Genomic DNA, 116,885 nt, shown 5'->3' with positions numbered 1-116,885 from the left:
TTGCTGATGTTGTTAAGTGGTCCTGAGGGGGATGAAGTAGTAAAGCTGCCCACATATGCAGAGAAACAATACACAAAAAAAATGTCTTACAAGGTCCTTAAAGGAGGACCAACTGGTGACTAAAAGAAAATATACGGCCCTTTTTTCTTTCTTTTTTTACACCAGTGAGAATACAGGCTGATAAAATAAACCATGGAAATTCTATGTATGTTAACAGTATTTTTACTTAAAAAGAGAAAGCTTGGGACTTCAAGTACAGAAAACACAAAGTGAATTGCAGGTTTGATTGCAAGAGTTGACATTTTTACACTGAATGCCAGTGAGTGTGTTTCAGCATCTTGAGCTGAGCAACAGTCTGTTTGTCCCTACAGAGGGAGGACAGCTTGCTTGCTGTGCTGCAGTGTGGTGGGATATGAGCCAGCTATGAGCTGAAAGCCTTGTCCAGGCATCAGTGGGACCAGCAAGGGTACTGGAATAGACTCTGAAAAGGGCCAGAGAAAGAATAATGCTTTGGAAATGTTCCTAATTTAGTGTAGTCATAGGGAAACACTCCTCAGCTGACTGGCGTTTGAGGCCTAAAATGATGAATGAACTGCTAGACTCTGGCACATCCCAGTGGAGAAGTATGTTACTATTTAATAGAGAAAAATACTTATTTAGGACAAGCGAATTAAGTAGTGGGAGAAGGGAGTTCAGTTGCGCTAATTTAGTTTTGTGCAGATGTTTAGTTTTTTATAAATGAATTGTTTGTTTATTTATATATGATGGCACAGCATTCTGTCAACAGCCTGGCCTTCCTAACTTGGTGTCTGTGTAAATTTCAGTATTGCCTTTGCTTATTTTATTGTTGCTCTGATAGGCTCTGAGCTGAGCAACTGCTCCCTTGAGAATGTAAACAAAATTTGGGCAGTGAAGGCTAAAGCAAAAATCTCAATTACCCCTTCTAAGCCCACATATGAGTTAGAGGGGTGAGGGATTTTTTGTCAACCTCTTATTTGGTACTTGAGATTCTGGCCTGCAAAGCCAGAAGCCTTTTTCCACTAAGATATCCTTAAGTCCTGACAGGGCTAGAATACTTGAGTATCTAGCCCTGTCTTAACCTGACTCAGTGCCACAAGAGGCTTTAATACCTAGTTTTCCTATAACAAAATAGTAACCTTCCATACACCATGAAACCACAAGCCATATGCCAAGGATCTCAAACTGTCAGGTTGGAGACTAGCCCTGGGAATAGCCTGTTGTGTCTAATTGAGTCTGTTTGCTGCCTCTGGGAGAACAGCTCAATAGCAGCAGCAGTTATGCTCTGCTGTTTGTGGGGTCCCATTGTGAGGTGAGGAACAGGGTATGGAGTGGTTGAAGCAAAGGACGCCTGTGTTTTGAAAAGCCAGAAGACTTACCTTGGTTCTTGCAGTCCTTTAGAATCGGTAAGAATATAAAACCCCAAGCTAAGTCTTCATTTGCCTGTTTCTCTGATAACTGCTCACATGGAAAGATGTGATTTTCATGGTTGTCATCAAAGCCTGTGTACTCAGTTGTGGAAACATGTCAGACACCATATGTCAGTAATACGCCTTTGAAATGGTGGTGTCTGAATAATTTTTTGACTAGCTGAATGGCATGTGTTTAAATATAAAAGCTGTCCTGTGTTTGTACTGTCTGTATTCTCTATGTTTTCTCTTTGTTAAAACTGATTGAAACTCAGGAAAATTCTGGGGTTCATCCATTTTTACAGAAATACAGCATTTAGGTTACTTCTACTTGTGGCCCGTATGTTCTCTCTTAATCCATGACAAAGGCATTTAAAAGAATTTTTGATCTTTCTATAACCAAAACAGATGGTTCCAGGTTAGATAAAATGTGATTTGACTATAAGTGTTAAGTGAAAGACTGTGGTGGTGTTGGGCACGTTCTGTTACGTGTAGATTTACTTCCAAGTAGTCCATGTAAGAGTAGTGCACTCAATAATGATGACAGTAAGTTGGTTTTATCCAGAAACTCTTCTGATGCAGTTAAAGAATGTGCAGTGTAATTAATGACTTAATAAAGAAATGAAATAACGTGTTTGTTAGGCTATTTATTATACATGGATGAAGCTGAAGAACTATTGTCACAACAAAGGCATCCAAAAGCAGTTATTACAACTCATCAATCAAATAAGCCACTGGAGTACCATTCACAGTGCTATAACCAGCCTGAAAGGCACAGTTTGATCTGAAGTAATGAACAGTTTCTTACCATTACAGGAGAATGACGAGAGACATTATGAACCAACTGGGAATACCTGGAGAGAGTAGAGCTGAGTTTCTTAGTGCTGAAGTGGAAAGGAGCTTATAAAATGTTACAAAAGGGGTGACAGTGTTTACTACAAGCTTAGCAGCATGATGACAGGAAGAGGCTATTGAAAGAAGCCACCGCAACAGAAAATTGCATACATCTTCAGAAAATGCTTTGTTTAAGCACATGCTCATGCTCTCACCACTGCCTCCTGAATGCCATTTTTTGCCTCGTGGTAGCAGCAGGTGACAAATGTCAACTCTTGGTGTACTTACCCCAGGCTCACCTTAGTATGCTATCTGTGTGGTTGTGCCCTGCCCAAAGAAAAACACCATCACCTATGAGAAAATAAAATTTGATGCAAAGCAGTCACAAAGCTTTCTACAGGCATTCTGGCAGCACAGAATCAGAGCTTTTCATAGGCATAGCTTACGAACAAACAAAACAACAAACAATACTAAATACCACCAGCAACAAATAAAATCATAAAAGGTTTTGTGTGGCGTTGGTGCCACCAACCTCTTCAGCCAAAAATAAATTAAAAAAAACAAAAAAACAAAAAAACCCAAAAACTTTAAACCTGATGCCTGGACAGCAGGGCACCATGTGGCACTTTCAGATATTAAATAAAGCCAACAAGCAAAGAAAAAAATAAAAAGGAACAAAAACAAACTAAGCCACAAAACCCACTTCTGCTACAGTAACTGCAAATGAATGACCAGAGATGATCTTTGACGTTCATCCTGTATAATTTTACTACTTAAATAGGTTCATTCTCAGAGATTATTGCTTGGCTGGAAAGAAATTAGGTACAATTCTGAAGTACAGTTAGGAGTTGTTTTATATTTTGTTGTTAAGGCACTGAATCATGTTACAATCTCTTTGTAGGTAGTAGAAATGCTGCAGTTTCAAATGTCCAAAATTTTCCATTACACACAGAGATCTAATTTAAACTAAATGGGGAATTCATAGCTTACTTTTAGTTGATTAAAATATAAAGATTTATATGAATGAATGTATGATTTATATGAATATAAATATTTAGAAAGCCCTATTTTTATAGTTTGATTACTATAAGACTCAGTCCAACTTGATCAGTGTGCTTTCTGAGTTTTGTTGTAGCTGTTCCATGTTAGGCATTATCTTATAGGAGAGTAAGCCGCACTGTTAGTTTCAAATCCATCTTACAAATGGTTACAACTGAGAAAATAAAGAATATCTCTTTTCCAGGTGTCTGCAATTTTCAGTACTGTATGTATACTTCTGTAACTTGCTAAACTCACTGAATCTCTAACTTAACTACCTGTTTTGTCTTGCTCTCAAAAAGAAATTTGCTTTTTTGACTAAGAATTAGTTTTTCCTCACTCCCTTTTTACCTCATTGTCTGGTTTCAAGTTTTCTTTTAGGAGGGGCTTGTCTTTGTGCTATCCTTACGTATAAAAAGTTACCAAGTGTTCTCAGAGAAATCTGTGAGGGCATATGAGCCTGGATTCCCCTTATGCTTCTCTGGTGGAAGTATACTTGTTATTTTGCCACCAATCAGAGGCCCTGATGCAGCTGTAGGTGACTGGAAAGGGACATTCTTCCTTTGTAGCAGTAAAACACTCACAGCCTATTTTATCTCAGAACATGCGCTGTGCCTCTGAAGCAATGAAAGCAGAAAAATGCTGCAGCTGCCATGAAGAGGCAAAAATTGAAACCAAGTCCAGATTTAAATTTCAGAGATATTCAAGCATCAGCATTACTCACCACTACCTTTGCTTTTTCTAAAATACAACGCAGGTAAGAGCTCACATTTCACAAAGTTCAAGTGTTTTTCAGTTTAGAGTTTGGGCTCCAGCCTTCTGAGAGACCCTCGCTTTGTAACATCTCAAAATACAGTTCAGTCAAAAACAACATTCTCCTAATGGAAATTTTTCTCCCATATCTTCACTTTATAAAGCCCTATTTTGCCTACAGGATTCATTACTGTGTTATAGCTCTTCATATTAGAGTAGGTTTTCAAGGTAGCCCTTGGAGAGACTGTATTTCTACTTCATAATGATTTTACCATAGGAAAAATTTATCTAGAAAGATGCCTGGAAAACAATGAGGCCACCAGGGATTTTTTTTTTTTTTAATTTTTTTTTTAAAGAATCTAACTCCCCCTTATAGAGTAATCAGAGGGATATGTTAAGCTTGCTGCATTCTCTTTCAATCTTTTGCTTGAGTATTACATTATGTAGTGCTGTGCACTGTGAGAGGTTAAAACAGTTGGGTCAGTGCAAAGCAGAGAGTTACCAAGCATGCTGAATGCAGGTCGGAAACAAAACTAGGTTTTGGAGTGTAGAGCTACTGCTCTTTCACTTTGTCACTCAAGCAGATGTTGCCAAAGGTGAGGAGGAAAGGAGCAATGCTTTTTTTTTTTTTTTTTTTTTTTGCCTTGAATTTTTTAACTTGGCTGCCAAATCATGCACCACCTGAATAACCAGACACTGCACAGCTAAGGGTTAGATGCTTTTCAAACCTGTCTTCTGCCTCAGGGCTATCAGATGTGCAGCTGAGGTAAAGATTTTTCCACTGTCATTCTCTATAACTTGAGGACATGCTGCTCACTGCAGTAAGTAAATGGTGGGGCTGCTTTAGATCATGTGAGAGCTTATTTAATTTAGGAGTTTAATAATATTGTTCCCCTCTTTCCTCTATTTTAAGGAGAGTTCTGCCCAGTATGGGAACAAGCTGCTAATGAGCAGAGGAGGATCATCCCAGACAGTTGTTAGAAATCAGGGTGGAAGTTAATTTAGCCTGAAAGATCCAACCAAAACCATCTGTCAAAGATGTTGCTTTTTGATAACTGTGGCCTGCCATATACTCCTGCTACCTTTTAATTGGTGGGAATCCGTGCACAGGAGAATTTCAAGATCTGGTAACTTACTTTCTATCCCATTACTAGGCTATCCATTCACCTGCTGGTTCCTAAGGAGCATTGATCAAGTAAGTCTCCAGACCTAAGGAACTGGAGAGAGACACCAGGTCTCTAGGTGTTCATTGTCATGCTTTCCAGTGCTCAAATAGAAAGTGCATCTCTTGCTCCTGTACCAAGATTTAAGGAAATGCATACTACTTTTTACAGACCAGAAATTAATGTACGGTTTCAAGATATGTAGCACCACGGGTTACAAAGAGTTAGGAGAACCACATCTACCTCTTCCAAAAGAGATCACGCATCGTTTCCTACAGCTTTTCTTTGTGCATGCACCATATATACCTCCATTGTGATTCCACGTATTCTCCTATAATAGAGTTGTCCAAAATACAGTGCTGGAAAATTGTTCTTGTGTACCTTACAAAGCAATGGAGGATTGAACTTCTAGAATACTTGGGACACATTTTCGTCCAAGTCGCTGCTGTAACTCTGTAGGAGCATAGATCCTGTTTGTAAGTGAACAATCAGACAGCAAGGTTGGCACATAGAAAGAAAAAGAGTTTGGGAGGGAGAACTACTGTCATTGAGGAAAGATCGTTTGAGAACAGCTCCTACACAAGACTGTAACAATATAAGGAGGTGCACTTCAGAGTAGAAATACGAACCCTAATAATAATATTTTATACTTAACAACATAATCTCATTTTAAGAAACGTTGGGTTTTCCTCCTCCTTCCAAAACTGGAAGATAAGACTTGATAAGACTTTTAGGTTACAAACAAGCAAATAAATATCAGAAATTGGAATTGCACATAAATAGGACATAACTTCCCTTCTGTCCCCCCACTACCCCCCCAAGTATTTTCATAGTCACACATTTTCCTGTGAAGTATAACCATTACTGACCCCATGATCAATTACTAACAAAATCTCTCAGAAAACCTTACTTAATAGGGAGAAACATGAAAACCTCAAGAAACAAAAGGTATCTGATTTCCAAACAGAATGCCTATTTAAGACCAAACCTCATTAGGGACAAGTCCTCCAGGCAAACATTCTCTCATTATTTATTGTCATGGTTTACTGCAGATTCCTCAGTGTAATTCACAGTTGGCTTTTAAATAAATCTCTGTATGGCAAATGTGATATTCCTTCATTTAAGCAGCAGGATTAGCTTAAAACTGAGCAAGACCAAAATTTCATATTTCAAAACTCATAAACAGCTTAGAGCATGACAATAATGCAATGACAAGAAGAAAAAGTACAACTGACAACATATGGTTGAAAAGTAAGGTAGCAGTGGTTATACAACATGATAATGAAAGTCAGACTGCAAAGCAAAAGCAATTAGCAAACAAGTGATGATAATGAAGAATTACTTATGGTGAGGAACTTCTCTATAATGGAAGGATGGTTCAGTGTTCTAATCAACAGTCAGGGCCTTAAAGCCCTGGATTTAAAACTCACCATCCTATCCTTGGTCCTGATTTTTAGAGGGTCACCTGGGCCCAAGAGTCTCAAAAGTTGAGACCGATCTGTTGGTGAAGTTGGCCCACAGCTCTTACAGCTCAAGTGAGCACCTGGAAATGGGCAGGAGGCAGCTGGAAGGCTTCTCTTTCTCCTAGGGTCTACTACGGTTTTCTTCCTTTTCTTATCCAGGAGATGAAAGTCTAGGAGACCTCCCCACATATTTTAATTACATCAAAGGGTTAACTATGATTTTGCCTAAGATGAAGAGTGCGTGACCATCATTTCCATTTCTTTTTGCAATAAAGTGCTGAGAATGGTTAAAGGAGCCCAGAATACCTCAGTAATTTGCATCTCTGATTAGAACAGGCTGAAGTTCTCTTCAAGGAGAAAGTCCTCTGGTGTGATCCATTTTTCTCCAGTAGCTAAAAATTCTTGGGCTGATTCAGCATGTGGGCTGATGAGTCGGCCCCTGGAAGCACTCACCCTGGTTGCTCTTGAGGAAGCTGGAGGGGCAGCGCAACGGAAAGTTTCTCTCCTCACCAGAGGACACGCACGCAGACCAATGCTTGCCACGACAGTGCCTCCTCCATCCCTTACCTGGCTCAGAGCACAGCATCTACCGCTACTCATAAAAAAATTCTGTCTCTTAAATTTCATATTTATCACTTCGCATAACAGGCTCTCTAAACAAACAGAAAGCTGATCAGGATAAATAACAGAATAAGTGAGAACAGTTTTTTTTTTTTAATCTCAGTGCGTTGAATGCAGATATTAATGTGAACAGACTGCCTTTTTTAGTGTACCTATTACAGTGTCACACCCATTCTTTGCTGAATGCATACCTACAAGATGGTGTGTGTGTGTGTAATAAAACTCCTAGTTTATTAAGCATTTTTTCTATTCTGCTATGTCAGTCTAAATCCACTTTCAATGCAAGAATGATGGAATTGCTCAATATATTGTGTATAGAAGGTTACGACCTGTGCAGTCAGCCTCTGAAACACCGTCTTTTTACTTCCTGGGGTAGCTGAAGTGAATTATAAGGCAGAGTCTTAAAGCCATAACATTTTGCTAAAGCTGAGACCTCTGAATATGCAGTCTTCAAGCATTTTTGTCTTCTCTCTCATTCCCAAATTACTCACAATCTGTGTAAGATTTCAAAGATGAAAACTGAGCATACTGTTTTTACTGATTATCTTGTCGAATTGAGACCTTGTTCAGAAACAACAGCCCAGATGGGTGGATAGCCTTTTGCATTTAATAAAAAGACCACTATTTCTTCATCCTTTTGTGAATACGTGTGGAAAGAGACATCTTAAAATTGTTATTATACCATCAAGTAGAAAGACCTGAGTATGATTGGTTTTAATGCTGCGGAGGATATACCACATTGAGCCACTCTTGTAACCCAGCCCCAGGAACGGGTGAATGCTTATGGTCTAAAGGGTGCGGAAGGAATATTGTCAATGAAAATCAAAGACAAAAGTAAAACCCCGCCTGCCTTCCTCCACACATGAAGATAGTTCTATTAGTGCACAGACTGACCCAGCCAAATTGGAACACCTAGTGTAAAGTTACCGTCACCCCTCTGCACTTCCACGTTAATTAAACATAGGCAAGAGCTCCAAGCAATGTCATTTTTCTTCCACACACAAGTGGCTATACAGCATCAGAAGAACACTCAAAAGATAATTGACAAACTAAAATTCAAGTTACTGAAATTTATGATTGTTGGCTGTTGTTCAGTAAAGTATTTCAACACCAAAATTTCAATAAAACTGCTGTAAATATTCAATGCCTATGATACCAAGGTTCAGCAGATTCTTCTGTTAACACAGGAGGTCTAACCTAGGGAACTTGAAGACTTCTCTGGCAAGATCCTCTGAACAGATGCAATTTAAATGACCCTTTGAAAAATAAAGCCCCATTTCCCCATACCTCAGTGGTACAAAGCCTTGAGGAAAACGTAAACACAACAAAAGACCTAAAAGCCCAATCTTAACCTCAGCGTGCTCAGGGAAGACCACTCTGCCTCTGAGTAGGGGCAGAGCAGGCTGTCCTGCTCACAAAATGTTCTCTTTGTTCTTTACAGGACTCACCTTGTATTGCTGATAACTCACTTCTTTCCAAGTGTTTCAGGTTTAGGATTCCCTTTGATGCTAGATTCTCTGCTGGGAACAGTAAACCACCCTAACTTTGATGGAGCCACAATTATTACCTATTGTCAGCTACTCAGTTGCTTCCTTTAAAACTCTTATTTATGTCACCGTTTCATTTTGGATAGGTTTCCCCCTTGGTCCTTTCTGATTTCAATCATGCCATTCAGGAAAGTTACAAATCAGATATGCTGAGAAGCACATAGTATTTTGATATAAGATACACAAGATTTCCTCATTCTCTATAATGTACATGACTGAAATGGCATCAGCCACACCAGAAATCTTTTGTCAGCTCTGTCTCCACCTGTGCTGTCTCCCTGTCTACTGGAGAGGCAGCTGCAGTGTGAATCACAAGAGCACAGAAACCTTCTGGTGTGGGGCTGAGGGGTGCCTTGCTCTGCACACGTGTTGGCACCAACGTGCCTGAGGATTTCAGCTGCTCTGGAGCATTTAACTGTTATATCAGGAGCTTAGTCTGGTAATGGTAACCTAAGCTACAAGCAGCAGGGAGGTATTTGTGCTGTGCTTTGCTTAGAGAAGCATTCGGAGCCTGTGACACTGTCTGACACTGACTGATTAAGATACAGGTACTGCGGCGCTGTCAGGAAAGAAGAAAGGACTTGCAGTGCTGTTGCTGCTCACGGATCTCCAGCGGAGCAGCAGCAAGGCACCAGCATACAGCAGCACCGTGCTCTGCCAACTCTTCTGAGAATTACTGCCTAGCCAACCCTGAAGCGATTCAGTATGCACCACATTTCCAGCACAGCCTGCCCCTTCACACAGACTCTGAAGGCTATATACCACAGGTGATCAGAGCCTTGTGACTGGGGAGGGGATTGTGATGGGAAGAGCTGAAGGAGCTTTGAGAAGAACAAAAATCTGAACACTCTAATGAGCTTTATCAGGAAACCATTAGGAAGACTGCTGCTGCAGCAAACAAGACCAGAACCTAACAGGGAGACAAACAGAGCTATCAAACTATGCTACAGGTACAGACAGGTCTTCATTTTCTCAATGGCTTTAAAAACTGCCATTTTTAAAAAGGAAGCATCCAAATCTCTATCTAAAACCCCTTTTTCCTTGGTATCCCCAAAGCTCACTCTACACCATTGGTGTGAACTGTGAAAGGGATTGCATTGCCAGGCAAATACACTTATTACTTATGTACTCTGTCTTGAGGATAGGCTTTTCAGTTTTACTTAAATTCTTAGGGCTTTCTCTGGTAGAAGAGACAAGATTTTCCCCACATACCTTCTCTTGGCAAGTGATGAAGTGTTATTTTCCTCTTCTGAGGGTGATGCTGAAGCCCTCAGGAACAGTCACATAAGTTTATATCCAGGATGTCCAGACTTAGGAATGCCCTTCAGCTCAGATCTACATTTTCTGCCTTTTGGGATCACCTCTCCTCCTTACAGCCTGTGCTGGCAGGAATACAAGCAACAAAAAGTCATCTCAGCTGTCATCAGAAACCTGAGATCTCTTTAGACTATAATTCTCATTTGTGTGCCAAATCAGGTGTGTTTTTGTCTTCTTCGTGGTGCAAGTGTCCTTGTCCTCCATGAAGCAGACGCTGGAAGAGACTGGAAGGATTCTGTTCTTTTTTGCTCTGTTCTCCATTACAACTGGGCTGTTTTAATCTCAGCTTCCTCAATAAATATTTAGTGGGCAATTAACATTTTCCCTCCTGCTCTGACTAACAGAGTTGATTATTGCTAGGGTCAGGTGATTACATGAGCTAATTAATATTCACAGGCAGCAGTAGGAAATAAGTACAAACCCCATCTCCTCAGCTTTAATTACAATATCAGTGTTATCAAATTCCATGTGGATACACCTCCCAAATCAGCTCCAAACAATTTCGGATGTGTATACTAACAAGATCCACAACACCTTTAACTCATGAGCTGTCATTACAATATAATTACTCTAATGCATCTTTACTGCACAACACCCGCCAAAAATAAGAACCGTTGAGTATACCATGTAATTATAGAATAAAGATGTTAATATAAGCTTCCAGCTTTAAGTGACTCTCAGCATTTTTCTAGTTCCATTATTCAATGTTTGTTGGCAACTTGACTGCAACCTATTCCCCTTCCTTTCAGTATTTTCATGACATACTTATGCAATCCTAGCACTGCAAAGTCCCAGGTAGCATTGAAACCCCTGCAGAAATACTGCATAAGATTCAATAAGGTGGCAACAAAGTGGCCAAAGCTTCTTGGTTTTAGCTCTGGGGATACAGATGAGAAAGGCAAGTCAGGGAACAGGTTGCACCTTGCTGAGCTACAGGGCAAAGTCTGGGCCTCGGGTAAACATGACAGAAGAGGTTAGGAGAGATATGATGAAGAATTGGTACTGGCAAATTAAGATAGGGAATAACCCTTCATTAAATGCTGACAGATAAAGAAACAAAAAAAAAATCAACCAGTTAGGGAGAACAGGATAATCTTCAGCTGGCCTTTGTGGCAAAGAGAATCGTCTGTATTTCAGAAGACAAACAATAAGCAAGTGGAATAACTTGTCAGAGGCCAAGCCAGAAGGGTTACTTCTCCTAACTGTAGCTCTACAAGCAAACAGAAAGACAAATAAGAATTCTCTGGTATGCTTGATTTCCAGAAATTGACTAAGATAGGAAAGAACAAGATGGATAATATAGAAGGTTTTTGGGAAGAAGCATCCCTCCTCTGAAAGGCAAAGGCCCTTCTTGAGTCTGTGCCAAGTAAACCACAAGAAAAGTGCAGCTGCTTCTTGGAGCAGTACTTCATCTTTGTTGAAGTTTGAGTGGAAATGAAAATTAAGAGCTACTAGGCTGATCTTCATCTCCATGCTTCACCTGTCAGATTTATACCTTATCTCTTTGCTGATGTTCTATCATATCTCAGTCTGTTCACCTATTAACTGTTTTGTGGTCATATAAGGATCATAAATACTTGATGAAAGGTACAGCTATCACTTTCAACAGAATAAACTATTCTTTTCTCTCTGGAAAAGACTCAAACAGAAAATGAAAAGATACAGAACTACTTTAGAATAAGTTTTTTTTCTTTAGCGGCTAACTGGAACACGGAAGAGGCAGTTCCTATGACAAACTTCTTCCCTGACAGTCATTTTGCTTCTACACCTTAAAGAGTTGCCTTCAGAGACAGAGTCAGCCAGGAAGAGATAGGGATAACACAGTTTCAAGTAAGCTAGAAGCTAGCACGTAATTCTGTTTGAATCCAGAATTCAGCTCACTGCTTAGGGTGCATGTGTAAGAACAAGGGCAATATATATAGTTCATACAGGGAAATAGAAAGAGGATGGGAACAGACAGGATTTGTGGTTTCACAGGGGGTCATTTCTGATTTTAAGGAAATTTGTCTGCCCTGTTTCTAGGGCAGAAGGCAGGAAGTTGCTAAATGGAAGAGGAAAATATTGTTCTACTTGAACATCTTACTGGCACTGTCAGATGATTCACAGGCTCTGGAGAACACAGACATTACCAGCTCAGCACATCTCTATACCAATCACCATTTGTCATATGTGAGTACTTCCCACAGTCCTAAAAAAGGATTGGTTTTGTGTATTATTTGCTGGAAATGTAACAAACTTCATACTGAACAGCGAAATAAAAACAGTACTTGATTGTTTTATTGAATATTTGCCTATTTACTTGGGAAAACTTCACTTCAGGATTCTTTATGCAATCTAATAAAAGGACCCCCACAGCTGTCTTCTTTTTGGAGAAAAGCTGTCAACATCCCGTATCATTTTCTGCATGTTGAGTGAAGTACTTGAAAGTCCCAGTTCCATTTTAATGTCTGAGAAGCTCTCCCATTTGTATGCAGCTTGAGAGAGTAGTGTTATCCTCATTTACAAAAGCCACATGATTGATTTCTTGCTTTAAACAAATACCATCTTAAACTTTTTTTTCCACCCCTCTCTTTCCCCCAGCATACAACTTTCCTCTTGTTAGACATCAGTGTGCTCAGATCAGTGCACAGAACTGACACCTCACTCGTTATACAAAACCACCAGTGCCATTTCTTTTTTGATCTCCCTGCACACAACCTGCTAGAATAATTCCCAGATTAACTGTTCATTAATATAACTCTTGCAGAACAGTTGGGGGGGGGGGGGGAAGGGGGAAACCTCCCTGATCCTGCAAACACTTCACCACATAGGAACCGTCCTAATGCAGCCAGAAAGCTAATGTTGAGTATTCAATACTCAGTACTCTTTTCTATGTGATTACCACATTTGTTTGTTTTCTCAGGTACTTCAGACCAAAGCATGCCTTGGTGCAAAGGCACCCCATGGGAGAACCCCAGGTAAATATGCCTACAATTGACTTGTACATGCAGCTTGCCATTCTATCTTGTCTACATGGAGATGTAGCAACATTCACAGCACCATTCAATGTTAACTCTGATGCAACAAACATTTTTTACAGGTACAAATCATTTTTACAGATAGTAGGAAGCATCTTCACCACACACAATTACATAACGTTTTCATTGTTTCTGTCATGAGGGAAGATTTTAGCTGTGAATGCAAAGGGAAATTTGCTGTAAGAGTCACAAAGCTTAGTACCACGCACACATCATAACTGAGCACAGTGTGCATACACTTCATCACACCTTCACACTATAAAACAGAGAAATTATACTTAAAAAGCATTTTTTCCCCTGAAGGTTACAGAAAATTTAACAGCTCCACTATAAGCCATAAACTACCAACAGTTAACTGCCAGCCATTATCAGCTTCCCACTGCAGGCATGCCAGGTATCTCAGCCTAAGAAAAGCCAACTGAAACCACCTTAGGTGGTAAACCTCCAAGTACAACAAGTTTGGAATGGTGCTAGGAGCTCATGTGAAGCAGCTGGCCTGAGAAGCCAGAGTGGGGGGCCACCCCCAGTGGAGCTGATGTCACTTACATTCAAGATCTCTGTTCCACGTTTCTGTTTTGAATCAAAGTTAAACTAAAAACACAGAACATTTTCAAGATTTCTAAAGGTAATTAAAATGGTGATTTTAAATTTTTTTTTAATTATTTTTTTATTTTTTACATTTGAAAAATGTTATTTTGGTGCTGATTATTTTGTCTGAAACAAATGGAACAAACTGTAGAAATTCTGGATGAGCCTTTGAAACATCCCACTGTGAATGCAACAGATTTGAGAACCTCAGGGCTCCTGGGGTCTGTTTATCACGTAAATTAGATTAGGAAGCTCATAAATAGGTACAGGCACATCTTAACCAGCATTCTTGGTACCAACAGTGCCCAGTGTTGTGGTTGCTCCCACTGGTCAAACTTTCCTTGAAGTGCCAGGCTTCCACCTCCACAGGCTACGGTTTGGGACAGTAGTTACTAAAATTAAACAATTTTTAACAGTGAAGAGGGAAGACCGTGCTGCAAAAGCCCCAACATGAGCCAGAGACATCAGAAATTTGCCAAATCAACCAAAAGTGCTTACAAGGTATTTGATCTTCAGGTTCAGCTGCAGGCAGCCTGTAAGTTGCCTTGGAATCACAGATCTGTAGCAGAGCAACAAGTAATAGAGATTTGCCTGTGTTTAGTGAGCTTGGGGAGATGACCCACGGAGCTTCCTGAGAAATAAATATTGTTTTCAATAACATAGTTTTCTAATTAAGCATTGCTAAATGGCAAATTTCTGCCTTTTTATCTTCTTAAGCTCTTGCAGGTATTTTCTGCGTTTCCTCTCACTTGTAGCTGTATTTCCCTAAGTACATTAGTATGTTGGAGTGCATGGGAACATGCTATCTTTATGTGTAAGAGAGAGCTTTGGGATCTGTAAAATCATTTTGGTTACTGCAAGATCATCAGTGCTACAAGGATTACTTTAGTGGGTGAGAAGCCTTTGCATACATAATGTCACATACATAATGTGACTATTCTATGTTAAATTGTTTTATTCCATTATGGTGCATGAGTGCATTACAAAGTGGCTGTTGTATTTTTCTGTCTCCTCAGGAACATTTATCACTACGGTGAGCATACTGCACTGATTCCAACTAAGCCCCAGACCCCTATTGTGCTAGGCGCTATAGCAACAAACAGTAAAAGGCAATCCTTGTTCCTAAAGACATTTCCATCTAAATGGACAAGACATTGCCAGAGATTTCTCTTTTACTCTTCAGTTCATAACAGTTGCAAAACAACTGGAACGGCATCAAGAATTACAACGAATAGACTGTGATGATACCAGCTGTGGGATGAACCCGCAAGTAGGTGGGAGACCCCAGGCCAGTAAAAGACTGTGTGCAATCCTGATCCCACACAACCAACATGTAAACTCCTATCAACTCTAACAAGAACTAGGATTTTCCCTCTCCATTCCCATTTCACCAGATACACATCTATATGGGGTGATGAGTGTCACACAGTGATAACTCCAAATTAGCTTGGTTCTAAAAGCAAAGTTGCACTACTGACCTGTTGTTCCTATCAAGAGATATCTGGGAACTTATAAACAGAAGCATCTCTTCTGATATTAGGGAACTTGCTACATTCTAGATACTATTTACTTCCATCGCATAACTTTCCAGCCCTAACAGGAGAATCAACTAATTTTTTTTTTTTAATCCTTTCTAAAAGATGTAATGCACATTAAAGCAGAGATGGTTATGATTTCACACATGCAGGTCTGTTTTCTGAACATTCTGACTATGAATATAACATAATAGAAGTTGGAGTGATTCTCATTTTGCACCTGCAAGTATATCACAAAATTAACCATCTTTATTATTTTGCAAAACAAGCAGTACACTTCACTAACGGTACAGTCAGCTCAGTCAAAAGAGGAATGAACTTTCACTTAACATGCTAAAAATATAGTTGAGAAACCTTCAAACTCAGGCTATGATAAAATAGACTGTGTTGGCTGAGCAGATCAGCAGCTGCTGCTGTTCAGGCGCCTTCACCCTAAGAGCATTCATCTTTCTTTCCACCAAATTTAGAGATGATGTCAGTGCAGCCAACCCTGGGAGTTCAAAAAATCAGAAGACAAACCAAAATAGAATCACAGGACTGATATCAAAGTATGAAGGATATTGAAACTGAAGTGTATGATTTGGGGAGGAGGGGAGGGGATGATGGTCAGTCCTTAGATTTAATTCATAGGAGACACTCTTCCCCCTTCCAGTTGTCTGCTCAGTTCTGGCTGTCTGATACGCCCTATTTCAAGGCTGAGAGGCAATGCAGGATAATGGGAAGCACAAAGAATTGGGAATCTATTTAAAGTTCAATTCTCCATCATATGTAAAGCCTAAATCCTGAAAATACCTTATCTGAATGCTCAAGCCGATTCATGCAAGCAGCCCCAGCAGAAAACAGTAGGGGTCCTCTCCTGCTTGACGTTTGTCGCTTACATAAGTTATTGTTATTGCACTTTAGAAATGTTACTCTCTGCCAAGTTAATAAGAAACACCTAAGAATGAATTGAGCCTGTCACTGGCTTTCTCTGATTTTGGGCAAGTCCTGTATCATTTTCTATCCCAGCTTCCTGCTCTTCATAAAAAGATGATAACATTTATCTCTACAAAGTACTTGGAAGCTTCCAAATAAAGGATAATAATATTAAGAGAACGAATAGACCACGTTCTTCCAATGTAAACTGAATCCTAGAGAACACAGCTGGAAAGAAGGCTTAAAAATCAGCTAAAAGTCTTTCATAATTTAATTTCTAAGAAAGTCAAACCCATAGAACTGAACTTGAGCCACTAGAGATCAACAGTCAAGAGAAAGGTCTCATTTTTCCTCACTGCCAACAAGACCGTATTTCTCATTTCACAGTCCGGACATTTAGCACTTCAGAAGTATAAGCAGCATCCTTTTCTGGAAACTGCAGTTCCTCAGACTTAATTTTCTTCATTCTGAAGTTTAGCAATATCTAAATGTCTGTTTTTTTTTCCCCCCTATATAAATCCAGTTAAAATTTTACATTTTGCATTTAATTCCTCCCAATTTGGATTTATTCTGAATGTGAATTTTCTGATGTGTTAAGATAAAACAGCTTGCTAGAATAGTACTCACTAAAAATAATGGAAGGCTTTCATCTTTTATTAAGCATTTGAAATGACTAAATACTACTCACAGAATGGCTTAATTTGAAGAGACAAACTGATGTATTTTGTTAATTAGACCATTAAAAAACTAATTTAGGTGTAAATAAGTCTAGGTCATTAAATCTTAATGTACAGCATTAAAGTGAAACTTCAGTTTTCACACTTTATATTAATGTTAATTTATGACCCTACAAAGTAATTTTAAATAGAATTAACATCAAAAGAACCTACTTCACCCCATCCTCTTGTTAAAGAGAAGAATGTATTGATAGTAATGAAAAAGTGTCATTTCTGCTCTGTCCTCCGTTTATCATCTACATATATATATATATATATATATATATATATATATGCACACACACACTTCTGTCTAAGAGTTTGCTTACACTTGGATATAAAACACAGATATTTTGAAATCAGTTATCTACACGAATACATAGAAAGCACAGAAAACAAACAACAAACAGTGATAATCAGTGACACTGCTACTAATTTTCAGAATAACAAGGACAAGCTATTTCAATGAAATTATGTAATTAGTCCAACATGCGATTAGGCACAGCTAAAAAAGGCAATACCAAAAGGGTCAAGTCTTGGAACAATTACCATCTACAATGCTAAAATGTAACAGAAAGTACAGTGATAGTAGAAGGGTGGCACAACCCCATGCTGCAGCAAATGAAGACAAGCCCAAGTGCAGCAGCTATGGAGGCAGAAACAAAGTAAGAAAGACCACTTACCTTTGAAAGACCTCAGATAGGCAGGGATCTCCACTGAGATGCCCTCACCCCTGCTGCCAACCATTAAATGAGGTCTGAGAAGGGGCACACCCTGGCTCCACCCCTTCCAGTCACTCAGGTACATTGCATGCACCTGAGCTCCCCTGGGTTGGCCCTGCCTTCCCACCAGGTGCTCAATCACTGCTTCAGGCTGTGACTTTGCATTTCCACTACACCATCACAAAGTTGTATTTTCTGTTTCTCATAACTTTATAAAACTGGAACTATTTGGACCAAAAGTTTCTAGGAAATTTCAAACTCAGACTGATTTTAGAAAATTTCAGATATTCAGAAAATTTCAGACCAAAAAATCAGAAAATTACCAGAGAAATTCAGCCACTTCTATGAGCAAGGAAAAAGCTCATTATAGGGACATATTTTATAGGAATTTAAATAGCAAAGAGATTGAAGAAGGAATTAAGAGAAACTGGAAATGGACAGTAGAGTACAGGATAGACAGGCTGAGTGCTCTAGAAAACAGATGCTATACCAGAGAATGCTATGGATCCTGGAAAATGGAAAAGAATGAGACTGGACTAAGAGTGGAAAAGGGAAGGACTAAAAAACAAAAAAGTGTAGGGAATAGAAGGACTCTTGTTAAGAAGAAACGTTAGGTCTTAAGAAATACTTATTAAGAAGAAATTTCAAGGACACCAGAATCCCAACACTATTGTAAAAAGCGGCAATTTTCATGTATTTCCACATACGTAAGTCAGGGACCAAAATTTAAAAATTCCATAGTATAATAATTAGTCATTCTTTTCAAACGCATCCTTTAATGAAACGTTACAAGTTCTCTCTTTTCAAGAGGATGCAGAAATGTCTGTTCTCTGTCGTAACAGCCAGGGAGGGTTATATTAACTCCCATCAGCAGGGATGCTGCCCAACATTTACAGGGATGTTCTGTGACTCTAACATTTGACTGTATCTGTTCCTGGACTTGGTGTCTAGTTGAGTTGTGCACATACAAAAATAAGGATCTTTAAAAAGACTTACATTATTTGCAGCCTTCCAAAATCACTTTGATATGCTACACTGATAAGCAACCTAACTTGTCTTTCCTTGCCTTCTAGATAACAATCTTCTCATATGAGTCACAAGTGTTTCACTGAAAGATTGTACTAAATATGGGTGTTCCTGCACAGATATTGGCAAATTGAGGGTAGATGCAGATTTTAGACTTAAGAAAGAAATTTTTCACTATGTGGGTGCTGAGACACTGGAACAGGTTGCCCAGTGAAGTTATGGATGCTTCATCCCTGGAAATATTCAAGGCCAGGTTGGATGGGGGTTTCGATGGACCTGGTCTACAGGAAGATGTCCTGCCCATGGCAGGTGGGTTGGAACTAGATCTTTAAATGTTCCTTTCCACTGAAACTGTTTTATTATTCTAGGATAAACAAAGTGTTACTGCAGTCAAATAGGAGTGATTGCTTCCACTATACATGTTCTTTAGAAGTGTGTGACATACACAGTTGGGCATGACACAAGAAAGTTCAAAGAATGTTTAAACACACCTCAGGGAGCCACTGTTTTCTACTGGCATTACAGAAGAAAGACTAATTGCATTTGCACAATGCAACTGTTTTATTTCTACTACTGCTCTTAATTTTTTTTTTTTTTTTTTGTAAAGATTTAATGCAGTCTACTTAAAGAAAGTTATAATAAAAAGCAGGTAATTAAGGACTAATCAATCAGAGATTATTGGACAGCCTGAATATATTTAGGTTCTACCATTTGAGCTATGCTTACTCGTTCCTCCTGATTTTCTGTAATATCAGCAATAGACTAGAATTCTTATTGCTGGCATCAAGGTGGTGTAATATCAACACTATTCTAGCTCCAAGTGCAAAGCACAGCACTATGTGGGCTACTGTGGGAAAGTTAACTCCATCCCAGCCAGAGCTGGTACAATTCTTTTGGCAAACATAGTCAGGATTGCCATATTAAACACATTTGTTTTTACTGAGAGCATAAAGATGTCATTTGAAGTGTATACACACCACCTCAAAGTGCCCTTCATGAGATGTGTGAAATTGATGGAGTTAACTGAATGAAAAAGCACAGTTGGTGAGATTGTCATGGGTTCGTTACATACACAGTGAATTAGGAGGTACAAGCTGCAGTTGAACTACTTGTGTCCCCAGCTGATTGAAATGCCACATGTTAACATGAATAATCCATTTGCAATAATAAAAAATATGTCTTAATGCTAATGGAATAATTATGTAATTTTCTTTTGAGAAAAAAGGGCTTTCCTGATTTCCATTTAGAAAGTTCACAGAATTTCCTAAAATTAAAACTTCTGCTGTCTTGGAAATTCTCTTACTTGGTTTTCAGAAATGTTATTACTTATCCAATTATCTAGTGGAGCTATGTGACAGACAGGCTGCAGTCAGTGGTCTAACATGATCAAATTTGACACCGCTTATTGCTTTCTTAGGTGTCTTTTTGACAGATTACACTTGGTGTACAAAAGTCTAGGTGGAGGTTGTTGGATTATATGATCTTCCTTTGTAATTTATCCAAAACAATCTTTAGCTTGAATTTGCTTCATTACAATTGAATTTGTTAAATCTGAAACAAGTGAACCTGCCACTGATCTGCTGACACACTGAGTTCAAGTTTCTTCTTACTTAGTACGCTGTGGAGTGTTTAAATGAGAATTCTCTGCTCCCCTTGGATAGGTGAAGATTGATTCCAGTGGTGTTGCAATCAGACTGTAAATCAAGGGAGTTGAGACTGACAGCATTTCATTGGTATGACCAAGAGAAGAGCCAGATTATTCTTTGCCAATCTCTATGACTATGGAGAACCATTCTAATATTTCTTCTTTTCTTACTCGTTCACTACTGATATTGTGACAGGATTTGTAATACCATTAGGCTGTGATGCCAAGAGCAATCCTTTTAAAGAGTGTGACACTGAATACAGTCTGTGGCAAATGATGCCTTCAGTTAAAAAGTATAAATGTGACAGAACTCTCCCAGAACCTTTTACAGAGAATGTCTTGACCAAAAAGTGACAAAAGCTGCTTCAGCTTCTGTAACACAGGACTGAGACAGAAAAATCTCAACTGAAAATTTCTTTTTGTGCAATGATTGATCTCACTTTCATTTAAAGTACTGTAAGTCACAAGGAATCACTGAAATCAGTTGGAACTACAGCCCTATATATTAGATGTCATAGGTATAAAAAAATTCTAAGATATTTTTAATGGGTCACTTAGCTCTGCTCCTTAGTTTTATTTTGGCTCTAACGTTTATCAGCCTTGCTTGTCCAAACTAACTCTTAAAGCAGAAATATTTAGTGAGGTTTGACAGAAATGAGCATACTACACTGGATATTCAAATATCAAGTAATACAGAATTTGTCATAACGGGTCCATCTACTATTCTACAGCTCCTCTTACACTTTATAGGACCATAAAACATCTAAATGACAGTAAGAAAAAGATAAAAGTGTTCCTTCTTCATCATATTTCTCTGACTCATGAAATTTGATTATCTGTACAATCACAGCTACAAATAGTATTAGTAAATAAAAATTACCCAGCCCTATTACATAAGTACACGTTATCTGTTCTCTGTTCCATTGAAAATTCCATGGACTACCTATTTCCTTTTATGTGTCCTGAATTCACTGGCCATAATTGCATGAGATATTTCTTTCACTGAAATACAGAATGCAGAACACCCCTATTGCCCTTCTGAACACTGGACTATTTTCCAACTGCTTCCTACTCTTTCCAAACAAAACCACACTAGGATGAGAATCTCACTGGTATGAATTGGTAAAGGCAGTTCATATCTTCTAAATCTTTATAGTCTTGAAGTGCTTTTTATGTAAATCTCACTAGCTTGCTGCATTTTTATGAGATATCATAGACAGTCCATACTATATTCCAGTTTTCTCAATCACAACTGGGAACAGCTGTACTGGAAAGGAAAATTTAGCTCTTAAAAAGCATCTGTTATGTCATCGTGGTGTCTTGAAAGAACTATAATAAATGAGGAATGCTATGTTTCTGATTATTACACTCATTTGCTAGAAACTTGGCCTCTTCTCTGTTTTTTCTGTTGCTGTTTTTGGGTGGGTTGCACTTGTCATGTTTTTTTTTTTTTTTTTTTTTTTTTTTTAAGAATACACCACCAAGATACAACATTATTGTCATGGCATTTTGTTCCTCTAGAAATCATTTTGTCTGGTCATACTTTACGATCTCTAAAAATGCATCTCCAAGTGTGATCCAGTTTTCTATTGTAATGCTGCAAACAGATAAAATAATACTGATGAAATTGACTATGTTTTGTGTCATTACTGGTTCACTGATCACTGTGTATTCCATTACTATCTGTATGCAATGCTTCAAGACCACACATGTATAAATATTAAACTTAATGGAATTAAATGATGACACAGAAATATGGAATAGATAATTAATGATTAAGCAATTAATACTCTTTCTTACAAGTCACAAACTGTTCTATGAGGCACTTCAGTCTTGCAGGGCAAAATTCAATGCTAAATTCTAAATTAACGAGGTACTTGTAAAATCACAGACTACCTTTTTCATCTCCTGTTACTATAGACTGTTTTTAAGCTTCTCAGCTACTTTTCTCCTGATCAAAAGAGAAAGTAGTTTAAAGGAAAGCTTTTCCTCTGCCTTTATTGGTCACCTTTAAGTGAATATTTGACTGATGGGACCTCGTCAAGTTTTACATTTAAGAGACACTTAATGAAAAGGTACATCATTCTTAAATAGTCCTTAATTGGTTTGTGTGATGTCTGTGTGGGTACTTAGCAGAGGATTAAGTTTCACACTAAAGGTTTATTTCTACTAACCCTTCACTCATGCCGAGTATCCCTTTCTCCCTTGTGCATAGCCTTATTGATTTTTCCCAGAGTAATTTTCTTTCTCAGTTCTACAATTCTAAATCTTTTTCTCTGTAGTTTATATAAAAGAACAAAATCATTTCTTCTAGATCTCTTATATCAAGTAAATTAATTTTAACTTTATTTGTTTTTGCTTGTAAACTATAGCAAGCTGTCAAAATCATCTAAAATTCACTGTTTCTATCCTGTATATAAACTTCAAAACAACACATTATGCCCTTTCAGATGCAATTGCCAGTATTTCCTTGACATATGAAATTAGCACATGATCTCAGTAACTCCTTTAATTATTGTCACAGCCTGTGGGCCAAATGCTATCTTATTTGCATTGCAGTTCTATTATAACTCTGAAGTAGCTGATTTTTCTATATATTGTTTCAGTTACTACTACAAATACTCCAAAATCAATGCCTCCTATTTTACTACGTTGGCCCACAATGCGAGAGGAAAATGTTGGTGGTATGACAGTAAAGGTTGAACCTTCTCACTAATACTCCATTACGTTTTGTTGCCATGTAACAGATGGCAGCAGAAGGGCAGTCTGACAGAATGGCATCTGACCTGGGAGTGCCTATAAAGCAAAGGCGTGTCACTGAATTCTGCGGAAAAAATGTCACCTATTGACATTCATCAATGCTTGTTGAATATTTATAGAGACCAAACTATTTGCTCTAGCAAATAACCTTAATTATGCTTTATCTGTTCTAGCTCCCATGGGAATAAATAAGAAGCATTGCTTTCAGAGCAACCTATGTACTTTCAATCTACTACCTACAACTATAGCTCTGAATAAGAAAAGAAAAAAATATACATATCAGTAAGGTATTATTCTACAAAACCTAAAGGTGAGGTATATTTTTCAAGGTATTTCAATAATTACTGATTTGATACAAAACTCAAGAGCTTTCTAGACAGCCTGACCCAGGCTTGATCTATCACAGATTAGTAAGTTCCTCTTTTGAATATAACAACTAGCTTTGGTACATTAAAAATATTTTTCTAGTGGTAAGGAACAATATGTCTGTTGATAAATTATAATTTCTAATCCCAGTGTAGCATCTTGTGAGCATCTGTACATTCAGGACATAGCCTGGGACTGCATGGGCAAACATAAGCAAGAAACACTGGTCAGAAAATTCAGGTTTAGAGTCATGTTTCACTTATCTTATAGGCACAAAGACAATAATGCATAACTGATCTAAAGGAAGATGTTACAGTGCTTTAACTGTTATGATGATTCCACAGGAAAGGCATTTTCCATGAGTTAGTGTCAAAAGAAGCCCACCTCTTATGGTTTGACCTAACATGCCACAGTAAATGTTTGACATTAGTGAACAAATGGCCACATAACAGGCAAGGGGTGAATGAAGGTAAGTCATCCTGTGCTGACCAGAAGTCAGGGAAGTAGCACAACAAACTGTATGTCAGTGAAGGACACTTGAAAAAAGAAAAAGAAAAAGAAAACACAATAAAAACAAGGAAAACAAAGCTCAGTATAGGACCAAAGAAAACCAACAACCAGAAACCACTACCGAAACATGAAGAAGTAACCTGCTCTCACAAACATACTTGACGTATATTACCACTAATTATAATGATTTAAGGGAAAAAAATGAATTTTAAACACTACATATTTGTGAAATTAGAATTTTTTAAGTAGCTCAGTCCTGTTAAAGTAAGGAAGACTAATAATGAAGCACAGATTTTAAGGCAATCACTGTCCCAAAGCAATAATATGTTGAAAAAAAATTCAATGAAAAAATTACTTTGCAAGGTGGCATTAGCTACCACCTCTCTCATTTTAACTCATCCATTAGTACCAAAATGTTAATTGAATGGTACATGCACTGAACAGTTGTCCTGCAAATTGCCTTTGCTTTACCAAGAATCTAATGAATTAAAATTTAAAACATTCAGGTAGTTTGGGAGTTTCACGTATGGACAACAGTTAGATGAGCTCACATTCGGTGCTTTTCATTTAAAAAATTGGTCAACACCATTCATTACCTTTTCAGAATCCTATTATCTCTGAACAGACCTTTTTGATACTCCACACAGTGAAATATAAAGTACACTGAAAACACAACATACATGTAAGTTTCACATTGCAAAATATAGGAACTGCAATGCCCAGTTCAATCACAATACTGACATCATTCTCATTACTAATCTCTGTTACACTCACCACCACAATGCTTGGTAATCCCAGCAGCCAGGAAGAAATACGTGGGTTGAAACCAGCACAAGCCAGCTGCTCTTTTTGAAACTCTTTTGCTAGATACCTAATCTCTATGCCTTATATTTGGCTAAGCAATGTACTTTCCCCACACTTGTCAGGCTACCTCAGTGATAAACATTTACAACACTTATGAAACAATCAATTGATCCAAACAACAGACACAGGTTTTTACTCAAAACAAAGTCAACCTCTTGTCCCCTTGTACTGGGGTAAAGTCAGCTTTCTTTGCAACAGCAGCAGCCAGTCACAGCCTGCATTATTCTCTGGGCATCTCCCTTGCCCATTTCCACTGAGTCTCCTTCCACTGTAGAACTTTACTGGACACTCCTACACCCAGTAAATTCTAATATTATTTTTAGAGCTCTTTGAGTCTACAGGTGTTTTTGCTGAAAAAGGTTAACTGATAAATTAAGAAAAAAACAGTAAGAAAACTTTGTTTTCTAATGCATGCCAGAAAAGGAAAATAATGCATATGTAGTGTAGTAAAACTGAACATTAGAAATGGGATATGAAACACCATGTCAGAGACTGCTACCAGTAAACATATCAGAAAAATATAAATGATTAATTAGTAATAATGTGCTATTAGTTACCAAGTCAGTGATGGTAAAAGTCATAACCATGGTTTGAAATGCTTTTCATTATTTTAGTTAAGTTTCAACAACTATTTTGTGGTCATTCCACTAATTCACTAACTGATACAAATAAATTTCATTTCAGTATGAGTCTTGTCACTTGAAATATGCCATTAAGAGGAAGAAGAGAAGGAGTTGAGGAAATGTAAGTGTATCATTTTGGAAAATTATAACTACCTCCTCCAGCAGAAAGTGTCATGATTAAGTAGTAATGATTATTTTGAACCATTACTGTGTGTGCTCATCTGCCAGTAGAGATTTAAGCCACTTTCATGTCATGCAACAGTAAATTATTCTGGCAATTCTATTAGCAATTTATTTTCCAGATCTCTCTATTATATTTCAGGAAAAATAGCTCTTAATCAGAATTACAATTTTAAATAATCTTGTATGGTTTACTTAATAGAATATGATGGTCTATTATATCACAGCCTATTGAGAATTTTCAATCAGTTGATCATTAACCCAATAGACTTTAATACCTTAGACAGAACTGTTCGTGTCTACTGGGGTGAATACAGATGCATTGCATGTGCTATAAATCCATAAATTAAAAACCTGTTTGAATCTGCTTAAAGCCTGTTACAAAAGCTGACTGAAATCCTTTTCCTGGGGAATTCCAAGTTGATATTTTACCTTCCATTCATTTCACTGTGCAAAAAAAGAGATCTGACTGTTCCCCTAAGAGACTTAAATACACTGACATGACAAGAGAACCTGAAGGAGTAATTGACTATAGAAATTTTCACTTGGTTTAAACTCATTCTGTGTTAAAAGCAACTGAATGACATGAAATGTTAATGATATTAAAATAAATGATTGTGAAATGTGAGAGAATGAAAAGCACAATCACAATCTGCATTGGCAGGCTTGATATGAAGGCTTCATTCAAACCTCCCAAGCCACTATTCATAGCTATTGTTCCGTGTTATGTCATCGACTGGGAAGAGACTGCCTCTGTCATCTCTGCAATTCCTCTTCTACTTCTATGGCTGTAGGCTGCTATTAGGATGGCTGCCAGATAAAGCAAATGCATTTACCACAATCTCTCTACCGAGGGCTGATATCCTAAGTCCCTAAATATCTTGACAACCCTCTGATGAGTCCTCTCCAGTTTGCCAACATTTCCCTTGACCTGAAGGGCCTGAAACCAGATGTGATATTTGAGGTGCAGCCACAACAGTAACAAGATGACATATAATGCAGCCCAGTATGTGATTTGCCTTATTCACAGTAAGAGGGCACTGCTTGCTCACATTCAGTCTTGCATCCCTTGTAACTCCAGGTTTCCATCAGGGCTGGCTGTTTCTTAGTCAGTGGGATCCCAGTATTTATAAAGGCATAATGTTTTTCCAACCCACCACAAACTTTGATCTTCATTTTGTTGATCTTTATGAAGTTTCTGTTGGCCAGATTCTCAAATTTTTCTGGATTTCTTTGCACTGAAGTTCTATCTTTTGCCATAACACACCTGCAATTTAGGATCATCTGCAATTTGGCCAACTGTGTATTCACTTGCTTCATACAATCACTTAGGTTGGAAATACCCTTAAGATCAAGTCCAACTGTCAAATTAACCAATAATACAACCAAGACTACCACTAAACCTAAGCACCGTATCCACACACCTCTTAAATACTTCCAACAATGGTGAATCCACCACTTCCCTATCATCCAGATGACTGATTAAGGCATTTCACATGAACAGCTTTAGTATTTACCCCTTCATACTCCCACATTAAAGCAATGATTGACCCCTTTAGCCTGATGGTCGCTAATTTTCAGACCCTTTAACTACCCAATGATTCAGCCCCAACTTTATTTTCCAAATGTGATTACTGTGAAAAAGAAGACAGTGCAAAAAGCTTTCTTGAGTCAAGTTATAGTACATTCACTACAGCTCCCTTCTCCACCACTGCCTCTTTACATGAGTAGTTTTCAGGCTGGTATAGTAAGACTTACCACTCTCAAGTCCTTGTTGACTGCTCCCAATTATCTTCTTGTAATTCATTGTTTTTGAAAAAGAAAACCACCTCAGAGTAGCTCTTTGTTCAGCCACATCCTTGTGATCTGCACGGCTAGATTCTAATCAGTACTTCAAATGCTCTCAGGTAAGTTTTCTAATTACCAGATTGCTGACCATTCTGGTCTCTTCACCTGCATTGTATCCATTCTGAAAACGCTCCCTGATGAAATTTTCATGATTTCCTAGACGTTTCAATTTGAGCAATCTTTTTCCTGATAAAAACACTTATGAGGAAAAAAAAAAGGATTTTTTCTGATTAATATGATAATTATATAATCTATCATATTTGTTAAATATTAATAGCATTTAACAAGGCAAGTGAAGAAAAGTAAAAATACAAAGGAGAAATAGCGTCTAAATCTAATGAATGCTATTACTTGTATCCAATAAAAGCCAGTATCAACATCTCTTGTATGTAAATTTATGCCTCCCTATATGCATATACAAATTCTGCTCACAGCATTATCGTATTCACATGTACACATAGAATTTCTCAATCTTGAATGTGCTCAGAGTTATAGGCAACCCTACCCAGCTTCAGACAGTTGCAAATATGTCAAGATGCACAGAAAAGGAGCTTGGGAGATGATAATGTGATGAAAAAAAAGTGTATACAGGTCCTCAGTTAGGCAGCAGGCAAGCATGCATCTTCAGTATTGTAATTTTGGAGACAGGCAACTCAGACCCACCTGCTTCCTGAAGCTTGCCAGACCACTGCAGTTATTTTGCACAATTCTGTCACTTCAGCAAGCCAGCATGCAAATCCTCTCTGTTGCACCTTATGTGGACACACCTGCCCCGTTCAATGTCAAGACAAAACTGATCAGAGTTTCCTGCAGTTAAACATAATAATAAAAAGAAGCTTAAGCTTGATTTCTCTGCCTTTACAATACCTCCCAAAATATCCCTTGTGGCTATCTCAAATTTGAGTGAAGTTTTGGGTTCAGAGGAAAAACAAATAATTACAAAGCATACTGCAGGAAAATAGAAAGGCCTCTACTTATTTCTTTAATTAATGCTTTTCAGTAACCAACAAGTATTCATTAGCATTAAAATGTCTATTTTGTACTCTTATTCCAGAAAAACACGTTGTATGCTGAGAAATATCAACCTTCCTTGTAATGAAAGTTTTAACAGCCCAGTTATAAACTTCAGACCTGAGTTTATAGAACAAACAGATCTTTCCTACAGCTACACAAACACAACTGCTAAACTAAAACCAATCTTATTTAATATAAAATTGTACCATCAGCATTAAATACACATTAAATGAGCTTTTTAAATCTTTTTTTTCCCCTGTAAGTAGCAGATGTTATGAATAACAATCCATAAAATCCTCTGAATTCTAAAAAAGTGTTTTCCATAAAACTTTCATTTAAATCTTTAATAGAGCTCAAACACACAGAGTGGTGATAATGGTGGAATACTACAAGTAGAAAACCATTAGAATTAACTGAAATAAGATTTGATCTTTCAAAAAGATCTCAGATCTCTTTACAGCAGTTTAAAAAGCTAAGCAAAATGTAGCTACCTAGAGAATTAGCACAATTTCTGCTCCATGAACTGAACTGTATGTAAACCATATGCAAAATCAAAACAAAACAAAACATGCAAAACCTGCCCTTCAATAGGCAAGATAATTTAATATGTTCCTCTTAAGAAAAAAAGACTCAGTAGCAATAGCTTTATCCTTTTTACCACCACAGTATCTTGGGAAAAAAGAAGAAACAACAGAAGTAAAATTTAGGGTAGAGGAAAACTAAATATCTTTAAAAACATCATCCCAATAGATCTCAGTTTACAGTGGATCAGCAGTGTTTAACGATGAAGACAGGAGCAAGCTATTAAGTACTTCAATAAAAGTCAATTAACCACTCATGTCTTCCGCTGTAGCCTTCTCTGCCAACTATGTAACGTGTACAAGAAGAGTTTAAATATTAAGGGGTTAAACAAACACTGCAAGAATAATTACCATGGAGACAATAACAATCAGCAATGAATAGGTAAAAGCAAATCTTGTGCTATTTTTGTGACTTTGAAAAATGTGCTGCATAATGTAGTAGAATATGTTTTCCAGTCATCTCCTACTAATATGCCCGTGCTGGGAGACTTCTGCAAATATAGATATAAGGTATTTTTTAAGCTGGGATATTGGATACGAATGATGGCTTCTATGTAGGTCAGTGAAAAAATCCAAACTCCTGGAGTCACAGATGACCAGAAAATATGAGGGCTGTTCTGAAAGTAATACCTCCTATTTTGTTACGTTGGCCCACAGTGTCAGAGAAAAACACTGACAGTATGGCAGTAGAGGCTGAGTCTTTCCACCAACATTCCCTTACATTTTTTTTGCTGTGTCACATATAGCAGCAGAGGAGCAGTCCGACAGAATAGCTTTTGACATGCAAGTGCATATGAAGCAAAGGTGTGTCAATGAATTCCTCCACGCAAAAAAAAAATAACACCCACTGACATTCACTGATGCTTGCTGAATGTTTATAGAGACCAAACAGTGGATGTGAGCACAGTGAGTTGGTGGGCGTTGTGTTTCAGCAGTGGCAACAGTGGGTCAGATTTTTACAAGTGTGGCATGCAGGCTCTTGTTCACTCCTGGCAAAAATGCATAGTTAATGATGGTGACTATGTTGAAAAATAATATTTTGTAGCTGAGAATGTGCTCTACCATCAGATATAGTGCTATTGTGCTCTTTGCACCTGTTGTAGTTTCCGTAGAATGAAGTAGGAGGCATTACTTTCAGAATGACCTAAGTATTTTGCTTGTTGGAATTTTAACATGAAGGCATCAGTTTAAAGATACTGAACTAAAATCAACTGCAAGAAACCTAATGTTTTCAGAAAATGTTTTTTAAATACTTTTTGTTTAAAGATAAGCAAAACAGTATAAAAGAACTCTGCTGCACAGCAATTAATTTCATCTGTACATCACAGACTAATTCTACACCTGAGGGTGAAAGCAGCACTCTCAGAAGTCACACCTCTGTCAGACCTGAATCTGATATAGATTCTATTCCATGAAGCTGAAAAATCAGCCACAACATTAACACATTCTTTCAGTCACAAATAGATCTTCTAGTCTCAATACAACTTTGACTTGCTTTGATTTTGTAGAACAATACTGTAGAATAAAACATGGAAAAAAATCTGTCTACAGGATTAAATAGTTGAACTTCATTACATAGCCACCCGATTAACACTTACAGCTATTGCGATGGGCTGTCCTATGCACAACATCTAGTTTGGAACATGTTACAAAATTTAGGCATTTCCCACCTACAGTAGCTTTCAGTGCCTGAAATTAGCATTTCATCAAATATTTACTACTTACATCCATAAAATTCTCTCCGGTTTTAACTGGGCATTGGTAGATTGCCACCCGCCAAGACGCTAACTTTCCAATTCATCGCACTCTTAGATTTGCACTTGCATTTTCACCTGTGTCCTCATGTCTTTGATTATTTATGGATTTGGTAATACACTTACATGATATTTTATCTTGTAAGTTATCTGTGAACTGAATCTAAATTCTTATCAAGTGTCTGAAAAAGACTATATGGAAACAGAATTTATGAACCAATTTAAGTATTTGCTCTAATGTTTTGAAACAGTCAACTTCTTCTCTAAGCACTTCTAAAGCCTTATGAACATTCATCACTCATGCCTGAAAATGAACTGCACAGCCATTTATTTATGATCGCACTGCAAACACCACAGTACTCAGAGACTGTGCAACTAAATATACACAGTAGAGCAAACAGACAACAAGAACACTGTAATTAAAGGAGGTTAATATTGTATCAGCTTTTGCTAATTTATTGCTTAGCACAGCAGCAAATAGAGGACTCATGTGCCTACACACTCCCTGCTGTTGAAACAGGCGAGTCTCACTACATACAACAGTTTGAGACTTATTTAGAAAACTGCATGTGAATGAAGTACTGGAGTGAATGTTTTGCTACTTTGCAACTGAAGTACCATATTCTTCCCTTGGATGTTTAAATACGAGCTCTGTTTTGATTAATAATAATACTTTTTGTCATTCCCACTTAAATCAAAGACACCACATAAACATAACTGAAGGAATCAATTTCTTGATGCATATTTCTTCTACACTTATTTTGTAGAGTTAATGAAATATTACATGAAAGGAAGAGAACTTTAAGAGCCCTTCCAATCCCAACCATTCTGCAACTATACAAAGACACATTCTGAATAGCATGGATTGATCAGTGGCTACATGACACAATGCACAGTCTTTTCCTGCTTTGATTCCTGATCGTTGGGATTCTTTCTTTGTCTGTACTTGAGTTGTCAATTAGTCGTTTGTAATGGATAATTATTGTGCCAATAAGTATTTGCAAATGCTCATTTTTTTTTTCTTTGTAGTTATGTCTCTGCAGTGTAATATTATAGCATAGAATTCATCACCTGTCACAAAATCACCCTGCAGTTTTAGAATTTATTATGGTTGACTTCACTAAGGATGCATTTCACCTGAAGAATTTTAAAAGACTAGTGAAGATCATGAATGTGTTAATAAATCCAGTACAGTAAACCTCTGACACAGAAGATTAGCTTTTGTCTCAGTCTAGATGTAGCAACTAAAACACTGCTGTGGGTAATACTTGTACAGGCCTCAGCAGGGAATAGGGCTGTAATTAAAAGAAGCACGTGACCCCTGTAAGAAAAACAGTGAAAGCAAAAACACCTGCAGTTTTTCTTTGAATAGCAAGACTCTGGTAAGAACATAAAGTAATGGAAAAGCATTTTTTTAAATTTTGCAAATTCTTTTCAAATTCTGTTCAAATTCAAATAATAGAATGGAGAATTTGATAATTTGATTTTATTTTGAAAAGAAAGAAGTCAGAATATTTCTTTGGAAGACTGAGAATTTTAAGTCACAGTTTCTCCTGGGTAGAGATCTCTAGTAAAAAAAAAAAAAAAAAAAAAAAAAAAAGTTGCAGACTCTATTATACAAATTTTTTTGCAGCTTGTCAAACAAAGAGGAAATTAAGGGCTAGTATTTCATTCATTAAGCCAGGCTTAATTTGTTACACATCTGTTGTTTCTTGTATAATCCCCAAGATAGGAATTTTTCAAATTAAAAGAGGGGAAATTTAGGTAAGATGTTTGGAGGAAATTTTTCACTCAGAGGATGGTGTGGCACAAGAACAATTACCTAGTGAAGCTTTGGATGCTCCATCCCTGGAGGCATTCAAGGTCAGGCTGGATGGGGCCACAGCTAGCCCCAGTTCAGGGCGGTGGAACTGACTGACTTTAAGGTCCCTTTCCAAACCAAGCCAATCTGAGATTCTATGACTCCATTCACTTTTAGAAAGTGCAGTTGGAGATTGGGTTAGGAAAGGTATCACTGAAATATCTTCTAAGTGAGTGGCATGCACTGTACATTCATTTTCTGTAGACTTCTCCAATAAACCTGGAACTCAACACCAATGAGTAAAACTCTGCAATGTCCTTGCTTATAGTTGCTACTACCTGCTTACACACAAGGCATGGCACCCCATATTGCTGTCTGTCACTGCCTGAAGTCAAAGAGTCTGACTACTATGCCTCCTTCTGTGGTCACTCCACACAGGGTCAGCAGAGGAATCTATCTGGAGTAGTGTGATGCTACAGCCTTGGTGTAGATTAGCAAAAGCAAAAAGGCAAAAGCCAAAAGCTGGAGTGGATGTTCTTCTATACAGAACTTAGCACAGACAACATGGTAGCTCAGGCAAAGGAAGGAAGAGCAATACATAATGAAAATACTATGTGAAAAATGGATTAAACATTATGAAAATTATAATGACATTAAATCATATCTGAATGAAAACAATCTGATGAAATATAAGAGCTAAAGAAAAGGAATGTGTGTTGTTCCTTACTCACTCTAGTTAAGCTCTTGCCTTGCAAATTTAACATTAATGATGATGCTGGCTGTAGAAAGTGCTGTATACTGCCAGTTGTTCTGTTCAGCTTCAACAAGAGGTTAATGAATTAGAAAAGGTCAGATATCAGGGTAAAAAAGCAAAATCTTCCCCTCGTGTATTTTACAAGTCTTCTCCCTTTGGGACAGAAAGTCCTGACTCTCTTGTATATGATGTATTTAAGGACAACTGTACCATAAATAAGTATCTGAAAAGAAATTTTTGGGGAAGGATAGAGTATCCAGTAATACTGTGTGATTCTTGAAATACTGAATCATTTTCAGAAATGTCAGTGTATTTCAGGGCTCAAACTGGACTTCCATTGGAAACTTTTCATGTACTTTTAAGAGATACGGAATAGGTTTGCACTTACTGTTCATATGAACACAGAATAGTCAAAAAGTAAGCCAAGCAGTTCAGCTTTTAGAATTGGTGCTTTCAACCAGTATCGCAACATGTTTATCTCAAAAGGAATACAAAAAGTAAAAATACAGACGTGTGAATTCAGATAAATTAAAGACATTACAGACATAGGTGAATTCAGATAAATTAAAAATGTCTCTCCTTTACCAAAATCTCAGGCATTTCCTATGCAATTTAAAGTTCTTTTATTATAATCAAAGAAATCAGATAATAATAGTAGATATTATACATATACCAAACAGTAGGATTCCAAATATGAGGCAAAAAGATATTGTTAGTAGTAGGGAACACACTTTATAATTTCATAAAAATTTGGAATGCAGATTAATGGTGTTGATTAATTTGTACATATCAATGGCAAATAGAAAACTGTTTTCAAGAAGCTACTAACTAAATTTAAGAAAATTGCTGGCAAGGTGGTGGAGGACAAAATGAACTTGAATCATATCCATCACTAGACATTGACGCGTTCCTCTGAGAGAACCTGATCAGTCTTTTCTGCATCTTTCACCTTGAGCTATGCTATAAGCTAATTGTAGAATATGCTATCATTTGTCAATGGACAGCTACAATTTTAGAACATAAGAAAATGATTTTTCTTCCTCTCACCACTTGTTTTCTCCTATTGATTTCTTGTTTATTCAAGGAGAATGTATTCACATGATCAAAGCAAATGATTAGGTTTGTAAAATCTGATTACTGAATTAAAATTCGATTGGGAAGAGTGAGGACAATTGTGTCAGCAAGTAATTCAGATTCCAATTCTACAAACACTCTGAAAAATGTTTTGTCTACCTCTTTTTTTTTTTTTCCAAAGAAAAATGCTCCTTCAAAATTATGATTTTTGGGAATCCTTTAAGGCAGTCAGGGCTGGTTAAAGCATGTCCACTAGGAATATCTAACATGCCTACTTTTTCAACTTCTACATAACTAAATTCACATACAGTTTGAGGAAAAAAATACCTACCAGCTGTTCATTTTTATTAGTAAGAAGAAACAAAAAGGTTATGTTAAGCTTCTTCTGTAGGTTTAACAGTTGCTAGGATTCTGCTACTACTTTGCTCACCCGCCATTTTTAGGTTTTCTATTCCCAAAGGAGCAAATTATATCAACTATTTGTTTTCATCTGCATAAGTTTCAGAAGTACAAAATCAACTGACCTTATCTGATTTTTTTACAATAGAAATGCTTCCTAGCAAGACAAAGAACTAATGAAAAAAATGACCTATTTGTTACTATTTAATATTTAGTAGAATGAAGCTAATACTTCTGGAACAGAAAGCTGTCTGCAGATTACTTGGTATTTCCTAATATTAAATCCACTTAATTCTAATACAGAAGAGGGAAAAAGAAATCAAACTCTTAATTTTTAGATAAAAACAGAACATGTCTGAGTGGGCACACAAGAAAAGGAATTATTTTCTGGTTGATCAGAAAGAAGAAAAGCAAAAATGCCATTTGCTTCTCTTTACTGAAATAACTGGGAAGTTGAATATTTTGAAATTCTTCACAGATGCCTATAAACACTGTAAAGAAAGTTCAAAGAAGTGTGTGGTTTCTGCATCACAAATACAGCCTTGTATAAACCTTTGAGTGTGTACCCTGGGACAAACTTCACTTTTACACATACATATGGAATTATATATGAAAAGGAAATACAAATGGAATTTTGTTGAACTTATTTGAGGATAAACTCTGAAATCAAAGCGAAGTGGTCAATTTGCTAGACATCTTTTCTCTCCATATATTTTTGTGAACTATGGGACCTGTCCATTGTATAAGTGGAAATTAGATTGTGTTCCTCAGTAATGAAAACTATGTTCACTGGAAAAACCAATGAATCTTTTTGTGAGGAAGCTCTGTGTCAGCCTGATCCAATGTCTCTCAAGTTCAATAGAAATGATGAAGATCTTCTGCAATGCATCAGTCAGGAACACATAGCATAGAAACATGGTTTTGTGGCATGAGGGAAAGGAAAATCCTTTTACTGAATAACAGTTTGGAAGAAAATTCTGCAAGACTCTATAAACTCACTGAGTTCTATTCCCTAACTGTCTTGTTTCTCCTTTCATCATTTATATAGTTCTTTAAAGAAAGACTTACAGGTTCTGTGTGAGCAGTGCTTATTGTGGCTTGATGAATTTGCTTTGTAAAGGGAGATAAAAAGGAGAGAATAGCAGAGGTTACTGAAATAGCTAAGTGGGCAATTATTTATCTTAATATCACTAATCTTGCATTTGAAGTCTTCTTCAGAAAACACATTTTACCAATTAGCAACATGGACAGTTACTTAAGCTAATAAAGCAGAAAGCTTGCCCCTGAAAATAAACAAAAGATATCATGTATATATTGGTCTAAGACATGCCTGGTCATTACACTCTGCAGAAATTCTCAAAGCAGTCAAATCTTTAGTTGCCACCTCTACAAAAATTACAATTTTTACTGTTACCCTTCCCCTTGGTTAGTCTCTGATAAATAATGGATGCTGAAACTTTAAAGACTAAAAGGCAGACAGAATCATTTTTAACGTTATCATTCTCTAGGTCTGTATTTATTAAGAAGCTCTATACATTCCAAATCTCTGTTGACCCATCTGGGATACTTAGAGGCAGAGAAATAATCTGATAAAGTATAATTTTATCTTCCACCAGTACATAAAATTTTATGGGTATCATATAATAGCATACCTAATAAAATCTACCATAATAAATGGCAAGCACAGACAATGTTGTCACTGACCAAAGGCAAGAACCAACAACTTCCTTTTAAGTTACTGAATAAGTCTATTTATCAGCACAGTCATGCTGAGTATTCAAGAAAGCTTTATTCAGATGCCCATGAAGAAATTTCTCCTTTTTTCATAAAACATATTTTATGACATTAATTCTATACAGCTTTTTATTTCATTGTCTAGAGCAAGACACGAGAAAGTATTTTTTCTGATCCCGAGGAAATTTTGCATTAAAGTTATACCTACTGTTCTATACAACTATCTACAAGAATATAACGAATGAAAGATAATCGAGAACAAAGATATATTTTCAGAAATGTACTTCAAACAACTAAGAAAGCTGAACAGACAGAGGAGATGACAGTAGCTTCTTGGGTTCTACATTGCTGGGAATTCTGTTGTCCCTCAAGCCTTCCTGAGACACATTTAATAGATCCACAGGCTATTTACAAGCTGTAAGAGACGAGAATCCCAATACTGTCTTTCTGGCTTTTTATTTTCTGAAACATTTGATCAGTGGAAATTTCCATTCTGATGTTGATCCTTTGTCAAGTAGCTTTTTTTATGTTTTCATTTTGGTTTTGTTCCTTCCCTCTTTCCACTGTACAGCTTATTCAACAGAGCACTGTACTTTTTATTATTGAAATTAGAAAAAAAACAACACACAAAATAATCCTTGAAATATTGAATTCTGTACTGAAAGTGTGGTAGAGTGATGTCATTTCCTGTCTTGGAATTAATTTACTTTTATTTGTAGCATTAGCATCTGTATATCTACATATTTTCATTTTGTAGAGTCTTTTGCAAGAAAGGCTCAGAAGCTCATTTCTGAGTGAAGATCTATATTAAGATCTTTTAATACATCTTTTTATGCTCTTTCCATATCAAAATATTTAAGACGGTTATTTATGGTTCGATTTCCCATTCTCATATTTAACTGGAAGAATTACAATTGCTGCATTAACTAAGGATCATGTGAGGAAACTCATAAAAATGGATGGCATGATCATATCTGGAATTTACACAGGACCCTATTCAATAAAGCATATTCTGCTCTTACTGTAATATCATCCTCCAGAGCTTTAAAGTCTTTCAAGTGGAATAAAGATGTTGCTATAATGACAGTGAACGTAATGAGATTAAATGTAGTTGGGAGTCAAGGTAAATGGCCTTACATCAGAAAGAATGTAGTAAAACAGATTTTTATAATGAAGACAAAGGATATTACCAGCACATTTTTGCTACATTTCTTTGGCAATGTAAGGCCACAGCAGGACATGCCATACAATACAGATTCTGTGTTTCTTTCAGTATTTTACATTTAATAAAACCTGCATGCTATTAGACATCAAAGAATAAGAAGAGATATCTTCAATATGCATTGAAATCTGTATTAGCAATGCATAACCTCCCTAAAAAACTGAAAATCTGTTTTTAAGGATTTAAAAATAATTTAAGGAGTTGCATCAGAAGTGAACTATATTTTGTATGGAATCTAGTCACAGTAAAAAATTCAAGACCCAAACTGAGGTCTGCCCAACAAAGGAAATACATATGGGTCTTCCCTGAGCTGACACATCATTATGCAGACCCTTATTCCAGTAACACAACCCAACTGTTTCTAAAATTCATTTTTACTCTGTTACTTGTAAAATTTCTGAATAAATTTACTAAAAATAATGTGCTATTTAACTTGAGATTCCATCTTTAAACACATGGAAGAGATGATCAAGAGTGTTGCCACAGACAACAAAATCACAGACTGTTGTGATATAAGCATAGATATACTATGCCATGGATGCCATGAACTACTGATATATAGCCATAAATATAATATTCCATGGATATAACTATGGATACAATGTTACTCCAACCATATTATTATATTTAATATTAGCAATGTCTATCTTAAGATGCCATCCTACACTCCAAATGGATAAGAATATTTCTAGCAACAGCAAGTTGAATACCAGTAAATTGTCAAAGAAATACTGCTCTACTTCCATAAAGAAATTAGTAGACATAACTTCCATGAAAATTAATGAGTAGTTGGTTGCTCTGATTTTTCATTTCAGCTATTGAAATCAATAGTTACTGAGGATGAGCTTTTTCGAAAGAAGCAAATATATTTCAGTGAGAATTGGGCATCAAAATCCCCCACTTAGCTTAAAAAACAGAAATTTTAAAATCTGAAATTCTTACGGCATCACATTTCTTAAAGTTTCAGACACAACATACTCCCCAGAAATGCACCAATGGTTGTACATGGAAATTGATTTTCTCTGCATGTGTGTGACTAGTTAGCATTAAAGGTCTTCACAAATACATTTGATCACGAAATCACACAGTAAAATCTTTAAAGATTGTAGGTAGATTGCAGCATTTGTTAATCAGTTTTGCAGTTTAATGTGTCTAAATATTGTTGCCTGTCTGTCTGACTAGAAAGCAAGAATTTTGATAGACTTCTGCTCAGTAAAAATAGAAACAGCTGATGTTTATGATTTTTGCAGAAGACCTTAATTAATACAGAAAATCATTTGATTGTGAACAGAAAGAAATAAAACAGAGCTTAGCCTTAACAAATTATAGTCTTATAACACTGCCACAAGTATAGAGGAACATGAAATGAAAACCTTCCTATTAGTACACAGGTAGTACACAGGGAAATATAACCAGGACTGATTAAATAAACGTTTTCAAAACCCTGTCTTATGCTGATGTTATTTTCTATTAGCAAAGTAACCAACTCAAAAACTCTATCATAACAATTCTGTCAGACAGCAAGACATAGCTGGAAGGTTTGCTAGTTTTTGAGGTGCTGGAAGATACTACAAGAATTTAGTTGTCTACACATGACACACGGCAACCTGTATTAGGTGGTCCTGCTTGAGCAGCGGAATTGGACCAAATTTTGTGAATAATACGTCTGCATATTGAGTTGAACTGTCCATACGACACTGTTCATGATCTAGCAATCAGTTCCTTGTCCAGCAAACAGTCCACTGTTCAATGTTTTGCTGCATTAGTTTTCTTATTTACGAAATAAGAAAACTGAGCTGCATTGCTTGCCATAGCAGGTGTAGCCAAAACCAAGGTATTTTGAGAGTAAAAGTGTAGTACAAGCATTGAAGCTCAAATATGTGGACAGAATTGCCAGCTCTTTATATTTAGAGGAGTAAAATGCCCCAAACAATGGCTTGTTCAACTAGTTACTAATACTATCAGAACAGGCCAACTTCAGCAAAACTAAGTGATTCCCACTTGTGTAGCAGTATGGAAGTCCTGAAGTTCCTGTGTCCAAAGCATTTTACTTCAAATGAAATACTAATGTCTAAGAACTCTACATTGGATGTCTCCTTGTTAAAACTTGGCTCCTGCAGAGACCCTCCTCTAGTGAAATTATGTTGTGATCAAAGCAAAACAGAGGAAATGAGATTATAAAAGTCAACCCCTATACTTCCAGCCCATGTTGAAGTGACATGTAAAATACTAGCAAGTAATGGAGCCCGAAAAAGATTTTTGCAGCAATGTTTATATATAAGCTTATATGAAGAACAAAGATTTTACCATTTTCTGTCAAGAGCCCTTACTGTTCCCAGTCTTTCATGACAACTCTTGTAGTTTGAAGCCATAAATTAGCATAGGTGTTAATAAAGAAGGAACAGCACAATTTAGGAATTCAAAGAGAGTTGCATAGGAAGCTCTATTAAATATTTATGTAGCAAAAACAAAGGAGGGAAATGCTACACTTCTTTACACCCCTCATCTAACTAAAACAGAATACAGCGGTAGCAATAAAATGCTGTTTCTTGAGAACAGAAGATCTAAGGGACAAACCTCTTGGAAAAATTCAACTCTGTAAGGGCAGTTCGCATGTGAGAACAACATTTAAGATCAGAACCATGTGCAAGATTTCTTCTGTAAGTTGCCTATTCCTTAGTATGGCTCTTGTCACTCCTCCCAAAAATTCTTCAGAAATTTAATTAAGGAATATAATTGCTGGGAAGGTTGGAAGAAGGACAGATGATGGAGATTGTTTTTTTTTTTTTTTTAAATTTCTGGTTGCTTTTCAGATGCCATGGCAATAGTGATCCAATATATGTGAAGATTAGATCAGGCAGAATGTGAAGTTGGAAGTGATTTTATCTGTATCCTAGCATTTGCATCTAAGAAAATTTCAGCAAACAAAGCCTGGTATTATTCTGTTCCAACTGCCTAGATGCTTTAAAACTCTGGCATGTTTTATGTTTTTCTGAGTAGAAAAGAGCAGCAGCAGTCTATTCCATAAAAATTAACGTCCTGAGAGCCAAATGTGAGTGTTATTGGGAAACCAGAATGTGGAACAAGATTTCCCAGTCATCAACTATGTCTTATGAAAAGTTCAAATAAATAAATAAATAAACGGAATGAAGTAGAATAAAGCAGAGAAAGGGTGCTATTCAGTACCTCCTGTGCTGCCTGATGGGAATTCAGAAATAAATGACTTGTGTATGTTTTCTTTTTATTTAATCTGGTCAGTATTTGTTTTTTTTTCTCTGTTCTCATAATCACTACTGTTTTATTGGAAGCTGTGCTTTTAAAAAGCCATAATTTTTTTAAATTGTGGCAATTATCAGAAAATAATTAAGAAAGTGCTAAGAAATCCCTCTTCTTTCACTTCGAACAGCTCCTACAGGAATATTCCAGATCAACTCTGAGGGGTTGTGGTAAGCAAATTTCAAGGAAGATACAAGCAAGTTTAGAAAAGTCACCTGCTGAGAATAATACTGGCATAATTTTTAACAATTTAATACTTTTAGAGCTGTATGCTCAAGTTTGTACAAATATTTTCTCCCTACGTTTACACTCTTTGCTGGGTAGTAAAGAACTTGCTGGATATTCAGGTCCAGAGAGTGGTGGCAAATGGAATCACATTCAGCTGGTGGCTGATCACAATTGGTGCTCCTCAGGGGTCAGTAATGGGGCCTGTCCTGTTCAATACCTTTACTGATGACCTAGATGACCAGGGGAGATTCAGGTTGGACATTAGGAAATAATTCTTCTCTGAGGAGAGTGATCAGGTGTTGGAACAGGCTGCCCTGGGAGGTGGTGGAGTCACTGTCCCTGGAGGTGTTGAAGAAACGCTTAGATGTTGCCCTGAGGGACAAAGATTAGTGGAAAATATTGGTGATAGGTGGATGGTTGGACTGGATGATGTTGGAGGTCTTTTCCAACCTTGGAGATTCTATGATTGTACAAATCTCAAACTGTGAACAGATTGAAGAGAAACTGGTAGCATAAAGGGAAACTAATATAGGTGGGACAGTGAGATACAAGGTTAAAATTTGAACATGAAGATTGCTTCTATTCAGCATGCTCTCTGTATGTCAGATCAGATGAGTTCCAGCTTTCCGCAGAATGAAGTACTCTCAGGAAATACTTCAGTAAGGGTCAAACAAAATCTTCATAATATGAAAATGAAATGGGGATTTGTAGATCTCACTCTGAACATTTCAATTCCTTCAGCTTTCTTGGATCCCATCTTGGGAACAATTTGACTTTGACTTTGGGCTAGTCAGTCACTCACATGCTCTTGCAATCATTTGCAAGAATCATTTTAGACTTGCTTATAACTGTATACCTAATGGGAGGTTTGAGTTTATGATCAGAAGTATTCATTTCAAACAAACGGCAGGAACCACACCAACAAAAGACTTGTGTGCTTTGGAGCGCTTGTACTGTAGTTTAAAGTTTGTTAGAACAAAACTACAAAATGAAATGTCAAATCCTAATGGAACCAACATAATCTTTGTGTTCAGATACACCTGAGTTAGTTCGTTTAAGATGCAAAGATTTAATGGTCCCATAACTCTCTGGTAAGACCAGGGAGTTTTGCAGTGCCTCCTAACACTGGTGGTATTTTATTCAACTCCCATCTGATTGATTTTTGAGATGGCATTTGTAATTATTTGTAGATAAAAATGAGAAGATAACATTTCAAAAAATACTGCAGGATATTCCTTAACTATGATTTACCTGTTTTAAATCAAGAGATAAACTTTTTACTTTCCTTTTTTCCCCCCTCTGCTTGAAAAGGGAACAACGATATTATGCTAACTGTAACCTTCTGAATAAGATCAGAAATGTCTTAGTGTATTCTATTAAAGCAGAAATTACCACATTCAATCATTTATGAAGAAGTAAATATGAAATGTAAGTTATCTGACACCTACCTGTTCCTTGAGAATTCAATCTCTTACAGCGTAGTAGGACGCTATACATGTCTCAGCTTATTGCCGGTTATCCGCATTGGAAGACAGGTCAGGACTGCTTCTCTTATGTAGCAATTTTGTCTCTGATTTTAGGCACACAGAAGTATTTCAAAGATTTCTTGCAAATTTTCAGCTTATTTCCTGCAGACTCAGTACTTCTGTTTACCTACAGAAAGGCATCAACACTTCATGAGTCTTATTTCAAACAAGATTTTCTAAGTACAAGAACAACAGTTATGCCCACATTAAATTTTAAGAAACATCAGGTCAATAAAAGAAAGTTTTGATTAAAATGTACTCATGATTTATTCAGATTTGTGTATCTGACCTTTCCTCTCATTCCAGAAACTTCTGTTGAATTAAAATGAAATCCTGGCAGCATGGAAATCATACAGAGATTTGCTATGCATTTTAGTGACACCATATTTCACTCAGCCTTTTTATAGCTTAGCTCTCATAACAGCTATTTATATGCTCTCTATCAGGAGGTGTCTTTGTGTGTTGTGGACTGCTCTACTGCTCAGCAGTGTTCTTTGGATGAGTATACAAGTCTGCTGATCCCTCAAGCCACCCATACTACGTCAAGACAGATAAAGACGACAAAGTAGTGTTCAGTCCCATACTTAATGGCTTAATTTGTGTATTACTTTGGAACTGTAGAATGAAGCATCAACTATTTTCCAATCTGAGAAATCTCGTATTGTTTGATTTTATAAAATGAAAAATTCCCACACAGAAAACAGAACGAGGTAATATTCACAAAATGATTTTTCTGACTCATTAATGTAGGTTACTACAACACAGCCAATTATTCCATGTTCTGTATAGAAAAAATACTTCATTCGTATAATGATATTTCTGTAATTGTGTTATGTTTATTTTTTTCTTTAGATACCTTCTTGGATACCAATCCCACATTAATTATTCAGGCAGGGTCAAAAAGAAAATGGGACACAGGCTGAAGTGCAAGATGGGAATTCTTGTTTTCCATCATCTGCAGTTCTTTACAGTTCTGCTTCTGTTGCATGATATGTAGACATGGTCATTATTATTTCAGCAGCCATATGATCCAAAAGAAGCGCAGAAGGGAACATTATGTGTTCAGAAGTAAAATGCTGAGTTATCGTATTGTGAATTTGTTTCTTGTAGAACACCCACACACATTAAGCACAGAAAAAAATTATTTTCTGTTATGAATAAACATCTGCAAGATTGCACAATTCAAGATTGCATGAATTTTGTTACATGAACAATAAACTAGTGGAATAACTTTGAAATCTATGAAGCATCTTAAAATAGAAAACTTAATTACTATTTGCATGATGACTCCTTCTGTAAGGCATGAGATAAGCAAGTTGAAGAGAACTAGCATATCCATGGTCTTTCAACAACACCCTGATTTCTCACCTGAGAAATTCTCAATGATATTTCTGCCTGGAAGAAGAAATATATAGCTTTATATAGAGAGACTATAGCATGCTAAATATTTAACTGGTTAATACTGAAAAAATTCACAACCTGTATAACAATATGTGCTCAGCTATGCTCTGTGATGAAGGGTAACTGCTCCAGATGTACATCTCACTTGTACAACAGCTGACACTTAAGGTAAGCAATTGGTACACCTAGAAAACATCTCAGAATTCATGGCAACTTACCAAAATATCCACCTGACTTATGTGCACACTATTCCTAAAGAAAAGTAATACATCCACTCTTCAGCAAGTCTCCTAACTACGAGGCTACCTTGCCTAGGGACAGAAGTTTTTTTTCCCCTCTCTTCCCTCCTGTGGTAAGCATCTGAAAGCACTAGTCACAGACTTTCAAGAAGTGTATGCAATGATTACTTCTCATCAGCTCTGTTCTAAGCTTATGTGTACAATAACAGCTTTATGGAGCTGAAATATCCTAAATTTTCTACTGTCATACTGCTCTGAACTCATTATTCCCTGCTGATCATGTGTAGAAGTCAGAGAAACCCTTTTAGTTATGTGTTTTCTACACAAAGATTTTTAAAATCATTTTTGGTTCTTCTTCTGTACTTTCAATAGCTTACAACACTTTCTCTACATTTGGATTTTTAACCACTTCCTTAATGATAAACTACAGAAAGGGACAAGATTATCCCTTGCTGTGCATTTTCCCTTTTCAGACCTAATCCCTATCAAGGGAGACTGCTATGACTTCACCTAGATACTGTCCCCTGTGAGGGGAAAAAGAAAACAAAACTAACTGGTTAAAAAGAAAGCTAAAATCCATGATGTGGAGGAAAGCATCTTTTCCTAAGAAAATTCACAAGCAATCATTAAAAAACAAATAACAAAAAGGGCTGACTTCTTTCTCAGAAGCTATGAAAGCAAAAGCAAACTCTGTGGTGTAGAGTTCCCACTGCCACAAGAGTTGATTTTATCACCAGTAAGTTTTAAGCAATTGATCTTGATTTTTGCTTATACAGCAGGAATCAATTCTGCAGTTGGAGAGGGCACTGCTGAGGATGGCAGTACCAACATCTGAAACTGTTCCTACAGCTTGTCAAAAAATCACTTTAATGCTTCAGAATAATAATGTTTGCAAAAGTAAGTAATTATTGAGGCCTAATGGAGACTAAAGTGAGGTGCTTCAGGAAGAAGACCTTTTGTTCAGCCTCATTATTAACATTCCAGGCTTTTAGCAAGTTAGAAGTTTCTATAATTATTTTTCTTTGAACAACCTAAGAGCATAAACATTTTAAAATAAGCAATACATTTACAAGCATTTTCTCCATGACAGCATGGATATTTTAACCTTAAATATTTCAATCAGAAGGAAACAAAGAAGGCCCCCTACAGCTTTGACAACAAAGAATCTTAAATCATCTCTCCTTGCTATTTTATCACTGATCAATAGACCTAAATGCCATGCCATCAAACTGCAAGATTTGATTGCAAAAGCTGTCTTAGCTGGAGGAGCTTCTCTCAAGTTTTATGCCCCTAAAAATGGCACAGTAGAGGAAATCCTAACCCTACGTACATCAGCCTTTGTCAGATGAACAGAGATCCTGAATGAGGGTTGCTTTGGCATTCTTTGTCTATCACCTGTGACTAGAATAACAGTTTGCTTTGAGGCAAAGAGAAGAAATCTCCTTGAACTTCTTTTTCTGTTAATTATGAAATCAGCTATATCCTGATCTGCAGTCTAATTCAACTGCAGTCTCCTATGCTGATTGATAGTTATTTATCCTATTATATTCTACAAACAAACCTCCTGGGTTCCAAATCCAATTATCACTGAACCTAAGTGGAGGAAAAAAAAAGGGGGAAGAGGGTAAAAAGGGTTTATCTGAACATTTCTTTATAGAGAAGTTCAAAGATACAATTCTGTAAACCCAAAGAACTGCTATATGTAAGAGTGCTTCACCACTGATTCGCCTGTTTATCAGACAGAAGATGACAGAGCTGCTGAAGAATGGCCATTTTCACAAACTTAGCCCAAAGACATGAGTGAAAATAAGACAGGAAAATACAAGTGCAAATTGCAAGGATTATTGCAGGTTGTCCTCTTCTAGTTCATGTTTCTGTTTGAGTTATCATTACAGCCCAGCTCAAAAAAAAAGACCTGATTTTTAAGAGCACTAAATATGCTTAGGAAAATGCCTCATTTTATTATGATAAAGTTAATCATATATGTGCGCGTATGCAAAACTGCAATCTAGTTGATAATATATACTATCTATTCTGATAGTTTTCCTTATGAAAATCATTTAACTTGTCAGTCTCCTCACTGGATAAACAGTAGATAAAAACAATAATTTTATTTGTCAAAGTGTGCCATTTTGATTCATATTCTTCCCAGTAATGTTGCCTATCGTAAATAATTTAAAAGCTCATATATATTCCAGAAAAAGATATAAACACTGGTAATAAGACACAAAAAAGAAACACTGTAAGTCATATTCTAAACTGTATTTAAGAAGCAAGGCAATATTATCAAAGGGAGCAGACTTCACATAGTTTAGGCAGAAGAACTAGGACACAAAAAATGGAGAGCAGCAAATCACAGCTTTTCCAGCTAGCAAGAAAACATTTTGCTACTTTCAGAACGTCCTGCACATGATGGAAAAGCCTTATCAAGTGTCCCAAGGGGGCTTACAGTTTTGCTTCAAACTGCTGCCAATAAATAAATAAGGTCAAATGTCCTTTACCATTTATACATCTGTGAGCATACTGGCAGGGCTGAAATGGCAGTGAATAAGCCATTTCTTCTACTGTTCTTTACAGGAAGACAGAACTTCAGTCAAACAGTTTACAAGGATTTAGAAGAATTCTTCCAAATCTAAAAATATCTTTAAACACAACCTGATCAATTTGGAAAAATCACCTATAAGGCACCAAATGTCTGCAGTTAAAAACCTTAATCATCTTCAGTAAGAGATTTTCATTCCTAGATAAAATGAATAGCTTGTCCTCAGACCTACCAGCTGAGCTACATAATACATAATAGATTTCCTTTTATACTGTTTTTCTATCTTGACTCTTAAATCTTCTAAACAGGAAAGTTCCTTTTGATATGCATGATGGATGTTTGGACAAAGCTCAGCAGGTTGCTGTCCATTAAATTTTGCATTTTTTATTTCTGTGACAGTACAGTTGTAAGGACAGTATACAAAGCAAACTTGAGTGCAGGCATCATTTTACACTCGTACTCAGCTCCTACTCATTATTCTTCCCTCACTATAACATTCCGTAACTGTTTTGCTCCTCTGCAGCATATCCGTGAGATTTTTCATAGCATTTTCATTTAAATTCTTCCCAGATAAGAACAGTGAATCATAATTTGAGAGATTCTTTCATTAATTTGCTTTAAATTAATGTTTTATGTAAATGACTCAGAAAAAGGAATATTATCCAAAATTATATTACACTCTTTGAAAAAGAATTATTATCAATTTTCTTTCAAGAATATTACTTACTGCAAAGTTGTCTTCTTTGAAGATACAGAAACTACTTATCTGTTTTTTGCTTGTAGGGATAATTAATTCAGTTGTTTAGAAAAAGCTTTTCACATGTGTAATAAGGGTATTCAATTCTTTGTTGTTTTTCCATTTTGATTATATTAAATAAGTTTTTTCCCTCACATTATGATACCTAACTTTATTTCCAGAACCAGTGTATTTGAAAGCAATGAAATCAACAGTACATTCTTTTCAATGAGATGAATTTATAAAGCTTTTTCAACATACTAGATGAATCTGTTTGATTGCCTCAATGTTCTTTAATTCAGTAAGAGATAATAGTAGTAGCATTTTCTCATTAAATCAGTCCTTGAGCTACTACTTTGTCAGTTTTGAATATTTCAAGTGTAAAAAGGGATAGATTTGGTTGTTGATATTTATGCAAGAGTAAAATATCTTTATTTGTAAAAGAAAAATCTTAATTAGCATAAATTTAGCTTTCACCAAAGCTTCTCTAATATTCAAAGGAATTCCTTTATACAGATACAGCAAGGCAGCTGGAAGACCAAAGTCATAAACATCTGTTTATAAAGATTAATGTTTTGCAGTGCATTGAGAAATTTGGTTGCTGGTGCTACACTGAGACACTGTCAGTGGTAAGAAAAAATGCATTCCATTACCCTTCTAAGCATGAGAGGGTATAAAGGTAGTAAAGCACTACAAGATCAATAAGAGAGTCAAGCAGCTTAATAAGTTGCCCAGAGAGTTTGTGCAGTCTGCCTTGGGTAATTCTGAAGACCCAGCTGGATAAAGACCCAAAAACCTCATCTCAGTTTAACATATCCAACAGTGCTTTGAGAAAAAGATTGGACTCGAGCTCACCTGAAGTCTCCTCCAATCTGAAATCTTGTTGCTCTATGAAAACTCTTCATTTTTTTGTTTTTATATTTTAACAGTATTTCTCACAAAACTTTTTTATCTACTTGTTAAATAAAATGGTATCTTTAGAATTGTTAGAAGAATTTGCCCTTGTCCTTTGATGCTATAGTCTACTGCATATCTATGTACAGTACAGCTCTACAGTAGCTGACATCAATCTTTGATGCAGACACCTATGATCTCAAACTGCTGTGTTCTTTTCCTGATAACCACTGCCATTCCTTTAACACTAAACAAGTTAATTAACTTACTATCACTAGTCTGCAGTCAGCATAATCTGTGGAACTTTTTAAGGTCTCAAAATTGTGAATGATTGAAAAACATTGCTCCAGAGAATTGCAGAAAAAAAACAAAAAGTTATCATCTTTAGTGAGCTGCCAATTACAGATGAACTCTTAAGTCAAATTCCAGCTGTCTTTCGACTTGTGAAATGAGGACACCAATCTTCTTCCAAACAAGTCATACAGTCCTCTGCAGCTAGACCATTATCCAGAGAGACACAGGTTTATCAAAATTCTCTCTTGATGGGCTTGTCTTGGAGAAATTAGGATCAGTTCTGTTGCAATGGGATAAGTCTTTTTAAGTAAAGATTCTTTTATCACAAAATCTTAATTTTATGTTTTACAAGAAGCATTAAGTCATATGGGCATACAGTTAGCCTAGAAATGTACACAGAATTATAATTGAAGAAATTGCTGATTAATGTTAGTTTGGAGAATTTCATTTAATCATCACTAGTTATACTCTGAGATCACTTCCAAATTGTTGTCAATGAAATTATCAAAGGTCATTTGCAGCAGATTATCTGTGCTTGGATAATTCTTTTCTCCCCTGGGAGCCTAAACATGATTTGATAGATTCCTAACAGGGCTGGAAGGGAACTCAAGAGGTCATTTCATCCACCCTCTGTCCCAGGGCAAGATCAAACATATCAATCTTGACAGATGTTTGTCTAGACTGTCTTTTTAAAAACTTCCAACTATGAGGAGGATTCTAAAACCTCCCCAGGCAGTCTATTGCAGTGCACCACTATTATTACCTTTAAAAGGTTTTCCAGTAACTAATCTGAATGTCCTCACTGCAATACAAAGATAATACTGCTTTCTGAATTACCATTGATATAGAAAATAAATTATTTCCTTTCTTTTACAGCCATTTCTTCAGAAGACAGATCAGAGATCCAGAAAATGCAACTAAATGTAAGGGCTATCCAAGACAAAACAATAAGAGATTTAAACATGTAAAAGTTCTAGTGATCCAAACTTTTTTATTTAACACTCAGGAACTAAAACTAGTCACAGTACTGCAGGTAAACAGCACAGTAAAAATATGTTTTCCTGATTATTCATCTGTTGATACATTTCATGGCAATGCTTTTGATAACTCATAGTAAACTTACAGTCCTTTGATGCAAACTACTACAAAGCCATTTGTTCCCTTTTTATATTCCTGCCTAATCATAATACCTTGAATATATGTTGGACCACATACTTTTTTCTTCCAGACAATATTTAGCGAGACGATTTTGAAATCTTTCTTGTGCCTACTGTTTATAAACATCCTTCAGGCAGCAAACATCTGCTCAGTCGCTAAATGCCTTGCACTTATGGAGGAAGGTTGAACCAAGGTATCTTTAGGTTTCTCAGAAGTTTCTCCTTAAATTATTCTAGAAATATCCTTTCTTGGATCCTCTTTCATTTAATACATTGGTAATGTCTCATGACTTCAACATGATTGTTACTTGATTATCTACTCAGAAGCCACGCAGGCAATTGTTAATTCCTTGCTGACACGGGCTCACTCCCTTCGAAGTAAGTGGCAGTGAAATCAGGAACTTGACTCTTAAAAATCCAAAGTTACATCCCTGAAGTAACAATCTACTAATGAGCTACCTGTTCTGTTCCTTCCAGGAATATACATTATCCAGGACAAAACAGATACTGTAATCGATTACACTGAAAACCTTCAATTCTATAACAGACATCCAGAAAGGCACGACAAGAGTTAAACAGTGAAAGCTAAAAAGAATTGGTTCCGTTTTGTTCTTTGTTTTTCAGAAAGTTTGATAATTAGTGGAGGGGCACAGTGGGTGCGGAATTCATTTCTCAGTATCACACTCAAAAGCAAGCTGAATTCCTCTCTGTGCAAAACCAACCTCAAGCTACCTTGACAACAAGATACCAATAACCCTGTAATTTCAATTGTTCACTCTTTTTTTTTTATTATTTGTACTGCATCTCAGTGAAGTCTCATCTTCCCAGCCCAGTGCCATAGGCTAATAGTCTGTAACAAAACTCACCCTCAAAAAATGTCAGATGTAATGAAAAACAACTTCACAGATGAGAAAGTTGGCCTTCACTAAATCCTAAGGGCCCTAACTCCCAGATTCTGCAGGTTCTTCTCTTTCATTCTCCAGCCCATATTAAAAATGTTTGTGAAATTGAAAAATTCCTGCTTCTTTCTACTGAATCACTCATTACCCATCAAAGTATAACAGATTTTCAAAGAACGAAAATTCTATTGCCAGTTGAGGAAAAAAAAATCCCCAGCAACAGAACCTAAAAACTGACCACAAGCCTTAATGATCTGCTGAGGAATACTGTACAGAATTAGTAGAAGGAGACTCAATCTGCCAGCCTGAATGGTTTGCCTTCTTATATGACACTGTTATACAATAGTGAAGGAAGTATAAAATACTACAGAAGTGTTTCTGTAACATTTTAGGCTGGTATAAATTAATTCCAAGGCACAAGGCCTTTAATTCTGTAAAGATCTGATGACCATTAGGAACCACAATGAAAGACTAAAAATGGAAAGAGGTGGGAAAGCTATCAAGTGACATAAGATCACACTCGCTTTAATTTTAAATGTCTATTGGTGTGTATTTGGACAGTATTGGCAACAAATATATAAGCAAATCATAATATGTTAAATTAGCAAAAACAGGGCTAACATTACAGAGCCGTCCATTAATTTTTTACTACAACTAACAAAAGCATTTGACTCTGAACTTCACCACCAGTACCCACTAAATAATGTCCAAGTCAGAAACAAATATCCTGATTGAATTCTGATGGTTTGACTTGACAATCACCAGACCTCTATAAATACAAAATGAAGTTAACGCATTGCATCTAACTGATTTTTAGATGCTAAAGACCACATACAACTAATGCTGATCAGATTCAAACAAGCGTCCTGGAAGCAGAAGTCAAAACACTAGCTCTTAGTTCAGAACTGATGTGAAATGGTGGCACTTACGAGAAGAACAGAGAAACTATCAACAGTATCACTGTATCTTTCTTAACATATGGGAGTTGCCTCTTTTCTTTGGTATTAACCAACTGGTATAACTCCTTGATAAAACAATATCACTGTAAAAGTGTATTAGCTTAGAGGCAGTTCTTTATGAAATGCTCAACCAACATCTCATTGATTTATGCCATAGTGTAACACAATGTACCATCTTTATTGAATAAATAATATACCACTGCTATGAATGTGAAGATTTTCCATGTTACATTTTCTATTTTGGCAGTTTGTTAAAGGTCAAGTCAATGCTTTATGCTGACTTTAGACCTCACCAAAAGACTTTTCAAAGCATTGCAGAGCTAAATCCACTGAATCTCACACATGGAGCAGTGAGTTAATTTTACAAGCTACATAGCAAAGATCAGCTCTTGCCACTCTGAATGAAAAAAAATCCACATGTGCATTTAGACCTTTTAAGAATTTCTTAAAATCTAAAAGTAATATTTTCTATTCATAGTTTTTGTATGTGTAAAAGTCTCTGCTCTCACCTGAAGCAAAATGAATGGCTTGAGTCTGTAGAGCTCAACACTTTAAATGTTACATAACTCTGAAATCTCACATACGTAAGGCAAGCTAGTCATTTCTGAGTACCTCATCCTTATTTTGGCATTATGTAGGAGCAGAACAATTCTGAAACTGAGTTGTATCTACCTATTCTTGTAAGCTTGAAACTACCTCCAGTATCTCTTTAGATAGTCTTAGAAGCATAAAATGCCTCCAATAATACATGCAACAATTTTTATTAAGAGTAAAAAAAAATAGATCTCAGAAGGTCATTCTGGGTTTCAATAGGAGATTATTTAATATATTTTATTAGCTAAGATGTGGGTCTGCCACTGCTGCCTACAGCATTTGAGACGTCATTCAAAAATGATATAATTGCTCCTATCTAAGTATTTGGAATATTTGGATCTGTGATTAAATACCAAGTCCTAATTCTTATAGTCTTTTATCCACTATGTATGTAGAGAACTATGTAGAGAACTTTCATTTTCATTTCAGTTCAATAAATTATTTTCTGTATACAATCTAAAAAATAAAATTAAGGAAAAAATCATGCTAATTTGCTCTTGGCTTTTTCCCTGTCTAGCCTAAACACTGAAAATGTCAAGTTTGCTCACTAATTAAACATGTCTGTCTTAGACTGCACTTGTATCTTTCATCATAATGGTGCAGAGTCCCAGGGAGACATTATACATTCATGTTTTCAAATATAAGATGTAAAAAAATACAAATATAAATTTAATGGAGCAATCTCTTAATGAGATAAGCAATTATGGCATGGGAGAAATGAAGGAATTAGCCTCCTGAAAAGTTCTCAGTATTTATGGGCCTGGGGCTTCAGAGTCTGGTTAAAACACATTTTTTACAATCCTCTAAAAAGAAGAGGAATGAAATGTGAGTTATTAGTGGAAGTCAGGGAAAATACACTAAAAAATGAAGTGCTAAACTGCACAGTGTGCATGAAATTTATAATATAAATCACAGATATGGCATTTTCAAGACTGGGATTGAAATTGTAAAGGAAAAGATTTCTTACTGTATTTTGGCTCATCTGCATCCACTTAGAAACCATACTAAAACAACAAACAAGCAACAAAACTAACAAAATCTGCTAACCATAAAGACATGCATTAACAATCCAAAACTGTAGCAAAAGAAGCATTTTCTAAAAGTCGAGTTCTAACAGTGGCTGAAGCTTCCCGCTGCTCAAGCAACTAAGTGCTGTCCTACTGGAATTCTTTTACTGATTATGGTTTTTTTTTTCTAATTTCTTCGAGAAAAGACAAATTGAACTTTCAGTTTTAGAATAATCAGTGAGGTTCTGCTTTATAAATAAGTCCCAAAAGTTTGGTATTCCAATACAGAATAGAAATTAAGTTTCAGAACCTTGAAAGCAGAGTTATGCAATTACAAGGTGATATACAGCCAGATTATTAATATTAAAGAAAAACAAAGAATTTTGCAAGGAGTCATGAGAGGCAACGCAGGAGACAAATATGTCCCATATTCATAGAGACTTTTGGAATTAAGCTTGATTTTGATCTTGTTTATACAGTCTGTTCTACCTGATTTCATAGCAGTGAACCACTGGAACACGTTGCCCACATTGGTGATGGATGCCCCTTCCCTGGACACATAAAAGGCCAAGCTGGACGGGCCTTTGAGAAACCTAGTCGAGCTGTAGGTGTTCCCATTCATCACAGAGTAGTTGAACTAAAAAACTTTTACAGCTTCCTTCCAACTCAAACAATTCCATGATGATTCTATGAAATTTAAATGGATCTTAGTGGGAATGGAATAATGTGCTTGATTTTAGAAACACAGCAAACTATCAGAAATGGAGATCTATTTTCCTATGCACCAGATAACATACAGACCAAGAAGTTGCCGTTTTTGCCTTGTTTGCTGTGTTAGAGGGACAATGATGTAAACACTTCACAAGAACTATTTACAGTGGTAAAGTAATTCTGAATTAATTAATAGGATATTTAATTGAACCATATAGGCAGAAGAATAAATACCTCTTTGGTTGTATTCCCTGGGGTTTCCTGACAGTTCATTAATGCAAAAGTGCAATCTGCAAGGAAATATAATACATTCTGTTTCAGTATCTTGTCATATCAACTGCTTCTGTTTTCGTAAACAGAAAGTTAGCTGCATTTTTCTAAACACATAGCTAAATGTGGAAGCTGCTAAAATAATCTCTTCCAACACAACAAAGCTTTTGTTGATCAATTCCACTGACACTGAAGAAAATCAATAGGGAAGCTTTTCAGAAATCACCAAAATTCCGTTTTCAGAAAGAATTTGTGCACTTAGAGGATTGCATTTCAGTGCAAGTTATTGGGACAACAGCTCCTAAAACACACATGCTTTTCAAGAGCATATGTTCATGTCTTCCTCTTGGCCTTTCAAAAATATTTACCTTTTGAAGCAAAATTTAGAATGCTTACTTAGGCTGGGAGAGAATTCAGTAGTCCTGAAATATTTCTTTTTTTCTTTTATGCTACCACTGAAGGAAATGAAACTCTAAAGGAAGCAACCAAGCAATGGTAATGGTACTACTGCTCCTCCAACCATCAACAAAATCTACTCTACCATTTTATCCTATAATATGGATTCCTCAGATTCCACTGGAAAACAAAACAAAACCACTACCCACATTAGCAGAAGGTTAGCAAAATTGGCAGAAACACTAGCTTGTTCTATGCGTTCAAGTACAGGTCTGTTTGAAAGCAACACAGAACTCATCACTAATTTCTTGGGTCATGATTTCACCTACCAGATCTTATGAACGTTCCCTCTGCTCAAAATAAGTGTTTCCCCCTGAAGCATGCAGGCATATATACCCCTGTAACCATGTTCAAGTAGTTCTAGGTAACTAGAGTTTTCAGGTCAAATATATTCTTCAATCTTTCCTACAGTCTGCATCTCTGGCAACAGTTGCACAGCCAACACAAAAACATAAAGACAAGATTTTTTTTTATAAGCAGACAGTTTAAAAGTAAAAAATAATTTCATATCCAAGAGTCAAAAGCACAAAGTGAACGAGATAAAGAATTTCAGAGTTTCCACTCCTCTCTAAGTAGAGATTATTGGTTTAAACAAGCAAAACAGATATGACAGACAGATTGGGGGTTTACCACAAATGTGCATTTTAACAGCATGCAAAATGGACACATTTCTTATTTAGAGATAGTTAAAGCAATTTTGATTGAACTGCACTGTTTAAACGCTTTTGATAAATTGCATTTGAAACATGATTCCTTAAGTTTCATACTAAAAGAAATTAAAATAGGCATTCAAGAGTAGTAGCAAAAATCTTATACAAAATATAATGACTTTTCAGGCAAAGCTAGGTCCACTGTCTGCACTGTACTTGCCAAAAATCATCCTTTTGGAAACTACATACATTCTGACCAGAAATAAAACTATTTGGCATACAACGTATGATGTGGGTATTACAGTATTTTTTTCAGTAGAGCTCCTCTAAGTTGGATTGTTACTAAGTATTAATCCATGAACATCATCTTCAATAATACTTTTTTACCCAAGAAAAACTATTTCGTTTCTCCCTTTCTCTTTTCCCTTCTTTAAATCTCCTTCATTTGGTTTAATGAAGGTTCACCTACCAGATCAGCACACAGCACCAGACAGTAATTTCACATTTTTCCAAATCATCTCATATTTATTCTACAATTCACTGCAGTTTTGCTCCTGTAGATTCACTGATGGTTTCTGATTGTGATAATTAAACTACTCCTTAATCCCTGTTTCTGACAGTGGCCTCATCTTCACCGCCTTCTTCATAAACTCACACTTAATTTTTCCTCCCAAACTGAGCATCTCTGAGATCAGCAAGGCTGTTGTCCAAATTCTCACAGTGCTTTAATCGTGATCATGTGGTTAGCCATTGAAGCTACCCTTTCAGAGCTCTACCTATTCAGTTCATTTTCTTTTAAATCCTTTCCAGAGTGGCTTACCTCATGCTGACATGCAACACTAAAGAAATTGTTCAGTAATTCGTACATTCCTTCCAGCCACCTTTCTTTTGTACTACGTCAATCTCACACAATTGCTAGGTCACTGTCCAGTTTCTCACCCTGCATCCAAATTCATTCTGAGTTCTGCAAGCGTATCATTCATATCTGAAAGGATTATTTTTGACACTTTCAGTGGGAGATGTTACTTCAGATTTTCATGGAGATGATTTTCTTTCACCTGCACAATGAATATTATTTAACTGTGTTTTATGCCCTTCAAAGTATTTTTCCTTGCATGAATCACATGCTTGTCTTCTCTCAGGATTTCTCTAGTTTCTGATTTAATAACCTTGGCTGGCAGTGCAAAATCTCCTATCAATAATATTCTTCAGACATTCTCTCCTGAAATATTACTTCTAATTCTATCCTTGGACTCCTTCATTTTCAATTCAAAACACATAATATGTATGTTGCTCCAAAAGTTATGCCTCCTATTTGTTTTTATGGAAACTACAACAGACACAAACAGCAGAACAACACTTTAATAGAGCACATTCTCAGATACAAAACACTATTTTTTCAACATAGTCACGACCATTAGCTATGCTTTTTTGCTAGCAATGAACAAGAGCCTGCATGCTGCACTTGTAAAGGTTTGCACCAGAGGAGGTGACCCACTGTTGCTGTCACCACTGCTGAAACGCAGCACCTACTGCCTCACTGTGCTCACATTCAATGTTTGGTCTCTACAAACATTCAGCAAGCGCTGATGAATGTCAGTGGGTGCCATTTTTTCCACATGGAGGAACTCAATGACACACCTTTGCTTCACAGGCACTCCCATGTCAGATGCCATTCTGTCAGACTGCCCCGCAGCTGCCATCTCACACAGCAACAAAATGTAATGGAGTACTGGTGGGAAGGTGTCATGGTTTTGTGATTTTTGGCTTTCGGTATTCCACATCATAACATCATGTGGGGCACTGGGACTTTAACTGTCAATGCTCAAGTCCTGGGTACCTGCCCTGAAGAGAAGAAGAACTACATTCCCCAGGGGACCTTGCGGTCAGGGAGAGGAGGTTTAACTCCTGGCAAGGTCGCCTGATTGTTCTTTCTCGCCTGCCCTTCGTCATGGGCGCTGCTCCCGTCTCCCTACTGCTCAACTGCACTGCGCATCTCACCTCAGCGTTGTGGTGAGGCCTATCCACCTTTCGGACATTCTCTCTCTCATTATATTTGATTTATTAGCTTTAATTCTGATTATATTGTATTATAGTGTGTTATCTTGCATTCCGATAATATACTTAGTAAATTAGTTTGTTTCTCCTCAGATCGGTGCTGCTGTTTTAATTATTTTGGGGTCTCCTGTTTCCTTTTTTTCCGGAGGCGCGGATCTGCGGATCCCTCCGCCCCGCTCGTCACGGAACCGGGCCAAACCAGCCCGTAAACCGTTGACAGAAGGTTCAACCTTCACTGCCTTACTACCAACATCAGCCTCTGATGTTCTGATATAATAAAACAGGAGGCATTACTTTCAGAACTGTACTCATAGTTGGATAGTCTCTAGACAGATTTGTTTAAAGAAGCAGTAGTGTTTTAGTATTGACAAGATAAAGCTTTATAGTATTCTATTGCTGCAATAAACTTGTAAACATTAAACAATGAGCATGATGTGCCTGAGCTACTTGCAAGTAGATTTAGGTCAGCTGCTTTATGATACCTGACTCAGCTACTTCTGATGAACTGACCAGACAGAATGCCCACACTGCGAGGAGAGCGCTTTCAGTAGACTGAGCAGCGTAAGTAGACACAGACTGATCTTTCCCTTCCCAATCTCTGTGTCACTAACCTAGTTGGAAGTGATGTGACAGCACTGGAGAAAAACTAAAACCTGAATAAGAATTTTGTCTTTTTTCTTGCATCTCAGTGTGATTCAAACCAGCAGACATATTATGCCTAGGTGTAACTGTATTTATGTAAGATACATAAAACACAATGAAAACACACTGGAAATGGAAATGGACAGTTAGAAAATATTTAATACAGGATACTGTCTTAAAAAAAAAAAAAAAAAACACCCACAAAAACAAATTAAAAAAAAAAACAACACCTTTTCATCAGCTAACGAGGGTTGAAACAGCTTTTAGATGTATTATTTCATCTTAGAAGTGATGCAAAATTGCACAACAGTGAGAGATAGAAAATTAACTGCAAGAAAATGACATGAACAGTTGGCACGGTTGATTTATCTTAAAAAAAAAAAAATCAATACATGTTTTATATTTAAGTTATATACCCACCAACGTAGATGGGTTGTTTTCGTTTTATAATGAGATTGCAAAGTCAAAGTCTATTCTTAGAAGAGCATCATAGAGATTAGAATCCTTTTCTAACACCTTTTTAGACACTGACAAGCAGAAATCACCAGTACCAAAAAATGCAAAACACCAATACTATCTTCTCAAAGTTCTCTTCCCTACGCCGTCAACAGATATTTTATTTCATACACTGAGCAATTCATCATGAATTAGACTTCAGGGCAGATTTAAAAAAATTTAGGCACCTACCACTTCTTCATGTGTGTTTTCATATAGCCATCTAGTAAATAATTTTCTTTACATAACAATTTTCTCCTGTGTGAAGTTACAGGAACCATTCTGTAGAACTTAGAATACTAAAAACCCCTGTAAAATTTGATTAAGCAGCAGCTTTTTGGAACTAAAGCCTTTCTTTACACAGACATATTAAGATGCTGTAAAGTTCTAACTAAAGTGTATGTATACATGATATATATACTCCATTTATAGTATATACAGACCATTCATCAGCTACGCTACCAAACCTAATTAAGTGGCCTTGTTTGCATTTACGTAAAGAAATACGTTTTTGTGGTGCTTTTTCTTTGTTTCCCAAAGGAAAAGTAAGAATAGTACTGTTTGTTAACCAGATTAGAAAGAGATGTAAAAGAAGTACCTTGGATAATTTGAATAAAACATATCTAAAACTTTACTGTTGAAAAGCAAGGGAAAAAAAAAAACCTGTTCAATTGAATTATCAAGAAGTTACCTTCAAAAATGACAATTACAAACAATTAAACTATTGGGAAGAACTATACAAATTATTGCACAGGGTTGTAGAGATATAGGCACGCAGCGTGCTGCAAATTAAAGTCGCTTATTAAGTACAACTGGAAACAATATGTAAGAACAATTGCTTAGTCAACAAACATGAGTCAAATTTTTTGTTGGGGATAAAAGAATTCAATGGGATAGTTTGCAGTGTGTTAACCAAGTATTTGCTGTTGTCAGAATAGAAAATAATACAAATATGACATAAACACAGCCACTAAATTCATCGTCCTGAACACTCTTAACTACTTCATCTGCAAGGATAAATGAGGACACAGCCAAGAACCCCACTGCGTGGATATAGAGTTCCCTCCACACTTCTTCTCTGTTCTCTGTCATTATTAAAAAGGTCAATTACTTATGTTAATGATGGGAAAGAAAGTGCTTTAGACAGATCAACGATCTGACAGACATTTGAGGGAGAAAAATAAGTTAGCGAATAGTTCAGAGAAGGAAACTGTAGCTGAAGGATATCCTTTCACATGAAGGATATTGCATTAGGGTTTCTGATATACATCCAGAAGACTTCCATGAAGTCTGCAGCTGCTGAGAAGTTCATCTGAAATTAGGTATAGTTAAACTTGAGAGTTACTTATGTGCAATATAATGTGAAGCCAATGGGATGAGTTTCAACAAGGCCAAATGCCGGGTCCTGCACTTTGGCTACAACAACCCCAGGAGACGCTACAGGCTTGGGGCAGTGTGGCTGGAGGACTGCCTAGAGGAAATGGACCTGGGGGTATTGATTGATGCTCGGCTGAACATGAGCCGACAGTGTGCCCAGGTGGCCAAGAAGGCCAATGGCATCCTGGCTTGCATCAAAAACAGTCTTGCAAGCAGGAGCAGAGAGGTGATTGTTCCCCTATATTCAGCACTAGTGAGGCCGCACCTCGAGTACTGTGTCCAGTTTTGGGCCCCTCACTGCAAGAAAGATATTGAGGCCCTGGAACGTGTTCAAAGGAGGGCAACAAAGCTGGTGAGGGGTCTGGAACACAGGCCATATGAGGAGAGGCTGAAGGAGCTGGGAATGTTCAGCCTGGAGAAGAAGAGGCTCAGGGGAGACCTCATTGCTCTCTATAACTTCCTGAAGGGAGGTTGTAGTGAGCTGGGGGTCGGCCTCTTCTCTTGTGTCATTAGTGATAGGACCAGAGGGAATGGCTTCAAGCTACGGCAGGGGAGATTCAGGCTGGACATGAGGAAGTATTACTTTTCAGAAAGGGTGGTCAGGCACTGGAATGGATGCCCAGGGAGGTGGTGGAGTCACCGAGCCTGGGGGTGTTCAAGGAAAGACTGGATGTTGTGTTGAGGGACATGGTTTAGTGGGAGCTATTGGGAATAGGTGAATAGTTGGACTGGATGATCTTTTAGGTCTTTTCCAACCTTGGTGATTCTATGATTCTATGAATGTGAATGGTTCCTGTTTATCAAGAGAGTTGTATCTTACAAAAGAGCAATAGGATACTATTTTCCTTCCCCTGGTACAATTAATACTTATCTGGTAACTAGGTAAGACATTCATAGGTTGGTCAAAAGAAAGGCCTACAAAAAGCAAGTTCTTTTGGATCAGTGATAATTTACAGGAAGCTCTACCGCCTCCTTTGGGTTTGCTTTGCCCATTTCACTTCCAGTTTTGGAGGTAACTCCTCTTTTCTTCTTTAGTTGGGCTGACAAAGTGGTTTATGCACTACTTCAAGTGGTGAGCAGAGCCAGAGACCCATTGAGAAAACAAGGCAGGCAGCAGCAGAGGCTTCACAGATGAAAAGGCAGTCCCACCATTCCTGAGCAAGACAAGCAGAGCAGATCTGGAAAGGGAACCAGGCTTAACCCAGAGTTCAGATCACTAGATAGAGTGATCTGAGAATCAAGCCCCTCGAACAGAGTTTGGACCAGGGCAGGACACAGGCATGTCTGCCCCATCGCTCAGCCAGGATGACCCTCAGGAGCACTGCTCAGTTGGCTCTCCTTGCAGACACAGTGGTACAGTTAGCTTGTCCTAGTTTCATGATTTTTGTTATTGGACATAACTACAGCAGGTTCCCAACACTGGCAGCTAAGCCATCATGTGGAAGGGACGTGTTCTGGGTCCTGACATCAAACCTCAGCACTAATCTGTCAAACGAGAGGTATGATGCAAGATCACTTCAGATGAATGATGGAGTACTAACAGACTAGTAGTTGGAAGGTTTAAGAAATGGAAAATATCTCAGTCCTCCTATACAAAATGGAAATTTTCACACTAATTCTTTTGAGAATAATGTCTAATCTTTTAAAAAATCCACACTTTGTCTCATTTTTGTGGTGCTGATAAATGCACAGGTGTACAATAATAATAATATGTATTGCTATATCACATAAGTAAACACAGAATACAGCATCACATAAGAGAATTCCTAATGGAAAGTAAAGCTAAAATCCAATATTACGATTATTACAAAATTACCCAGACCCAATATTACAAAGGAGAAAAGATCATATAAGTCATTTGTTATGCTACAACAATCATTCTCTGCTTTCCCTTGCCATTAAATTCTTCTCAATTCTAAAACAACTCTGAAGAGCTGGATATCTATTGAGAACTTAAGTGGAATTATATACAGTGTGTTTTGTTTCATTGTTAAAAAAAAAAAGAAAAAGAATACAGTTTACAATATAAACAATAAATTTGAAGCTTCAAATTCTGTATTACCTTTTACTGGCATTTCTTATCGTTGCAAGGGTAACACAGGTAATTCTAAATAATGAGTGTTATGGTGGTTATCACGGTTAAGTTCTGTAGTGTTTTTATATTGAATGGTAAATGCTTAAATATTTGCAACTAATCCAACAAGTAGACTCAGCAGGAATGAATCAGCCATATAGATGCAGGTCTCTTTCTCCTCTATTTATTTTGCTCTTATAACCAAATTTTCCCTTTCACAAGTGCTGTAATTTTCCTCTGCATTTTTGAAGAGGAGGTTTATTCTTATCTCTAAAAAGAAACATGATACTCAAGATTATAGCCTGCCGATAAACCCAGACTTCAGCTAGAGCTGAGAGGTTTCTCACACATCTCACTTCATTACTAGATGAATGCTTACTTGATTTCAGGCATTCATTATGATTTAGTTTATTTGACCTCCACAAATAACATGCCAAAGCAGTAGACAAATGTCTTTTGAATTAAATCTAATCAGTTCTATTTACAGATGTCATTGCACTGAAATACACATCTTCTGAATACGATAATTCATGAATTTTAAGATCAGCAAAGATATCTTGTCAAGCAAATTGAAGTAATTTAGTTATTCGAATAAATAATGGATACAAACCAGACATTCCAAATTCAACAGTAAAATATTACTAGAACATTTTTGTGTTGCTCTTTAGCTGTGCCAACATGTAGGTGATAAACTGGAAGTAACATTTACCTCCACACAGGTCAGAAATGCTTAGGAACTCAACCCACTTCGGTGCATATATATGAATTTAGCTGCTTTACTTTAGACACATAATAGCTGCTTTGAATCACTCAAAACAAGAGCTGGATACTGCATTTAAACGCATTAAAATAATTTCCTAACCAAATTAAGCATAAAAGCAAGTGGTACATTTTCAAAACAGTTTATCCACAAAAATACATTTTATTTTAAGGCAAACATTTATAGTCCTGGGGGATACATGGACTCTAGCATCTGATAATGTTTCACAAAGATGATGAATTAATGATATGACACATTACTCAGATTAAGGACTGGGCCTTCAAATTGCTAGGGCTGCTCCTTTGCAATTGCCTAATTGTCAGGTATGTTTTCAGGTTCATGTAACAGAACAAATTATATTTTGCCAAATACTACATTTCCATTACATTAGGCAATATTTATGCTACATTTTTTATTGCATATCTGCCTTCATCATAGAACTGAAAGCTGTTTTTTTTGCTTGGTTGGTTGATTGGCTGGTTGGTTGTTTTTTTTTTGCAATGCCCTGCCTCTGCTGCCTAGATTGATTTGTGAAAGGAGATGGCTTGGCAATAAAAGGAGGGGAAGATACTTTTCAAACCTGTCATGGGCATTTCTATGTATTCTGTGGTATTTGAATGGTATGTCCTTTCTGACAAAAAGGCTATTGCCTGCTGTGAAATAGATCAATGGGTGATATTGTGCAGTGATTGCTATTTGTTTAAGAGAAATCTCCCTGACTGACCCACTTCCTGTAATGCATAAAAAATAAATGACAGAAGTAATATTTTTGTTCTTGTTTCACTTTCATTCATCTTATTTGATCAGCACTGAACAAAACTGACATCTCATCAAACCCTAAAGTGTATTTCTACACTGGGTTCATCAGAGGTTGGCATTTAAAACACAGACATTGCAGGAACAAATGTATTTGCTAGCTCTGTCCATCGATGTAAACCTGACCTTTATCCCGTAGATTTATTGACACTGTGCTGCTTTGTATCATATTTCATTACTATGTGGAAAACCAGGAAAGTCCTTCCTGTAAAACCACTTTTGATTCTCATCTACAAATTTTTGCATCTACGGTAGATTATCTAAAGACCAAGAAAACCTTAATGTGGCACATGCTTATTTAAAACAAAGTGATTACCTACACGTTTAAAAATGGGTGTGCATTGCTCAGTTGTACCAGTCCATAAGGATGTTATGCAAGAACAACAACATCGCTGAGGGGCATTTTTCTATGGTCTCTTCTACCTCTCCCCAGACCAAACATACTGCAATTTCTAGGAAAGAAGAATCTAATACTAAAAATGTTTCAATTAGGTTTTATAGGTTCAAAATAATCAGATAAATTTCATGCACAAAACATGATCTATACTCAAATACCACGCTGCTAAAAGAATAATGGATGTGTCTTGCTGTTACGCAGTATGCTTCTACTTTGTTCCTACAGTCACCTAGGAGATATGTAAGCTCCTCCATACACAGGGTATTCTCAAGCAACATCTGATTGATAAATAGCCATTTTAACTATAGATAACAGCTCTGTGACTAAATATTTTGTTCTGTGTGCGGAAATTTTAATGAGAATAAATAAAAATTAACAAAGCTAAATCTGATCATGCTGAAACAACACATTTTCCTAACTAATTGGCTAAATAATGGTTTGCATTTCTGCAGTATGTTCTCTTCCTAAATCCCCTGGAAGCTTTCCAACAAGCCAGAACACAGAAGCACCATGCTGGTGATCCCTATGTGAATCACATCTGTGTTGTCGTTTTCAGCCTCCTAGGCTTGAACATATTGAAATAGTCAATGCTTGGCTGTAAAGCAAATAGGCTGCTTTCCCTAAAAAAGAAAAATCTATTACTTGTGCTAGATTCTCAAATCCTAATATTTACTCTTGTCTGAATGATGGGTAATTGAGCACTAACATAAACTATCTACAGATTTCCCTCAAAATGATTGTTTCTCTTCTTAAGAAGAATTGGAAAGCAAATCATTCTTTCATTCTCGTATTAATTGAGGATGAAAGATTGGAGCTAAGTCCTTGAAGTCAGGGGAAAGACATAGGGCAGGTGGCAAGAAAGAGGGGGAGGAGCATTTCACTTGTCTGCTTAATCTCTGAATCTGCACCGACATCAGTATCTGAGGTAGCTGTCTGAGGGGAGATCTCTATGTGTCACGGAGTTGACCAGATCAATCTATGTCCGTGACAGGGGCGACAGGCCTCTGCCCTTCCCCCCCACCCCAGTCCCACAAAAATGGGAAAGAAGGAAGGGAGGAAAAGAACAGCGGCAACAATCTATGGAGGAAAACTTATTTTACTATAATATTGGAATACAAGATAACACAATAGATACAATTTAATTGAAATTGAGATTAATAAATCAGACAAGATGAGAGAGAGAGAGAGAGTTCCCGGGACCGATTCAAACCTGAAAAGCTTGGAACGGCTAGGAAAGCACCTCCAGCACCCACTGTAAGGCAGCAAGAGAGCACCCCCCCACCTGGAAGGGCCAGATCCCGTGACTGCTGTAATGTACAGGGATAGGTAGCTGGGATTGGGGCAGTGATACTTTAATGCCCCGTACACTACATGATGTTTTGATGTGGAATACTGAAATCCAAAAACAAAAAAAAACAAAAACAAAAACATAGAACCATGACATTATGCCATTGGAAATAAATAGGCATTTCCAGAGGATAGGCCATCTGAGATATCTTTAACACCTTCCTTTGGGATCTGACAAACTGATGCACTCCAAATGAGCTTCAGGTGAAGAATCTCACTGGGGCATTGAATTTCCTGTTATATGAATTTTAGGGATTTAAAACAAAGTTTTTCAAGGGGAAATTTTACAAAATATCAGAAGCAGGAAAGAAGCAGATTTATGACAGAAAGATGTAAATTCCTCAGTTACTACGTTCCTCTAAAACATGAAGATAATTTTCAGCATATATAATTAAGAGTTACTGATTTTATTCCCCTTCATTAATGTTGCCATGCTTTTTGTTTGGCAAATACTACGTGAAGTAAGAATCACCTTCACAATTAATAACATTTAACTGATTTAATGGAAAACAAACATAAAGGACAACTCTAGCAGTTCTTACAGAGCCCCCCATCTAGTAGGAGCAAAATGGAAGTGCATCCAGTTTTATGAAACCATACTTATTGGCTGGAGATCGTCAGCTTTAAACTGTTCTTTGATTTCTAAATGTATTGGTTATGTCCCTTGAGATTTTTTTTTATTTTTTAATCCTAAAAAGAGAATTTTATTTTGCCTCTACATAGTGCTATGCTTTGGAAAATTCAGAACAGGTTTTCAGAACATTCCAGTAGTTATGAAAACATAAAATTTGCTTGGAACATTTTTATTCTTTTCAGGACTGCTGTGGATCTGTCATCTACAGTCTCACTTTCCTCATTTGCAAGAACATGAAGACAAGAGATAACACTCATTCTAAAATATTCTGGCTATTGGTTATTTATGTATCACTACATTTTTTTCATCATAAAATGCTTATCGAGATAAATATTTATTACTATTATTATTGTTATCCTAGCAGTAGTGAATGAAGTTCATTTAAAATTAAGACTTCCATAATACTTCATTAAAATTGAAGTACAGTACCTTACTGAAGGCAGTGATTCCTGGATTATACTCTCTGTAACTAATTAGACTGTCTCATCTACAGAGCAACATCTTAAGTGATGAAAAAAGTCAGTGTAGAGGAGATAAATTAGATGACCTGACTACTCAGCTCCAGACTGGTTTGAATCTTCCTTTTGGCCTTTATAGACTAGCAAGGAAGTGCTGGAAGTGCTGCCCAGAAAATGTGATTGCCGCCAAAAAAATACAGATGAGGAGGAGATGGGAATAAGGAAGTTGACTGCTTTAGTTGATCAATGAAAGTGGAAAAACAGATGCCTCGTTTCATAGTTCAGATATCCCATCAGGGGAAAAAAAAATTATAGAGACATAACATGCACATAAAAGAAGCACGATTTGCAAAAATATTTCTCCGCCATCTCTACTTACAAATAGAAGATCTTTGAGCCCTTTGACTTCATCTGATGACTGTCATTCAAATTTTACTGACTCCCAAATTCTATGAGAAACTCCAAGACCAATTTGAATGCAAAATTCTTATAAAGGCTTAGCCAATCAAACGTATACATGGCTATGGTCTTTCAAAATAAAGACTATTAAACAGTGAAATGAGTTCAAATGAAAACAGTGTTGTCAGTTGAGACAACTGGAGCATCCCTGAAATTGATATTTTCCTTATCTTATATGAATACACTGTCTTGACACTACTATCCCTGTGTCTACTGCAGAAAATTCAGTAAGTCTATAGAAGCAGTTCACATTAGTTTCTTCAACCATCTAGAATAGTACGAACAACTTCTATTCAATCTAGTGATAAAGTTCTTTGCCTGTACTAATCTTTTCTACTAAATGTACATCTTAAAATATTTTGCAAGTACAAATTCACGTTATTTAGGCAAGAGAATCAGACTGGTTTAGTATTAGAGTATCAAGTACTTCAGGCTGTTTTTAAAAACTATTTTTCAAGTGTATCAGAAAGAAAAAGACACTGTACCTTGTGTCTTTTCTGCTCAGGCCTGTATGGATTTTTATACCTATAAGGGAGGGTTTTCAACTACTTGCTTGCACAGTCTAAAAACATAGCTGGCAAATAGCAGTGATTGAATCTCCAGCTGCTTTTGAATAATCAAAAAACAGGGACTACTGTTACACTAGGTAAAAACTATCTGAAATGATATTTAGTTTTTGCTGTGTTCATAGTACTTCAGCTCTGGTTTATAGCAACAACTATGAAAATCATTAACAATCACCAGTAATTGTATCAAGACAAACACTGTCAGCATTGGAAAAATACATTACTTGCAGATCACCCTGGACACAAACTGTTTTTTTTACTGCCAGGATGACAACATTTTCTTCATCATCCACATATACTCTACTGAAGACAGAACTGGATTCGGCAACAATAATGTTAAAACATTTTCATACGTCAGCTTTATCCCAAGTATTTAAGACTATTCTATCTGGTTGTCTGCTATCTTGCTCTTCGGGACATAACACATTCAAGGTATACTCTATGAAAAGCTTAGCAATGATTCCTTGCTTTTGGATCAAGAGTCAAACATTTGCCGATGCTGTTTTATATATATATATAAAACATATATATATATATATGCTCAGTTAACAGGGAAGGGTTGGGAGAAGCAGTTTTTATGCGCTTCTGACAAATTGCTTGACTAAGCACACTTTTTGTACTGTCTGCAGATGTTTATCAGATTCATAGATTCATGGAATTTGACAGAGATTACACTGACATCTCCATATATATACTTGATATATGCAGATACAATTAATTTGCTATAAGCCATGTCAGGGCAGTAATTACTAAATTGCGTAATGTTTCCAGATATAATTCCACTGATATTTACCTGAGTCCTTCAGATTACATTTTTTCTAAATATTCTGCACCATTGTCCTTTTTTTCTTAAAAAGGCAAAACTTCAAAGGTTTCCTTACCTCTTTCTCATGATTACAAGAGTTATGATGTTATAATCAGAGTAATAGTATAGAATTAGTATATAGTAATAACGTAAAAGAGGAAATACGTCCTGTTGAAGTAATGGCATGACTTCTGTTTACTGGATCTTGGAGAAATATGTGCTGATAGCACTGATGCATCTCTTTTATGAAGCTAGGTTTATAGTCAAGCAGTTTTTTGCTGTCTTGTTCATGCTTTAGCTGAATAATTCCTTAGGTGGAGATGTTCACCATGAAGCATACATACATACACAAGCAGACAATAGCACCACAGAGTGTCAAAGATAAAAGCAGCCTTTTTAAGCACAAGAATGTTTGCAATCTAATATGTCTGTAATAAGTTTTGTTCACTTACCTTGACACAGCCAAATTTTCTTTTGTGGAAAACCTGCAGTTCCAAGACACAGAACAATACTGAGAGCTAGAAAGTAGAACAAGAAAAAAGAAGAATCACTGATGGTAGGAAACAATCATAATCTCAACAAAGGATTGTATGTGTACAGTAAAAAACTGCAGCACTTCTCATAGAAAACTATTTCAGTATGCTATTAGAAAATAAGATAGATCTGGTCCCCCAGTTGACACTGCATTAAGCAGAAAGAAGTAAACAGTTCAGAGGGTGGTTTGCCTTCAAAGCAGAACAAATTTTGGATGATTCAAAGTCCCGGACTGATCCAACTGTTGTAACACAGGTCAACTGAAAAGATTTAATCACTAAAAAAAAATCCACTTAAGCTCAAAAGTTAAATATACATATGCAAACTTTATTCCTCTTATATTTTGAAAATATATTGTAAATTGGTTTACTAAGACACATACAGCTGTTAAAACTGCTGTACCTCCTGCCTCTTCTACTACTGAAGCAATTTTTTCTTTCCCTGTATCTGAGGGATCAATGATAAGCATCCTTAAGTGTCTGAAGGACATAAAAACCCAGAATAGCAAAAAACTGTTTTATGTGGCCCAAGGGGGAGGAAAAATGGAATGAAACTGAGCAAAGGCAGAACTTGGAAAGAAAATGCTAATAAATAGATGTGTCTGCCCATTGAATAATCTTCTAAAGGAGTTCCTTGACATTCTGTAATATGGAGTATTTGAAAATGCAAAAAAAAAAATTTGCTGGAAAAAAAAAAACACACTGATAGGACACATAAAAAAATGAGTGAGCAAATCTTGCTTCCTGATAACTACTTTTTTTGTGAATTCTTCTTCTATTTTCAGGGTAACAATGGATTTTTATATATTTAATTGCTGTATTGTTTTCCTACCACTTCCATCCTCTGTTCACTTTCTTTCTGACATTTTTCACTTTACTGGAATGCACCAGATTTAGAGTTTTTGCGAGGAAAAGTTAAAATGTATTTGTATCCAAACTTAAGCACAGCCTGTCTGGAATTGATTCAGGGCAAGAGTTCAGGATCAGAGATCATGAAAAGTAATATTTAATTATTATTTATTTCACCAAGTATCCCATTCACAGCAAATTTTTTTTTTTTTTTTTTTTTCCCTCCATTGTTAGACTGCATGGATTTAAGCTCAAGGAAGCTGTCACAAGGAAAGGAGTTCATGAATGACACTTATAGCAAAGGTAAGAGATGTTTCTGAGTGGAAAAAGAAGGCAGCTGCTCATCTGGAATTCTCTGTTTTTGCCTCCAGAAAACCTACTCTTCTCTTCTCCTGATGCTCATACACAGAATTACTGATGTTGTATTAAAATGCTGCAAAAGACCTCAAAAATATCACTCCCTGTAAACAGCGAGTAATATCCCAATAAGTAAAAAGCTTGGCACTATTTTGCACAAAAGGAACTCTGTAGTTACAACCAATACTATCGATAAACTACATCATAGTCAGAAAGAGAGAAAATGAATGTCAATATAGTAATAATAAACTATAATTCAAAGTAAAGAGTTCCAGAAGATAACATAAGGTTGGAGAACACATTCTTGCGGTCGTGAGCTTCTTCTTTTCCTTAGCCAATGAGAAAAACTATTTATCACATTTTAGTCAGATCATCTGAGTTCTTCATTTTGGGATACATATCCTTGTTTATATTTATATGAGTTACTTGGATATACCCAAGCTGTGTTTTACCATTTTGTAAGTTCAATTTCCAGTGACCTTTTCTAAAAATACACATAAATTATGCAAATATATGCAGATTTTTGTCCAAAAGATAAAATGAAAAGCTCATTAAAAGGGAAAGATCTGCATGACCAGATTTTAGTCTTACATGAAGGTGCATTCATACCATAAATTTAAAATTAATGATTTTAAACTGCATAGCCACATGCGTAAAAGGCATATTTCTGTATGGAAATGCTACGCACAAATATAAAAGTAGTATTCAGGCACTTCAGCTTTAATAGATCAGTGTGCTTTTTTAAATTGTACATTAAAGGACATAATGCCCAAATAGTTATGTAAAACCCAAAGGATTCACAGGCAACCTGAACAGAATCAATTCACTAAGCTGATAGTAAAATCTAACATGGAACTGAAGTTTTGTCTAATATGTAATTTGGAAGATAAAATTATCATATTTATTGAAATTGTAAGATATAGCAAGTTTGTGTTATTGTCCATGTTTTCACATCTGAATTGAATGATTCTTTCCCAAGCAAGTGCAGAGTGTACAGAAAAATCTCAGTCTGGAATCTTTCTGTGCAATGGTTAATTACTAAAACAGTGAAATATACATGAAAATGTTTGTTTTTGTTTTTCAATATAAAAAGCGGAAATATTATGGATCAAATATAAACAGTAGAACGAGGAAGTACAGGAATAGCAAAAGCACAGAAAGATTCAATGACTTATTTACTCAAGAGCACATAGTAGGTCAGCCTCAAAGAAAACAAAATGCACGCAAGCAGTTTTACAACTATTTCTCTGCATTACAAACCAGCTGTATATATACAATAATTTGAATGCAAAAGCTTAGGATCACAACAGTATTTCACATTTCTCTGGGATGCATTAACTTTGGTTCAGACCTTTCCAACACTGTTATTCTGCTTCTGGTCAGGAAAGATACTCAAAAGTGTCTCCCAAGTGCTCTGAGTTGGCTAACAGCTCTGTAGCTACGCAGAGACAGACGTTAAAAACAGTTGTGATATGGAGGGAGAAATCTGGAGGATGGCTGTACTTGGAAGAACAAGTTAATGTGCTCTGGGGACTAGCTTTAATCACAGCAAGAAAGATAACGCCCACTCAAGTGTGATGAAGCATTCAGCATTTCCCCGACAACAGACAACAGACTGGAGACTTTGTGAAAGGCAGCAGCTGTCCTGCTTGCAGCATTACTACACAAGGGCCAGATTCTCACTGACCAGCTCAGAAGAAATCGGTGCTGACCCAAGACAGCACAGCAAAAATTATTCATGATTGCTGTCCAGCAGAGCCCAATATATCAGCAAAAATGATGAGAAAGAAAAAGCTGACAAATGAAAAAAGAAAACACTAAACATAGGGACTTTCAATCTATTTAACTAATTCAAGGAAAGAAGTGATTTCTCAATGAAAAAGTGAAAAGCAGTCATAATTGTAGAGCTATTGCTCTGGCCCTTCAAAAATAAACTAAACTGTACAAAGACCATTTCATCAGTACTTTAGGAGTTGATGTAGACAAGTTTCTTCTTCTGAAGGACTAAATTTAATGACTAGTATAAGAAAAACTCCCGTAAAATAACACGTTGTATGTTACCACACCAGAACAGGTAATTGTCTGCTATCATCATCTTTGATTAGAAATGAAGAAGGAAAAACAGCTTTTTAGTGTGCAGTGATAAAGATTAAAACAGCAGCAAGCTATGAGCAACTATAAAGGAGTCAAAGTCCAATGTATTTACCAGTTTCTAACAGTTTAACCCAAACAGTGTAGAGCAGTAACAGTAAGAAAACAAACTTCTAAGTGCTGGATTACATAAATAGATATTAGGCTACCCAAATTCCTACAATCTTATCCAAGTTTTATTAATACTGTAATACAGGTAAGTAGGTGCTGGAGTTTGAAGTAGCTAACACAAAAATCAAAACTACTGATGTCTAGAACAGGAGCTCTCTAATGTTAGACTCATTAAAAATAAATAAATAAAGTGAATAAAATTATCACAATCCAATCTCTGAAGTCCCCTGACAAACCTAGAATTGAATGGATACAATTCATTAAAACCTAATTACCAAGAAATCAATAGTGCAATTTAGCCCAAACCAAAACTCATTGTAATGCAATGAACATTTGAAAACCCAGGTCATTATAAACAGGGTTTAAGTGACATTGTATATTACATCGTAGAGTGTCTCTGTACAGCAATTAGCACAGGCTGCCTGACTTTACTCAAAAAGGATATTACTGCATGCAGTCTTAGTAGTAGTGCATCTGTAAACACCCACTCTCAAAGATGCAACATAAAAAGAAACAACCTTGCTAACAATAGTCCAATTAAATCCAATTCAAAAGAAAAATCAACTACCCACAATCCCAAATACACACCTCTCAAAATTCACTTTTGTTATGTGTCTGATGAACTAAACAGGCACACTTTTCTTTTAGCTATATATATGTAAATGCACTGACACCTCTGACAATGAGTAAAAAAAAAGTACAGTCTGGCCTACAATCACAATTTTCAGAATTGATAAAATCTTAATTAAACACAATGGAAGAGTAATTGAAGATTATTTTTCTACTACAGATGCCTATAGAAGTCTCTGAAATCATATACTCTGGCTTCTCATTCTCCAATAATGCTTGGGTATCATTTTAATCCATATAACCTTCCCTCAAAGTAAAAGAACTGATGCATCATTTGAAGCCATGCAATAAATTGTATACATTGTCTTACTCGTCAGTATTTTGAGCAGACAGGTATATCCTCTGGTCAGTCAACTTTACTTCAATTAATGATGACCATTCCCCATTGAAGCTTCATGTGGATCTAAGTAGAGCTACGTGGAACTAAGGCAACTCCATCTCAGCCATGTCATTCTCCTACACTACTGAGTGGAATGGCTATTTTTATTTTCTGAGCCAGAGGTATAAGCATAAGATTCACCATAGGTGAGTCCTTCAAGTATTGGGAATCTGCTCTGCCAGTGTACTTCAGTGGTGCAAATAATAATGTGAGCTGGTTTAGGAATCAGCATGCTGTCCACCATCTAATTCTGTAGGAGAAGAGTAAATTCCCAGAGTTTAATGGGTGGAAAATCTGTGTAATTAAAAAAAAATAAATAAATGAAGGCATTTGTACAGAGGGCATTACAAGTGTATGAATCCTGAAAAATGAAAACAAAACTGAGATTAGCTTACACATAAAAAATGAAAAGAAGAATGGCCTAGGGTGTTAACGAAGAACTCAGGAGACATGGATTCAGTTTCAAAATGTTTCATGACTCAGATGCTGCAGTACACAGAAGTTTATGCTAATGATGCTTTTGGGAGCACTTCTACACAGTGCAGTACGGGGTGAGGATACAAGATCTGTCCCATTAGCACTCCTCAGTCAATCCCAGCTTTGAGTTGTGCTTCATCTGCATGTATGGACAGTCCTGAGAGACTTGGTTTATTAACCCAGGCACAGTGCCACCACACATGCCAATCCCAGTTCTCATCTTGATATGGTCTTCACTATTTGGAGCACCTCTGTATTCCTAGGGCTGTATGCCTCTAATCTTAGAACGAATTCAGATAATAATAGAACCATAGAATAGTTAACGATTGGAAAATACCTCTAAGATCATCTAGTCCAGCTGTCAACCCCTGGCATATTCTGGCCATGCACACAGTCATACTAGTAAAGGTGCACAAGTTGTCTGACATTCATGTACGTTTCTATTAAATTTCACTAACCTAAGTGGTAATGTACACAAACAAAAAAGTAAAAAAATCCCAAACAGGACACCGCAGACCATCACCAATGAAACAAAATCTTTAAAAAAGCTTTATCTAGTCTGTATCCTAAGCATGCTTCATTATCCAGTTAGAGCTGAGAGCTTAAATAACCTCTAATAAGGAGCAATGAGGATCTAAAAATGATGCATGGTGACAATGTGTTAAAAAGGTAACAAAACATTCCTGCTCTAGCTATAATTGCAATGAAAATAGCATATAAACTAATAAGCTAAACATTGAAAGAGAGGACTTACAAGGGCAGAGATAACAAAAACAGTATTAAAGGATAACTCGGTAATGTTACTTAGACTTCATAGAAGGTCAACTCCTTCAATAATTCCTGATAAGTACTTACAAGCAGTTTTTATGGCATTACACCGTCTAAAGCAGCAGAAAGTGTTGTCTTTGAATCAAGAGATACATTTTAGTGGCACACAAGGACTACCAAAATAGATGTTATATCCAGCCAGGCTGGTTTGGTAGCAAGGTTAGAAATGTTTTGCATATATAGGCAAAAGTAAATTGAGAATAACGTCTCTTTCTCTTACATGCAATTAATTTTTATGTATTTTTATTTTTGTATGCATTAAACTGATACCGAGCTGAAGGACCGATGTTGTCCTTGGGCTACCATTCAAGATCATATACACCAGCACAATTTCATTTGAACTGTCATCACGAGATTTCTGGCACTCATCAACTTTTTTCTACCTTGGGTGCCATCTGATCTGCATACAGAAACCAGGCTTGCATTTATCTTTCCAGTGTGGACCAAATACTCGTATCATCAAGATGAAAGCTGAAATTCAAGAGCATTTTACGGATTCAAATTAAAATCTTTCCATTAGTGGAAATAATCAGTATATATGAAGGCCCTACAAGTTTCCTACGGTAACAGAGAACACAGAAACATAAGCCATAAATAGGTCTAGAGGCAGGAGCAACACTGACAGCAGCACGTGTATGGCTTCCCCACTCTCACAGTCTCATGAAAACAGCACGTGCTACACTGGGTAGTTAAGTGAAAAAGCCACATTCCTCTCAGCTCTTCTTCAACTACACACATACATCTTTTTTTCTCAGTGATGTTTGTGTAATTCCCACTGGAGTGACTTCCAGCCATGTATGGTAGCAGCCCGCATTATCATGGTACAAAGAAGTCACTAGATGCATATTAATTTATTTTGATATACAACAAAGTCTGCCTTGTGTTTGAAGAAAATACGTTGTGTGGTTAAGTTGCTAGCTGCAATAAAACTGGTTCCCTGTCGCTCTAAGATCAACACCAAAGGCACAATTTATTTTTTGGTTTTACAGTGTTTGGCTGATATTTTGGAAACAAAATTGCTCACATCTTGCCTGACCATTTCTGCTTAAGAACTTTCCAAGGTAAATTAAAGGAAATACCTGAAGTGTATAAAGACTATTTGGTTTAATTCATCAGGTTCTCTTCCTATCTACAAAACCTACACATGCTGCAATTCAGCACAAGCTAAACTCTAATGAGAAATTCACAATACAAACACAATTTTTAAAATCTCAGTCTATTATTTAAAATATGAAGTAGCCTTTTGTATTTATACAAACAACCATCCCTTAGCCCATACTAACCTCATACAACAATTTCAATTTGAAAGTGAAAAAAAATGTTCCATCTTTCTCCTGAATTCTTGCAGAGAATTTGGAAAAAATGTACAATGGAATGAGTCTAAAACAGTAATAATATGTTTATAATATTAATATATATATATGAAGTATATATGTGAATATAATAATAATAATAATGAATATATAATATGAAGTTAGCTGGAGAATAGGGAGAAGTGCAGAAGCCGTCACTTAAGTTTCAAAATGCTCCCAGGGAAGAGAGCTTTAGTGTTTCCTATGTGGGAAACCAGAGAGAGGAACAGAAACCACGCAGCCCATGCCCCAACAGACAAGGAGCTGACAGAAAAGTACCAGTGAATTCCTAGATCTAAACATAATGCTTATTCATACAAGCTATATCAGACATTAATGCCTAACCTGCAAAATTAATCATGAAAAACGATGAATTAAAAAACAAATAAATAAAACTAACCAGGTAGAATTTAATGAAAACGCTGATTACATTTTGTGAGCTATTAATATACCCGAAGTACATAATTATTCCCAAAATATAATTACAGATACTATATATTTATATATAAGCAAATCTAGAGTGCAAGTAGTGCTAAGGTATTAGTGCTTGAAGAAAAATAATCAGCAGTTCTTTGAGTTTTTTCTTTGATAAAACAATAAGCTCTTCAATCTATCAGCAAGGCTCCACTAGGTTTTTATTTGGAGTTTTGAAATTTCAAGGTTACATTGTACAGGCTAGAAAATTCTGTTTTAACATAAACAGAATTTATTATTTTTAAACAAAACATTAATAAAAAGCTTATTTAGAGACAATCTGATGTTCTTAAATGACTTATTACAGAATAAAAGTTAATAGTGCAAACAGGATTTCAGCCCAGAGCATATCCTTAAAGGATGATTCAATGATAAGCCACAGAATAGAGCAGAAAATAATCGCTCATGTTGCCAAAGGGACCTTGGTAAGAATATGCTTCTCCTGAGGAGTCTTTTAGAAGATGATGCTGGCCACAAGGGATTTCAGCAGAGAACATTTTTTGGCTCAGAGAATACATCTGGATGTGGCTGCACCACTAAAACAGCCAATGCTAGCTCTTCTGCATTGCTTCATTGCACTGATCAAGTTATTCAGAATACCCAGCAGCTGGCAATTACCCAGAGGGTGTTGGGGTTTTGTAAGTACCAGCATATAAGCACACAGCCTTCCTTGGCAAAATGAAGAAATGGAAGCAGAAAAATTCAAAGGGTGCTATTAGATCCAGGCCTGTAACACAAAGGCATACTTTCTGTCTGAACCCAAGGAATTTGCAAGTTTAGATCCTATAACCATCTTTCCTTCCACTCTCTCTCATCCACCTTTTCATTTTCCTTCTGTTTCCTCAGTGTTTCATTTTTTCTCTTTATTTCCACAGGCTTGGACCATTTGCTTCAGACACAATAATTCTTAAGAACAGAGGAGAGACAGTCACTAAAATGACGTTTCATGAAAAACAAAAAGATAATAATATATGTTTAAGTATACTAAATCAGTTTAACATCACATTACAGGATTACTTGAAAACATTTCCTCCGTATTTAAGCAGTGCTTGAAGTGTTTTGGTATGTAACATAATTAGTTATGGTTAAAAAATAACAACAATATGCTTTGGAAAGAAAAGAAATAATGTAGAAAAAAATCTTATCAGAAGAAAATCGTATGACACATAGAGGAACAAAAGATAGACTATAGTTTATAACACTGCCAATTAATACAGCAAGATGTAAAACACTAATACAATCAGACACCGTAAGGTACAGCACAGTGACTAAAACCTCAGTCTTCACAACTCCACAAGATCTCTCTGCAGCAATGGTGCTGTATCTATGTATTACTATTGTTTGAGGATTCATTTTTGGTTAAATTATGAAGATGCTTTCCAATTCAATTGAAACAAAACAAAATCTAATTAAGCCTGATGGCTTCTGCTTTCCAAGGCAGGTATTGTTATATGTGCAATGGTAACTATATGATAATGCCCTCTTTCATCTGAGGACAAAATGTATTTTCATAAAGGTCAGCTTCTGCTAGGAATATATTTTAATTTGCTAGAATTTCGAGGATGACGAACATCTCACTTGGAAAAAAAAAAAGTTAAGAACCACTGTTGACAGCACGTCTCTGTTTCTCATCAGAAAGTGTTTTCTACATTTATTTTAAATTACACATAGATTATCTTTTGAACAAAAAGGAGGAGTTTGATTTTTTTTTAATCTCCGCTTTAAGGCAAGATCCTATCTCTGACTGCTGGCACTCTCCTTAGAGTGCCTTCAGAAAGGGCCATACTTTGAAAAAAATGTTTAAATTATTAAGGTTGAGGTAAGATGGAACATGGGCTACAGTTCAGCCAAGTTCCCAAGAACCAAATGTTAAAGCATCTATTTTGACCCCAAGCTTCACCATGTTCCAAATCCTCAGCAGATTAAATGCCAATTCATTTCTAGTAATCCAATTACCAATTACACTGTTGTCACTCTGGAAATATTTCAGAAATGATTAGCCTTCAAGTTTCTGATAGCAAGTTTAATAATCTCTTTCATATAAAAACTGAAGAGCTGATAGGATTCCTAAATAACTACAATTTGCTAAGCTCATTATTTAAAGTCAAATGATTATCTAATAATAATAATGAACGCATATACTATTCCTCAAAAATGAAAGTCTGTAAGGAAGACTTCTCTGAAAATATGGTACAGAGAATAGCTTATTTTTTCCTTAATTAGCAACCAGCTCTCTCTAAGATTATTCTGCAGCTAATCATCCTGCTGCCAGCAGCAAAACAAAACAGACTCCCCTGAAGTAAGTTTGTCTTGGTAAGATTTCAAGATAACAGATTGTGACATAAACCTCCTCAGGTTCATGCATTTCCACTGTTATGCCATTTTAAATAAACACTTCTGTTAAAATGTTTATCCACTAAACATACAAAGAACATTTTCATTGCAAACACTGTTTTTAAATAAATGAAGGAGATGGCAGTATATGCACTAGAATCCCAGAATCTACAATTTCTTGATATTAAAAGTAAGCATCCAAAAACTTCTGAATGGCTGAAAAAGGCTCTGTCCTCTGCTATAATGAAGTGCCTTTGAGTTCTGGATAGCTACTAGTACTCCTAGTGAATAGTTTTCCCACTTCTAAAGAAAACAAAACAGTATGTGCACATCACAGCTTAAAACTCCACCTAAAACTCTACTAACGCCTACTCATTACCTATAATTCACTCATTGAGTCATTCTCTCCCTGAAAACTAGAAATAATATCATATACACTTGCAATATTATTTTCACACCTGTGATGAGAGAAGCTTGTTGTTTTCACACTCTGAAGAAACCACCAACTGTCAAGACCCTGGAGCCAGCACTTTACTAGTCACAACTGATTCCTACTGGCAACAATCACCAGAAAAATGAACAATGAAACAGATGTCTCTGAATGCACTGAGACACAGATCCTAACATTCTTATTCTCACAGATGCCTTTAAAAATTGCAACCTCACCCACGGGTTGCTCAAGAACAGCCCTGTTCAGCTACTGTCTGTTTCTGTGAGATTCTTGAACTGACACAAATGTTCATACAGTTTTTTTTAGATTTTTTTGGTGGTTTTTTTGTTGTTGTTGTTGGTTTTTTTGTTTGTTGCTTTACTATCTGCATTCCTAAGCATTTCATGTAATCTTCTATGATAGCAAGTTCATCTACAGCATCACACTTATAAGCTTTATTTCAATATATACTTTTCTACATTAAAGTAAACATTAGTTTCTCCAATTGTTTGTTTAAAAAGTCAGGTGTCAGGAGTACCCTGAGAGAAAGTTTAGTGTGAGAACGTGTTTCTTATCTGAGGAAAAATTAATACCATCTAGGTGGGGCTGAGGGCTGAAGTGAAAAGCTTAAAACTTACTTTATAGTCAATGAAGACAGACAAGCTTTCAGGTAATAATTCAGAGATACAAAATATGATCTCTAAAATTGGCTGAATGCTTCCTATTCCGCTTCTAGGATCTAGAAGTATGGCTTAGGTGTTTTGAGACTCACAGATAAAGCTCAACAGTTGAGAATGAGACCTAGGGAGCATTTTAACAAAACAAAGAGATGTTCAGAACTAACTAGCTAATACGAAGGGAAGAAAAATCTGCAATCCCTATCTGTCTTCCTGTGTGGCTTGCCTATCTGCCCAGTACAAATGCTGAGTCTAGAATCCCCAGAAGGCAAAGGAAGGCATTAGTGCCAATCACTTTTCTTACCAGGTTTATAGCCCCACATAAGCAGCTCTCCGGATCTTGGATTTTGAAGTGACCATCATATCTAGAATCATTACTAAGATAACTGCTGCAGATGTTCAGTTTGCTGAAATTCTTAATTATTGGATGACAGAATGGAAAAGAATGAACCAAACAAACCCAGAAAACAAAAAGGGCAAAACAAAACAGAGAAAATGGCCTTGCTATACATATTTAATGAATCAGTAAAAATATCCTGCACAAAGGCTTAGAGAGTTAACTGAAAATGTGTGTATGATAAATGGATATAATACTGTCTATGTAATGGGCTTCCTATTTAAATTTTGCGAGGATTTAATCAGTTGGGCACAGCTGTGCAAGATGCACCATAAACTATGTTGAAAAATATGTAGACATGTACATTTATCTGCTACAAATTAAGCTCACTTAGAGGTGGTCTTAATGGACCATGTAGCAATCATTACAAGCATAAATTTTAAACTGTCTGTTTCCAGTGAATTTGCTTTGAAAAAAAATTAACGCTCATCCTTAGTGGAGCACAGTAATAAATGGAAGTACCCTTAATCTGTTAAGCACTAATAACCTAGCAATTATTCATTATGAACCCCATGCTGTATAATGTATGTCTGTTTCACTTTTATTAGTGATTCTTTACTTAATCTGTAAAGGTATAATTTTTATTCCAACAAACACCTGGTAATAACATGACGTTTTAAGTGATACGCCATTACATTTACAGAATGACCTGCCTGCTTGGTTTACTATGAGACATTTGTACAGTACAGGACTGCTAAGGATAATAATAGAATAGAATGATTTATGAGTTTCAGATTTTGCACTTCTACAAAAGGCAGCAACACCCACCTTAGAGATCAAAAAGCTATGACTTGATTACAGTGCGACATATAAATAACCTATACATTATTTAACACAGGAAATGAGTAACACTGCAATCAAAGTGAATCAGTGACCCAATTGGCACAGTCTAGGAGGTAGCAGCAGTTATATGTTCGCCTGCTGCAGTAGTCACTTGAATGCAGTGGTATGCTGGTGTATCCCATACTGGACTATCACCGGTTTTCCAGAGATGAAAAAGGGAGATCTCCCCCATTCACTGAAGGGCCTTTTCTCCCCAGAGACAGCAGTGTTGCCCAGAGTAAAAATTTTTAAACCACAAAGGAGGAAATCCGTGTATTTGAGTAACTTCTGCTGGCTTACTTTTCTGCCCTCCACCAGTTAGAAAGGACATTATGCACTCTAAGAGAGCAGGTGAACCCATCAAGCTTTTTCTGTAAAATACAAAGAAACTTGGAAGTTACAAATCAAGTGCTCAAAGCAGCAACAGGGTAAGTTATTGTTGTGGATAACTGACCTGTCTCAGCCCCATTCACAGCTATAGAAATTTTGCCATTCAGCACCTTCAAGAACACTTCCTTTCAACCTCAGTTTTCAGGAACATTACATAACATTATATTTATTTTAGGTGGAGCAAATAAAGCTATATAATAGGGTAACTAATCCTTTTCTTCACAGAAAGTTGTTTGCTAGTTTCTTTGCCAATTTAACTGTTCGAATCACAGCTTTCCAACACCCGTCTCTGCTTTGCCTTTAATGTATTTGCCAAATTCTCCATCCAGCTTTAATCCAAATTCAAGAGGACAAACTTTGACATTTTCTGCTATTGCCTTCTGAGAAGCAAGGAGCTGCTAGCTCTCTGCACCTAAATTATTCCCTCACTGGTACTCCTAGCAAGAGAAGCAATCTGACTATAATACAAAAAGAAAGGAACCAGAAATGGTAATGCACGAGGCATAGTTCTACACAGTGGAAAGCATGCTTCAGTTAAAATGAAAATGAGAAGCTGAAGAGACAAATGTGTACAAAAAAAAAAAAAAAAAAAAAAAAAAAAAAAAAAAAAAAAAAAAAGGAAGGAAAGAAAACCGACTACATGAGAGCTATTACACATATTGTATGTATAACTAATACTTTAAGTTCAGTGGCTGATTCAGAGACACTGTCACATCAGATTCTCTATATTGCTCTGAAGGATCCTTGTGCTGAAATGTCAGCTGGTGAAATCACCTAAAGGCAAAAAGAAAATTGCCCTAACATTATGCATAGCAATTCTATTGCTCAGTGCTCTGTAGTCCTGTTTCCTAAGAATAGATATTTCAAAAGGAACCTCTTCTTCAGTATGAGCCAGAGGCAGCAGGATTTTACCCTAAAAGTGGCTATTATGCTTTGTAGAAACATTGAGGAATATTAAATATTCCTGTACTTGATTGAGCAAAATTCAGAAGGATAATGGTATCAACTGAGTGTCTAGCTTAATCGTTGATGTCTAGCTTAAAAGTAAATATTTTCAAATTAAGGTAACTCTGAAAAGTAAGAGGCCACTAAAGAAAAGAAATTCTTGGATAATCCCCTTTTTGTTAATGTAGGTTAGTAGGTGTTTCTGAGGTCACTATTTCTCATTCCAAACTGGCATCTAGCCATCTAGCCATTTAACTAGAGGCCTGTGCGACCTGCTGTAGGGAACCTGCTTTGGCAGGGGGGTTGGACTCGATGATCTCTGGAGGTCCCTTCCAACCCCTACAATTCTGTGATTCTATGCCTTGCAATCATAGACTCATAGAATGGTTTGGGTTGGAGGGGACCTTTAAGATTATCTACTTCCAACCCTCCTGCTATGGGCAGGGACACCTCCCTCTAGACCAGGCTGCTCAGGGCCCCATCCAGCCTGGCCTTGAATGCCTCCATGGAGGGCACATCCACAGCCTCCTGTGGGCAACCTGTTCCAGTGTCTCACTACCCTCACTTTTAAGAATTCCTAATATCTAGTCTAAATCTAACCTCTTCCAATTTAAAACTGTTTCCTCTTGTCCTGTCACTATATGCCCTTATATAAAGTCCCACCCCAAATTTCCTGCAGGCCCCCTTCAGATGTTGGAAGGCTACTATAAAGCCTGCCCAGAGCCTTCTCTTCTCCAGGCTGAAGAGCCCCAGCACTCTCAGCCTGTCCTTGCAGGAGAGACGCTCCAGCCCTCTGATCATCTTCATGGCCCTCTGGACTCCTTCCAACAGCTCCATGTCCTTGTGTTGGGGGCCCCAGAACTGGATACAGTACAATGACACTGTGCAGATCTGAATTTCCCTTGAATTCAGTTTCCTGTGCTCTGCTGCTCCACCTTTCTCTATAGTCTTTTTTTTTCCACGCCTCAATCCATATCCTGTCTTCTATCATTGATGTAAGCTGTATTGCTTTAGACACCACATAATAACTAAAAGGGAAGCAGGAGACTGGATGCTATAGATGTCACAGAAAAAAAAAAACAACAATGGAATTATATATTATGATATGATATAAAACAAAACACAGAGAAGCCATAAAAAAGAAAGCTAAAATACACCAATGTATTTTATCTTGACTTCACTTAAATTATTATCAGAAATACCGAGCTGCTAAAAATACCACATGCTATCTCCTTTGTCCAGTAGCAGCATGTTTTCTTAACTGCTCATTTAAAACACTGGTCATACTCCACCTCATGCCAATTGGGGATACCACCTTTTTATAGACATCACTCAAGTCTGTGATTTCTCAATACCACAGATCTCATCCTGAATCCATAACATACTGTCCCTCACTGACGCCTAAATGTGGAAACCAGATTAGGAACTGGGGATCTGTGTTGCCATTTACTGTTGCAATGAAACAGAGAAACATTGTTGTCATAATACTCTTGAGTATAATTATGTCTACAAATTCCCAATTTGTGGACATACGTGCGCCGCTTACAATGAGTTCTTAATAACTAAGAATCATAAATATAATATAATATAATAAAACACTAGTGCATGAACACAATGTACAGATATTAAAACCAATTATATTGCATTTTCTTGGCTAAATTAATTCATACTTTACAGTCATAACATTAGAATACTATATATTTCATTACTAAAATTTTATAATGGCTAGAAATTATATTCTTAGGCAGCCCTTCCTTCTGAGTACTCATGTATATGTCTGTATAAATACATGTGTTATATTGCAAATGAGAAACTTAATTTAAAAAACTTAAAAATGAAATAACTTAAAAAATTTCGTGATTCCCTGGCAAAAAGGTATAAGCACTCTATAAAATAAAGGAAATAGAGTGATTTTGAGCTGTTATATAATCAATTTAAACTTTTTTTGTTAAATCTGATCAGAATATAAATCATCTAAATTTGGCACAGATTATATTTTATCAGATTAAGAGTAAAATATAATCCAGTCTATCATAAGTTGCATTGCTACCTCAGTAGATGGAGCAGCACATCTCCATCTCTTAAGAGGACAACTGATGTCCCAGACAACTAGAAAAATTATAATATATACACATATAGCATATTTTTTTTTGCAGTAAAAAATAAAAGATTGCAGAAATTAGCTGTGCCAGAATCAAGAATGACATCAGCCAGTATTTCACGTCTGATTGGAATTGTGTTCCTAGGTGTTTGCTTGTAACAGACACGCTTCCAAGTGAAGAACTATCGTTCTCTAAAAATAAACCCGCTTTCACTAAATTTAAAAGTTTCCTGTGGAGTATTGTCTACAGTTTTATTGTGGTAGACAAATAGAAAGAACAACTACAGTGATATCATACAGTGTTAAATAAATAAAATAGAAAAAGATCCTGTTTCAGTTTTGTATGACTTCATTCATTCAAAGCCATCACCTAACTAGGTAAAGGTTTCAGGGCTGCACTTTGTGAACAACTGCATACATTCCTAGGACACCATTGTAGACAAAGCACTTTCTCTGGAATAGGAAGAAATGAATTAAGATCAGTCTTTGGGTAGTGCAACAAAGATAGCATCCCTTCACCAAGACACTGCAGTTCAACTGCCAAACTGGTGCTGAACTACTGCTCCCAGCTAACAAAGCTGTCCAAGTTTAAGGACACCAGTCAGGCCTCTCATCTTCTTCTTTTTTCCCCTAGTATTACATATATATATATGTAAAATTATTTTTTTTAACTAAACTGTGCCTGAACTAAAGAGCATTCTGCTATTGCTTCCAAACCAAAGTTAGCAAATGCTAACTTAGCTTCCAAAATCATTATTTCATATCTGAAAGCATCAGCTATTCCTAAAAAAGATCCATATCATAACAGTTCTCAGGAAAACAGTACAGTTCAGTGCCTTTCAGAAGGAGATTGGTCCAAATTGCTACAATATGATGAAATGGTTGCCTACTTAAAAGGTCTAGCAGTTTCATTTAGAGTTGTACTCAGGCAAAGTGATCATTTCTAAATGAAAATAATTTAAACAAGGCTGATGATAGCACTATTTCATGGCAGAAATGTCAAGTAAAGAAAGCAGTAAGAACATGACATTAAAGCCTTAGCTCTTCATAAAACCAAGCAAGACTGCCAGTTACATCTTCTACACCTTTATTGCTGTTGTAGACATCAGGATTTCCCAGTTGCATATTATTTCTAGAACACATACCTTTTATACTGTGCACTCCCCTAGTCCAAAGTTAAGTCCTGTAAATGAAGTCATGCAGACATAAAATAAACCAGCTGAGGTTTGGCACATTTCTGAGGACCCAAAACATCTCTTCATCTATCTGACACAACCCCAATGTTCAGTGTTACTTTGCCTAATATACTCAAGACTGCATAATCCTTGATCACCTCATACCATCAGTTTAAACATCCTTGATACAACATGATTCTTCCTTTAGTGAATATAAACAATGAGATATAATAATAAATATCAGGTCAGTAAAGTTTTATAAATGAAGAGTGCACAGTTGCAAAGAAACTGTTCTCAAAACCACCTCTAGCTGAAGTTTGTTCATTTACTTCTTGGTATCCCTCATCACAACTCAGAATACTTAAAAACTGTCAGAACAAAATGGATTTTAGTTTTTATGTTCTACAGAAGGCCATTAGGACTACCACATCTGTTCATGCCTCTGTAGTAAATCAAAGAAAAACACTTTTCTTCTCTTTCAAGAACTTAATGTTTTCTAATTTTGTTTGTGTTACATTATTTCTCATGACTTCTTTAAATCTTAACGTTTTTTTTACTAATAATTTGAGAAGAGTAGTATAAAAAATTTGTGTAACAATTAGGAAAGGAACTGCTCCGTTAGCTCTTGGCAAGTTGTTTGTGGCAATATGACAGCGGAGTACTGAACACAGCTACCTGAATAGTTCCAGACTTTTTTCCTACTGCATACTTACCAAGTCAGATCATTTACAACTTGCCCAGTGGCATATTGATCTACTAACCAAGAGGCTATTCTAACTCAATCTGCAGATAGCAAAGATCAATATAAACTGTGGAAAAGATGAGGTAAGAAAGACCCAGTTGAGGTAAACAATGTGAGCAAGGATGAACTGTACAAGTAAAAACAATCTCTAATAATTTTATTTTCCCTACGTAGGTGGGAGTAACAGCAAATAACAGTTTCTGTCACAAGAAGGATTACTTACACTTTTAGATAGACTTTAGTTAGACTTACTAGCTTCATTTTTAATACAGATAACACAGTTCATACTGAGGAAATAGTAGAAGAAGCAATAACCCTTAATGTGAGTATTCAAACACAGCATTCCAAAATTGCACGTTGGAAATTTTGCCAGGGTTCATCGCAGTTTGGTAAATACAAAAAATTTTTTATAGATGCTTAGAATTTTCACTAGAAACAAGTTCATGCTTTGTAAAGTTGATTCTCATGTAAAGAATAAGTTTTCATACAAATTGCACTTCTGAGAGTGATGGCAATTTAACAGCAAGTTAGTAATGATAATGTCTATTTAAATGTTGCCAGCACTACTAGCTTCAGCATTTAGAAAAACACCAGCAACTGATTACTGCAGTTAAATTAAACCTGATATACACAACCACAAATCTTCCTTCTAAGAAGCTCTAAGCAAACTCAGATCTAGTTAACGTCACACACTTTGAAAACTAGATGTTTCTGACTAGGTCAGAAATCCTACATGATGTGCCACCGATGCAATTCATCATCCAGCATTTTGATGCTTGCAGTGAGATTAATAGAAGAAAATTTTCTGTACCACAGCCATGAAAATACCACAGAACTACCAAACTTACACTGCCTATAGTGTCTTTAGAAGTGGGGGAAAAAAAAAGTCTTGTGAAAAACACGGAACCATCCAGAGAATCAGAAACAGAGGGAAATCAGTCAGAGAAAAGTTACTGGGATAAAAAGAGCAGGGAATGAGCAAGTAGGAGATGGATTAGGAGAGGAGCTGTCTACAAAGAATCACTTTTACAAAACCTTGGAATATCTAAAACATGGATATAAATGACTCTACCACTGAATTCTTGAGATTCTAAGTTTTAATGCCGATAACTATCTTCATGTGTGTGAAAATATTGCAATAATGAATAATATATGTGCAGGATGAATAAATTATATGCATTATGAAAAAGAGATACAAAATATTTTTTAGATCATATGTTCGTTATCCACTGTTCAAAAAGAGCTTTGAAAACAAGCTTTTGTCAGAAGAAATTCACTAAGAACCAGAGTGAAATTAACTAGGTTCCAGATACTGCCAAAAGATTTGGAAGTTAAAAAAAAATTAGATACATATGCATGCTTTTTAACTTGGAATCTGTACAACATATGAAAGGTAGATAGTAAAAACAGAAGTCCATAATGAGTTTAGTGCAGTCCTGATAGCAAACAACATGCAAGCACTGATTCTCTTTACTGATAATGTTTATCTTTAAAAGAAAATCCATTCCTTTACAACTGCTTTACAGCAGCTACAGCAATATGCATAAATGTAGCAATTCCTGTTACATAAATCATAGGTACACTTAAAGAATTCTTACCATTAAAAGTGCACTCTGACTTTCCACAGAAATTTTAAACAAACTTGGACATAAACAATGAAGTTGCATTTGAGGGAATGATGACTTCATATGTTACTGCTAACCACCTCACTACATAAAATATTAACCCATTTAGGTAATACATTAACAAACTGGACCTCCTCACGAAGAATTTAAACTTCTGTTAATTATAAATTAGCTTTTTTCATAAATATTGTTCAATAGAAAAGGTTTAAAATACTTGTTTATATGTGATTTAGTTTGTGAGATCTCTTAACTTTCAGTAGTTCAATGGTACCACATGCAAATTTCACTCAGCTTCTCCTACATTTGCTGCAAATGGCCAATTTTCCCCAAAACAAATTGAGAACAATAAAATAACAAATAAAATAAAATGAGGACAGTAACTCACCCTGCTTAATTTCTTATTCATATTTTCACCTGTTGATGTATTATCCGCACCCTCATTCATGCTGCCTGCTCTTTTTTTTTTTTTTATCTGTAAGAAGGTTTTTATACACATTTGGCAGTGGACTAATGTCAACAGCCATTTGGAAGCAGACAAGGTAATAGCCTACTGCCAGTGCCTGAGTTCTGGCAGGACTTCAAATCACAACAGTGAGACACTTTTTCAGCATCCTGATCTTAAAATAAAAAGATAAAGATAACACAGTAAGCCTAAGTCATACAAATATGAAAATCCCTCTTGTGTTTGTCTCTCTTCTCAAGCACAAATATCAGGAAACCAATGGAGAATTGTTTTCAGAATCAAAGAACAGTCCATGATATAACTGTTACAACCTCTTGGAACAACACAACCACTCTTACTAACAATGTATTACATAATGCTTATCAACGTAAACATAAGTACTAACTTATCTGCAATACTTAAGCCACTAATTTCAACACAAGATGGTCATTTATTACAGAAAATTAACTTTTTTATTGAATTGCTTTATTTTTAGCTTTGAGCTGAATTCAGGGAAGTCCACAAAGAGATAAATATATTTTAGATATCTTTTCTGAGATAAAGACAAGAATGGAGAAGCTACATCTATTTTTGAGTTGCATGCAAAAATTCTACCAAGTAAAAAGATGAAGCAATGACAAAGGGGATTTGTTTCAAATATACCTAGTACAACAATTCTGAAGATTCTAGCAAGGCCTGCCTTTGAAACTTCTTTTGATTATTATTATTATATCTGCGTGGAGGACTGCTGCATTGATATGGTCTGTAAAGCATTGCCAGTTAGTTACACCTTCTCAAAAATTAATTACTGTATTTTTGTAATGGCTCCCCCTGATTTTGGGTGCTGAAGCATGAATTCTTCTGAACGTATATTCTACTCCTGGAGCACAATATGAAAAGCTCTCATATAATACAAACACACACAATAAAAAAAAAATTAAAAAAAAATTAAAAAAATTAAAAAAATTAAAAAAAAACACCAAAAAAGTAGATCTCCAATATAGAACACTCTTATAAAGAGTACTCTGCTCTGTCGCTACCATGCACATGACATAATAAAGAGAAAGATAGCCTGGCAATATTTGCTCCCTGCTGCACGTGTAAGAGGAAAGAGCAACACCGAGGTTAAGGCTGAGGGCAAGTCAAGACGACCAACCATGGGCCATCACTCCAGCAGCACGCGGCCAGTTGGCACTGACACTTCTCAGGCCCTGTGGCTCCTTCCATGAAATGATGCCATATGGCTCTAAGGGAAATTCACTGCTCCTTTTTGCTGCGTAAGCAGGGACACCACTGAGCATACTGTCCCCACCACCTCTGAACCAGTCTGTCCCATAGAATATTTTTGTAAAGTACTATGATGTAATTAAAAACCATTAAATCTCAGTCTACAGATAGTAAAAGCAGAATGCTAAATATTACTGTTATTTATATTCTGTAGTAAAGGTATACAATCATTTTATTTGGCAACTGATCTAATCTAGTTCAGAATATGAACAGAAAGCAAAAAGTAAACAATAGAAACATAAAAGTTAAGCAGATGATACTTTTTTTTTTTTTTTTTTTTTTAGTGTGGTGGTTAAATCTCAAAATGAAGAAGAAAAATCTGAACTTTCAGAATTATTTTCTGGATCCTCAAAAAGAGACGTTTGCATTTTCTCAGGTGTTCCATACATTACAAAAGTTACTCTGAAAGTAATGCCTCCTAATGATTTCCATGAAAACTACAATTGATACGAAGAGTACAATAACACTGTTTGATAGAGCAAACACTCTGGAACAAAATGGCATTTTTCTACAAAGCCACCAGCATTAACTACACATTTTTGTCAGCCATGAACAAGACCCCACGTCACACTCATGTGACTGTCCGGAACGTGACTTGTCTTTCATGGTGCTGTTACTGCTGAAATGCATCATTCACAACCACACTGTGCTCACATCCACTGTTTCATCTCCACAAATGTTCAGCAAGCATCAGTGAATGGCAGTGGGTGCCATTTTGTCTCACACTGAGGAAATCAACAACACACCTTTGCTTCATCTGCACTTCCATATCAGACACCATTTGATAAGACTGCCCCTCTGCTGCCATTTATCACCCAGGAACAACATGTAAGGGTACACCGGCAGTAAGGTATTAAACCTCTCCTGCCACATCTTAGGTTGTGGGCTGACATAATAAAATAGGAGGCATTACTTTTGGAGCAGCTCTAGTAGATCAATTTTTAATTCAAGAAGTAACTTTGAATTTTATGATAAAAATCTTTATAAAATACTGCATGAAAAGGTCAGTGTTTCACTACAGCTGAAATGGTTTGACAAGCTCAGCCTGTAGTCAAAATCAGAGAATTTCATCCCACTGAAATAATATTCTAAAAAAAACAAAAAAAAAAAAACAAAAAAAAAACAAAACAAAACACTGTTGATAAAAACAATTTCTCATGTGTATACACAGTACCTTAAGTAGCTGATGCTACCAGAAACAGAATGGATACCAGTGTCCTCTGCACAACCTAAATTTGAAAGAACGATTCACGCTCTTAACTATGATCATAAGATATAATTGCATTCCCACTATCAGAATATGGTACCCATCCCACCATCGTCTGCATAGGCATGCAAAGTCTTCTAAATCCGATATGAAGCACTGTTAAACAGTATTAACTCACTTGCATTTAGGCACAAACATGGCATATAACTGTAATTTGGATGACATATGAATACAGCCCTAGGAACCAAAACAAAGTACCAGTGGGAACTGCGATAAATAAAAATATCTGAATATATACATATAAATATATATATATAATATAATAAATACATAATTATTAATAATAATATAATATATAATATAAAATATGATATAAATATAAGTATAATGTAAATATAATAATTATAATAATAAATATAATAAATATATAATAAAATATATAATAATATATATATAAAAAATGAAGACAAGAGTTTGGATATGCAAAGAAAGTGAGCAGTAACACACTAGGGAGTTGCTTATTTGCACAGGGACAGCGTACTGCAGAGTGCCTCTTAAACAGCTACACCCATCTGTGAGCAACAAGAGGGTGCACAGTGATGCTACAGTGGAAGGAATCTGTAGCACCAGGAAAACCGAGCTACAAACACAGATTATGGCAACCATCTGAAGTGGTCTGCGCTTTATTTCTGAGCATCATATATTAAGAATTAATGAATGTGTGAATTTTGAGGGGCTTTAAAATGGTTTGGGAAGATATGAAACTGTGCAGAGGTTTTATGCTATAACTGTACATCTGGCACCTTCTTTGGCATTTAAGGCTCATTAAATTCTGAATCTTGTGTTATCTGCCCTTAGCTTAAAATAGTTTTGTGTGAACCTTTCATCTCTAACTTCCTCTTTAACAGAAGTTGTTTCTGTCAGTCTCTTAGCCCCTCCTATCCTCTTTACCACATCATCTCCTCAGCAACAGCAGAGGCTCAGGTTATACCTCTGTCCTCCAGGATTTGACTTCCTTCACGTTCACTTATAGGAAAAAGAACTAAACAGTTTCAGTTTACGTAGGACCAAATCTTCTATGAGCAAAGAATAAAGACATTCCAAAATATCTGTTAAAAATATATATATATATTTTCCCAGTTAAATTAAATTCTAAGTAATTTTTTCAAACTAAGTTTAGTCGAGTTTTATTATACGTAGAAGACTCTAACAGTAATATTTTCTATACAGATAGTCTAAGAATTGCCCATACATTTTCTTTTCTTCTATAAAAATGCATTTTAAGAGCACTGAAGACGCTGACATAACACAATCCAGTAAGTCTCAAGTTGCTGTGACATGAAAGGTTTCTCGTTATAAATCAAAAGACTCACCACAATAGCAGTGTTACATCCCCAAAGAAATGCACGTTTAATTTAAAGCAACTGCTTCAGATTAATAAAACACGACCAGAAGTCAGACGTTTTTACTGAAATCAAGAAATATCACATTACCGCTTTCCGATTTCAATAACTGTTTGAAGTTACTGGGGAAAAAAAAAAGACTCATTACAGGTTGGCAGTGCAGATCTTATGACAAATTTCTTCCCCGCTGTAAAGGCTTTACAACTGAAAAGGTAGAATGCTTCATAAAATGAAGCATCTTTTTCTAAGATAATAACTGTTAAGGTTTTCCCCAGTGCTCATACGCCTCTAGCTTATTTTGTAATGATATAACACCTGCAATGGATTAAATCTGTACTGTAACTGCAGCAGATAGTGTAAGAAATGTCAGTTCTCATTAGCCTGCATATAAATCTGCCTGTTTTGGTAAGCAGGTTAAAGGAAAGATCAGTGAACCACTAGAAACCCAAAGCATATGTTGTTCACGCAAAAAGGACATTCAGCAGCAGGGATCTTTTCCACATCATACTCTTTCGGAATTGGAATAATGTTTTTCAGGAAGAAACAGAAATGTACAAAAATGCATTATCATCAACTTGCAGTAGTTTTTATAATTGCCTGCTGACACAGCTGAACAGTCATAAAATATCATAAAGAGTAAATGAGTTGATAATGTAAAGCAGTAATTAGGATTTTGTGTGTGTTTATGCTATTTACATATTTTAATGCTTTGATATTAATATGTCAACTTTAATAGTATGTAAATGAATTCCCTTGTGTGAGATTTATCCTCTTTGGCATTGGATGTATTAATTCCCAGCAGCTGTAATTTTCATTCCTTCTTTGTCTTTTTAGAAAAATTTTTCAGGACCTGATACAAAACATTCTCCCTACAACGTCCTGTCCAGATTCATTAAAGAAGTTTATAGCTCTAATGGATAGAACAGCAGTAGCCACCGGCTCACATATCACCATACTATAAAAACACATGCACACAGAGAATCTTTTTGTGCCTGGAGGTTTTACAGCCATCTAAATAATAACAGATTAATCAGCCACCTTGCATTCCTGTCTATTTCTGCATAGTGCTGATGCTTGCTAGAAATCTGATGCGACATATTTAAGCTGAGAAGGATAACAACACATGCCATAACAGTTGATGCCTCAAAAAAGGCATGGCCTGTCATGAAGGTATTTCAAAAGATGCAGGAAAAAAACATAAGAATGCCATTTTGATTTTTTTTCCCCACTTCACTCCATTCTTGATCTTTCTGTCATCTACATATCTGGAAAGTTTACATCCTTCTGATGAATCCCAATTAATTAGAAATAAAACAGTTGGAAAACAAAGGCATAGTATAATGAAAAAAATAGCACAGCCTAACATCAGCTATTGCTTTACAGTATGCTGCAATTTAGTGCTGGGTGTGCTGCAGAACACTGCATAATACAACTAGAGTTGCCTGGCAACAAACAGCAACTACATCAGAAGCAGCAAAGGTGTGAATGAATAAACAAAAGCGACAGCAACGCGAAAATGCCCTGTAAAACCATGCTCAGTACGAGAACGTCTCACCCGGTTTTCACTGTGTTTCAAGGGGAATTTTGGGTCAAATCCTTCTTACAGTTAAATTGGAATTAAGGTAGGTTCGTGAGAATTGGATTTGACTAAATAAGCACAACGTAAAATCTGGAAATATGATAATATTTCAAAATGCATTATCATCAGTTTGCTACTGAATACAAACATGGTAAAAACAATCAACAGTACCCTGAGCAGATATTATTCATTACAACTCTTGACTCTGCTCTTGGTGGTCATCAGGTAAGAATTCTGGTGCTAAACTCCCAGAAACCAAGCATGCTCATGTACACACACACACACACACACACACAGCTTGAAAGCCTCAGCCAGACTTCTTCTCACCCAGAGATACTCAACTGCTTTTCTACTATGATCTTTATTTATACACAGATTACACTGAAATAATACCTCCTTATCTCCATGAAAACTACAACAGACACAAAGAGCACAACAGCACTGTTTGATAGAGCAAATTCTCAGCTACATAATACTATTTTTCAGCACAGCCACCACCATTAATTATGCATTTTCACCAGCTATGAACAAGAGGCTGCATGCCACACTTGTAAAAATCTTCTCCAGTGGAAGTAACCCACTATAACCTCTGCTGAAACACACCACCCACTGCCCCCCTGGTTGGTCTCTATGTCCAGCAAGTGGTGATGAATTGTCAGTAGGTGCCATTTTTTTCCCACGTGGAATTCAATGACATCCATTTGCCTCATCCATTCTTCAATGTTAGATAGCATTTGGTCCAACGCCTCTCTGCTGCCATTTGTCACATGGCAACAAAATATAAGGAAATACTGGTGAGAAGGTTCAGCCTCTAATGCCATACCAACAACATTCACCTGTATGGTTGTGAGCCAAAATGATAAAATAGAAGGCATTACTTTTGGAGCAACCCTTATGTATTTGTAAGATTCTTATGTTACGACCAGCTCTCTCTCTAACACAAATGGCCCATCATAGATAACTGCATTTCATACCAAAGGGTTTAGCAGTATGGTAGGCATTGATGCAACACATTATTTTTTTATAAAAGCAATCTCATCTTAATATGAACATATAATTGGATGAGTTAGAACTAGTTGGAGATGGTAAAAGTCCAAACATACTGACATCTCTGAGAAGCGTTCTGAACAGGAACATGTTTCACATTGAGAAGACTGTAAAATACAATTGTGATATTAGCATCACTAGGATAATTAGTCATGATACATTAAATATATATGAGCTGCCCATTCAGCTGACACATATCAGAGAATTTCAGAAGATCTTACAAAGCTAAGGTACTTTATAATAACTAAGGCGATTTGTTCCTTAAAATGATGCTGAAACATCTTCCTTTTTCCTTTCATGTAAGTAAAACCCTAAGACAATGTGATCAAGCAGAGATTGATTAGTCAGAATTACGCTGACGTAATGTTGGGGCAGAAAGTTGCATGAGGTCATCTTCCTGAACAGATGGCCTAGAGATATTGGTTTTAACTAGCACATGGTTGAGTAAATAATGTTTAAGTTTTCTTTGAGAGCCTGGGGAGTGAACCAGATAGAGTTGAGCGAAATACCTGTGCCTCCTGCCCACATCATCTGCTACTCCTAGGGTTTTCATTTCCTGCACTGTTTGTGCTTTATCACACGGCTCACTGGACAGGCAGTCTGTGCCCTTGGTTCAAAAGCTCTTATTGGAAGATTGAGAGAGATGTACACTTATTTTCAATTTGCAATTTCTTTATGTATGTGATTTGCTCTTTATAGGCAAAAATACAGTTAACAAAGGCAGAGGTGTATGGCTGTATTGCTTTCAGTCAGTATAATAAATTTTATACCTAATAATAAATTAATATAATAGTTATAATAAAAGTTTATCTTACAAGTGATTTAGTTTCTGTTTAGATACCCATTTGAACACACCTACACTCGTCTCCTAAACAAATTAGTTCTCATGATTGCATGATATGGGCACCTATATTTACAATTTCAAAAGGACTATCCAGGTTCTTACATTATATCATATTGTTTATATCCAGTTCTTACCATTTTATTTAGAATTAGTCGATGAAAAGTTCATCAGATTTCACTAAGATTTTTAATGCTCTGAACAGGAGCTCCTCTAATAAGCATAATCAACATAACAAACTTTCAATAATGTCAGACTAATGTCTCTTCAGCCATATTTGCTTTTCATGGTAACAATCCTGGAAAAGTCATTCTTGTAAAGTTTAAATAATCACTCAGTGACATAAAATGGTATATTAAATATGAAAACAAAGCACAGGATTCAAACCCAGGAATTATTCATAGCCAAGTAAATGAAGACATACAATTAAGTACTAATATTATATTAATATTAGTATTAATATAAGTTATATTCTAGCTAGCTGCATTGCATAGTATTTTAAGACCTTAAAATTACTCCAAATTGATTCACAACTGTAAGTTATTTTGGGGAAACATCAAAATAAATCACAGAATCATAATCATACTGTACAAAAATGAAAAAAAATTAAATATACTTGCACAATGACACAAAATGGCAACTATTTGAAATAAATAATGTCCGCATTACCCATTTAGAGGAAGCATTCAGGTGTGCAGGTCACCTATTTAGTTATTCTTATTTAAAAACTTGATACAGTTCTCTTCAGCTTCACTCTTTAAGAACTGTTGAATGCTGGCAAACTTCCACATTTCTATTTTAAAAGAACTCATACATAATTTTCATACTTCACTAATCTCTTCTTGATGTTTATTACAAAGGATTAAAAATAAAATGATGAAGGAAAAAGAATAAAATTGACATTCTGATTTGTCTCATTAAAGCCCACCTTTGATCTGAAGTGATAAAAACAAGAAAAGAGCATCACAGCAATCCCAGAAAAGAAAAATATATACAGCCTGGCCATAAGGCATGTGTAATTTTTTTAAACTACAGATGGCACTACATCAAAGAACTCAAACATCATGCTATAAATGGCCTTCTGCAAACCGTCCAAGGGTACAAAAAGGGAAGCAGAAGGGAGACAGGTACTGTTTTATATGTCAGCTACAGAGATTAAGAGTCAAGTGAAAACTTCACTTCCTGATCTGAATTATTTTCCCATTCACATCCCGTCTTCTTTATCACAGGACCATGGTGATCTGTGCTGATTGACATCCCCTCTCATTTTAAACAACAGAAATACCCATTTCCCGATTGTTTATAGAAGTACCTTTATAGTACCCACATAATAAGGCTGAACTCTTGTGGCACCTCTATGGAAAACTTGCAATAAAAAACTTCTACTTCACTAAACTAGATCCCTCATAAATAAACCTGACCATCAACCTATTCAGTTTGCAATATCAAGTTCCACTTGAGATACCAGTAGCTAGCTGTAACACCACTGCTAGTATTATTGCAGATAAGTCCTTTTCTCACTGTAATGTCATTCTTATTTGACTTCATTGACACTACATACAGCAGAATTGCTTATGACATAATTATGGAAATACGCAGGTTATTATTGCATGATAGCTTTACAAATCTCATGCATGCATCGTTATGCAAATATGAATAGTAGAGCAAATGTTGTTGATGTCAATATGTCCATGACAGAAAAAGCTAATCAAATGAAATATAGTCCAATTAGCAGCATGGTGGGCTACTTAAATAAAAGGAGATGCTCAAGGGAGGAAGGAATACCTAGAAATTAGTGCAAAAAATCTGACATAACTTCTGAAATAAAGTAAAAATTTCTATTCAGTTGATCCCTTGACATGAAAACTCAAGGAATCATGGATATACACAACAAATACAAAGTCCTCTAAAACTACATAACACCTAATTTAACTTCTACGAAAGTCAGAAATCCCATCTAAGCTAGGTTTGTAGTTACCTCTAATGTTAACAGAGAAAATAGGAAGGGAACAAGGAAGGAAGAGGAGGGAGAGAGACAGAAAACTCTGGTGCCACACATGTCGAAAGTAAATTATTTTATTTAAAGTACTGCTAAATTACTTTCTGAAAGTGCTCAAATCCTTTCAGTTACTACAGAGAGAACCCACAGTAAATACATTTCAATCTCTAAAATGAATTAAGGCAAATGTCACAATAAATGTTTCACACATCTGTGAAACAACACACATATCCCATAGTAACCCAACTGTCCATGTTATTTCTCTGATCAGACAGCACAAATCCATTCTATATAGAAAATACGAAGGGAGGATGTGGCAATCTCATATAGATTCTAACGTACCATATTACCTGAAGAAGCACAGTGTTTTTTTCAGCTAAATAAAAATACCACTGGAAGCAAATTGAATTTTGAAAGCTCAATATTCAAGTTTCAAAGGGAAAAGGATGCTTATGCTATCACTCAGCTGTACGGATGCATACACTGTCAGACTGTTGACTCCTGCCCACTTTCAACCTCTCTCTCCATCTTCAGAATACCCTGAGAAGTCTGGAGCACATGAAAGCACATTAACATGGGAAAAACAGGTTTGCTTGGTTTTGTGTTTGCCATGTGAATAACAAACAGTATATAAAAGCTTGAGGAAAATGACATTTCACAAACTATGCACTTTTAATCAACAAGGGAGCCAATAAATTTGACATAAAACCAAGAATGCATTTTACTTGGACAAAAACATGAAAGTGTTCTTTAAAAGTTACTGTGTTTATGGACCACCAGCTACATAATTTCCTTTCTCACTGAAAGAACTACACAAGTGTAATTAGTATTTGTTAAGTGCTGAGAAAATATATGTAAGTAAATAACTGACTGATTTTTTAATTGAAATGAATGATAACAAATCACTGAGATTTCTGTTAGATATTTGCTGTTTTCAAGTCCTTTCCGAGCAGATTTAGACAGACAATTTCCAGGCTGCAGAGAAATCACTTCAGAACTATATAACAATGTATGGTGTGAAATAAATAAGTCATTAGCCAGTATTTTTTCTAATCTGTGACTGGCTGACATATCATTTACAGGAAAATAACAATTGTTATTCTCCCCACAAATGTACTCTGTTTAAGAGTCATTTAATATTCAGAAACAATTCTTTAACAAGCAAACAAGAGTGACATTAATTCAAATAGTGGTTTGTTTGTTTTCCAAAATTGCATTCATTATCAATTTTTTAATTATTTGACTAAGTTTACTAGCAGAAAATAGACCACAAGTTTCTCTGTTCCTCCTGATCCCTGGAAATGGTAACTGGAATTAAAGGAGGCTGTAAACTTCTAATGTTCTATAAAGCAAGAAACTCATTTTCTACTCTAAAAAAATCCACAAAAATACCAATACACAGGTTCACAGTGATTCAGTTTCTAGCCCATGTATGATATCCCACTTCTCCTTAGATATGCATCTATATAACCTTAAAAGTCCCATTGCAGGATTTTGACTCTTTTAACACAGACCCTATGCATTAGAAGGAAGGCATCAAGCTCCTGGAAAACATCACCTTCAATTCCTGGATTAAAACCTTGATTACAGAAGTTCAGCTTTCAGGTCCGGACAAGTCTATTTGCCTCTCAAAAAAAAATTGATTAAGAAATTTAACAAAAAGATTTTACATGCATTGATAGTAAGTATATTTTAAATGTATGAACAAAGTCAGTACAATAAATTGTTCTGTCAACCCAGTTTTGAAACCCAAAGAATATTTAATTAGTAGATCAGCTCTGGAATTGAACTGGAATTTTGCTATTAAGTATGGATGCCACTCTTGGAATGTGCCAGCAGAAGTTGTCCATTCAGTGATACCACTTCTGCACTGTTGATCGTAGGACTAGCTTGGCATTTAAGTCATTGTCAGCAAAAGCTGATAGCTAAACTTTAACTTGCACTATTTGGAGTACCCTACAGCTATTCCTCATCTTCCCCAGAGATCTATATCATTGTTTGCTATGCCAGTTTAACAAGATAAGCATTTAATGCTTTTTAAAGCCATGTATATTTAAAAAAAAAAAAAAAAAATCAAAGCACATTATTTTTTGGTATTTCCAAGATTACAAATGGTCTACATCAAAAAATTATACTCTTCTGAGTGTACTCGGAACAGTTTGCAGGTATATCTTGTATACACATCCTTTATTCTTTTGGAAATGAACTGAGTACAATATTTTGCTTAGATCCTGCTCTTTATCCATTGACATAACATATTGCAGAATGTCCACAATATAGATTTCAATTTTGGTGCCATCTTTCACCTGTTGAACTCCTATAGTGACAGAGGATGAGAAATCTTTTCTGTTCTTTGACACAATTGAATCCCACAATCCCACACCTACTTCACTTCCTCAGAAAGACAGGGTTATAATTATGACTGATATCTTTGCTTAATCACCTCCCTCAAACATAAACGCTTTCCTTCAGCATCAAGTGAGATGCTTCTAGCTCACAGGTCATTTGCTTAATCAGCAGTTAGATTAGTTCAACAAACAAGCAGTTCAACTCATTTAAACTTCAGTTTTTCTACTATCTTGTAACTCAAATTATATGAATTTAAACTAGTGACTTTTGTGTTCTTGTGTGTCCTAATGTAACTGTGTTCACTGTAGAAAAAAAAATCTTATCTGAAACCACCTGTAATTTGAAACACTGAGGACTCAGAAATCACTGGGATTTGACTGTTGGCCAGCTGGCATAATAGATGCATTAAACAAGCTTCTTAACTGTAAATCATTTTTTGTCATGTTGAAAAACTGCACAAGATCGTTTTCTATAACCACTTACATCAGTTAACAAATGTGATCAGTGTCAATGCTGAAAACCATTAAGTTCTTAAACAATATTTCCTATTACTACTGCAAAGCAATCTAGATGATCCAGGCAAAACTAGCATTTCGTCACTGGTGAAGTTAGTGATACTGCACAGGATGTACAAATTTTAGCAAGAAATTTTGGTACAGTTTGCTTTTAACATCCTCCAGAAAGTGGCAATATTATTGGAAAGAACACATCTCACTGTATATATGTGTGTGTGTGTGTGTGTGTGTGTGTGTGTATGCAGGCCCTATTCTTCTGTATCCTATGAAGATCCACACAATTGAAGTGGCCAAGAGTTATAAAGCACTACTGTTGCCCAAAGACTATATGATAGAGCAGGGTTGGGTTATAATTGAACAAATCATTCTAAGGTATATTAAAAAAAATTGGCTGATTTCATTTACACAGTAACCTGCTGAAGATACCATGAAGTCAAAAAGAAAATTAATTTGACTACTAGCTCATCCAAAAGCCCTTTTTACTAGCTATTTTTCAACCAAGATGAAACTATAAAAATACAGCAACTTCATAGTAGGAAAAAAGTGTTTTTGCATTTTAATTTTTAATGTAGTATCACAGAATGACCTGGGTTGGAAGGGACCTCAAGGATCACGAATCTCCAACCCCTCTGCCACCTCCACATTTAATACTATACCAGGCTGCCCAGGGCCCCATCCAATCTGGCCTTGAGCACCTCCAGGGACGGGGCATCCACAGCCTCTCTGGACAGCCTGTTCCAGCACCTCACCACTCTCTCTATAAAGAACTTCCCCCTGACATCCAACCTAAATCTTCCCTCCCTCAACTTAAAACCATTTCACCTTGTCCTGCCGTTATCTACCCTTTCAAAGAGTTGGTTCCCCTCCTGTTTGTACTTTAGGTATTGAAAGGCTGCAATGAGGTCACCCCGCAGCTTTCTTTTCTCCAGACTGAACAAGCCCAGCTCCCTCTGCCTGTCTTCGTAGGGGAGATGCTCCAGTCCCCTGATCATTTTCGTGGCTCTCCTCTGGACCCTCTCCAACAGCTCCCTGTCTTTCTTGTTCTGGGGGCTCCAGACCTGGACACAGTACTCCAGATGGGGCCTCACAAGACCTGAGGAGAGGGAGACAACCACCTCCCTGCTGGCCACCCCTCTTCTGATGGAGCCCAGGATACCATTTGCTTTCCTAGCTACAGGAGCACACTGCTGGCTCATGTTAAGCTTTTCATCCATCAGGACCCCCAGGTCCTTCTCTGCAGGGCTGCTCTCAAGAACTGCTCCTTCCAGTCTGTATAGATGCCTGGGATTCATCTGGCCCAAGTGCAAAACCTTGCACTTTGCTGCCTTGAACCTCATGAGATTCCATGAGAAAGGCCCACCTTTCTAGTCTGTTGAGGTCCCTCTGAATGGCATCCCTTCCTTAATATGAAAGCTCATGTGGCAAGTACAACTAGCAGATAATTACCAAGACTTCATAGGTTTATGAAACATTGTAATTATTTCAGACAATCATTTGTTAACAGTAGGCTAATTCATATTTGTATTTGAGTACCAGTTTTAGAACAACTGAACAGGTAAAAACATTTATCTTCCACAACCTAGTAAGTATTCAAAAACTCCTATTGACTGAAGAGGCCATGCTTTCTGCTTTCTATAAACATGTCTAACAGCACAGATTGTTAGCAACTCTGGCAAGGAATTCTCCCTGCTTCAAGTTCTCGTCTCCAAGGAATGTCACCATAAGCTGTTTTGCATAAGTCCCTTTTCTAGGGGAGCAAGGATGCAGAGAAAAAGTGCTGGTCTGATCTGGGGTTAACTTCTTTAAGGTTGTATTCTGCTCAACACTAGGTACATAAACCAGGTATGTCTTGGAACTACTTTTAATATTAAAATTATTTTACCTGAAGTAGTTGTGAAAACATTTGTCCATGCAGAAAACACTGAACTGAACACTATCACAAAGTGAGTTTAAAGTGTTAAAATTCTATTAGCTTGCTCATTTAATGATCACTGATGGCTACTTAGCACACAATTTTATTACAAAAATACCTGTTTTAATCTAGCATAGCATTTGGGAAAAACGAGAGGAAGCAAAGTTCCTTCACTAAAATGAACCAAAACAAAATCATAGTTCTATTTTGCCTTTTGTTGCTGGAGGTGAGAAAAACTGTTCATATATACTATCAAAAGTAATTGAATTCATGAGAGAGTGAAAGAGGGAAGACTTATAGTACTAACAAGGAAGGAGATTTCTCTCTGATCTGTACAAAATTGTGACATTCTCATTGAGACCATAACATGAGAAATCTTTCAGTGAAGGAAGGAAAAATGAAATATTCTCTGGAACTATCTACAATGATGATCATGACCTTTGCTTAAAAAGATGAACTGGAAAAAACATCAGAAAGGGTATTAGACTGAAAATATACATGGACAGCTTGAAAGAGGATGGTAAAAGAACTTGGCTCACTCAGTCCAGCAAAATGAAGGCACAGTGGAATATGATGGCTCTCTCTAAATAAAGGAGGGGAAAGAAGCATCACTGTGAGAACCGCATTTCTTAAGCTTATGAACAATGGTGCCATAAGACCAAATAGAAGCAAGCAGAACACAAATTAATTTAGGTAAAAAAATTTAAAAAGAGCTTTTGAATAGTCAGAGCATCAAAAAATTGCTTTCAGTCATATTCTAGTTCCTTATTCACGATTTCTATTCTAATCGTCACATAAAAACCAAGAATTAATCTGCTAGGCTGTCTTGCACAAATACTATTACCTCTGTATTACCATGGAGAAAGGCTCTCCTCAAAGACAACCTTATGAAGACCAACTTCCAAACCTTTCGCAATCCTAGTATTCCAGTAGATGCAATTTTCCATTTATATCCCATCTTAGGGCTCCTACACCTTCTCATCTTTTTTCCTGGGTAGCAGATCTTTCTATTTCACTAATAGCAGTTCTACTGCTAGCAGCCATGTGCAACAGGGGCAATAATCTCATCTGATTCCATCCACAATTATTCAGATATTTTTACAACAAATATCCTAGCACTCCCCTTTCAGCAACGCTACAGAGACATCAACCTTGACCCTTTACCAAGCCAAATAAGAACAAGAAGAGTATTCACACAGGCTCCCCACAGTATCACTGTAACATGACAGCTGAGAACCATTTTGACCGTCTGGTGATCACTCAACATTTATAATTGTAGCTATATTTCAACCTGAAAAATCCTGTTTGGAAAAGAGAACTGACAAAGAGGGGAGCTGTTTCTTTTCGAATTTAGGAGCCTTTAGACAGTATAACACTAAGTCTTCTACAGATAAATCATGTCAAGAAAACTGTCTCTCATTTATGTTTCAATATATTCCTGTGTAAATCTAGCTTATAACTATTTTCCTTCTTTCTTTCTCTGCCAGTGGCCATAACTGTTTTCATTTTCATGAAAATACACAGATACAAACATCCTCAAACACAAAGGGGAACAGGGCTAAAAGTTGAATAGGGATAATGAGGAGCCATTGGATAATATTATGAGAAAACATAGCTACTGCATCTATCAACAAAAGTCAATCTATTAGTTCACCAGAAAGCCTTCCAAGAGATACGACAGAAGTTCTGTCACTGGCCTACAGTGACATCCTACAGGTAATAATCTACAAAAGTTTCCAAAATTAAAATCTCTTGGTTTGCTCTTGAAACTGTCAGGGACATCTATCTACACATAGCCTGTTTGCCTTTGGAGAGTGCATTTTGTTTCCCCTGGGAGGCTCCTTTCTATTTTTCTAAACTGCAGAGTATTCTTGCCTCTTGTCCTCTTTTCTCCAGATTAACCGAAAAATCCAGAGAGGGTGACAAGGAAAATTTTTGTACCTAACGTATCGCTAATAGAGCAGGTTGATAAACTTAGATCATACATTTAAATGGAGCACCCAGGGGGGGGGAAAAAAAAGAGATATGGCTACTTCTGAAGACAAAGCAATTTATCAAAAGTGAATTCCTAGCATGTGGTAACTAAGCAACAGTCCACCTGAACAGGGTCTTTGATCACTTGACAAAGCAGATCAGAGCAGCACAAGGAGATTACAAGGGAACAAAAAGGCCTTTTCTTGGTTTAGCAAAGAGAAAGATAGGAAATGTACCAAAAGCAGCCTGGTGGTTTGGAGAAAACAGCAGCTGGAGAATGAAGCTCGTGAAAATTTTAGTAACCATAATTTATACTTCTGTTGGCCTCTTCCACTTCAGTATCTCTCTTGCCTCAACCAGCGATGATAGGAACATTTGGGAAACTGAGAACATCACCTCTTCTTAATTCCAGTCTTGACAGAAAACAATTTTCTGCCCTTCACACACCTGTTACACACGTGGAGAGAGACCTTGGCCAGTGAAAAAAAAAAAAAATACAAAATATCATAGGAACGGCAGAAAAAGACCAGCAGAAAAACTGGGGAGACAGCTGCTCCTAGAGCGAAATCCATTTCAGGTCATAGTGATTAGGAGCACCCAGAGAAATTATAGGTGGGGAACTGTCGCAGTGATGCAGAAAAAAATGCACAGGACATTAGACACAGAGATGCAAGGTACAGGAATTAGAAGAACATCTACAGCAATCACTGTCACAAGCTCTAGAAAAATTACAGATGGCAAAGCAAAAGACCTCCAAATATCTTATAATTGCTTTGAAGATAACATGTCAGTTTAACTGCTGAGGCTAGGAATACAAAGCAGTCAGTAGCATAACCACGAGCAGGGAGATGATCGTCCCCTCGTACTCAGTTCTGGTGAGGCCACACCTTGAATACTGTGTTCAGTTTTGGGCCCCTTACTACAAGAAAGACATAAAGGCTCTGGAGCACGTCCAGAGAAAGGCAACAAAGCTGGTGAAAGGACTAAAACACAAGTCCTGTGAGGAGAGGTTGAGGGAACTGAAGTTGTTCAGACTGGAGAAGAGGCTCAGGAGAAACCTTTATTACCCTCTACAACAGCCTAAAAGGAGGCTGTAGTGAGATGGGGCTCAGCCTCTTCTCCCAGGTAGCTAACCATGAGAGGAAACAGCCTCAAGTTGCACCATGGGAGATTCAGGTCGGAAAAACTTCTGCTCCGAAAGAGTGGTCAGGCATTGGAATGAGCTGCCCAAGGAAGTAGTAAAGTAACCCTCCTTAGAGATATTCAAGAAATGTGTAGGTGTAGTGCTGAGGGTTTAGAGGGCAATATTGATGGCAGGTGGATGACTGAACTAGATGACTGTAGAGGTCTTTTCCAACCTTAGTTATACTATTGATTCTAAGGTATGCATCAAATTACTACTATTTCTCTACCAGGATAAAGCAGAACAGTTCTTAAGCTGCTTCTCATACGAATTAAACTGCATTTGCCTTCAAAAAAAGTTGAAAACTGGGAAAGAGAAGATTAGGACCTGGATACGTAAGTATTTATTTTGGAGAGAGAACCTGTACCAGCCTCACAGACAAGAAATGAGAGTTATAGCATCATGAGGTCAGTAGTCAGACTGCTGCTTCTTTTTATGAGAACCTTGCTATCTTTTCTAGTGCTTAACGAAGTATCTACACTCCTGAGGGAAAACAGAGGAGAATATTTTAATTAAAAATGAACAGCCACAAAACTTTATAAGCCATTTTTGCAATTTCATTATGCCATCTATGTAAGAAAGATTCTAAATTATTTTCTAAATTACTATTATCCCTTATTATTACATCCCTAAAATATTTATTAAAGAAGATTTAAATTAGGTCAGTCCAGCACTGTTGGAATGATTGCATTTCTTTATTATATCCAAGGTAAGGAATAAAACAATATCAGATTAATGATGAGAATATTGTTGAGACAGTTGAGTTTCAGGGGTTCCAGTGAAGAGTTTATTTTCCTCAGTAATTGATAACTATAAAACCACAGAGTTTCTCCTTATTAAATGCAGAGTCCACTCAAGATCCTGGGGATCGTAAATGCTGCGTTTCCTCAGCAAGTTAAGAACTGCTGCACATGACAATGATACAGCATAAAATGTCTTATGTGCGGTGAGAACAATTACAAATTCTCGCTCTGTATTTGTTTGAAGAGTGACAGCTTGGCCAACAGGGCAGCCAGGTTTATGCAGCTTTCTATAAGCTCATTGACAGTTTTCCCTGTGAAGCTCTCATCCTGGCTCTCTTCATCAGGTAGAAATCCTTCTGAACCTTTGTCAGACAGCTCTTTCAAGAGCAAACAGGATGGGGAGTCCCACCATGAGCAACTATGAAGTCTCATTAAAAAAGTCTTTCACACCGTTGTCCTTGTTCTGCATTATAATGATGGTTTGCCATAAAGTGCAAAGAAATGTTATTCTAATGAACAAAGGAGAGTCATTGCTACACCAAGGCATGATTAATGAGCTGAAGTCGTTCATGAAGTCATTCTACATGTCTGGCTGGTGACCTTTGAATTTGAAGAATTTTATTGCGTGTAAAGTATAATAGGAGGAATTATTTGGTTAGCATAGCATGTATTCATGGTTTAACAAAGGGATTTGGAATGGGTTACAATCCAGAAGGAAAGGCAATCTTGACATAGAAAAACAAACATGAAATTACTTTCTTCCTCTTCTCTTTTCTCATCCTTTCTCAATTCAAATGAAACCAAGGGTTCACTTCTGTGCCATGAGCTCACTTGACACTGTATGCACTTGCTCATGAGCTAGCAAGTCTTTACATGACACACTTCCTCCCCCTTGGTAAGACCAGGGGACTGCAGAGTTCACAACAGCTAAGGAAGGATTCAGCTCTTGAGTTGCCAGATGACACATAGTTAAGAAAAATAAGTCTTTTTAGAAGTCTGAACACAGTTGATGAGATCATTCCAGAGAGTCCGTAGCTTTGAGCCCCAGACTGTGCCTGCAACTTACGGTTAGAAGCAGCCAGTGAGGCTCCCTTCCATACAGGCTCACGGTCAGTGGAGGCTGATGATCAGACAGTCAGATGACTGATACAGAAATAACTGAAACTGCCTACACAGTTAAAGACTGCCCCAGGTCCAGCAGGATATCCAGGAACCTTAACTTCTTCCCCCCCTTTGCGTAGACTTGAGAGTCTACGCAAAGCCAATAAAAGCACAAACCACTAACCTCCTACTTAGCTACTTTCATATATGAGATATTCAGTCTTCTTTACGTAAAGAAGAAATGGAGTTCAGAAGTCTTTTGTGCTCCAGAAATTTTATCTGCCCATTTCTTACATCCCTGCTTCTTAGCACATGGGGTGTACTTCATCAGAAAGGAAGCATAATGACATACAAAGTATTTCTCACATGAAGAGAACCTGCTGTGGCTCCACAGCATTCCTGATTGACTGAATGGGGTGCCACCTGGTAACAAGAACACCCCTTCTCTCACAGCAGAATGGCAGGCCCACCCACTAGTGCCGAGAAGACCTTTGATACTATTTACTGAACAGTTTTGAATATAAAGGAAATGAACAAAGCTGATAGCAGGCAGAATGTGAAGGACACAACGAGAAGGGATTGATTAGCTACTTTGTTCAAACTGTGTAATGATCAAAATGACAAACGATCAAAGGCAGCAAAGGACACTACGTGTGGCACTGCAAGAATTCATCTACTCCCTTATACACCACTGCTTCCAGCCTAAGGTTAAACCAGAAATGCTAACCACTCTGGCATTGGCAAGAAGGAAGGAAAAGACATCAGCTAAAAATACTACTAGCCTATTTAAAAAAATCAAAATACTGCCTTATATTCTATGCAGAGGGGATCTAAGCATCTATGTTAGTATTTTCTGGCTCTATTGTTTTAATTCAAAATTAATTAATTAAAATTTAAAAAGGAGGGAAAAAAAAGAAACAGACCTCAACTGTGAGGGTTTTCTCCACCTGCCTGCCATCTTTTGGCTGAGAAACTGGTCTTTTTCTAAACTGAGAAAACTTGCACTGGACAAAATGGTTCGAGTATGGAAATGAAAACTCTTTGGCACTTCACAGTATCCACATCAGGGAGACCAGCAAGGAGTGAGAACAGAATAAAAGTTTCTCTGTTCTTTCAGGATTTTCAGTGTAGAGACAGTTATAATAATACTAACTTGTACTTTCTTTTGGACCTTTTATTTTTGTGTATGAATGAACAGGGGATCACATTTTTTCCCCTTTTCCCTGCAAAAGTTATTACAAATTCTCACAATCCAACTCCCCTTATAGTTTTCACTTACTTTCATTTGACTTGGGCTTCTAGAGATTTGATCACAATATTCCCACAGTATCAGAAAGACTTAACCTACCAGAAGCCAATCTTTCCTCCCTCCCTCTCTCTAGATTCAAATCCGTACATTCTTCCCTTCCTTTGTAGGAGAATGTTTGCAAAGCCAGGTGAATCAGATCAGCAAATCAGCAAGCCTAACCAAGCCAAAACTAATCTGGTCTCCACCAGATTAATATAAATATCTATATATTTTAATTAAAGTAATTCAACACCCAATGCACAGCTACACAAATGCTTTAAAGCCAGTTACGGTGCCAAGCTACTGTTATAAGAAAAACATATACACTTCTTTTCCAGAGAGCCCCACCACTGGAGCCAGGCAGTCTGCCTCCTTACGGACTTAATGGAACAGTACAGTGACAAAATGTTACTAGTCCAAGAAGTTAGTATGACATCTATAAATATTTGAGAATTCACTAGTGGGAAACTACATCAGGGATTTTTACTTCCATGGTATGAAATAGTACAGTTTAAGTTGTCTAATGAGAGCAGCAGAAGAACTAAGTGGAATTTGATATTTTGCTTAATGAGGTATGCAGAAAATTGCTAATGGATTTAATCTGCATAAATTTCTTTCAGCATACATATTTCCATGCCCCGCACAAGTTCACTCTAAAACTCAGTTGTTAATGATGAATTTCATTTGTTTCCATATCAGAATTAAGAATATTTAATTATAATGTATAGTCAGTTATCACATTCATAGCTTAGACCCCATATTGATGCTGGACTGGGGAACAATGTTGCCCCTTGTTACATTTTATACCAACATACTTAGTGTGGCAAACATGTAGCATAAATACCAGCACTTAAAGATGAGGCTCCAAGCAATGGAATAAATGCTAAGCAACCAATGTACATTTCCAAGGAATTAATTTATTTTAATTTTGCATCCCCTTTAGCAGATAATATATTTTCCTACAGGAGGAGGCACAAAAACACAATCCGAGTGGGGCAAAATTATCTGATAAGCTTGTGACTGACAAACTCTTAGAAAATTTGGAAGATAACTTTAAAATGATTTGTTGGTTACTAGAAAGAGTTAATTACATTGCTAATTGAACAGAATATTACACAGAAGGAAGGCAAGAAACAAAACACTTTCCTCAGCAAAGAAAATACATGCAATGCATGGAGTAGCATTCTACAAATTTTTCCTCTTGGGGGAAAAGAGGAGAGGGAATGTACTAGTAGGGCACTTCAGATGCATAAGCACAAATCTAAGGCTGGAACAGCTTGAAATTAGTTACTTTTCTGTCTTAAGACTTCTACTGGTAACAGATTTAGTTACAAATCTATTACAGTAATAGATTTGATTTTAACATTAACGAATTCCCCTGCTTGATGCAAAATCACCCCAGCTACATGGCTTTGAAACTACCTGCTTGCCTAGGTAAAGATGGAGTTACAAACCAAACAAATCACCTGTGGGGAAAGAGGGGAGTTACTTAAGGGATGCATCTGGCCCATTGTTCATATGTTAAAAAACTAATGTGTGCCTAATTCCTTTGAAAGACACTTACGTTAGTCAAGAAACACGTATACTATATAATAATTAGTAAGGTATCTCAGGACTATTTGCTGAGTCACAAACTTTAAAAGGTAGAAGAAAATTGCAAAACAAGTGTTTATCAGTGAGCTCATGCAAGCTTCATAGAAGCCTGCTGCGCTGTTTGCATTGCTCCTATTTCTGGATATCCTTGTGGGACCAGCCATAAAGACACAAGTAGAAGAGAAAGGCAGAAAACAAATGCATGTAGAGGCTCCCAGTACAGATTAATGTAGTTGAAGAACGCAGAAAAAAATTTTTGGACTTGCTGAATACAGGCATTAATACAACTTACAAGAGATTTGTATTCATTAGCAACATATCTCCAAATCTCTTTTAGATCCTATCATTACCTTTGTTTCATCGTTCACCTCTTCTGCCTTATAAATTTATATTTCAAATTTACTGAAATTTATTGCATAACTTGTTTTTCATGAAAAATAGCCCCAAAATGCACTATGATGATGACTGTATTAAATTCAATAGCAGATCATAAGATTTAACTGAGTTTTTTCTTATTAAAAAAATATATTAAGTATTATTCCATAACTTAGTATTGTTCAATATTTTTCGTTTTAGTTTTTAGTTTGTATAATCTAGCTTCCTCAGGAAAAATATTTCTGATAGAAATTAAGACAAAACCAGCAGATTTAAATGTCAGTATTCTGTGCCCACAAATAACTACATCTCAGCTGACAGTGAGCACTTCTTTCCTAAGGTATCTATCATCTATTCACGTGAATGAAACAAGACCATCTGGCTACTTACAAAAACAGTTACAGTCATCACCTTTGTTACTTCTGGCCTTTGCAGGGAAAAGTGCCCAGACTCAATATTCCAGATACAGCCAACTTGAGGAAACAAACAGTTACAGACTTTCCGCTACACACAGGGAGCAGACAGTTTGTTCCTATCTTTAACCAGTACATTTCAGGTCTCAAGTACTACTCAGATGTCCTTCATCAATAAAGTTCCTCCATAATAAAAAAAAGTGCATAAATTTCAAGTGAAATATGCATTCAAAGCAACTCTATGGACTCTGCAGTGTTACAAAGGCATAAGACACCTTCATAGCAGGAGTCAGTTGGAGACCAGTTTCTTATTTTAGGGAGACAACTGAGTATATTCATGCTATATTTTTAATATTTGAATAAATTCCAGTCAAATTCAATTCTAGGTTTGCATTGTGGCAAGCTTCAGACAACCTGATGAAGTAAGTCCAGTTTACATGAGTACATACAGTATATCATAATGGCTACTTTTTCTATGACCTACTTGATACTGAAGTCCCGCACCATTCCTGCAAGGGCTTCATTGCTGCCATCCTGGCAGACAGATGTGATCCATACCAACCTACAGACTCCCCACAAGCAGCACTAGATGGATCAAAGTGTGTCAGGGCATAAAGCAAGTTTCAATCTACTCCCACCTTCGGCCATAAAGTTCAAGTGCATTAAGTTGAGATGGCCCATATAAAAAAATACCAACACAACTCTTGTTTGCTGCTAGCAAACATGCACATTTAGAAAATGGTAAGGAACACTATCTATGCTTCTCAGCTGCCACAAGAAGGCTTTTCTAGGTCTAAAACTCAAGCAGTAAAATAAACTTGCTTTTTCATAGAGAAACAAGTCACCATCTGCTAATGCCCTTTGTAAAGACAGAACTGTTCAGATTTGTTGTGGTCTGTTACCCTTCGTTGTACAATAGTAGCACACAAAGACTCTAATGATGGAGCTTTCAATAAAATAGCTACTCACTGGAAGGGAGCATTCCAAACAAACTCACAATGTCCTGTGATATCCTTGAAACTCCCCTATTCTACAACCCCTCCACCCAATCCTATGTATTAAGCTACAAGGAGCAATTATTTCCTCATTCGTCGATTCCCCCCTTTGCTGCCCCCACGTTGCTCTGCTTGATTATTTTTGCAGGTTTTTTTAAATATGTGAAGAACATTGCTGCTTTGTCCAAGTTAAGAGAACTGTGGGAATGTTGTTCCGGGGGGAAAAAAAGCTTTATTATACTAGACTTCAACATAAAACAAGAATTGCACCTGCAAATATCTGCACTTTACACAAAAAGAAATCTGAATTAGATTATACTAGTGAAAAATTACTAGATAGCTTTATATGCATCCATAGTTCTATTCCTTAGAGATTTATGAGATTATTTTTACCTTAGTTTCCATGTACTCCTACGGCTGAAGCTCAAAAGAAAGAGATCCAGACTCCTTTTCGCTCCTAGAACTCTAAAGAAATAAATTTTCACTTTAGTGTTGCAAGAAATAAATTATCAAGACCTGTTCATATTATTCTTAGTCTCCAAAAACAACTGTAACAATTTTGATAATGGTTTGCATGTACATTTTTTGTTCAGGTGATTCCTAGGCATGAAATTCCTTACTCCAGATTTCAAATGTAAAGGTAACGTAAAGCACGATGATTGCCTTCTGGAATCCATAATCCAGTCCATTGTCAGTAAACATTTACATTGAGTAGCTTGAAAGAAACCATAGCACGGTTTTGACTCTGGCTGTGAATGGAATTCTTCTGCAAGAGCTATTAGTTGTATCAGTTGCTTACAAGAGTAAAAAACTTCTAAGCAATTTATAAAGTTCCTGAAACAAACATTTGCAAACACATTCTTCGTTATGCGCAATATTAATCATTTTTCCATATAAAACACAAGTAATGCAATCATGAGAATAAATTCTAAGGTGTATTTGTGTGGCGACCAGCTTCCACTGAGGAAATAAGAATCGTGAGTAATTACTACAGAAATTTAACACTCTTGAACCTAATTAATTAGCTTTCTATAGACAGGAAAAAAACAACAAAATTGCAGTACGTATATCTAGTGGAGTGTATAGGGTTTTTAATGTTATTTTTATTAAATACCACTTCAAATGCCATTTTAGGAGGGCTAGGATCTAGTTGTAGGAAGTGGTTCTCATTAATTTAAAGAAACATGATGGCATCAGGAAAGTAAATGGGAAGCAGAAGATGAGCAGACACTATTTATAATACCTTGAATAAGCCATCATCATGGTTAGTTGTAGGAAAGCCTCTGGGGTAGCATCCCTGTTAATTCTTCTGTAGCTTAAAAAAAAAAAAAAGAAGAAGTCAAATTTGAGCTAGTCACAACACCACAATACTGTTAGGCAATTTATAAGCAAGCAGGCAAAGTGAAGAGTATTCACTAGCTAGATTACTGACCTTTTACAACTAGGATAACTCCCAGGTAAGTAAACTGAAATAATTTTATATTTGCACACTATTCATATTCAGCACATCCAGAAAGGGTACACAGAACCATCTATAGCATTTCTCACAAATAAACAAACTGCTACATTTTGTAATCGGTTTAACACCAAATACCTCACCCAAATGTTGACACAGGACAGTGGACTGACAGGGCAGTACAAGAGAGTAAACTTATTGGAAATGTTTATTAAGTTTTTATGTTGGCCTATCAGTTATGTCACACTAGGTTATGTCATTCACATCTCATTGCATCACATCACACCTGTCAAATTATAATGGTGCCTGACTGGCAAAACACAATCTAGTATAAAATTTGATTATATCTTACCTACTTTGGGATTTTGAAAAGCACAGCAGATTATATGTCCTTTGAAATATTGTAACTTTCACCATAGGTTTGTTTATGACTGTTCATATCAGGTTGTCTGGCTCTATAGCCGAGGTCTCTCTCAGCAAAGAGCTACAGTAAAATCTTTGGTTTCAGAACAGACTCACATTTGTCCTTATGTTCGAGAAAAGACAGATCTAGAACTCTTGCTTAGAGATGAAGAAGCTACTAAGAAGCATCCCCAAATCACCCAAGATTCTCTGTTTCCAAAGATGTTCCAAATGACATCTGCATTACACTGGAATGCATTCCTGTTTCGTAAAAATCAGCAAATAATGCCTTAAAAATATGGAAATATTACAAGAGAAAGCACCTTCCATGTGAATGTACACCTACCACACAATATATTGCTAAAACTATCAGATTAGTGCTTCTTCCATAAAATCAAACTGTTTACACTATCAATATTACGCTAACAACATAAATCACATTTTAAGTTTGTTCAATGCATTTCATTTATTGTTTATAAAACATTACTCCTGTATGTGCCATTTCAGTTGTAGGCATTATACATTATATAAAGCAAAACATCTGTGCTACTAAAACTATCTGATTTTGTCTAAGAAAGAAGCTGATTTTCTTTAGGAATGGATTTGCCATTTGCTATGTCTCCACTGCAAAAGCTAAAAACAAAAAAACCCCACCAACCTGAAAATATCCAGTAGATTTACTCACAAGCTTAAAATAAATACCTGAGCAAGACCAAGTAATGGATGCCACCCAAACTGAACACCTATAAGATTTTTTTTTTATCCTTTCCAGTACACTTTTCCTGTTGCACCATAGCAAAGGAAGGGAAAACTGTTCCTTCAGCTGTTTTTCAATGTTGTGCTGCAAGGAATGTGCTGCCGTGTTCCCAACGCTAAGTAGTATTTTCTGCTGTAGGCAGAGCAAATGAAGAAACCTTTTTAAATAAAACACTACCTCAACAGAAGCAAATGTGGCTGATTCCAACACAGAAAAAATTACATTTACTTGAAATAGATAACCTTACTTTTAATTGATTTTTAAGTCTTTCACTACCCATAAACACCTTATTAACCACTGATTCGCAGCACATTTTCTTCCTCCTTCTTAAAACTTGGCTACCTATTCAATTTACATACAATATTTTAAATGCATTTAACACAATGCCTACACCTCTGTGCTACAAATTGCTTATATTTGTTATGAATCCTCGTGTTCATTTTTCATCCTGCTGTGGAACATCCAGCTACTCCCGAGTCTCTTTTCCCTCAGACTGTGATATATTGGAATCATTTCCCCAGGCAGCAATCAGCATTGATAAAAGAGTTTGAAACTCAATTCACAAATAGCATATTTAAGTGTAAGAGAACCAGCACCTCTTTCTATCGCATACCCAGAAAACAACAGAAACACGTTTCAGATTGAACCAAATCCATGCAAGCTAGGAAGACATAGATCAGATTTCAGAAACAGAGCTGACTTACAGCACACAGCAGGCTTCCTGTCCTTCTGGAAACAAAGTTCTGTGGCCACAAGTAACAGAAGAGCAGCACCTTCCAACACCACAACACACTGACCCTGGCCCCGAGGTGGGCTCACCCAGCCAGGCCCCACTTCCATCCACAGCTGCCCCTCAGCAGCAATCTGCGCCAGGAACATCCAACATCCACCTGCTCCAGTGCGGGCATCTGCTCCCTCACAGAGCAGAGCACCTCCTATCCTAACCTTGGTATTCTCTCCTATTTTTTTATTGTTATATTACTATTATTTTTAAAACCCCTCCTCCCAGTATTTTCCAGCATTTTCTGCCATCACTCAAACACGTTTCCTCAAAGGCACCACAGCACTGCTGACTGGCTCAGCTGTGCTCAGTGCCAGGTGCTGCAGAACGATCTGGAACGTTTCAGAACCCGTCCCTGCTGGCTGGGGCCCGCTCGGGGGGGGGGGGGGCCCCCCCCCCCCCCCCCCCCCCCCCAAGCACACTTCTGCAGTACAAGGATGCGTGGCTCCACTCAGTGGCAGGCAATCCTTCCCTGGTCGCAATTACCATTCTCCAGGATTCCCAAAACGTGCCAAAGAGTCACTGCTTCTTTTCAAAATATAACCAAGAAAAAAAATGAGCCACCAAGACAATAGAAACGCAAACCAAAGTCACAAAACAGGACCCAAACCTAGCTGCAAAATGCAAAGTCAGCCTGACCTTCACCACATCCAACTGTACAGATAGGCCAAGCTGGAGAACATTTGTTGCACATGTACCACTAAAAGCATACCAAAAAGGAGAACAAAATCAGCGTACAATCAGTACAGCTGCCCAGCTCTGCAACATTCTTTTGCCCTTTTCAGTTTGGTAGGGAATTGTAGGGATGAATACAGTGGGAAAGGTGTTACAACAGAGGTGTGATAGCAGAAGGACCAGCACAACAGGAAGGTGCTATAAAGGAAAGGAGCGAGATTGCTCACCTGTAGCAGAAGATTCCAGTCTTA

At 36.6% G+C, this 116,885-nt stretch overlaps 1 long non-coding RNA gene across 1 annotated transcript; it reads right to left on the bottom strand.

The window, feature by feature from the left end:
- Positions 1–28,204: 28,204 nt before the first annotated feature.
- LOC122183336 lies at positions 28,205–113,878 on the bottom strand. The gene is made up of 6 exons (XR_006180232.1): positions 113,807–113,878; positions 112,957–113,028; positions 68,991–69,056; positions 54,509–54,564; positions 42,764–42,968; positions 28,205–28,285 (listed from the first exon to the last, which is right to left on the bottom strand). It is a non-coding gene; the product is annotated as an uncharacterized LOC122183336 (long non-coding RNA).
- Positions 113,879–116,885: the final 3,007 nt, after the last annotated feature.

The sequence above is a fragment of the Lagopus leucura genome, unplaced genomic scaffold (assembly GCF_019238085.1).
Source record: "Lagopus leucura isolate 7727_CA_CO unplaced genomic scaffold, USGS_WTPT01 Super-Scaffold_100017, whole genome shotgun sequence".
NCBI lineage: Eukaryota > Metazoa > Chordata > Aves > Galliformes > Phasianidae > Lagopus > Lagopus leucura.
The sequence above is the reverse complement of the archived record's forward strand: the minus strand, read 5'-3'. Positions and strand labels throughout refer to the sequence as shown.